The sequence below is a fragment of the Acinonyx jubatus genome, chromosome A2 (genome assembly GCF_027475565.1).
Source record: "Acinonyx jubatus isolate Ajub_Pintada_27869175 chromosome A2, VMU_Ajub_asm_v1.0, whole genome shotgun sequence".
Classification (NCBI taxonomy): Eukaryota; Metazoa; Chordata; class Mammalia; order Carnivora; family Felidae; genus Acinonyx; species Acinonyx jubatus.
Genome location: NC_069383.1, coordinates 116,179,355 through 116,323,533, shown reverse-complemented (window position 1 = coordinate 116,323,533; position 144,179 = coordinate 116,179,355). Strand labels below are relative to the sequence as shown.

Below are 144,179 nucleotides of genomic sequence, written 5' to 3'. Positions count from 1 at the left end.
TGATGCAAGATGCTAATAATAAGGGCACCTGTGTGTGTGTGTGTGTGTGCGTGCGTGCGTGCGTGTGTGTGTGTGTGTGTGTGTGGTGGGGTGGTATGTGGGGACTCTGTACCATCTAATACTTTTAAAAAATAAAATTTCTTTTTAAAAGGTACTCAGCCTCATGCAGGAACTGGCAATTTCAGATGAAAAACACTGAATGGGAAAGTGTAAGAGCAAGATAATAAATGTAAGAGAGCCAAGAGTCAGGAATCGTACAGGAAGCAGAGTAGCTGACGCAAGTCAGAAATGCAAATTAAGCTGTAATGAGATACCACTAAACACCTGCCAGAAGGACTAATATGAAAAAGACACAGTATCAAATGTTGGCCAAGATCCACTCACATATTGAAACCGGAATCTCATACAAGTGTTATTGGGAGTTGAATCTGTAAGAGCGCTTTGGAAAATGTTGAACATTAGCTAGTGAAGATGAATATATCTGTACTTTATGACCCAGCAATTCCCTTCCTAGATGCATAACCAACAGAAATGTGTGTGCACAAATGCCAGAAAGACATGAGAATGGTCACAGCAGCACTATTCATAAGAGCTGGAGTCTAGTTTGCAAAGTGAGAAAAGTAGGCACAGGGCCTGTCCCTAGTCGTCTGGTACCTGCCCTGGGATCATTAGGGCAGGGGACAGTGGCCCAGAGTACAAGTGCTCCACAAAGGAAGTAGTGGGGAGGAGTATAGGCTCTAGGTTGGTTGGTTTCCACATGAAAGGGGAACCCTTAGAGGGGAGTCTCTGGAAATATAGGTAACTCTAGGAGGGAAGTGTCCCTGCAAGGCCCCAAGATCTCAAACCATCAAAAAGGAAAATCTAAGAAGGCACAATTAATACACTATCCCACCTGATGGGATTAATACACTATCCCACCTGATGACCCAGGGGTATGAGCGAGGCCACTCCAGACCATCCTGTCACAGCCAAACTAGCCAGGACTGGGATCATCAGCCACCCAACCCACAGAATTGTGAGAAAGAATAAACCACTGTTTTAAGCCACTAGGTTTGGGAGTAGTCTGTTACACAGCAAACACTAACTGAATCAGAGGATGACCCAGAACTGGCCTCTGACAAGTCCTGGCATGTTCGGCTCCTCCCTCCTGGTGAGGTGGAGGATGGCAGCAGGGCAATTTTAGATACAGAGAAGGGATTATCAAATCACAGCCTATGCTGCCGGGGGCAGACATGTGGGGGAGTCTCTGTATTTGGAAACACAGCCCTCTGAATGCTCAGGGGAGACAGTGCTCCCACCATCTCAAAACAGCTGCCTTGCAAAGTAGTGAGAAGGTAGTAACAACAGGATCACATGGGGACAGACTTCCTGTGCCTGACTCCTCGGGATAATGGCTCCAGAGTCTCTGAGACAAAACCACCAACATTGCCAGGAGGGTCGGGGGTCAAAAACAGGTAGCAAGTTACATGTCCACTCAGGAGACACCCCCAGGCCCAGAGCGTTCCTCATTACCTGTTGGAACTGCCCTACCCTCCAGTGGTTGTCTGATGTTTAGGATTCAGGGGGGTGAGAGCAGCAGGACATGCATGTGAACTTGGCAGGGGCAACAGTGAGAGTGGGGCAGGAGATGGGGGCCAGATAGGGAGGGAGCCATGGCTGTGGTAGGGGGAGGGCAGGGTGAAGGAAGCACACCTGGGCTTGCAGTCCCTGTGGTACCTGTGAGCGTAACCTGAGGCAAGTCAGATTTAACCTCTCTGAGCCTCAGTTTCCATATCTGCAGAATGGAGATGGTTAACCTCTCTTCATCCAACCTCTGTGAAGTTGGTTTGTTGCCTCCAACAATGATGGTGACAATGAAGATGGCAATGGTGATGCCACAGATGATAAACTGCTACTATATCTTAAAGACTCATGTTTCAGGTACTATGTTAAGCACTTAACATAAGATGCTTCAATGAACTGTCATACTAATCTTATAAGGTGCCTTATTATTGTTTCTATTTTACAGATGAGGAGACCGAATCTTAGGTTGGGTAACTTTCCCAAAGTCAAAGCTCCCAGTCAGTAGAGCCACAATTTGAACGCGGAGTGGCTGGCTTTACAGCTCGAGGTCAAAGGAAGCTGCTGGCTGTAGTCCTACCCAGCATGAGCACTGAGCAGAGTAACAGCTGTTAAACCTGCCTCCCACCAGCTGTGCTCAGGGAACCAGGATCAGACAACTCTCACAGGCTGGTGCAAAGGAATCCCCCGACTGCTTATCACTGCAGGGAAAGTGTCCCCCTCGGTTCCAGCTCTGCCTGTCACAGCTCTCCTTAACACCAGACAGCCCTCACCGTCTCCAGCCCCTTTCATCTCAGTGTGGGAAGCCACAGGGAGGGGGACAACGGCAAAGCTGGCATGGGGAACCGGGAGCAGGAAGGAGCTGAGCCTCATCTTTCAGGAGCTCAGCAAAGATGTGACACAGATTCCAGGTTGCCCACGTTGCTCCTTGTGGGAAAGGTGTGTGAAGGGCACTGACTAACGGTCACTGAGGAAAAGGACTGAAAAGAGAGATCAATGCTCCGAGCTCTCCGCTGGAGACTGACTGTGGAGTTGTCAGCATGTCCCCCAGACACCTGGGGGTGACAGTCATTCTATTCACTCCCTACTGGCTCTGGGGCAACTAATTATCCCATTGTGTTAGGCCAACCTGTGTCCATTCAGGGACCGATCCCAAGTGTGACTCAGGAGAGTCCGGAAGACCCCCACCTGAAGTTGTCTTTTCGGTGTCTTGTAAGAACAGTGAAGTCCCTCTGGCAGACACCCAGTCTTGGGGCTTAAAAGTTTTTCAAACTTCAGAGTCCTCTTAGAAAAAGAGAAGCGACACCTTAAGGCATTTTAGTTACACCAGAGGTTTCCAAAAGTTCTTGGTTCATGGTACCCTTGGCATCAATGGAGTTTTTCCACAATGCCCCTAGGCCAAAAGAAATACCTAACAGTCTCATCTATTACGCAGTTAGGTTCAAACAACTTAATAAGTATTTGTGTTCTGGCAACAAAAAAAATAATACACAGAAATTAAAAGAAAGATAGTCTTTTTATTTCATTCTTAAAGAGCCATTATTACTTCCTAATGGGACTTGCATGCCTGTTGGGCACGGCACAAATTCTCAAACCTTGCAATCAGATAGGACACTGCCACCTTCAATTCCCGTTCTTTTTTTTTATTACTGGTTCTTCATCACTGCAAACACCAAAAGCCCAACTCTGCAAAAATATCATATCATTTAAAGGAATGCAGAGTGGTCTGTTTAACCCTTTCAGGTGGGGTAGAGAGGTGTCACACACTGGTCTGTTTCCCTCCAATTTTCAAAACAACTGGCTGAGCTCCCAGGAGTTTGCAGCAGCACCCTGGGCACCCCATGCGATGTGGGAACTGCACCTTGGCAGGTACTAGTCAGCAACAGGAAAACACCAGAGCCTTTGATAATGCAATACAGGGCAGGGGTCTGGGGGACCCGCGGGGGTGGGCGGTGGCAAAGAGGTACTTGGGGGAGGGAGTGAGGGGTGATTGTGTAAAGGAGGCCAGAAGAGCCTAAACATCATCTAATCTCTGCAATTCTCTTTCCCCGTGGCTAAAAGGGATCTAACCTCAGCCTCCTCCTGCCTCCTTTAAGCATTATCACAAGTTCAACTAAGGAGATGGGTTTGGAAGTGTTTTGCAAACTGTAAAGCTCAGACCAAGTTCAGGATATTGCAGTCAATGCCCTTCCTCCCCCTCAGAGACAGCTGAGGGACCCTTCCTCACTGATGTACCACGTGCTGCTAGCACTTTGAGGAATTATGGCAGATTCTAAGTGATGCTCAAACCATATTTGGTTGCTGTTAGATAACACCCTGCTGGTTACTTATCAGGTCTGCTGAAGGCTTCTGAAAGAGCAGTTACTTTGTCAAGGGCCAGGTTAGAACAGATTTCCATGTCCAGCAAGGTCACCGAGGGAAGGAAGAATACAATCCTGAATGCAGGCAAAGCACCGCCAGCATACGCTGAAAACTCATGCACAATTTCATAAGCACTGAACTGGGGTTCCCTCTTGACTACACAGGCTTCCCATCAAATATGAATGAAGAGGAGGTTGACTGTATTACAAAATTAATAATGCAGGGGGGCAGCTGCCAAAGCCATTCATAATCGTAATTGCTTTCGCATGCATTCTCTTGAAAGCAATTTCATGTTTGTCAAGAGCTATGAATGAAGACTCTCCTTAGATATTTACATGGTCAGGCACAAAACGGGGCTTTGCGGCACACAGTTAAGTATGGCTCTGAAAATACGGGTGTTTCAACGCTAACAAAGAGGCTTTTATTTTGTCAACAAACTCAGAAGAGAACGTAGTCTTTAAAGAGAACAGTCTCCCACTCTATGGCCCCAGTTTTTAGTTTAGATTTTCACAGACAGTTGCCCAAAGTTACCTGGATCCTGAAGAATACAGAACTAAAGGCAAATATTATAGTCCCTATAGTCAGCATGTGACTTTTGCAGTTTCAAAGGTACTATAAAGGGTAAGTGGGTACCGTGTGAAGATGATGTATATAATTTTACCCAACGGCATTATGGCACTGAAAATTCTGTTCATTAGATGCACATTCAGGGCTAATTCTAGGGCTCTGGGAAAAAGGAAGGGGCTGCAAGCCTCATCTCAGGAGAACAAGAGAACGAACAGGACAGCATGAACCACAGGTGTCCTCTTGGGAGCATAGGACTGAGTCTCCAAGCACAGACTTTTGGAGCCACTTCTAAGGGAAAACTAGAGCATGTTACCTGAGTTAAGACACAGACCTCTCTGGGGCTCCTTTAACAGATGCTGGGTCACAGAAGAAAAACTACAACTCTGCCCACTGCCAGGATCTGGAGCCAGGCACATCTAGGGGTTCAAATCCCATGTGGCCTTGGGCAAGTTGCTTCCTATCTTTGTGCCTCAGTTTCCTCATCTGTCAACTGGAGGCAATAATACCTATAGCGTGTTAAGTTCCAATACAGTGCTATAGGACTTAGACCTTCAAAGTCTTGAAATGCTCACTTTCCTTCCTGGCTCTGGGCCCAAGGAGTCATGGATTCATGAACTGCCCCTGGTCATCTCATTCCCTCCCACCCGGGCATTCTCTTACCCCAGTGGCTCTCCAACTCTGGTGTGTCTATCTAGGATCCCCTGGGGAGCTGATAAAAACACTGAGATCCCCAGCTCATGGGTGTAGGAGGGTGTGTGTTTCACCAAGCTCTCCAGGTAAACCAGATACTGTCCAAAGGTAGAGGACCCTATCTGGATGTATGTGAAGCCCAGGAAAACATCCAGAAAAAAAAAAAATCTTATAGACACCTATTATTTAAATAGGTTCAGAGGTTCTCAAACTTGGCCACACATTACTCACCTGAGGTTCTTACACTATTGAGGCTGGGGACCCACCACCACAGAACCTGATTTAATAGCTCTGGAGCACAGCCAGGTCATCTGGGATTTTATGGCCTCAATGTGCTCTACTGTGCGGCAAAGTCTGGGAAGCACTGAGTTAGATCCGAGTGAAGTGCTTGCTCACCTCTCCTCGCCACCTCCCTTTTCCCCTCTTCTCTGCCCCAAAGTAGCTCCTGAGGCACTGCTACCGGACCTCAAGGACCTTAAGAAGACAGTGTGCAGACAAACTGACTCTACATTTGCAGGAATGCCCTGCCAACTGGGTTTGTCTCGGCATATTATTCAGCTCTGGCTGAGTAGGGCCAATAGTACAGAGGTGAGTGCAGGCAGACTACAGTATGTTCTGGGCAGGCTGAGCCCAGCACTGTACCCCGAAACCCCTAGTGCCCGGCTGGCACCTGCCCTCCTGCCACTGGACTATAGGCTCCAAGAGGGGAAGGGTTTCGTGTTTGTTCAGAATTGTATACCCAGTATGGAGGAGAATATCTGGCACCTAAGAGGCGCTCAATTAATATTAGCTGAATACATGAATGAATGAATGAATGAATGAGTAAATGTGACTGAGGATGGGTCATGGGCTTATTGTATCCCTCCCAGTAAAACTGCATTCTGGAAAGGCCAAAAACCTCAAAAGCCCCCAAGAGATAGAATTCCAGGTATCTAACAGGGTGCTGGCCAGGAAATTCCTTGGGTTTGGGAACCTCAAAAGAGTTCAATTCGCAACAGGTGCGGGATACATCCAGGGATGTCACCTATACCATCCAGCTGCAGTCAGCCTAATCTGCGGGCTTCAAGCTGTGTGCTGTGGGACCCTGTGGCTTCCCAAGATCTTTCAGGGCCTCCATGGAGGAGGTGGTGGGGTTGAAAGGGCAGGACACCCCTGCCCTCAAAACTGCCATCAACCAAGAGCACTCTATGGCTACCTGTTTTACATCATCAGCTCCAAGTAAGTTTCCACTGAAAGAAAGTATTTTGCTTTGTTTTGTTGTTAAAGTTTGAAACACCCCTAACTAGACTGCTTTAATAAGCAAGTAAATTCTTACATTTCCTTCTCAAGGCTGAGCACTTGTCTCCCAGCTGGAGGGAAAGAACTCATGCCAAGGTACCATTCAGGGGGTTCTTCTGTTTGGTGCTAGATGTCCCTACAGAGTCTCTCAGTTCAGGAAGAAAGGCCCAATACCTCATCCAAATACTCCACATTCCTACATCCTCAGCAATCCCTATCTTGTCAATCCATAATGGAAGCTTTGGGAACAAGAAGCATAATGTTATCATGCCTCAGCTCAAACTGCCCAAAGACTGGATATGAAAAATAGCAAGAGAGATATGCCCATGCAGCCTTGCAGATGGGGTCCTAGCCCGCAGAGGTCCTGCCAAGCCTGCCGTGTGCTTGTCACCCTGCTGTGGCAGCCACAGTGGGATCACGTGACATATGTTAAGAAACCCTTACTTGAACGTCAAATATATAGATCCTGGGAAGTGGTGACAGTAACCAATATGTTACAAACCATTTTCTCCATGAGACTGTGAGCTTGTTAAGGAGAAGAAGGAACTTTTCTTTATGTTTTCAATCCCAGAGCCTATCGCATCATACATGGCCCACAGATTGCTATTGCCTTACTCAATTTCATACATGTCACTTAATACCCAACAATTCTACGGCAGAGATACTGCCATCAACTGCACTCTGTAGTCATGGAAACTGAGAACTGGAGAGGTTGGATGATGCCACCAATTACAATTAACCTAAAATGGAGCCAGGAATAAAATTAGAATCTTAACCCAAGACTCCTTGGTCCAAATCCTATACTCTTGCAAAAGTCTAAGGGTTGAGGCCAGAGTCTAAAGGAAGTACATTCAAATGTTCAGTCCACTAAAGGCAGGAGGAGTTCAAGTCTGCAGCCCTAACAGCTCCAGTGAGAATCCCTCATCTCAGGGAAACCCAGGAGAACTATTTCCTATGGGCTCTTGGCCCAGAGGGATAAAGCTCTTTAGAGGGTGTCTTTAAGAGCCCAGCATCCTGCCTCCTCCTGCCCTGTTTCCAGCTGAGTCACACTGTCAGCTCGTTCCCAGTGATCAGAATGGTGCCACGGCAGTTGGTGCCCTGACTCACCTGGGACAACAGAGAAAAAGAGAACTTGGCTGCCCTGATTTAGTTCCTCATTGCTTTCACATCAGTGAGGAGCAGGACATTCACCATAAGACCTGAAGAAGTGCCCCAGAGTTTGGGCAGAGCCTTTGCTAAGGTGAGAAATCTGTCCAGGAAGTGGTCCTAGGTCTGAGCACCCCAAATGCCTAATTCAGCTCTTAACAACAGGTACCTACAGGCTCTAATAATAGAACGTATCTCCAACTAAGAGGCTTCAGGGATATACCCTAAAATAGGCTTGGATGGTTCCCAATGTGAGACAAAGGGTGATTCAGCTGGGAGACGGTTCCTGCAGCATTCTCAGGCTATCTCTGCATATAAAACAGCATCCAGTGGGAGTGCCTGGGTGTCTCAGTCAGTTAAGTGTCCGACTTCAGCTCCGGTCATGATCTCGCAGTTTGTGAGTTCAAGCCCCACGTCGGGCTCTGTGCTGACAGCTCAGAGCCTGCTTCGGATTCTGTGTCTCCCCCTCTCTCTGCCCCTTCCCTGCTCGTGCTCTATGTCTCTCTGTCTCTCAATAATAAATAAATGTTTAAAAAAAAAACAGCATCCAGTGGAAAGAGGTGATATCTCATCCTGCATGCTTCTTTTTAACAGCACAAAAGCTTTTCACCAGCAGACATCCCCTCGTGTCCCCTGACAGAACAGCAACACGGGCAGGTGCCTACCCCAATCTCTGGCAGGAGAAATATGGCCACCATGATTGACTCAGACTAATCAGGATTTCCCTCTGGAGTTAGGGATAGGCTCACTCATTTCCTGAATTCTTGTTGGGGGGGGGGGGTTGGGGGGGTGCGGAGAGATGGCTAATAACGCAAAAGACAAGGAGGAGGAGTGAGCAGCAGTTCCCTAAACAGCCGCCCGCATCACCTACGAAGTTAAATCATGGTACTACTTGCTGGTCCCACTATTCAACTGCTAAAGTAATTGTAAAAGTGCTGTGGTGGCATGGGCAAAATCTTATAATTTAAAAAGATGGGGGCTCCTGGGTGGCTCAGTCGGTTGAGTGTCCGACTTCAGCTCGGGTCATGATCTCACAGTCTGTGAGTTGGAGCCCCGCGTCGGGCTCTGTGCTGACAGCTCAGAGCCTGGAGCCTGCTTCGGATTCTGTGTCTCCCTCTCTCTCTGCCCCTCCCCTGTTCATGCTCTCTCTCTGTCTCAAAAATAAATAAACGTTAAAAAAAATTTTAAAAAAAACAGAAAAAAAAATAAAAAGATGGAAAAAATCAGCACACATACAAAAATGTACATGTACTAGGATTGCAGCACCCAAATATATTTGTATATGTACGATGCTGGGAGATGGTGTGCCAGGATGAAATTAATTCACTCATGTGTCAGACAGATGGATTAAGATCGGTGCATTTTTCAATCTCCCAAACATCTTATCATGCTAGAAAATGTTAATAATTATTAAAATGTGAACAATCGATAAAACAAAAACAGCCTCACTACTGGCTGTATTTAAGTATGGTTGAGATACTGAAATGCAAGCAGACTGTGTAGATATTCTAGCCTCGCTCAAGGCTCACAGAGATGCTTCTGAGAGCCAGGTGCTGTGATGGAGGGAATGACTTATTCTTCAAGGTGAAATGCTGAGTGAGCGTCCAGGCCTCACTTTAAATAAAATTAAGTCTGTTTTTTGTTTTAGCCACAGCGTATGTTTTAAAACAAAAGCTTGATGGCTACATGAAAGAAATGATACGTTTTGAGTGGGCAACCTGACATTAAATACAGGCTACTTGGTCTCCCAGAATTCACTCTTGAAGGTCCCAAAGGGAATTGGACAAAGGTAGGTGTTTATCTTTTCGAGCAACTGGGACTGAGGCCTGTGAGCTACTCAGTGCGGGAGACAAATGGGGGTTTCACAGACCAAGATGGAATCTGAAGTCTCAAGGGCAGACACTTTGCTTGGAGCTTTTGGTTCTTGCTTGGGCAACTTTATGTAGCAAGCCCTCAGGGTGAGTAGCAGATTTTTTACATATATTAAGTCATAGTTAATAATTCTCCTGGACAACTCCAGCTGGTCTCAGAATAAAAAAGGATGCATCTAAAATGGAGACAACCCCAATCTATTGCCCCTATCTGGACCCAGCTTAGAAAAGGCTTGAGAGTCAGAAAAAGGTGGTTGGCTCACAGTGGCAACAATAATCCATTCTCACGAGGGTCATTCACACTCAGGAAAGCCCTGGTTGTGTGCTAGATGTGTGACATCCTTCAGAGTGTCCTCGTTCCTTTGTTTCAGGTAGGATGTTAGCGGCTGCACGTAAAAGAAAACCCCACCTCAAGATGGCAACACTAAAGACATGAATTATTTAACACAAGGAGTCCACAGCTAAGTGAGCAAACACGGGTCCCCAGTAATGTCATCAAGAATGTGGATTCTCTCCATCTTCCTATTCCACTGTTTTTAGCCTGGACTTTGCCATCGTACTCACTCCCCTCACATAGCAAGATGGTGGCCCTCAGTGTGGCATCACATCCCGGCACAGTAACATCCAGAAGAAGAAAATACTTTCCATTCCTGTGTCTGTCTCCTTCTGACATTGAGGCAGCCTTTCCCAGAACCTCCCACAACACGCCCTCTTACATCTCCTGGAACATATTACACCAAGTGCTCATGCCTACACTCGTTAGCAGCAAGGGGGTGAGGTAGCCTGACGTACATAGTGAAAGGCATGGCTGTGTGAAGGGTGGCTGCACCAAACGGAAGTGGCATTCTATTATTAGAAAGGGTTGGAGGGATATGTGGGGTATGAACCAAAGTGTTGCTATACCCATGAACCCCATGCTCTTGACATTACCTCCTTCCCCTACAACCGAAAAACACCTTCCTGACCATTTTTCACGGGCCAAACTATCTAAGCATCAGAAATTCTCTTCCTAGATAGTTCTTAGAGAAGACCAGGGCTTCTGTGGAGCTTGCTGGGAACTCCTTCCTCTCCCACATCCTATACCACTGTGCTTATACTCACCACTGTCAGTCTTCTATGTTAGTCAGTCATGTGCCATCTGTTTTCCCCAAACTGTACCATGAGCTCCCAGGGGACAGACACCATGCCCAGTTCTTGTTTCAGTCCCCAGTGTGCAGCTCTCCATCTGGTGCTCTGCGTTTGTTCACGTGAAACCACCAGACAGAGCCTTGCGTCAAGTAGCTGAGACCCAAGGACCCATCTAGCACATCTATGTCCTGCTACTCAAGGCCAACACCTATGCTCCTGGTTAAAAATGTGTGCCCGGCCAGGCAGGAGGCTTCTCTCCATCTGCATGCTAGCTTCAAGCACACATGGACAGATTCTGCATCCCCGAGATGTTACTGAGCAGCAGGTGGCAGTCACATGGGCCACAGCGAGCATCCCCTGCTGTTTCTCCCTCCAGGCCCCAGCGCAAAGAGGGCCAGCGTTACCCCACAGCAGACATCTCCAAAACACAGAACATGGAGGAAATGGGCCAATTCTGCACCACTGATTTCATCTTTAACACTAAGTTCAGGGGCACCTGGGTGGCTCAGTCGGTTGGGCGTCCGACTTGGGCTCAAGTCACGATCTCGCAGTCCATGAGTTTGAGCCCCACATCAGGCTCTGTGCTGACAGCTCAGAGCCTGGAGCCTGCTTCGGATTCTGTGTCTCCCTCTCTCTCTGCCCCTCCCCCACTCATGCTCTGCCTCTCTCTCTCTCAAAAATAAACATTAAAAAAAAAAAAAACCTAAGTTCAAACCAGGTCATTGTTCACTGCTATTATGTGAGTGCTAGCTTCCAGGACTGCCAGACCCTTTGCTTCACAACTCTTCCTTCTTGCACACAAAAGTCCATGATGCAACTGAGGACAGGTCTCCCACCCACCTCCCGTCTCTGTTGCTGAAGCTACGGCCTGTTATCCTTCATAGTCCTACACGTGATGATAAGGGTCCTCTCAGCTGCCTGGCTCGCCTCACTTATCCAACAGCACTCTAGCTTGTCAACGTCCCCCAAATATAGGAAAGCAGAACCCGATACTCTAGCAATGGGACGTAGCCAAAGCAAAAAACAGGTGGACTTCCCCTTCAGTAGATGCTCAAGTAACCCCACATTGCAAACACAGTAACACAGTAAGTTTGTTGTGTGACATCGGGCAAGTCAAATCATGACTCTCTGAGCTTTAGTTCCCTCATCTCTAAAGCACCAATCAAGGTACTGATTGATAGGGGTGTTGTGAAGATTTAATTAAAACAGAGTGCAAAGAACGGAGCAGTGGGGCACCTGGGTGGCTCAGTTGATTAAGCATCCGACTCTTGAATTCAGCTCAGATCATGATCTCATGGTTTGTGAGATTGAGCCCCACTTTAGGCTCTAAGCTGGGTGTGGAGCCTGCTGAAGATTCTCCCTCTCCCTCTGCCAACCCCAACCCCCCCCCAACTCAAGCTCTCTCTCTCAAAAAAAAAAGAACCAAGCAGAGAATATGAGCCCAACAATGGGAGCCACAACTGCTATCACCACTAAAAACATGAACCTTGCCTCGTTTTTCCACATACTGCACCTCTGTCCTTCACCAACATCACCAACGGAGAGGACAGGGCTCAGGAAAGTCACAAGTGGAAATGCTCTCAGAGGCCAATTTAGCTCAGGAGTTGGGCCCCAACACCAGCTAAATCATATGGACAGCTTTCATAAAAGATCATCTCACAGGCCCAACTACAGACCAATTTAAATCAGGATCTCCAGGGCCAGAGTGTAGGCATCTGTTCCCTCCTCCACTTACACGGGAGCACAGGAGGCCCAGAGAAGTGACGTGATTCTATATCAGCAAGGTGTTTCAGATATCAGAATAGCTACGGGATTTTGATTCTATCAGCCAACGTCAAGGTCCCTCCCAGCCAACACGTTTGATTGGCTTGTTTTCCACACCCTCAGTCAGACCTCTTCTGAATGAACAAGGCGTTGGGGGGCGGGGCTGTGTGATCGACAGAGATGGGCTAGAAGGATGAGGAGCATTCCAGGAGGCAGGCTGGAAGACAGGGGCTACTCACCTCTTGCCCGAATGCTCGTAGCCTTCTTGTGTCCGGATCCAGCTCCTGCAAGTCCAGTCCACGCTGCTCTCCCAGGAAGAGCGCACTTCCTTCCATGGGCTGTTTCCTACCTTTCTTCGTGGCACTTTGGCAACTTATCCCCCCCGGCCTCAGCCTCAGCACGAGTCAGAGGGCCCGAAGTGCGTTTAGTAATTCAGATGCTACTCACTGAGCTCGTGCTCTGTGCCAGGGGCGGTGCTAGAACAGTGATCTGAGCTAACGGGGTGGGGGGGGGGGGGGAGGCCCGACTACTGCCTCATCTAGGGAACGACCTCCTTCCAGGAAGAGGCAGCCAGCGGGTATCTCACACCAGAGGCCCAGCCCTTTGCTAAGAGAGGGAGAGCCATGCTCGTGGAGCACGCACCAAGCAAACAAGAGCTGCTGGAAGAAGGTGTGGGGAAGCACGAAGTTCAGGGCAGCCTCCCTGAAGAAGGAGCATTTAGAGACTAATTCATTTTTAGCTGCGGAAACACGGTTACACAAGGGTGGCTGTTGCGGATTCCGTCGCCTCCAGTTCACCTCCGTGGTCGCTGGAGTGAAGCTGTTGCTGATTGGCCGACTTTCAGCAGCGCGGTAGAGACTGTAGCCGATTGGCTGTTAGCAACATGGGTGTGAAGCTGTTGTTGATTGGCTGTTAGCACGGTCTCTGGTGAGAAGCTGTTGCTGATTGGCTGGCCGTAACAACGTTGTTGTTGAAGCCTGGGCTGGGTAAGTAACTGGCGCTGAAGGTAACTAGTGTGTTGCAAGGAACTCGCAAAGTAGCAGTGTTTTCCTTTCTTGGTGTTGGCATATAGGATGACTTATTTTACCTAGCCCCCCTCTGAGTTCTTTATCCCCCAACTCTGGGTTCTGACAGGGGGACTGTCCAATCCCTACCCTCAAGAAGCTCATACTCTGGGGGGTGCCTGGCTGGCGTCGACTTCGGCTCAGGTCATGATCTCATTGTTCGTGGGTTCGAGCCCCACGTCAGGCTCTGTGCTCACAGCTCAGAGCGTGGAGCCTGTTTCAGATTCTGTGTGTGTGTCTCTCTCTGCCCCTCACCCGCTCACTCTCTGTCTCTCAAAATAAATAAATGTCTTAAAAAAAGAAAGAAGTTCATACTCTTTCAGAGGAATTCAGGGCACACTCTTAAAAATGGAACCAGCGGTGCGGGGTTTGGTGGTCACTCGGCAAATGTTTATGGTATGAGCTCCAGCAGTGTTTTAGCCAATGTGGAAGCACTGGGTTGCTAAACTCAAAACCAAAAGAAGGGTCAAGAACAAAAGACCAAAATAAAATAAAATAAAACAAAATAAAATAAGGCCTTTGGAATTGAAACATCTCCAAATAGAAAACTGACAGAGACCCCAGAGTGTGTGTGCTCCAGCCTCCTCTTTTAAATGGTAAGAAAACCTGATTCCCAGAGGAGGTAACTGACATACTAAGTTCACATAGCATGTTACTTGACAAAGTGGGACCCACATACCCGGACTCCTGGTCCAGTGCTTCTTTGCTGAAACCTACTGCCCATGCACGAGGAGACAGGAGCTGCCTGCTCTCATTTAAGGTGGTGGGGAAAGCCTCCCAGAGGAGGTCAGCCTGCAACTGGGCTTCAGGGGAAGGTCAGCATGAACATGTGAATCATTTTCTGTGCAGGCTTTTTGTGAGGCATTCCCAAAGACTGTATACTCCCAGGATCCTGGTCCCAAACCTGCCCCATTCACACCTATGTCACCTGTTGTCCCTTCACAGGCCATCTTTGGCAGCACCAAGGATCCTTGACTCTGGTCCTAATGTTTCAACCATCACAGCTATTCTCTCAGATCTTGGACATCTCCCTTGACTGACACCTTCTTCTTTTCACTCAGTACCCACACATTTTCTAAGTGACCCCAAAAAAGTTCACTCTGTGATCCTGGGGTTACACATTATCTAATCAATACATGGGTCTCCTCTGTATCCCTGCCAAATGCTTGGTTTATTTATAACCACTGATGGTCAACTCACTGTCAAGGCTGCCTGGCTATTCCATTTTCAATAGTGGAAAACTGAAATATTATTTCTGTTGAGTTCAAATATGTCTCGCTGTACTTTCCACCTACTAGTCCGAATTTTACCACTCGGTCCCATAGAAAAAAATCAAAATCCCCAGATGTGCTGGTGAAGACTGCAGGAACTATAGTCAGACAAACCCAGGTTCAGATCTTAACCCTGCCACTCCGGGCTCTGTGCCCTAGCTTTTCACCCACCCATTTCAGTATCCTGTGAGAATTAGCACTGGGGTAGACTGATGGTAATTTTCTCTTTCCCCGTGCTTCAGTTTCCTCATCTGTAAATGGCACCTGTGAGAATCTTTACATAAAAATGTAGCACAGTGCCTGGCATACACTGAGTGCCCAGCTTTTATTACTCAAAGATACCAATATCCTAAAGAACATTCGTTTCTAGTTAAATACACCTGGTTCATGTCATGGTTCTCAGGCCCCTCACCTTCTCGGACTGTGGGTACAGCACGTGCTCTGGGTGGCCTCTGCATGGGTCTTCCCTTGCCTGCCTCCAGTCCTATCCTTGCCAATTCCTGCTGTCCTCTGCCTGCAGGACTAACGAACACCCTTGACTATTTAGATGCAGAAGCTAGAAAGACTGTGCAGCAGGAACAAGCTGAGCTTTCACATCTGGCAGAACAGGGAGGTGCCTGGGGACGCTGCGAATAGCTGTCCTGGAAGTGAGCAGGAGATGGCACCAGCTGGCGAGGGGCAGCAGTGGGGGTAGGGATCTGCGTGGTAGCATCGTGAACGATGCCTTGGCCCCTGACCAAGGCTGTGCTCACTGCTCACTCCAGCCTGGCAGGAAGCAGCTGAGGGAGATGTTCCTTCAACATTATAAATTCCCTACAATTTCCTACTCCTCCTTGACCTAGAAAAACAGACCAGCAGAGAAATATCATCCCATCTGGAGTTACAGAGAGCTCTGGGAGATATTTCACTTTATTTAGCTCTGAAGGAAGCCATGGGAGGAGAAATGAAAAGGGCAGAACGAGTGAGGCAATACGCACTTTAAAGCAGTCCCTGGCTCTTAGTAAGTCCTAGCAGGATGGATCATTTTGTGGCTAAGAAGACTAAGGCCCAGAGAAGGAAAATGATTTGCCCTAAAGCTCATAGGAGAGTTGTAGCAGAGCCTGGCTTATGGTGCAAGTGTCCTCTGTCCTCTGTCTCCTGTAACCAAACCTTCTGTGTTCCTCCTTACCCCACCCCCCCATGTGTGTATACATGTACGTCTATGATATATGTACACATAGACACATACACACATGCACAGAATTCTCAATGGAGGCATTAGAGACAATTTAGGAATGTAGAAAAGAAAGAAGAAAATTAAAATCATCTAAAATACCAAAATTCAAAAATTACATTTTGGGGTATTTTCTTGTTTTCTATGTGTATACACATAATACATGAATAATATATAACAATTGATTTTTAAGCACTGGAATTTAATATAAATATAGATTTGTGATCTCTTTTGTTCATTTACTATATTATGAAGTTATATCTACAAATTTTCTTCCAAAACAGTTTAACAGCTTTAAAATACAACATCAGGGGCGCCTGGGTGGCTCAGTCAGTTGAGCATATGACTCTTGGTTTTGGCTCAGGTCATGATCTCAGGGTCATGAGATCAAGCCCCATATTGGGCTCTGGGCTAAGTGTGGAGCCTGCTTAGGATTGTCTCCCTCTCTCTCTCTCTCTGTCCCTCCTCTGCTCATACATGTACATTCTCCCTCTCTCTCTCTCTGAAATTAAAAAAAAAAGGCTTAAAAAAAGGCTTAAAAATGCTAACAGTACACGCCCTGCACACTTCTATGGATCCGCCCCCTCCGACACAGCCCACTTTGGCAGGAGTTTTGGGTGGTTGCAGGTCCCCTCCCACAGCAGACCTTGGTGGACCTTGATGGCACCAGATGCCCTGCCCCTGTGTTCTCCTGCTCCCTCTAATACACCCTCGGCCAGAGCCCACCCGAAGTGGTGCCAGAAGCCTGTCAGCATGCAAGCAGTTTTGACAGGGGCCAGCACCACTCCAAAGTGACTCCAGCCCTGAGGAGAGGGGAGGATCACCACATACACCAGTCCAACTGCAACCCCAGCAGTGTGCTGGGGGGCAGACATCTGGTCTGACTGCAGGCCCCACCCACCAAAGAAAGCTTCTCAGAAGACAATATGGGTAAGATGTTATACACAAACCTAATGGTAACCACAAATCAAAAACCATTAATAGATGTGCAAAAAATAAAGAGAAAGGAATTTAATGACATCACTAAAGAAAGCCAAAAAACCATGAGAGAAAAGAGCAAGAGTAGAAAGGAACAGAGAGGAACTACAGAAACAACCACAAAACAAGTAACAAAATGGCAATAAGTACATACCTATCAATAATTACTTTGAATGTAAATGGACTAAATGCTCCAACAAAGCAGGAAAGAATATCCAGTAGAAAAAAGACAATCACTTCAACAAAGGGTGCTGGGAGAACTGCACAGCAACATGAAAAAGAAGGAAACTGGACCACTTTCTTATACCATAAACAAGAGTAAATTCAAAATGGATGAAAGACCTAAATGTGAGACAGGAAACCATTAAAACCCTAGAGGAGACCACAGGGAGCAACTTCTTTGACAATGGCTGTAATGACTTAATAGATATGTCACCTGAGGCAAGGGCAACAAAAGCAAAAATAAACTATTAGGACTACATAAAAACAGAAAGCTTTTGCACAGTGAAGGAAACAATCAACAAAATTAAAAGGCAACCTACAGAATAGAAGATATTTGCAAATAACATATCCAATAAAGGATTAGTATCCAATGTATATAAATAATTCATAAAATTCAACACCCAGAAACAAACAGTCCAGTTAAAAATGAGCAGAAGACATGAACAGACCTTTTTCTAATGACATATAGATGGCCAACAGACACACAAAAAGATGCTCAACATAATTCATCATCAGGGAAATACAAATCAAAGCTACAAGGAGATATCACCACACACCAGTCAGACTGGGTAAAATGAACAACACAAAATACAACAGGTAGTAATGAGGATGCAGAGAAAGCGGAACCCTCTTACCCTGTTGGTGGGAATGCAAACTGGTACAGCCACTCTGGAAAACAATATGGAGTTTCCTCAAGGAGTTAAAAATAGAACTACCCTATGATCCAGCAATTGTTCTACTAGGTATTTACCCAAAAAATACAAAAATACTAATTTGAAGGTATGCATACACCCTAATGTTGATAGCAGCATTATCAGCAATAGCCAAATTATGGAAAAAAGCCCAAATGTCCACCCACTGATGAATGGATAAAGATGTGGTATATATACATACAATGTAATATTATTTAGCCATAAAAAGAATGCAATCTTGCCATTTGCAATGACATGGATGGAGTTAGAGACTATTATGCTAAGCAAAATAAGTCAGTCAGAGGAAGACAAATACCAAATGATTGCACTCAATTTAAGAAATAAAACAATCATAGGGGGAAAAAAGAGAGAGGAAAACCAAGAAACAGACTCTTAGAAAACCAAGAAATTATACAGAATGAAACTGATGATTACCAGAGGGGAGATAGGTGGGGGATGGGTTAAATACGTGATAGGGGTTAGGGAGGGCACTTGCTGTGATGAGCACCAGGTGTTGTATGAAAGTGTGAGTCACTAAATTGTACACCTGAAACTAATATTATGCTGTATTTAACTAGAATTTAAATAAAAACTTAAAAAAAATAAGATCCATCTATATGCTACCGATAAGAGATTCATTTCAGACCTAAAGACATCTGCAAATTGAAAGTGAAAGAATGGAAAAGCATTTATCATGCAAATAGAAATGAAAAGAAAGCCAGGATGGTCATATTTATACCAGACAAAATAGACTTTAAAACAAAGACTGTTAACAAAGAGCACCTGGGTGGCTCAGTTGGTTAAACAGTTAAACATCAGACTCTTGATGTTTTCTTGATGTTTCTTGATGTTTTCTGAGAATTTCGGCTCAGGACCGAATTTCTCATGGTTATGGAATTAAGCACCCAGGAGCATGCTTGGGATTCTCTCTCTCTCTCTCTCTCTCTCTCTCTCTCTCTCTCTGCCCCTCCCCTGCTCACATGCACACACACTCTGTCTCAAAATAAATCAATAAAAATTAAAAAAAAAAAAAACGAAGACTGTAACAAGAAACAAAAAAGTACACTATAAAACCATAAAGGGGACATTCAACAAGAAGATACAACTGCACATATTTATGCACCCAACATGGGAGTATCCAAATACATAAAGCAGCTAATAACAGACATAAAGGAAGTGATAGTAACAAATACCATATGGTTTCACTCATATGTGGAATTTAAGAAACAAAACAAATGAACAAAGAAAAAGGGAGACAAACCAAAAAACAGATTCTTAACTATAGAGAACAAACTGATGGTTACCAGAGGGGTGGTAGGTAGAGGATGGGTGAAATAGGTGATGAGGATTAAGAGTACACTTATCATGATTAGCACTAAGTAATATATAAACTGGTGGCATCACTATACTGTACACCTAAAATTAATGTAACTGTTAACTATACTGGAATTTTAAAAATTAACATTTTTATTTACTTTTGAGAGACAGAGAGAGACAGAGTGTGAGCAGGGGAGGAGCAGAGAGAGAGAGGGAGACACAGAATCCAAAGCAGGCTCCAGGCTCTAAGCTGTCAGCACAGAGCCCAACGTGGGGCTTGAACCCACAAAGTGCAAGATCATGACATGAGCCAAAGTGGGACGCTTAACTGACTGAGCCACCCAGGCGCCCCTGGAATTAAAATTTTTAAAAACTAAATTAAAAAAAGAAACAACCAGGGGAAAAAAAGGCAATTAAACCCAAAATAGGCAGAAGAAAGGAAATAATAAAGAACAGAGTGGAAATCAATCAAATAGAAAAGAGCAAAACATTGGAGAAAGTCAATGAAACCAAGATCTGGTCCTTGGAGAATACCAATAAAATTAATAAACTTCTAAACAGTCTGATGAGGAGGAAGAAAGCACAAATTCCCAATTTGTGGAAACGTAAATCCCTCATTAGTAATGAGAAAAATGACATTACTACAGATTCAACAGAAAACAAAAGGACAAGGGAAACATGAGCAACTTTCTGTCTATAAATCTGACAATTCAGATGAAATGGATGGATTCTCTGAGGCTACTAAAGTTCACTCAAGAAGGAACAGGTAACCTGAACAGTCCTATATGCATTAGTAAAGAAATGGAATATGTGGTTAACAGCTACACACAAAGAAATTTCCAGGCTCATATGACTTCACTGGTGAATTCTACTAAATGCTTTAGGAAAAAATAATACCAATTCTACACAAAATTTTCCAGAAAATTGAAGAGGAGGAAATAGTTCCCAAATCACTGCACAAGGCCAGTATTACCCTAATACCAAAACCAGATAATATATCACAAGAAAAAGAAAATTACAGACCAATATCCCTCCTGAAAATAGATGCAAAACATTCTAAACAAAATTTTTGTCTATTAAAACCAACAGTATATAATAACACATCATAATCAAGTGGGGTTTCTCCTACTTTTGTTTTAGCCTTCAAAAATCAATTTACGTAATTCAAAAATTTGATAAGCCAAAAAAGAAAAAGCATATGATCATCAATAGATGTAGAAAAAGCATTTGACAAAATTCAATATCCATTCCTAATAAAATTAAAAAAAACTCAGCAAACTAGGAACAGAAACAAATGTATCCAACCTGATACATACATCCGATAGAGAACTTATATTCAGAATAAAAGGAATCCAGATTGGAAAAGAAGAAATAAAACTGTTTTGATTAGAAGATCACATGATTCTATATGTAGAAAATCTAATGGAATTTATAAAAAAAAAAGCTATCAAACTAGTAAGTTCAGCAAGGTTGCAAGATACAGGGTCAATATCAAAAATCAATTCTATCGTTATAAGCTATCAATGCACAATCAGAAATTGAAATTTAAAAAAAACTATACAATTAACTCTTACAGTTCAAGATTAGAAAAACAATTTAAAAATGGGCAAAGGATCAGAATAGACAAATTTCCAAAGAAGACACAGAATTGGCCAATAAGCACATGAAATGATGCTCAACATCATTAGCTATTGGGAAAACGTACATCAAAACCACAATGAGATATCGCTTCACATCCACTAGCATCGCTATAATAGAAAAGACAGATGATGACAAACACTGCAAATAATGTGGAGAAACTGGAACCCTAATTCACTGCTGGTCACTTTGGAAAATAGTTTGACAGTTCCTCAAAATATTAAACATCTGATCCTGAAACTCCATTCCTAGATAAATATCCAAGACAAAAACCTATGTTCACATAAAAACTTGTATGCAAATGGACATTATTTCAGAGTGGTCAAAATGAGTAGAAACAACCCAAATATCCATCAGCTGATGGATGGATAAATAATACATGCAATGGAATATTACTTAGCAGTAAAGAGAAATGAAGTTCTGGTACTCATCACAACATGCACATAGCCTGAAAAACTTATGCTAAGTGAAAGAAGTCAGACACAAAGGACAACATATGGTATGACTCCATTGCTATGAAATGTACAGAATAAGGACATATACAAACAGAAGGTAGATTAGTTGTTGCTGGGAAGGATGGGAGAGTTGCAGGTGACAGATAAGGGGTGAAGGGAAAATGAAAATGCTCTCAAATTAATTATGTCAATGGTTGCACTACTCTCCATATACTAAAAGCCATTGAATAGTATGTTTTAAACGAATGAATTATACATTAGGTGAATTGTTTTTCAAAAAATCTGTTAAACAAAGTTGGTCTCCAAGTGGTAGGATTCCTACAAGTTGGTTCTGATCCTTGTAAGAATCTCCATGGAAGCCATGGACATCAACTGGGCTTGTCTGAGCCCCCAGGTAGGGCGGTGGCAGATTCAGAACAGCCTTACTGATGCCTCAAAGAAACTTCCCAGCAGTCCCTCACAGAGCAGGAGCCATTACTCCCCACCCAGCAACAAAGCAAGACTCTCAGACTGGAAATTGTATGTCACCAGGATGCAGGCAGTCTCAGAACTGATGGCACCGGCTTGACTAAGCCCCACAGCCAGCCACTGTGTGCACTCAATCTTAAGGTTCAGAGACTCTTCCCACCTTAGAGCTGTCCAGTCTGAGTCTATATTTTCTATCCTGCCTCTGAAGCACCTGAAACCAGTACCTTTCATTCCTGGCTGAAAGCTGTGTGGGAAACAGCTTCTCTTTCCCTTTGCTGACCAGTGGGGTATCCATTGACACCAGGGGTCCCCCCTCCATTTGAAGCTGGACTGGATGTGAGCTCTCATTTCAGAAGGGAGGGACACATGAGGAGTGTCCAGCTTAGGAATGCCTTCAGTGGCCCTGACCTCCATCCTTCTGAGGGGGAGGAGCCTCTGGGCTCCAACTAGAACAGCCCCACAGCTGGGACATGCCAGATCAGGGAGGACATCAGATGACCGAGCTTAACTCGGGAAGCCTCGTTTCACTGTTCTTTCACCATGGGGGAAGCTGAGACCTTGAGGGGTCTTGTTCAAGGTCTCCTACAGCAACTCCTGCCTCTGAAGTGGGAACGTCCCCCCCATCCTGAGGAAGTAGAGAAAAAGCCCATTTGGGGGGTTTGGGATAGCTGTGCCACGGAAGTGAGCAAAATGCACTCAGAGGGACTACTTTCCACCTCTCTCGGACGCCCAATGTGGGCGGGTGGTCAGGGGCCCTTTATAAGAAGAGTGGCCTCTCCTTGTAGCTCCCCCTTTCCGCCCCAGATCAGAACAAAGGCACAGACCTCCAACTCCCGGAGGGCAGGGCCAGCAGGCCAGGGACAGGTCAGTCTCCTCTCAGGCCACTGGTTGTCCACAGAGGACAGTGGAGGCTCCCATGAGGCCTTCTCACAGGGTCCATGTTAGTTCTCTTCGGGTGAGAAAGAGACTGGGCTCCTGAGGCAAGGCAATGGGGGGAGCAGCCCACAATGGTGTGTGCATGCTGATCTTCAGCAGCTGCCTTCCTCTGTTTTGGTGCCAGGCGCTGAAAACATCATCCTTAATTTTAGGAGGTCTCCTTAATGGGAGACCAGAGGTACGGTGTTCATACCATCCTAGGGGCACACAGAAAGAACACCAAATATCTTCTGTGAAGGCCTCGCCCCTTGTCCCCAGGATTATTCTAATCATATTGCTCTCTGTGAATTTGCTGCATGCTATTCTAATTAATTATCCACCAACCGGCTGGTTTCCCTACTACCAGGCGGAGTTCCTCATGGGCAAGGATTGTGCCTTATATGCCTTTGTATTCCTCGTGCTAGGGGAAAGCAGCACCTGGAGGAGGCCTGAGATAAATGTGCTGAACTAAATGTAGAGCTGGGGTCCAGACCTGGCCTCCCTCTGTCCACAGGGAGGGACTGGGAGTGATTTCTGCACTGTGGTCTGAGGCTCCGCCTACCCAAACCTGCTCCTGTCCTCCCTCCTCCTACAGGTGCCGGAAGGCTCTCCCTGCCTTGTCTTGTTCCCTCACCCTATTATCCCTCACGGGTGTTCCTCAATAAACCTCTGGCCTATCTAAATCTGTGTTGGCATCCACTTCTGGGAAAGCCCGAACTGATCGACTGTGACATAGGGGCTCTCACGGCAGAGATCTGGTTGGGGGGTAGGGCAAGGTCGGAGCAGCAGGCATTTTCCAGGGGGCCCTAAGCATCCCATTCCTGACTCTCTAAAGAGGCCTAGATCATGACACTTGACTTCCTCACCAGCTTGATATGGTTAGAAAGCTGGAGGTCTAGACTTTTTTCCTTTGTGTTTTATTTCATTTTGTTGCTTATTTATTTTGAGAGAGAGAATGAGAGGGGGAGGGGCAGAGAGAGAGGGAGAGAGGGAGACAGAGAGTCTCAAGCAGTTTCCGCATGGCCAGCACGGAGCCTGATGAGGGGCTCGAACCTACAAAACGTGAGACCATGACCTGAACCGAAATCAAGAGTCAGACACTTAACCGACTGAGCCACCCAGGCGCTCCTAGCCTCATTTTTTAAAATGAATCACATTATCCAACAGGTTAAAGGCATGGTTTTTGGCTGTCAGAGAAAACACTCATGACAAGTGCTGCGTAGTAATTCATCCACTTAGAAGTACACACAAGCTTCCAGGGAAGCCAAGTAGACAGCACATGGACTGAGATGACATTGACCCTGATGGTGCCTAATCACTCCTAAAACCCCCAACCATTACCAGACCGCAATCAGGCATCCTGGTGTAGATGGGTGCATGAGTGGCTGAAGGGAGGGTCAGAAGAGCCAGGCCGGCCTCAGGGCTTACAAGGAGTGTCCTGAGAATCAGGTGAGAATACAGACACAGTTGTCTCCAGGGAATGGGGACACTTTCTAATCTTAGCTCTTCTGTGACAGGTGACATGCCTGAGGGATGGAGACCAATGGCAGACCCCCCACCTATGACTATCAAATCCCATTGCTTTGATGGAAACAAGACAATGCATAAGTAATATCTACAGGAAACTGAGAACTTGGAAACCAAATAACAACAGGGTTTAGCCAGTGAGAATGATGCCTTCTTACACAGTTCCCATTTTTGCCTTAATCACCAAGATACTTAAACCTAAATTCAGTCAAATGCCTTTACCTCTGTTCCTCTTTCACCCATTGTGATCCTACTTCCTAATTATTGCATTATGGTGTCCAACTTTGTAAGCACCCAGGTGAAGGTGGAAATGTTTAGGGATACAGCCTGGGGTTGTGACATCGCTCCCCCTCCCCTCGGGGGCAGGAGTTGTTTGAAGGGGAAGCCCAGCAAAGCATTCACTGATGGTTTGCTTGGTAGTTGTGGTTTTGTATGTGTTTATCATACAGGAAAATTACTTTTTTTTTTTTTTTTTTTTTTTTTTTTTGGTGTACAGTTCCATTTGATTTGGTCAGTGTTGATCAACATGGCCCCATACAGCATAACCCACTTGTGCTGCCTTCTTACTGATAGCACAAGCCCCCGGCACTGGTCTGGGCAGGGTCTGAGAAAGCTCCATGCTGACCCAGACATTCATGGGAGCCTAAGAATATATTCACTCATCCAACAAATCTTTGTTGCAATTTTTATACTAATTTTTATCATACTTCATCCACTCTGGCACTTATAAAGACAAACCAGATGAAGGGCTCACAAGGTCAGGTTCTATGGGATCCTTTGTGATCTGTCAGTCCTGTTTAGGGGAAGCAGACACTCTGGGAACCATGGCATCCTAAAGTAACAGTGTGAGCTATCCAAGATTTCCAAGCACCTTCACGTCTATTCTCTTCTCAAAGCCTGCCAGGTTGTGGTCTTAGAACTCCCTGTCCCATATTTTTATTATGCAGACACATACTCATGCCTTTTTTTCCTTAACTCAGATCCTAAGCTTCTGAGTCAAAGGGCCAGAGTTTATACTCATTTGGAAAGAAGAAGTTGAAAGCAGTATTTAAACTGAAGGAATTAAAGGGGGATAAACTATCAAAACCCTGGACCCTTAGGAATTTATCATACAGATAAGCACACACACACACATGCAATATTTATAAAAGGAAAATATTAGAAATCTAAACATCTCTTAATGGGGAGCTGATCCAGACATTATGGAATGGCAATATATGCAATCCTATGCGGCCTTAAAAAAGAAAAAGGATACTTGATTAAATGATATATAAAAAGATATAATGTTCAGAGGAAAAAAGCAAGGTACAGAACAGTGTATATTATATGTTACTGTTTGTGAGAAAAAAAAGGGGAACTACATATTTTCTTGCATGTGCATAAAATATTTTTTAAAAATCCACCGGGAGAGATTGGCTCCAGGGAGAGGAACTCAACAGCTAGAAAATGGTGGTAGCAGAGAGATTTTTGTCCCTTATGAATAATGAAGCATGAGAATGTATTGTTTACAAATAATTAAAATCTTAAATAAATTAATTACAGGCAGTATGAGGATACTGCTACTCTTCCTATAAAAGGGCCAGCACTATTCCATGTATAACTGGACACAAAAACTTACTGTAATACCGATCTGGACTTTCCTCCAGAAAATGGGAAAGACAGGAATTGGTGGACCCATTTTACAGGTAAAGAACATAAATGAAAAAGCTAAAGGACTCACTCAAGATCCCACAGTGAGCTACAAACAGCTTTAACAGGGCATTGGGACCCAACCCTTCATCTGCCCAGGTAGAATTCCAGCTTTTACTTTCACTGTGTCCCTCCACTGGGTGATGTGGAGAGTACTCTTTCTCTGTCAACTGAGTACTTCCATCTGTAGCACAATGCCATTGAACTGGGTAGGCTCGGAGGTTGATTTCAAACTGCAGTTTTATGACCTCTTGTTGAACAAGAAACCTAAAACAATCTCAGGCCTCTTTTTCTTTCATGATCACAAACATTAATCCTTTAGACGCCCCTTCATCTGTCTCCTGATGAGAGTGAGTCAATATACGCTCCCAGAACAGAGCTTTGTCTCCAGAACAAAACATCTGCTCTTGTCACAAAAACTCCAGAGAAAAGAGATTGTAGTTCTGAACATTTCAATATGACACAGAGACTCTGGGATCATTTGTCAAACCAGAAGGAAAGCTATTAACAAAATCCTTGAAGGCACCCAGGAAGCCAGAGTAATAGCTTTTAGCATTAGGAGTTTTTTATCCGTCTTAAGTGAAGATTTGTGTGTCCAACATGCAGGTCAACATGGTTCAAAGCAAAATCAAGTTTGGGCCCAAAAAATAAGACTCTAGGTAAGCATTACTTAAAGATAGAAAATACTTTCCATGGCTGAGGTCCTCACTGATGTTCCTTATAACATTTTTTTTGGTTCAAGAGTATGTCCACACCAGAGTAACAAACTTCATAAAGTCAGAAAAGCATTTAGTGTTGTAATCAAAGAAGCCAACATTAAAGATTACTGTACAACTAAGTGAAGATACACGGAGATGCTACTGAGAGTCATGACGGTTTGGAATAAGTGATGAACAGTTCGCGTAAATGATGTTAGCTGGTGTGATTTTCATCCTATTGAACTGAACACTTCCAGGACAGTTGAAGACCAGGCAGATAGGAAGACAGGAGCTGAGGAAAGGAGGAATGGCTGGGATGGCCCCCTGACCCAGTTAACTTATCTCTGCTCGTCAGCAAGGACTCAGTCAATACCTCTTTAGTGCTGGGCTCCCATGCTGTTCAGATCACTGGTGGTCTGGAGGTGAGCCCCACACAGACAGGGTCTGGGATCTCACATTCCAGCCAGGGAAGACAGACCACAAACAGCTTTTCGTTTTTTGTTGACAGTTTCAAACACCTACTGTGTACCAGACACTCTTATAGGCACAGGAGACACAGTAGGAAATGTGACAGTCCCTTCTCCCATAGAGCTCTCGTTCTGGTAGGGGAAAACAAATAACTTTGGATGAAGAAAAGAAAGACGAGTCTGGGATGGACAAGGACTTGCGGGAGGAAGGGAGTATTTTAAAGAGGTCCAGGAACGCTTTGATGAGGTAGCATTTGTGCAGCTGACTGATGAGAAGCAGGAAGTCATGTTAAGATCGGGAGATAATTCCACGCTGAGGAGACACAGTAAAGGCCCTGAAGCAGGAACAAGCCTAGTGTGTTGGTGTAGTGACTGCAAGGTCTGGGTGGCTAGAGCCCAGCAAATGGCGGGACAGTAGACAGGGATCAGGTCAGCAAGGGCAGTATAAGTCACGTCAAGTCCAATTTCTCTAAGAAATTTGGGCTTTTTGAAATACATTTGAGGAGTTGAAGGTGTAGAATAATCTGTCGTAAATACTGCATGTGTATTCTTGGAAGAAGTCTTGACCTGAGTCTCGGTTTCTGTATCTATAAGGCTTTACTGTTGTAATGACTGAGTTAACACTGACAAAGCCCTTAGAAAAGTGCCTGGCAAACAAGACACACTATGTAATAAACATTAGCTATTGCTAAGTTCAGTCATTTATATGTAGGGACTCTTGGTATATTTGGCCTTTTGGACCATCTTGTCTTATGTTTTTACCACACTTTTTTGTAGTTTTTTTTTAACTTTCTTTTCTGCCCGGTAGTAGTTTGATACCAAGTTCTCCTTAATCCTATTGTCTGACTTGAAAAATACTACATTGTTTCTATTTACGAATAGTTACCCCTAAAAATCGGAGATGGACCCTTGGCTTAAAATGTAACATAGGTCAGTGTCTCCCAAACAACTACTAAGGGCCTCAGAATATCTTTAATAATTATTCTGGCCTCACTTTCCCACAGGCCAAGTTACTGTGTAACACTTTAATTCCAACTTGTTTTGACCATGGCCCATTAGGTTTTTCTTTTGGTCTGTCTTTACTTAGATTTGCCAATGTGTTTACCAATTTCTTGGCTCAAGACTGCCTTTGGCGTCTCACTCCTCCCTGGGTTCTAGGACATTCTTCCTAAAGAACATCCTTTAATAAGTGCTGTTGGCCTATCGAAATTTAATGGAGTGCAGCCTGGGTCTCTCAATCTAATATCTTGCATGAGAAACATGAAAATTTAAACATAACTATCCCATAATTCATCACCAATCCATTTTTCACTTCGCAAGAAAAAAATCCCAGCCTGACCAAGGTAAGACTTCGAGAAACTTTTCCTCATCTCTTCTCCACTTCTGAATAGAAATCAGCAATAGTCCAAACCATATGATTCTGAAACAGATTGAGGCAAAATGGGTCTCTATAAAGCCTGTATTTCTGTAAAACTGTGACAAGGTGCGTAAGATGCCAGCTTCACATAGTCTACCTCCTCCTTCAAGCTTTTAGCTTGTTTAGATAACTCCATGCCATGAATTGAAAACATGATATAAACTGCTCTATACAGAAGTCACGGTTTCAGAAACTAATGCTGCCAAATAAGAAAGTTTTCAGCAGGTATTCTTTAGAACTCAAACTGTTATATTTAACAGCTTCATTCGACTATGAATGTGAGGTTACCCAGAAGTGCATTCTGCAGTTCAGACATGCTGTTCAGCATGGAAAAGTCAGGGCTACTCTAAATGGTGCACAAAAAAAAACTGTAAAATCCATTCAAGGTTGTAATGCCGTTCTCACGCAACTGAAATGGAAGTAATAAACAATGCCCTGTGGAAGTCAGGATTTCACTTACGAAGCTTGTAGTTTCAAAGCTGCAATACTGGGACCAAAAACAGTCCCCTGCCTGCTGGTACTCCTGAGCCCACCCGGTGCCCCATTTAAGTGAAGACATTTGTAAGACTTTGCCAACTGTGTCACCTGCTCATCTGTCTCCAAAGCAGCTGGACGCTTCTCTGGCCAGCACTAGAAAAATGACAGCTCTAGAATCTTGCCAGAAAATGTACCCTGCTTGGGTGTGAAATGTAAAAAAAGGGTTCCTAACCATCCCCCTCAGGGAGCCTATTAAAAACAGTACTAGAGTGCCCAAAGTACTTTGGCCTTCTGCTTGCCTATAACCCTACAGAATTATCTTTTCTCAGGCCCCATCAATTGTGGACCCATCAGCTTTGACAGCTAATAGAAGTAGAAGCCATACGAAAGTTTTTGCACTTGCTGTGAAATTCCCACAAAGAGCTCCAATATATCTCTTAATGACCATTATTTTAAAACACAGACTAGATCCCCTTTAGAATTTAATATCTTAATGTCCTCTGTTGTGAAAACAACCTGCCCATAGATTTTGTTAATAGTATTGCAATAATTCCATTTCCGGGAATCTAACTGAAGGGAAAAAATTCTACTATTATTTATAATTGGGAAAAACTGGCAGTAACATAAATGTCTAGGAAGAGAAGACTGTGCAAAGGTGGCACATGATCCAGATGGGTTCATGGCACAATCACTCAAGAGTACTGATAATGTACTGTGAAAGTGTTCTGTGCGAAGTGACAAAAGCACTGTGTGTGGAGTCAATCCTGGCTAAGTCATATGCAATTCTGACTTGTCCGGCTTGTCTGACATAGTCGTGAAGTTAGTAGACACATAGGCACATATTTGCTTAAGTTGACTTCCATGAATATTTTAATATTTGGACCAAAAAGTCAGAAGGTACCTGCACAGTTTCCTGGGGATTAGGACATAGAGGACAAAGCAGGACTACGGTGATTAACATTATCCCCTCGAACTGATTTTTCAGTTCCTACAGAGCTTATAGGCAAAATCAAAATCCCCCTATTACATATTTTCATAGGGCCATGTACCTCTGCTTTATTTTACTTATCACAATTGTAATTTGTATAATTAATTAATGTCCGTCTACCCTTGTGGTCTACAAGTCCCATTATGGCAGGGTCTGTTTTGCACTACTATCTGACATGCAGTCATCATACTCAAGGAAAGGCAGAGGAGGGAAAGAGGAAAGAGAAGATAAAGGGGAAAGGGAGAAAGAAAAGGGGGTAAGGAAAGAGGGAGAAGCAGAAAAATTTTTATGAAGGACACAATGGGTCCAGGTGACCGCACACTATCAGACTGGGGGAACACACTTTCATTGCTTCCGCAGAGAACACAGCAAGGCCGAGAATCAGTGAAATCAACAGGAGTAGAGGGATGCCTTGGTACATGGCATCCCAGCAAGTCGGGATTCTCTGGCAGGACCAGCAGTGCAGAGACCACTGACAGATGCCCAGCAGGAATGTGGCAGGAGAGCAGCAACATACTGAGGCATGGACTTGCTCTTATATTCTCAGTAGCCTGAGGCCAGGGATACCTGGACATACGGGGAATGGGATGCAGAAATGCCCCCATAAGGCCCAAGTGTAGGTAGCTAGTAACAGGAGGTGTTAGTGCCAGCATGACCTGTTTATAACCTCAAGTGGTTATTGCGAAGGACATCTGATATGTTCAAAGACTAAAACCAAAGAAACGTTATCAAAATGGTCATGAATTCAATGGCTACGCTGGTTCCCCCCTCTAATGTTCCTAATTACTTTTATAATAAAAAGAAACACATAACAGGAAAACACTGTGTCTCATTTCAAGAATTGCTATTTTCTTTTAGAGAGGCTAAGAATTTTGTAATCCACCATTTCTGCCTTTTCCCCAGTTCTAAGAAAACTCAATTCTTGAGTTTAACCACAGCAATCATCAGTGTAGTAATCTAGATCATTGTTTTCATCTCATTCTACAGACCGAGAGCCATAAGAAAAAAATTTTTTTTTCTCCAAAACCTCTCTTGTTTATTCCCGTTGACCAGAATCTTTGCCATGCTGGGGAGGAAAATTTTTCCTCTACCCTTCAAAGTTTCTTCCAGCTGGTGCTAACAATTAAGTTGACATGAGATACATTAGCAGAAGAAAATCAAGTTTAATTTTGTATATATGGGAACCCCACATACACGAGAGGTTCAAAGACAGAAAGGTAAAATGAAGTATATATGTCATCATGAGCTAAGGAATGGGATAGGGGCCTGGGGGTTCAAAGACAAGGAAGGCAATTCACAGGTTAATAAGAAAAAGCATATGTTTTAGATGTAATTAGATGTTTATATGAGATATGTTACTCAGATAAAATTTATCTTTGGTATTAACTCTAACTCTGGGAAAGACCTCGTTTAAATTCTTTTAGACAGTTAAGGGAATGGCAAAAAGTTTCTCTTGGGCCTGCAGGGTCTCAATTGTTCAGCTCAATTACCACATGCCAAAGTGGCACATTTTAGGGAGACTTGCTCTGAACCTCTTCAACCACGAGTTACTTCTTAAATATATACTACCCTCCCTATACTACTCACATTGTCTTATGTGTATTAATTACTTTTTCAACTAGACCACTGACTCTCAATGAGGGGTATAAAGAAGGGAAAAGGGATAAGAGGATAAAAGCATGGTCTGTCAGATGAGATCAACCTGGAGGTCCCTTTCTAAAGTACACATCAGCTCACTTACACCATCCCAAACCAAAAGCATCACTGCCATTGTGGGATGACGTACTCATGGGAGTTGTTAATACCCTGGATGGGAGTTAGGAGGTAAAGAGAATTAACAAATAGCCAGTGGTGAGGATCACATTTTCACTAACAGATGAATTTTGGAACCAAAAGCTTATTGGTTTCAATCCTAGATCTAACACTTAACCTAAGTTCTGCATTCTCAAATGGAAATAAAATTACCTTTCCTTCAATAATGAGTATTAAATGTATCCTAAGTGCTGATAGAGCTCAGTAAATGCCCTTTAGGAATCATTTTTCAAGTAGACTTGGGAGATCCTTTACACCAGGGTTTCTCAATCTTGGTACCATTGACAATTTTAATGGACCAGTTAATTCTTAACTGGGAGGTGTCATGGGCTAAGCTGTGTTCCCGGACCCTGCCATTAATATATTGACAGTGTAACTCCTGGTACCTCAGAATGTGAATGCATTTGGAAATAGGGTGTTTTTTTGTTTTTTTTTTTTTTTTTTTTTTTTTTTGAGAGAGAGAGAGAGAGCATGAGCAGGGGTTGGGATGAGAGAGTGGGGGAGAGAGAGAATCCCAAGCAGGCTCCACACTCTCACCGTGGGAGCCCGACACAGGGCTTGAATGCACGAACTTTGAGATCATGACCTGAGTCAAAATTTAGAGTCAGACACTTAACTGAGCCCCCCAGGCACCCCTGGAAATAGGGTTTTTAAAGTGATAATTAAGGTACAGTGAAGTGTCATGGATGGGCCCTGATCCAACATGATTGCTGTCCTTAGAAGATTATGACACAAATGTGTGCAAAGAGGAAAGATCATCTAAGGACACAACAAGAAGGTGGCCATCTACAAGCCCCAGAAAGAGATCTGAGAAGAAACTGACCCTAAAGACAACTTCAGCTTAGACTGCTACCCTCCATGAACTGGCAGAAAAAAACTTTTTTTCCTTGTAAGTCACCCAGTCCATGGTACTTTGTTATGGCAGCTTGAGCAAAAACGCCACAGGGGTTACCCTGTGTGTTGCAGGATGTTCAGAAGCATCCTTGGTCTCTATCCATTCATACCAAGGGCAATCCTCTAACCCCACAGTTGTGACACCTAAAAATGTCTCCACAAACTGGCAAAAGCCCCTTAGGGGCAAAATCTTCTTTCCTGCCCTACTGAAAACCATCATTTCAGATGGCCCTCTGGTCACCTCTGTTTTCCCAGTGCTCAGCACAGTAACTGCTACCTAAGAAGATAATCAAATATTTACTGAATAGTCACTTGCCTATTTCCCTAACTTGGGTCTCACCACTCCCTTGCAGACTCCTTTTGCTGTGTCAAAAATAAAGAAAAAGAAACAACAGACCCAAGGTGGAGTCACTTGCCCCCACAACAGCAACTAACACTTAGTTGCATTGTAGGAACGTGACCTTTAACCAATCCGGAATTTCCTGATCAGCACTAGTGAGGTGATCTGCATGAGAGACCACCTCCCCTTGCCCCAAAAGGAATTTGACTAAACCATCCTATATTTTCTTTTGCTAATGACTTCCTTGTCCCACCTCCTTTCTGCCTTTAAAAACATTCCATTTTGTACAGCTCCTTGGAGCTCCTTTCTACTTGTAGATGGGATGCTGCCTGATTCATGAATCCCTGATGTTGATCCCAATTAGATGTTCAAATTTACTTGTTTGGATTTTGGGGTTTTTTTGTTTTGTTTTCTTTTTATAGCTGCAATTAAAATAGTGATTATTTCCAGTTTAATTTATAGTGGATATGCAATTTTTAATGAAACAGTTTTCATTTTAGCATAATTTCTGGCAATTCGGTAACATAAATATCACATCAGTGTTAAACCTTATTTTGCTTGATATTGCTCACTGACCTCACATCAGATCCTCTGGCCAATTTAGTGAGTGGTGCTACTTTTAGTTTCCTTAATGCACCACTCATAATTAAAAAAAAATTTTTTTTAATGTTTTTTTATTTATTTTTGAGACAGAGAGAGACAGAGCATGAGCAGGGGAGGGGCAGAGAGAGAGGGAGACACAGAATCTGAAACAGGCTCCGTGTTCCGAGCTGCCAGCACAGAGCCCAATGCGGGGCTCAAACCCACAGACCTTGAGATCATGACCCGAGCTGAAGGCGGACGCTTAGCCGACTGAGCTACCCAGGTACCCCTGCACCACTCATAATGTAGCAGATGACATGACCATGACAAATTCTTATATAACCATTTGAAGCTCAGAGAACTCAAAAGGAAAACAAACGGCCATTTAAATGTGAAAACGCTGAACTCTAAGTCATAATGAGACTCCACACATTATCCAGAAACCCAAAAGCATACCAAAAAGCCAAAGTCAATGGAGACATTCTTTGCAAAGGGGAAGTCACAAATGTCTCTGGCACATTCATAAATTTGTTGTCTTAACACTGGCACGTGTACTGTCATGTTATTTGAAAGCGGATGTGTTTGGGCTGGGCAGTGATGTGGGGGCAGGGAAGGGACAGGAGGGCTGGCTCTGAGATGCCAAAGAGAGGCATTAGGAACTCTGGAAGGAACTGGGAACTGGTCTGGTGGACATTTTGCAGAGACAACAATTTCTGACCAAGCCCTTCCAATGATTTGTAGCTTGTGCTCAACTATTCACAAGACAGTTTTCAGGGCATTATTTTAAATTGATACAGAATCTATTCATTTACAAAATCCATTTATTGCATTCTTTTTGATTAATAGCTGGGATTCAGAGTGTTAAAAATTTGATTTATCCAAGTGAAAAAAAAAAAAAAGACTAACATCATTTTGAAGTGCCATTTCTGAAGTATATGCTTGATGTTTCAAAGTTATTGTTCGTGACTTTAGGTTCCAGTACGCAACACCCTACTCCAAATAACAAATGACTACATTAAACTCGGGCAACGACCATCACGTAACTGCTGTGACAGGCATGCTGGCATCCAGGCATTAGGAGCTGACATGCACCAAAGAGGTGATTTATGACATCCTGCTTTTCCAGAAATACAGAGGCTCTTAACTCTTCAGCTGTTCCTTGTGGCAGAGGTTGAAAAGAATCATTTTCTCAAGTTAGTTTCTCCATGGAAGAGGAGAATGCCTTAAGGACATCCTGATTTAGAAACAAAACCACACAAAACTCCTTTGCCAACACGTCTGTGAACCCTGCAAAGCTGGCGGATGTGTGGATGTATTTTTACAGAGAGAGGTTTTAGAGACAGGAGGTTAACTAACCAAGTGAGGATGTTCTGTTAACTTATTTTTTCCCAGGAAAGACACAAAAAAAAAAAAAAAAAAAAAGAATGACAATCAGCTACTTATCATATTGAGAAGTTAACCCCTTCACTTGGGCATTTATGAACACGAAGTCTGCCTGGCAACCCACAGGGGCACACTCCACCCACCACACTGGAAACGTCAGCAAAGCCCACGCTAGTTCCTATTCCGTTTATTTCTCGGCTCGATCTCAGCACTCTCATCTGATCTTGTTCGACGATTGAACCTTGGACTCATTTCTGCATCTTGAAGATCATTTCTGAAAATGTAAAAAAGGAAACAGCACCTTAGAAAATAACAATCATGATTCTTCCACAGCAGTTTCTAGTTAACATGTGCTTTCACGTGCACTGTTTCATTTAAACCTCCACATAGTCCTCTGCTCCACTGGCTAGTCTATTACAATAATAATTATTAGCATTTTAAAATACATTTTATAACTGACTTAGCAAAGATCACAGGCTGTAAGTGACAGAGGCAGGAATTGAACCCCTTTCTTCTGAATCAAAATCTAGAATAATTTTACACTTTGCTTAACATGAACAAAACTGGAAAAAAAAAAAAAAAGTGCTCCTATCCTAACAAGGCAAAGTCAGAGCACAATGAAATCATTCTCCTAATCCTGAGAGCTGAGGTTGTAAGGCAACCAAGAAAACAAAATTCCAAAGAAAGATAAGCCCCACCAAAGAGAGATGGGCCACACAAGTTCTCACTTTTGACACAGCACCGGAGGAAGGTGGCTGTTGTACAACCAGGTAAGAGGTTATCAGCTGACATTTTAGTGAATTCTGAACTATGGGCTAGTACTGAAAGGCCCTAACACAAGGAGAGGCCACATGCACTTGCAAGCTCTTTTCCAGGAGCCTCCCTCAAATGCTCATGAGAAAAACTGGGAGCAGGGCAGGAGACTGAGGACAGCCCACTTTGGTGGCACTGGATAAAGCTGGTGAATGTGGGGACAGGGGTCAGGCAGAAAGCCCTACCTCTTCCTGGGATTGTTCTCTTCTATGAAGTGAAAGCTTTCAGTTGCTGAGGGAAACTGAATGGCCCATGGCAATCGGGCAAAGATCTAAGGTCTCTGGAGGAGGAGCGGAGGTAAAATCAATCTGCATTGAAGGACAGGAAATCAACCTGCACTGAAGGATAGGAAATCAATTGCAAGAACACTGGCAAAGATACTTTCCTGCCGAGGAAATGGTAGAAATAAAAGCCTCTACCTCTGGAGGAAGGGCAGAAAATCATCTTAGGCTGATGTTCTCAACACCAAGCAGAGCCTGGGTCAAGGCAGTCTGACAACCATGGGAGGGAGAGGGGGTGGGCAGAGAAAGCTCCGCCCACAAGATCCAGGCACATGGGGCCTGCCAGAGACCACAGCTGGAACAAGAAAGAGATAGCTCCAGCGGGCCCCCACCAGGAGCCAAGCACCAAGTATTAGGGAGTAACAGTAAACTGCTGAGGGAGAGGTATGGGCATGGAGAGAGGCCCTTCTGGGAGGCAGGCATGCAGACAAGGCTGAAAGGTCAATGGAAACAAAAGCAGTGAACAAAACCTTTCTACAACCCAGCCCCCACACTAAGCGCAAGGTAAAAGTAGCCCACTTGTTGCAGATCTTGATGCCTCTGATATCCACTGAAGGTCATGTTAGGAACAAGGGAATTCCAACCTGGGTCAACTCCCCACACTAATGGCCTGACAGAAGAAGCAAGCCTGTTTCCATGTGGAAACACTATTTTAACTCAGTATCTACGGCCCTTCACAGTATGTCTAGCATCCATGCAAAATGTACAAATGCACAAAGAAAAAAAAACAATAAGTCCATCGTCAAGAGATAAAGTAACCAACAGAAAGACTCACATGTTGGAAACTTGAACCAACTGATTAATATGATAAAGGCTCTAGGGAAAAGCTGGAGAACATACATGGAGAGATGTTTAATGGGTGGCTCTGAAAGACAAAGGTCATTATTGTCCCTCCCTCATGGTACCTCCCAGAGTCTAAGAGGTTCCTCCCCAGGTGTCAACATTGCTGCTTTCTCCACCTCCACAAAATTAGCATGTTCCTTTTTCTTAGCTGTAACTTCACCTTTTCTCCACTAATCCCCTACCACACACAGTCCTTTGACCAGGAAGAGTCAAGCTTAAGAGGAATAAGAACATTTTCATTAAACTTTTCAGAGACTCATTATGTTCCCCACTTTGACCCATGTGGGCCAGAGCAAGAAGACTCGGTGGTCGTATACCAAGACAAGTGCTTACTATTTTTGATTTAGGACAGGGGTTGGCAAACTTTCTGTGTAAATGACCAGATATTTGGGGCTCTGAGGGCCATATAGTCTGTCGCAACTCAATTCTTATAACACAGAAAGAACCACAACCAGGAGATGTATGTGGCAGACAGTAGGTCAGATGCCCTGACCTAGAACCACAGCATTCCAGCAAGTGAATCCAACAAGCTTAACCAGAATTAAGTCTGAATTCTCTAGGACCCCTCTTGGCCAAGCTGCCACCCAGAGGGTGTACCAATCTGGCCAGTATATGGTTGCCATTAGGAGAAAGAAAAAAGCATCATGCCTAGGAATAGCTGAGGAACCCTGGGTTTCTGAAATAGGTCAATATAACCCCAACATGCTTTTTGCCCTAATCATTACCCAGAAAGCGACCCAAAGATAATTCCTTTCTGGGGACAGCAGCATTCAGTGACCAAACTTCCTTACTAAGTTGTGTGGACCAGGAGAAGGTGAGGGAGTTGGTATTTTTAAAGGAGGCCATTTCAACATTAGACGCCTGTGGATTATAGGGAGGATAAAAGGTCGAGTCAATCCCTTGACCATCAGCCCATTATTGATTCCAGGCATTCTCTTTGGAGAATGGGCTCTTATTATTGATATGTTCATGAGTAACCTAGATGGTTCAGTTAGCACCTGTCAGGCTTGTTAGTCTCAACACGGGGGATCTGCCAATCTGTGGCCTTCATGATCACGTTTATGATGTGTTCAACCTTAGTTACCTCTTTAAAGGCTCCATCTCCAAACACAGTCACATTGGAGGTTAGGGCTTCAACATATGAATTTTAGGGGAACACAATTCAGTCCATAAGAGCCTCCGTGGACCAGGCCATTCAGTTGTTGTTGTTGTTGTTTTTCAGTTCATTTATTTGTTTTGAGAGAAAGAGAGATCACAAGAGAGAGGGAGAGAAATAATCCCAAGCAGGCTCCACACTGTCAGTGCAGAGCCTGATGTGGGGTGAGATCATGACCTCAGCCGAAATTAAGAGTCAGGCACTTAACCGACTGAGCCACTCAGGCGCCCAGGCCATTCAGTTTTGACAAGAACCTAGTAGCAAGCAAAGAGCTGTTTTTCAGAAGGTGTATAGCTGGTAGCTATGTGAGGCTGGACACAAGTCCAATATCCCAAAAGGTGCCTCTAGCTGAAGGCCGCCTCCCTTTGTCAGAGGCTCCAATCAGGAAAATCATTAGTCATAAAGACTTGTAGCTCTGAGGGGTCATTAGGGTTGTGGGAATGCAAGGGTATTAGCACTTGTCTGTGTGTGGCTCTTCCTTATCAGAGAATTTGCTCTGGCACTTACCGGATGGGGAACTATAAGTACACAACATATCAATTCCCACATACTTTCAAATTTAAAAACAACAATAGTACAATGAATTAGCCCAAAGGACCCCACCTACAAGGTAACATTAGCTTCCCCATGGTGAACCTTATCCAAACCCCACAAAATGAACTCAGGCGCTTCCTTTCTGCACAGGACAGGGCAGGGTGGTGAATCTGGTACTTATATCCAGCAAAGCCATCAAATCCCTTCCCAAAGTTCAGCAATACATCCAGACTGGTACAGACAGCCTTTCATCTCCCTTAGGGACAGGGGAGCCTCAGCTCCACTTCCCATCAATAAAGCTAGAATAGTCAAAACAATTCTAAGGAAGAAAAATTTATACTGACCACGATAAATGCTGATAAGGATACGGAACAAGAAAAAGTCTCATTCACTGCTGGTAGGAATGCAAAACGGCACAGCCATTCTAGAAGAAAGCTTGGCATTTTCTCACAAAACTAAATATAGTCTTACATACAAATCCAGCGATTACACTCCTTGGTATTTTCCCAACTGCACTGAAAACTTATGTCCACACAAAACCCTGCACTTTCTTTTTATTAAAATATAATAATAAACAGCACTTTATTCATAATTGCCAAAACCTGGAAGCAACCAAAATGTCCTTCATTATAAAACTGCAGCAATGAAGACAAGGTGTTGTTGGTGAAAAGACAAACATCTAGATCAACAGAACAGAACAGTGATTCCTGAAATAGACCCACACATATATATTCAAGTGACTTTTGATAAAGGCACCACAGTTATTAAATCAAGAAAGGATAGTTTCTTCAATAAATAAAGCTAGAGAAAATGTTAACCCACATGTAAAGAAGAAAAATTGAACCTCAATGCTTATTGTGCATCATTTATAAAAATTAACTTGAAATAGGGGCTCCTGGGTGGCTCAGTCAGTTAAGCGTTGACTTCGGCTCAGGTCATGATCTCCCGGTTTACAAGTTCGAGCCCTATGTCAGGCCTGGAGCCTGCTTCAGATTCTGTGTCTCCCTCTCTCTCTGACCTTCCCCCGCTCACACTCTCTCTCTCTCAAAAGTAAACAAAACATTAAAAAAAATTTTTTTTAATTAACTTGAAATAGATTATAGACCTAAATATAAACGCTAAAATTTCCAGAACATAATTGAAAACCATTGGGTTAGGTAAAGATTTCCTAGGTAGGACATAACAAGCACAAAATATAAAAGAAAAAAAATGATTAAATTAGATTTCATCAAAATTTAAAACTGCTCTTTGAAAAACACTATCAGGAAAATGAAAAGGCAAGTCACAAAGTGGAAGAAAATATTTGCAAAATACATTTCTGACAAAAAAGTCAGAAATTTCAAAAGTAAAAAACCACCCAATTCACAAAATGGGCAGAAAATGTGAGGAAGCATCTCATCAAAAGACAGGGATGGCAAACATGCATGTGGAAGGAAGTTCAGTGTCATTAACCTTTACAGAAATGCAAATTCAAATGACAATGAAATACTGCTATAGATCTATTAAAATGGCTTTTTAAAAAAACATCATCATCAAGTACTGGCCAAGATACAGAGCAACCAGAACTCTCACTCCTGGTGGAAAACAGCTGGGCAGTTTCTTATCAGTTGAACATACACTTGGTATATGATGCACTAATGCCAGTCACGCTAAGGTATTTACCCAAGAGAAATGAAAACTTACATCCACACAAAAAACCGCACTCAAAAGCTTACAGCAGTTTTATTCATGATCCCCCAAATCTGGAAACCACCCAAGTGCCCATCAGCTTTTGAATGTGGTACAATCTTACAAAGGAATACCAGTCAGCAATGAAAAGGAACTACTGATAGATGAAAAATATGGATAATTCTCAAAAGGGTTATGCTAACTGAAAGAAGCTAGACACAAACAACTACGTTATTATTCGGTTCCATTTACAGAACATACTGGAAAAAGAAAAAACTGTTGGGACAGAAGGCAAATCAGTGGTTGCAGGAACCAGGAAGGAGACTGAATACAAAAGGGTACCAGACAATGTTTTGGTGTGATGGAAATACACTATATATCAACTGTAAATAGTGGCTACATTGCTATAAATGTTTATCAAAACTCATAGAACTGAACACCTAAAACCGGCGATTTTTATTATCAAACCTAAATAAACCCGATAGAAAAAAGAAACACCCACAGGCTCACTTTGCCTTTAGCCTGTTTGGCTCCCCAACCGAAAAGGACAGAGCGAAGCCAGGGCCACCCACGATAATTATTTGATGAGCTTTGGCTCCTATTGCTCTTAGGTGGTTTACCTTTCCCGCCATTTTTCTCATCTAACTCTAAGGGCTTTTTTGTTTTTATCTTTTTTGCTTCATATATTTGGGGCTCTGTCATTAGGTGTGTATATGCTTATAATAATGTCTTCTTGGTGGATTGACTTTTTTATCATAATAAAATGTCTCTGTCTCCAGTAACAATCTTTGTCTGAAAGTCTATTTTGTCTGATATTATTATGGCTACACCAGACTGTTGGCATGGCATATCTTTTTCTATGCTTTTTAACCTATTTGTGTCTATGAATGTAAAGTGTATCTTTGGTAGACAGTGTATACTTGGATCATGGTTTGTTTTTAAATCCATTCTGCCATTCTCTTTTAACTGAAACAGTTAATCCATTTATACTCAATGTATAGGATTTATGTGTGCCATTTTGTTGGTTTCTATGTCTTATGTCTTGTGTTCCTCTATTCCTTCATCACTGCTTTCTTCTGTGTTATTTTCTAGTTTATCATTTAATTCCTTTGTCATTTCTTTTACTGTATTTTAAAATTTACTTCCTTAGTGGTTGCCCTGGGGATTATAATTAACCTATTAATTGATAACAACCTAGCTCAGATTAATAACACCCTAACTTCAAAGGTATTCCACAACTTTGTTTCTATATATAGCTCTGTTGCTTGCTCCCACCTTTTTGCTACTGGCATACAAATTACACTGTGTTTATCAACACAGACTTAGAATTATTGCTTTGCACAGTTCTCTTTTAAATAACACAGTAACAACAAACTACATCTTTTATATTAACCTATACTTTTATATTTACCTTTACTGGTGCTCTAAGTTTTTTCATATGGATTCAAGTTATTGTCTAGTGTCCTTTCCTTTCAGCCTGAAAGACTCTGTAATATTTATTATAGGACATATTTCCTAGTAACCAATTCCCTCAGTTTTTGGTTCTCTAAGGTCTTGATTTTTCCTTCGTTTTTGAAGTACAGTTTTGCTAGATATAGAATTCTTGGTTGGCGGTCTTCTTCTCTTAGCACTTTGAATATGTCTTTCCACTGCCTCTGGCCTACATGGTTTCTGATGAAAAATTACCAAATTCCTTGGAATGAGCTGCTTCTCTCTTGATTGTTTCACAATTTTCTGTCTTTGGGAAGTCTCGTGAGCTTCTTGGATGTGTAATTTTTTTCTTTACATTGGATTTAGTAAGTTTTCAGTCATTATTTCTATACATATTCTTTCTGCCTCTTTCTCCTCTCATTATAAAGACTCCCATTATGCATGTGATATACTTGACAGTGTCTCACTGGTCTCTGAGACCATACATTATTCTCGTCTGTTTTCCTTTCTGTTCCTTGGACTGAGTACTCTCAACTGATCTATCTTCAAGTTTGCTGATTCTTTCTTCTACCTGCTCAAATCTGCTGTTATCTCATTAGTGAATTTATTTTAGCTGCTATGCTTTTCAATTCCAGAATTACTATTTTTTTCTAAACAATTTCTATTTCTTTATGAGTATTCTCTATTTGGTGAGACACTGTGTCATACTTCCCTTTAGGTCTCTGAACATATTCAAACCAGCTGATCTAAAGATCGAACAGTACAATGTCTGAGTTTCCTCAGGGACATTTTTATTGGTTGCTTCTTTCTCCTGTGTATAGGCCACCATTTGTTTCTTTGTATGTTTCAATTTTTTTGTTGTTGACAACTGGACATTTTAAACGATCCACTGTGGCAACTCTGGAAATCAGATTCTCCTTCCCCAAGGTTTGTTGACATTGCTATTTGCTACTGTTGTTTAGTGACTTTCTGAACTAACCCTGTAAATATGCATTCTTGGTTGTGTGTGGGTGGCCATTTACATGTCTGCTAGGTGAGTTTAGTGGTCAGCTAATGGGAGTTTCCCTAAACATCTGGAATCGACATAACACAGAACCCCTTGGTAAAACCCAAGGGACTCTATGCATGCTGGGGCAGGCATCCAACACTTGGTTGACAACTCTGCCTTATGCATTTAAGAAAAAGAAGAAGAACAAAGTAAAGAGGGGCAAAGAGAAAGGGAGCATAAGAATCCCAAGCAGGCTTGGCATCATGAGCACAGAGCCCAACGTGGGGATGGATCCCGGGAACCATGAGATCGTGACCTGAGCTGAAATCAAGAGTTGGATGCATAACTGAGGGAACTACCGAGGTGCCCTAATAAAAGGAGGAATAAAATGTGTGCAAACATAAGCAGATTTATATGTTTGGTGTTGGAAAGATGAGGACTACTATACAGTGGGTTCTATTCTCTCTACAAAGGAGGAGAAAAGATCTCCCGCTGGGGGTGGAGCCATTGCAAAGAGCCAAGGTTTCAAATAATCCCTGTGAGGAACAGGACAAAGAAATGATCACAGAAACAGTAAAACTGCCAGGCAGTTTTGAGGGCCCATTGAAGGGTAATCATGAAGTTATAATGGAACAAAGCCACCCCGCTGTACTGCAGATCATCACTCCTGCAGGTGAAGATGAATGAAAATCTAATGCTTGTCCCTGTTCCTTTCCTCCTTACTTATCAGCAGGACCCGGAACAAGTCCCCTCCACCCACCACTCCCATTTCCCAGACAGATTCCTAAGTGCTAACAAGGAGAAGGAATCAAACTGCATTTATTCTACACTAAACACGTCTTATGACCAGGAACATCTAGGAAAGGACTGAAAGTTTTCTTAGCACTCTGAGCCAGTGCTTAAGGCTAAACTGTGAATTTCTCATCGGAACAATTTGTCTTTAGAAAAACAACTTCTGACAAGTGACCAGAATTATTACACTGGGATTCCATTTCCAAGCAGAAATGTATAGAAACAAGTAGCAAGCTAGAAATCTTTACCTTAATGTGTGTGAATTACTACTTCCTTAGGTCAGAAAGCACAAATACTCTTTTATTTGAAAATGAACTGCGTGGAATTACAATTTCTCAAAGCACATGCTTACTTCTTGATGATGAACACTCACTTATGTAATGCTTCCCAGGCTTCCTCTTCTTCTAGAAGATCTCTTATGATGTCTGAACTAGAACTAAAAGGAAAGGCACATCAACACTGCCAGACGATAAGAAGACCATACAGTTTTATTTATATGAAATTCTAGAAAATGCAAACTTCTCTATAGTGACAGAAAACAAACCAGCAGACCAATGATTACCTCCTGGGGGCAAGGGGGTGGGCAAGGAGGGATTACAGTGTCACAAGGAAACTCTGGGATCTTCATTGTGAAGATGATTTCATAGCTGTGTACATGTATCAAAACTCATCAAAATGTGTGCTTTAAATACTTGCAGTTTATTATACATCAATTTCAATACAGGTATAGAAAACTCAATAAATTAGCAAAAATAAAGAAAAAAATCATCAAACCTCAAAAAATCCCTCAACATAAAACCTGCATTCAAATGGAATACAATAAGAGCCTTTTTAATCTCCTATGGCAACCAAAGATCAAACTGTGTTTTAAAAACCTCACTCTAGTAATGAGATTCACAAAGAGACATTAAGTTCCTAAGTGGCTTTTAGTCCTTTGTAACCAAAGTAAAGTAAAATTTAATTAATTTGAACTGTGCTAATAGTGGAATTCATTACAATGCAACCTAGTTTGAAGTGTTGTGTGATCTTTGGTTTATCTGTGTAGGGTACAGGGTAAATAAGGTTAGAGAGGGCATGTATTATTTCTTTAAAGGAAAAAACTGTTTTAAGGCTTTTAGCATCTTGTTCTTACTCAAATTCCTACAAAAAAAAAAAAAAAAAAAGATGTACATCAATAGCGAAAAAGCATTTCTTTAGACATCTAAGACAAAGAATGTGAAGGGCATGACATGGGACAACTGAGAAACAGCAGTCACTACCCCAGGGTGGAGAAGGCTAAAACCAAAGAAGAACTTGCTCTGGGGTGAGAAACAACAGGTTTGTCAGGGCCAATCATTATCTAACGAGACTCTGATAACAAAAGTTTAAAAATTAAGGAGACTTAAAGTGGCAGTGAATCATTCTCAACAACTGACAAATCACTTGGAAGCAATGTTTGCCTGTGGTACATGAACAAAAAAGGCAACAAGCATCAATCAATACTGTTCTGTGCCAAATATTTTACTCCAGGGGTTCCCCCCCTCCCAAATCCCAAGACTCTCAAGGAGCCATATGTAGGAGCCTTTCTGACTATGGTTCCTGTGTATAATGACCTGGTTGGGGGTGGTGGGGGGGATTCCATTTGCATGACAGGTGTAGTGACCTTCCAATAGAGCTAGTTCAGAGGTTCTCAGGTTCAGGATAAGGATCCGCATATGGGAACAGCAATACTTTTCAGTATTTGTGGCTTGAGAAAACACATAATAACAAAGTATTATAAATTTAGTAATACTTTTAGTCTATATTTTATTCATTATAGTAACATATGCAGTGAAAAAACAGTAGTACCTGAATTTGTGAGACACTCTTTATTATGTCTAAAGATAATTCTTGATACGTATGTGCTCTTACACATCCAGTGAATCATTCCTTCAAGGTCCAGGCTTGGGAAGCACTAATCTAAAGTGTTAGTATATAAGCATCTACTACTTTTTTACATTTGAGGGTGGCCCCTGTGTAAATCCAAGTGCCCTGGAAAATAATAACATTCATTTATCACTGGTAATTTTTATCTTAGTGTAAACTGCCTTAAAACAAGCTTTCCCCTTAAACAGCAAGCTAAATGTAGTTTTTATTAGCAGGCAAGAGAGAAAAGCAGAAAGCCCTTAAGGAGACACAAGGCAGACTGCACCAACTTTATTAATTTCCTAAGAGACAGACCCACATCAACACTTGCTAGATAGAGCAGGCTAATATCCAATGCCACCTCTACTCCCACAGAAGTGGTCTAACCTTTCCACCCCCAACATCCCAACTTCTGTTATTACTTACTTCCCTTTCAAGTACTCCAACTTTATAAACAACAGGGAAGTTGTTTTAACGTAACTTTTTCTTTCTCCTCTCTGTTACAATGATACCATCATCTACTCTTCTTTACCTGGACAGAGCTAAGGCAGTGTTTCTCAATTCTTTTCATTATTGCCTCCCACCCCGATCTGAGCTTTTTTAGACATTTTTTTTCCTAATTACCCTTCCGTGAAATTTTAATACTGAAAATGTGTATCCATTTATATATTGTACATTGGTATCTCTCTGTGTGTGTATGTATGCTTTACACACAGAGGTTTTTTTTTTTTTTTTTTTTCCATCCAGCCCTCCTGCTGTCACAACCAAGTCCTGTCCTGTTCCCCCCCCCCCCCCGCCCCGCCCCTCCCAGGGAGCTCCTACCAAGAACCCATGAGCTAAGGGAATGCTCATGCAGCTCTGGGTCCTGGTAGGTTTCACAGGGCCAGAAAAAATAAAGTGTGATTCTTACCAACACCCCAATACACACATACAATTTTATTTTTGAACAGGAAGGTTACAAACCATCCCCACTGTTCCGGTAAGTAAGCAGGACAGCTGAGCCTGTCAAGCAACCAAGCAGTCTAGTGATCAATTTACCTAGGGATTTCAAATCACCAGTGGAAATCACTGATTTGTTAAAAGAAAATATTTGCGGTACATTAGTGACATAAACCTAAGCAGCTTTTGTCACTAATGTACCGCAAATATTTCACTACCTCAGTGAAAACAGATGGTAGAGGAGGTTCACAAAAAACACATCTCAAAAGTGGTCTGCAATGTCCTTGTGTTCTGTGACTTCAAAACCTCTGACCAGCCACACCACCCAGCCTCCCTACCCCCGACATCCTCATTCCTTGCCACCTTCCCTTCCACTCCAGCTTAGTCACTAATCTGAGGGACACAAAATTCGAAAGGTCTGGAGCTTACCTACAATGATGTTTCAGGATTATTTGCTATGTCTGCTATTCTAATTCTAGTCACCTCTGAGAAACTGAGAGCAGACAACTAATACAATTAAAACAATGGTCATTCCTTCTTAAAGTAATGTACTCACCATATTCTACTTAAAAACCACATTCCTGAAATTACACATTAGGGTTTCACAAATAGGATTTTACAAACAGACTACTGGGCACAACAGTCAGTGTGTCTAAAATTAACACTCTCAGATCTCTTTCTTATGGATAGAAATTAATATTTTTGAAATCTTAACCATTTTAATATGCCTTGGAGATCAATAATTCCTTTCATATACTTTAAAGACATCTAAAAAATTCTCCACAGGAGAAAATAAATTATTCACTCTGGTATACCTGGGGTCAGAGCATATACGAGCCTATACAGCTATAGCTTTTAATTCTCAGGCAAGGAACTTTTTCGGAATAAATTTTAGCTCCTCTACTATGTGGGTTTGGAACATTCTGTAGATCATACTTTAAGAAGCTGGATGGGGCGCCTGGGTGGCTCAGTTGGTTAAGCGTCCAACTTCAGCTCAGGTCATGATCTCACAGCTTGGGGTTCGAGCCCCACGTCAGTCTCTGTGGTGACAGCTCAGAGCCTGGAGGCTGCTTCGGATTCTGTGTCTCCCTCTCTCTGCCCCTCCTCCACTCACGCGCTCTCGCTCTCTCTCTCTCTCTCTCTCTCTCTCAAATAAACATTTAAAAAGTTAAAAAAAAGAAAAAAAAGAAAAAAGAAGCTGGATGAATATGAAGTCAGGTACATGGAAGTCAGAGCTCCCCAGGTAAGGGTGTTTAAACTATGCTTTCCGATGTTACCAACAGTCCGAGCTAAAGCAAAAATTATTCTATAAATTAAATACACGTGAGAAGGACTCACAGGCAAAAATGCTAACCTTGCATTCTATGGAATTCCCAGACTCTGTTCAGGAAGATTCTAGTAGATCTATTTAGAACACCCACACTTAATTTTTCATGCCATTTAACCTTTATTTTCAGCTCAAACTTCCAGAAACTTGAGCTAAACTGCTGTTTGTTGGTCTTCAGCCTAGCTGGTCTTCCTATATAAAACCTTACTCTCGTTATTCTCTTACTAAAAGCGCTAGTGCAACATTTTAACAGGCAAAGGAAAACACTTTTTGCATGTTTCTTTTGCAGCGTCTTATTTCACCTTACTAGTCAAGATTTTACCACCAAAGCTGAAATGTAAGATGCCTAATACCTCTGGCAAAGGTATGACTGATTAAGACTACCCAGAGGAGAAGAAATCACAGATTGTAGTGTCAAAGAGAGTCCAGTTTCAGTGCTGTTTCTGTCACTGCATGTGTAATACTGGGCAAGATACTTAATCTTTCCAAGTCTCAATATTCTCACCTGTAAAGTCAAGACAGTAACACATGCAGTTCACAGGGATATTCTAAGATTCATCAATAAAACATATAGAATGTTTAGCATAGAGCTTAGCACGTAGTAAATGTTCAATAAATAAAGCTTCCATTTTCATAAAACAAAGCTGGGTCTGAATTACACGAGTACCTGCCTCAGCACTACACTTCCATTTGCCCTAGGAAACCTGATCACCATGTGCTCTATTTTAATCTTTGATTTGCACTGTTTCTATGACACCAAGGTACAAATTCATCAGAACTTGTTATTTATCCAGCATGGCAGGTACACCGGGTACTGTGGGGCAGAAAAAAATGCAAACATTTGCTATAAAAATCCTGTGGATTAAAGATTACTTACGAGTGGGATTTTTCTATTATCTGGTAGTTACTCCACACCATACGACCCCCCCCCCCACCAGCCCAACTCTTCTAATTGTCGCATTAACTTGAGCGTGGTTGAGCGTATCAAACTCAAAAACAAAAACAAAACACTCCTTAAGGATAGATCACTGGAGGATTGATAGAGAACAAACAATGCCACCAGACAATGGTACTTAACTAAATGCTGCCAGCTACCATGAATCCTTCTTCATATGCTTATTTTTAGTAATCTGTTCTTATTCTACAGGGTAAGCAGCAGCTTATACGCCTAATATGTTAGTAGCTGGCTGACAATAACATGTTAGAACAGTGAACATCCTATGTTCAAGAAAGAAATCACTCGGGGCGCCTGGGTGGCTCATTCAGTTAAGCCTTGATTTGGAGGCAGGTCATGATCTCATAGTTTGTGGACTCGAGGCCCACATCAGGCTCTGTGCTGGCAGTGCAGAGACTGATTGGGATTCTCTCTCTCCCTCTCTCTCTCTCTCTCTGTCTCTCTCAAAATAAACTTAAAAAAAAAAAAGAAAGAAATCACTCAATGAAGACAATGACAAAAATGACCATTTCGTGAGCAACTACTCCTACAGACCATTGTGATAATTAGCTTATATGCATTGGCCTTAATTCATATAAGCACCCTAGGTTTTATCTGCATTTGACACATGGACAAAGGCTTAGCGACATTAAGTAAAAAGAACTAGGGATGTGAATGCAAAGTTTGTCTTCTTTTTTATCACACTGTGCTGCTTCAACCAGTAGAAGAAGAATAAAATGCTACTAATCCACAAGAATTAAAAATACCACCTCCTCTTATGTATTCATCAATAAGGTTTTATCAGATAACCATCAAAAAGGTTCACAGATAAAGTAGAGCTGAAAGTTTCACTGTTCTCCATTAAATCTAGAAAATATAAAATGAAGAAAGTTTCAGATAGAAGAAAAGAACTTTTTTATCAAGTACTATATGGTAAATCCTTATTAAGAGATGAAAGCAAACCATAACTAAGTTTATGTTCAATTTATGAAGCATCCACAATATATAATCATCTCATTTGCTTTTTACCATTACCCAGGGAGACTACCAGGGCAAAAAACTATCCTCCCATTTTACCAACAGGACAAATGAAGCCCAGGGAAATTAATTCAACAATCGACCACATGCCAGGAACCATTCTAGAGTCAGAAAACCATGACTGAGATGAATTTCCATAAACAAAGAGTGCCTGCTACATATGGTGATCTCATGGACATACAGAAATTTCAAGGACTTGATGTCATCATATCTTAGGTGAAGATACATTCCCCCAAGACAACGTCACATTCATTGGACACACATAAATTTCAAGGACTTGATGTCATAGTATCTTAGGTGAAGATACCTTCCCCTCAAAACAATGTCATGTTCATCCAAAGGACAGTAGGCTCATGTACCACCTAGTTTAAGCTCTTCTGAAAATGAAAAAGATGTGGAAGAACTATTCTATGTTCCCACCTTTTCTCTAGAAACTTTCAGCAAATTCACCACCTGAAATAAGGTGAACCATTTAGCTTTCAAGGGTATGCTGAGGTTCATAAGTGCTCCCAGAAAAAAAGGCCATAATAAAGTACAAAACAGTAATGCATGTTAGTAAGAGAAGGTTTCACGGCAACATTAATTAAATGTCATATTCTTAAAAGTTAAAAAAACAAATGTAATGTCAACCTTCCAAAAGCAATTATGAAGATTTTTAAAAATACAAGGTATCGCTGAATTACAGTAACATACTTACAACGTAATGTTACTGTTTAGTTATTTTGATGTGTTCTTTAGATACTGTTTTCTCTTAATTTGACCAGAAACAAACTTATTTAGCAATTTTTCTAATAATCCCAATGCCCTTTAAACAACAAAATCCCATTAATTTATTTGTCTTACCTTACTGCATCAAATTTCATTAGCCAATTTATAATAACAACATTAAAGATAACAATGATTTCCAAAATGTTATCTCAAAGAGTACAGACGCTTTTTTGTTTAAAGCAGATTAGTGTATTTACAGGGTTCAAAATCAAAATGACATAAACAGATGTACACTGAGAAGTCTCACACTCCCTTCCCCTGCCAACCTGTTGGCCCTTGCCTGCAAAATGTAATCACTTATTAGTTTATTGTTTATCATTCTGGTGTTTCTTTATGGAAAACCAAATAAATATAAGTATATACCACCACCGCCACCCCTTTTAGAAAGGAGACAGCATGCTATCTATCCTGTTTTGAACAATGGTCTTTTCACTTACAGATCTATCCTGGAAATCCCTCTGTATCAGCACACAGAGATTGTCCTTTTGAACAATCATACAGTATTTCACTGTGTGGCTGTACCATAAGTTTAATCAACCAGCCCCAATGATAAATTCTTGAGTAGTGTCTAGGCTTTTGTTAGTATGTAAACAATGGAGAACCTTGTGTGTAAGTCACTGTGTTTGTGTGCAGGTGTAATCTGGAGGACAAATTCATTGAAGACTGGTTAAAAGGCAAAACAACAGTACTTTTGGTTGATCTCATCAGATTCCTGTCCTTAGAGATCGTTTTATGTAGCACTCTGGCCAGTAATAAATAAGTGTCTGTTTCCCCACAACTTACTACAGCAGAGTGTGTGAATAAATGTTAAGACTTTTTGCCAATCTACCAAGTGAGAAGTAGATTTAATTTGCACTTCTCTTTTAGCAAACTGTCTCTGTTCGTGACTTTTGCCCATTTTTCTACTAGGTCTGTGGGTCATTTCCTTTTCAGTCTCTAGATGCTCAAAAAGAATATCTACTCTTGAATGTTTAAAAAAAGGTATTAAACCTCTATAAATGGTAAGAAAAAGTATTAGTATGTCTTCTTTCATTGTCAAAAACATTTCTATGAAGTTATATATTAAAATTAAACATTAGTTCTTTAAAGGTACATATTTGACATTTTCTCAGCTGATGAGAAAGAATTCCAAAGCAAGCATACTTATCTTAATTTTAATTCTGGTTGCAATTCAAAATTAAATTTGTCTCATTCTTTCTTGTACCCCACACTATCCTCTCAAATCAATGCAGGAACTCTGGTTAACCCGAATTAACTACCTACCCTGAGCAACTAACACCCATCTATTTATCTATCTGCTAACTAATCTCATTTAAAATCCTTGATCGCAGGGGCGCCTGGGTGGCTCAGTTGGTGAAGCGTCCTACATCAGCTCGTGATCTCGGTCATGGTTTGTGGTTTGTGAGTTCGAGCCCCCATGTCGGGCTCTGTGCTGACAGCTCGGAGCCTGGAGCCTGCTTCGGATTCTGTGTCTCCCTCTCTTTGCCCCTCCCATGCTCATGCTCTGTCTCTCTCCATCTCTCAATAATAAATAAACGTTAAAAAAAATTTTTTTTTTAAATTCTTGACCGCAAATCTGAAATGGGCAATCCTCACTACCGGGCAATCCACACTACCAGGCGATCCTACAATACTTACCTGGCATGTTCTGCTTCCCACTCTCAAAAAGATTCATACCTTCTCAAATCGCCTGCCATCCTACCCCCACTCTCAGCTGATGAACCTGCCATAGCTACATGAAGAAAATAAGAGCCATCAGGCGGCCTTGCTGGCCATGCCTTGATCAGATCTCCTACCTGTGTATGTACCTACATCCTTGGTCTTCCTTGCTGTTAGCATGGATGCATCAATCCTGCCCCTAGTAAAGACCAACCCCTGAACCCACCACCTCTTGCCTCCTCAGGACTTCATTCACTTAGCTCCCTACCCCTCATCAGTTTCCCCCTTGATCCCCTGCATCCCTCCACATGCAGTTTTAATCTCCACCACCCTTCAGAGGCCCGAGTTGCACAGAGTTGTCAGTAGATGAAATCTCCTCTTTCTTCCCTAAAGCTTCCCTCTTAATCCACACTAGTCACTCTTCTACCTGAAACCCACTCACTTGAGATCACACTTGATAAGAACTTGATGCTACCCACGTCCACAGTCCCCTCTATCTCATATTTGGCCTCTCAATCCGTCTCCTTCCGTTAGCTTCCATGATTTCTCAAGGCCTCAGTTTTCAATCCCGCACTGGTTTATTCTTCCTCTATCTCCTTTGCTCAGTCTCTTCTTTCTAAATGTTTCTTCTCTCTAAATGTTAAAGTAAGAGAGGGTTCGGTCCTAAGTGTAGCTCACCCTGATTTCTCCCCTCACCTCCATTTCTTGGTTTGATACCTATACTTGGTTTATCTCAAAGGCCCCCAAACAAAACCTTTCATCATCAATACGACCCATGCCCAGCCCCTGGCCAAAGTTTCTACTGCCTTTCCTAAACTTTCCCATCTTACTGAGTAAGCATCAACTTGCTAAAATTACTCACCCAATTGCGAAAGCCAAAAATTTAGGATTCATCCTTGATGCTGAGCTTTACCTTGCTCACCATATTCAAACCATCTCCAAGTTCTGCCAATCCTACCTCCTAAACATATCCCCAATCCCAGCCATTTCTGTCTTCACTATTGTTATGCAGATGCACCCCACAAGGAACCCTGGACAGATGGTACAAAAGCCTGTCTCCCTGTTTCCACTCTTTGCTTTACCTCTAGCCCCCTATCCATTCTTCACAGCATCTGGAGTTATCCTTTTAAAACACACACACACACACACACACACACACACACACACACACACACACACACACAAGACCATATCAGATCAGATCAATATTGGTAAGTCATTTGGTCCCCAAACTGATCTAGGGATTCAATTTAATCTCAACCAAAATTCCAGCAGACTTTTTTTTTTTAAAGCATTGACAAGTTGATTTTAAAGTTCATTTGGAGGGTTCCAGTTTCTCCACGTTGTCACATCTGTTGTTTCCTGAGTTGTTAATTTTAGCCACTTTGGTGTGAGGTGGCACCTCAATGTGCTCCAGCAATAGCACTACTAATAATTTACACAAGGGATACAGGAGTGCTGATTCATAGTGGCACATGTACCCCAATGTTTATAGCAGCGCTTTCAACAATAGCTAAATTCTGGAAAGAGCCTAAATGTCCAACAGCTGATGAATGGATAAAGAAGATGTGGTTTATATAGACAATGGAATACTAGTTGGCAATGAGAAAGAATGAAATCCTGCCATTTGCAGCAACACGGAGAGAACTGGAGGGTGTTATGCTAAGTGAAATAAGTTACTCAGAGAAAGACAGGTATCGTATGTTTCCCCTCATATGTGGAACTTGAGAAACTTAACAGAAGACCATGGGGGAAGGGAAGGGGAAAAAGATTGTTACAAACAGAGAGGGAGGGAAGCAAACCGTAAGAGACTCTTAAATACAGAGAACAAACTGAGGGCAGATCGGGGGGTAGGGGAGAGAGGAAAATGGGTGATGGGAATTGAGGAGGGCACTTGTTAGGATGAGCACTGGGTGTGGTATGTAAGTGATGAATTATGGGAATGCATCCCTAACACCAAGAGCACACTGTATACACTGTACGTTAGCCAACTTGACAATAAATTATATTAAAAAAAAATTAAAGTTCATATGGAGATGCAAAGCACCTAAAATAGCCAAAATAATTTTGAAGCTCAAGGCAGGCAACTCTGGCCTCCAGCATGATCTCTTTATGACACACAAATATTACCATTTTCTGTGTGCCAAGAAAAAGGGGTAGGAAACACTATATTAAAGGGAGAAGCATACGTTTTTGGTCGATCTCTTCAAATTCTTATAAAAAGTAAAGAAAAGTACTGTGTGTTGGTCTTTTTAATTAAGAGAAATAAAAGGATATCAGGTTAGTTCCAAACATTGGAGTCCTCTTGGCTGCCTGGAAAAAAATTCATTTCAGAATATAATTACACATGTATGCTCGTTTTACTTACAAACTTAAGAAACAAAAGAAGATACCAACTCTGAGACTCTAATGTAAGGGAAAAATTTTTTTTAATTAGTGAAATTTTCATTGCTACAACTAGATACTGAATCAAGTTACGTGGGCAGGAGGACAAAATCATGATGCTTCATTTTGTTGAATGAATGTCAGCAGGATAATGACTGACACAAATAAAAACCAAACACTAAAAGGTAACAAGATGGTAGTAACAGGTTACAATATCCAGCCACACAAAAAGAAATGAGTTAAAAGACAAGCAACATGACAAAGAGGAAATTTCCTCTACCATTTAGGAAGCTTCCATTTGATCACGTATTTCTTTGATAACAGGGACCAAGGAGCTGGACATGAAGCTCATAACGAGACTAGCATGTCTTCTGCACAACTTCTATACAATCTACCCACCTGTCTACCCTGAGAATTCACATTCAACTGTGCAAATGTGGGAAGTCTGGCCAACACCAACCATGCAAACCACAGAAACCCAAAACAAGTCAGGGTTCGGGCCATAAAACCCTAAATCTTACGTTCAAGGAGAAGAATCTGAAAACTACCTTATATTGCTGGATTGTAGGCAGTGGACACTGAACTTTCCTGTGACTCAGTTCCCAATACAGTGAAATGTTAGACTAAATGATGTAGTGCATGAGAAAGGATTATCCTTCCAAAATTGTATGTACACCAAATTTTAATGTTCGGATACATATTTTTAATTTTTTATTTGTACTTTACCCAAATTCCAGTAACACATTATAAATGGCTCAAATAAAATGTGCTTATGAGGGCAAGAGAAGCATACTACAGTGCACATTAATGTAATCTTAAAAGGCTTCTAAAATTTAATTGACTTTTGCAGAATTACCTAAAAAAAATAAATAATACGCTTCTGTATTTGAAGCCTGTTATTCTTTAACACTCAAATCTCTTTGAGATACAGGAACAATGTGCACTCAGTAGTGCACAGTGTGGTAAAATCAAAGGAGGAAGCAAAATCAGCGATTTAATATGTAGCCATATTCCAGAATGTGACTGTTTGTGTGGTAATAAAGAGAACAGAGAACGTGTGCAAATTAACATTGCACGTCCTTCTAACAAGGCAACCATACAATCTATCATCTAAACCCAGAGACTCTGGAGAGTACTATAGGGTGTGATTAATAATGATGCCAGCCTATCTCAGGGAAACCAGAACATATAGTCAGTCATTCTTTATCCATTTTTTGAACAGTTTCATTAAAACACTACTAACAACAGAAGCAATAGCAGCTAAGACAAAAATTCTGGATGCAACTCATGTTGTCACTGCGGGAAAATCTGGGCTGAGAATTACTGGCTTCACCTCTATTCATTGACTTTGGTAAGTTCCCTTGCCTGTCCAGGCAGCCTCCATTTCCTTACCTGTGATACAAACTTACTACATTCAGTGACTTCTTGAGTTACCTTCTATCTTGAAAATGTTTGTATTCTATCCTAATATGCCTTTTCCTCAGGTTCTAAAGATCTCCATGGAGACCTGATTATATCTCTGATTTAAAAACAGAGGTAGTAAGAAATGAGAATGCGGGGTGGGTGGGGAACCTCTGGTTTTAACTTCCAAGTTGACTGTAACAAATTATAAATTTGATCAACTGACTAAAAATACAAAACTCCAATAGCATGATACATAAACTACACACTTCTATTCCATCCAATTTCATTCACCAGAACAAGTGCAAAAGGACTTTGAATTTTTTTGTTTTTTTGTTTGTTTCTTTCTTTCTACAGAAATCTCTTACCTGGTTGCCCATGGTTGGCAGTCTGGGAGAGTGGATCCAAAATAGTTACTGCATACCTAACATTTAGAAGAAACTGGTAGTTCCTTCAAGGTCTTATACTTGCTATTCTCAAGGCATTCTGAAAAACACACCATCAGCCACTCTTTTTTTCAACGTTTATTTATTTTTGGGACAGAGAGAGACAGAGAATGAACGGGGGAGGGGCAGAGAGAGAGGGAGACACAGAATCGGAAACAGGCTCCAGGCTCTGAGCCATCAGCCCAGAGCCCGACGCGGGGCTCGAACCCACAGACCGCGAGATCGTGACCCGGCTGAAGTCGGACGCTTAACCGACTGCGCCACCCAGGCACCCCATCAGCCACTCTTTTTTTAATGAAAAACTGAGTTGTGAACCAATCAAGATTATATCTTGGTTTTATATATCAAGCTGAATATATCCAGAAGCATATGGAACAAGAATTCCTGTACAGTTTATGAAATATCTGAAAACTAAAACAGAAAAGTACACTGTAAAAATGTTAACCTTAGGGGCACCTGGGTGACTCGGCTGGTTAAACGTCTGACTTCAACTCAGGTCACCATATCACGGTTCATGAGATGAACAGCTCAGAGCCTGGATCCTGCTTCTGATTCTGCCTCCCTCTCTCTCTGCCCCTCCCCTACTCAACCTCTGTCTCTCTCTCTCTCTCTCTCTCTCTCTCTCTCTCTCTCTCTCTCAAAAATAAACATTAAAAAAATTGAATATTAAAAAAATGCTTTAAAAAATAAAACAAAATAAAAATATACAAGTATTACCTTGTCAAGCCAACTAAAACTCTCAAAATGACAGTCATCATAACAAAACCTTGGGTGATGCTCAGACATTGCACCAAGCTATGACAATGAAGGTATCATTTGGTAAGTGTGGACCCAGAAGGAAGTGCCAGTTTCTACAGGCAGTTTAGATACACAAGTAACAATCATTCTAGAATTTAAAAACTCTCTCCTGATACAGGAAACTGAAGGGCTCAAAGTAATTTTACAGAAGATCTCTGTATCATGGCAGTTCATGAATTTGGTAAAAACAAACGAAAATATCTGCCACCTGGGACTGACCCAGAAGGCTGAAAAATCAAGAACTTATTATAGAACAACAAGAGCAAAGCTACTATAAAGAAGCCCATCAGATTACCCAACAAAAATGTATAATAAAAAAACTCCCAAAAGGTGCCAACATGAACCGCGTGAGTAAAGGAAAACCTTATTATTCAACAGCGAATGTCCTGTGGTAATGAGTACTGAAGAAAAGATAAAACTAGGTGTACTTTCAAATTATTCTTGGAAATCACTGCTGAAATCACTTTTACGAGCGTATATTGTCTAACACAAATATGGTAACTGAAGGGGATGAGGCATATTGTAAATTATGCACATTTTCTCTTATGATGAAATGCAGAGGCTGGGCTACATAGATTTCGGACAGCAAATCATTCTACAGAGTAAAAACACCAGTACAAGAAAGCAAAACTGGAGGGGCGCCTGGGTGGCTCAGTCAGTTAAGCATTAGACTCTTGATTTCAGCTCAGGTCATGATCTCACTGTTTGTGAGATCAAACCCTGCCATCAGGCTCTGTGCTGACAGCTCACTCTCTCAAAAATAAACATTTAAAAACAAAAAAACTGATTAAAAAAAAAAAACAGATAATGGAGAGGAAAGTGGAATTCTTCCCTCAGGCCACATTTATGGATTGAATTTTAACATAGCACACAAAATAATAATATGTTTTTTGGAATGCATTAAAGCATGGTTTTATTAATTAATTTATAGGACTAAACGTAACAGGTAATTCTAAATGCAAGGAAAAAAGGAATAGTTCAATAACTAAACTTACAACCCACAGTGTTCAAATTACCACTAAAGAAAATAACATTTCAATAACCTTGGTTTTCCAATATTCAATACATTCTTTGAATATTTTCATACCAATATCTGTCTTTATTTTGATGTCCTAATGTACTTTTTTAAAAATAACCTTTTTATTTTAGAGTAGTTTTATATACACAGAAAAGTTGCAAAGACAGTACAGAAAGTTCCCAGTGGCCCACATTTCACTTTCTTCAGTTAACAACCTATCATTCTGACACATTAGCTACAACCAAGGAAGCAATATTAATACGTTATTATTAATTAAAGTCCCACACTTGAATTATATTTCTTTACTCTTTGACATCGTTTTTTGTTCTTCTAGGATCCCATCTAGGACACCACATTACTTTTAGTCATCAGGTATCCTTAGACTCCTCCAGACTGACAGTTTCTCAGACTTTCCTTGTTTTTGATGACCCTGACTGCTTTGGGGAGCACTTGTCAGGTATTTTGTAGAATGACCCTCAAGTGCAGTTTGCCTGATGTTTTTCTCACAACTTGATGGAGGTTGTTGAGTTTTCGGGAGGAAGACCACAGAGGTAAAGTGTCATTCCCACCACATCACATCAAGAGCAGATGCCATCAACCTAACACCAATCTTCCCAGCGACCCTAATCTCTTGGCTCAGGTAGCATCTGCCAGGTTTTTGTTTTCTCTTTTTTTCGCCTTCTTTTCTCTTCCCTCCCCTCCACCCCCACTTTCCTCTCTCCTCTATTTTTCTCTTTCTGTATCTCTCTTTCTCTGGCATTGTCTTGCTTCCCACTCCCCACCCCCCCGCCCCCCGCTGGAATCAGCCATGTCTCCAAGAAGCAGTAGTTCTTTCTTTTGGGGGATGTTATTACAAACCAAGATCAGTGCACTGGGTGTGCTTCTTCCAACTGCAGTGCCCTTGCTTTGGGGCCCTGGCAGCTGACAGAGCAAGGAAATACCTGTGTGTGCCTTAGCTCACTTACATACACAGATCTATAAATAGCTCTGTATGTATCCCTCTGAATCTAAAGTAAGCTAGCCACGAGTTCACCCTGTACCACACAGAAAGCTTTAGCCTTGCTTGCCTGTAATCTCCTACTCCCAACAACCTGCCTTCCATGTTCCACCCAGTTTAAGATAAAGACACGGAGCTAACATGACAGAAACAAAAATTATGCTAAACTACAGATGGGTAAGATTAGATAAAAGTCTTCTGAAATAAGTCAGGGAGAAACTTCAGCACATATATTAGAGAAATATTTAAGGTCCACACATCAATGCAAATGAAATAGTATAGATAAGTACACTTCAAAATACTACCCTCTGATTCTTATACATGAATAAGCAAGCAATTCTGTGTAAAAGAAAAAATATTTATAAATAATTACTATTAGATGTGCCCTTGGACATCTAAATAGAAGATCAGCTTTTTTTCCCCCAATGGCCAAGGAAGGCTCAAAGTCACACAACATTGCCATTCATCTAAAGACATTCCGAAAAAAAGACCAGTGGGCCTGTTGTGCTATACCCAGTGAAGTAACTTCAGAAGTGGGAGAGGATATCCAAATACCCAAGGCCCATTAACAGTAGGGTCACCTCTACTGAGGAGAAACAAAACAGGATAATAAGGAAATATGCCCGACTATCAAAGAACTCCCAATTCTACGCTTCTGATTTTCTGCCTGAGGCCAAGAGATTTTTATTCAGTATGTTGGTAAACTTTAGTATGACGACAGATTATTTTGTGCTTCAGTTTATTATCACACAAGATGAAAAAGTAAATTATTTCTAATCAACAAGCACATTTTCTCCCATCAGTCTGTGCACTCATTTGTCTCAGAGCTTTCTAGAAAATGTCTCTCTCTCTACCTCACATTTCCTTGTCTATCACTTCTTCAACAGCCCCCAGACATCCTTATCTCTTCCACTCCGGGCAGCAATGGCAAGTATGCTTGGCAAACAGACGTGCAGAGGTGCAGGGAGCTCTGGAATGCCTATGGACATTCCGACTTTCTCTGGGACTCTCACAGGCAGAAGCCTAGAGCACCCCATCTGTAGTGATGAAGCATACGTAAAACCAAACCATTTCTTATCTTCAGCTGGAATCACTGCCTTGGCAGATCCAGCTGGTGCCCCGGCTGGATCTCCTTGCCCTTATCCCCTCAGGCTTGACTTCCAACTATCAAGACTTTCGTCCTCTCACTGGTGAAGTGTGCTCTGCCACCAGCATGGAAGGCTGCAAGCAGCAGGGAGCAGCCCCCAACCAAATAACCGCCTCCCTTAGCCCTTGCCTGGGTTAACTCAGATGAGTGTTTTAAACCAGCTCCTAATTCCAAGGAGGCTCAGGCTCCAGCTTCGCGGTGACATCTGGTTTGATAACGTGCCCCCTTCAACACAGTCTTCTTGTGCCTATCTCCTGTGCCCGCCTCCTCCTGACAGCAGTTCCTTCACCTTCCAAATTCACCACTTCCGCTCAAATCCTTGTCTCAAGGTCTTCTCAGGAAATCCAACCATTTCAAGAACTGCCTATTCCCACTCTTTCAACAATGGGAAGAGCAAGCTGCCTTGTCCATGGCAGCATTATCAGTCAGGAGAACTTGGGCTCTGAGGCAAACTAGCCCTGGGTTCAAATCCCGATGTCACCACATACCATAAGCAACTTAATTAACCCCTTTAACCTTTCATGTCCACATCTTTAAAATGGGTTTGCCTGTGGACGAAATGATGTAACACATCCAACACTCTCAGTACTCAAATAACATTGTCAATATCACATACCTTTCCTGCCTACATTAATAAGGATACTTTACTGTTCCAGAAGACTCTTGTCTAGGAAGATAAAAGTTGTAGCTTTGTTGTTGACTCCAACTCAAAAGACCCCATCAGCTTTTCAATAGAAAACATCAAAGGACACACCCCCAGACTCTTTGCACCCCTCACCTCTTAAGAACCTCTTACTGCTGTGTTCACCAGTTCTCAACTGTTAGGTTTACCTTATCCCAATCAAGACTGCACTGAAAGACCTGCCCAAAACCATACTTAAAAATCTCAACATGCATCTCAACTTTGCCCTTCTGGCTCTAAGAGGCCACTCTGATGACAGAGGTAGTGCTTCCTCTTCCCTTCAATAAGCAATGAAACTCAACTTGGTCTCAACAGGCTGATGATGCCAGTATTTGACATTCCTTAGATGAATGTCACAATGGCGCTTTTTCTTTTAAGATTGTGCCATTGGTCTCTAATTTACTCTGAACTCAGGAAAGGCTGAAATTCCCTTAAATTTTCCAACAACAGTCATCAAGACTTCTTCACATTTTTGTGTTTGTTGTTGTTGTTGTCTTGCTCTAAAGGATTCTGGACAGAGAGCTCTTCCAAAAATCAATGGAAAGTGAAGAAAAGTTGCACCAAAACATATCAAATGCATGGCCAACAGTTAATTTAAGCCTTTCTGTCAAAGAGCCTGTTCTGTGCCTATGTCTGTGTTGGACTTCCTATAAAGTTGCTCCTACTAACTTAGCAGTATTTGCCAGAAATTGTGAAAAGTTAAAAAGTGTATTAATTCACACCTTGTCTGATGTACATTCTTTTATGACCAACACTTGGCATCTACAAGAAGGTTCACCCAGGTTACAAAGTGGTGAAATGAGCCAGTCTTCACAAGTACTGAAATCACAGTCCCCACTTCATTAGCCCACGCTCTCTAACACACCAAAGCGGAGATAACCTACCTGGGTTGGTCCTGAACTGAACGGCTGAGATAAATGAAAACCAAACGCACCACCCCAGGTAGACCCCTGGCTACCACCTTTTTTTGGATGATAAATCATAAATATAACTATTTCCTTTAGAAAATGTCCTAGAATAACCAAACTTTTTTGATTATGGACAATGACTTCTCAATAATTTTTTTAAATTTTAATAATTGCAAAGCTACAAAAAAGTGACTCCTGGAGCCCCTGGTGGCTTAGTAGATTAAGCATCCAACTCTTGACTTCAGCTCAGGTCACAATCTCACAGTTTGTAGGTTCAAGACCCACATTGGGCTCTGTGCTGACAGTGTGGAGCCTGACTGGGATTCTCTCTCTCTCCCTCTCTCTTTCTACCCATTCCTTCCTCTATCTCTCTCTCTGTGTCTCACTCTCACACAAAATAAATAAATAAACATTAAAAAAAGACTGAAAAAAAAGTGACCCCCGTACCCTTCGCCCAAATTTTACAGTTGTTCACTACATTTTGCCACATGTGCTCTATCCCGCCTCTGTGTAAGTGCTCACACACTATTAGTGTGTAATAGTAAAAGTACTATTACTTTTTAACCACCACAAGTGCATTGCAGCCATTATGCCCCTTTAACCCTTCACTATACATTTCTTCAGAACAACTACATTCACTTCCATGACAACAATGAAATTACTGAAACCAGAAAACTGAATACTGACGTAGCAACATTATCTAATCTATAGAGCTTATTGAAATTTCTTCAGTTAGGCCACAACACAATGTCTCTTTATAAATTTTTTTTGCCTAGAACTAAAGTGCACCAGTACATATTTTTAAAATAATGATCTAAAGCTTCTTCCAAAGAAAAGCATGACTACTATTCTTCCCTGCATGAAGATAAAGCCTCCTCTATAGAGTCATAATCAAGAGCATCTTTTCTTATAACGTAGCACCCAATAAAAATGCACTTTTCTCTGCTTGCCAAAACTCAGGGAACAAAAGCTCTCTCTTTTTCATTAAGAAGAACAATAAGCTATTTTACGGAAATCTGGACAAGTCTCTTAAACTCCCAGAAATCACCTAGCAAGAAGTTGTATGAAAATATAAAATTCTAATCAATTTATTATCTGTCTTCATGTTGGGCAACAGAGAATCATTACAGCATTCATATTTCAAATTCTAAAGAGTACTTACTTAAGAGTTAAGAATCAATTTAGCAACAAAACAGCTTCATCTCAATAATTATTTGGATTGACATACCTATTGGTTCTCAAAATAAGATTATGCTTAGTTGTCACTCTGCCATATTATGTAAGTTTGATTACTGTTCTAACACAAGGAAAACTAACATCTTTATTCAACAGTATAATAGTTAGATCTATACTCTGTATTAGAGCATGACTGCATGAGTTCAGAACAATTGGCAATAGATTTGCACTCACATGAGACCTGAAACAGCATGACTTTTCTCTTAAAAGAATAAAAATGCACAAAAAATTATAAAATATTATGATCTTTTTAACATTTAAAAATGTTCATTTATCTATCCATCTGTCCATACCTCTATCTTTAGAAGGATCTACACATGAAAATGTTAACATGGAGTTATTTCTGGCTGATAAAATTATGGAATTTTATTCTTTCTGCTTACCTAAATTTTCTATCCTTCACAACAAACATGCACAACATCTAATTTAAAAGTGCTTCTGGAAATGTATGGCTTTACAATGAAAGTGACAAAATTATCATTAAAAGAAAAAAAAATGAGAAAATTTTTGTAAAAACTGAAGAGAATACAGATAGAAGCATTTTAATATATAAGCAATAACTATAACGCTAGAAGGTTGATTCATGATCTGCAATGAACAGTGGTAAAAGAACACAGGTAACTTACCAACTACTATACTCATTAAAAATAATAGGATTATGGAATTTCAGGGTTGGAAAAGATCTCAACAAGGGTACTAACCTTCCATCTGATGCCTGAATATTATGAAAAATAAAAGTTGGACCAGAAAAGTAAAGACAACTTACCTCTAATATGCTAAGAATGTACTAGAAGTATTTGGTTGTGATGGGTCCCCTTCTCACTTTGAATTCTTTTACTGATTTCTATGGAGCTAATTACCCGAATCAAATGGGTATCTCTTTTGACTTTTCAGCTTTTGTAGTCACTAAATAACAACAGCCATAACCAATGGATCGCTATACTTCGTGACAGCTTTCACCAGGGTAACACCAGCCAGTATTAGGATATACTTTATGAGTTTCCAACTAGGTGACGAAATTGTATTTGAAGTGAGTCAGAGACCTTGCTCATAATCAAATACTGCATTTCAAACACCTAAGACAACAATGATGGCAGGATGAACCATTATTTAATGACCCTTAGAAAAAACTGAGGTCAATTCAACTGTGATATAAGACTTCCTTTTCGCTTGGAATTTTTACTTATATATCCAGAGACTTCTTTTAAACATATGGAGACAAAGGTTTTTATCTTATACCATTGTTGTGCATATATTAAAAAAAAAAAAACTGAAAAAAACTGGTTAAAGTATTCCCAAAGTATCTTCAGAACTGGAGCCTGACTCTTTTTCATCATGTTCTGACTCAGTATCTATGATGCCTGAACCTTCCCTCACAAAGTTACCGTGTGTACTACCAACAGCAGTGGAGATACAGCATTTCTCAACAATACTTGAATACTGTCTCCATGAATTTTTCTTTTAATTTGAGAGAGAGAGAGAGAGAGAGAGAGAGAGAGAGAGAGAGAGAGAGAGAGAGAATCTTAAGCAGTCTCCACGATCAGGGTGGAGCCTAATGCAGGGCTCGATCCCACAACCCTGGGATCATGACCTGAGCTGAAATCAAGAATCATATGCTCAACCGACTGAGCCACCCAGGCACCCCTCCAGGAATTTCATCAAAGGCACTGACATCCATTTTGCAAACTGAATTCCTAATTTTGTCTCTTTCCTCAGTCATGTTTCATATGACTAGAAGCAGCTTCTGTTTGAAGACATCAAGAAGGGTCTGACAAATTGATGTGTGACACCCTAACAATAGTCATTTGCAATGTGAATCAGTCATGCTGTTATTACTTTGAAATTTCTTCCAAGAGATTTAACTAACCATTTCTCCTGCCTTCAGTTGGTCATGTAACAAACAGACAATCCTTTGCACATAGCTCATTAACAAAACTGTAACAAGTCTTCAGACTTGTGGGTATTTTTCTTTCCTACATCCCATAAATCACTTGATTGTTCTGCAAGAAGATGGAATTGCAGCCATTCATTCGATGATGAATACTGCCTTCCTAACATGAAACTTATACTCTGCTGCACTTCCTTCATACACAGTAACTTTTTTCTCTCATTAATTTGTGAAATATAGTTTAAATGACAAACCAATGATATGACAACAATGCACATAACTCAACTGAAATGATAACAGTCTGGAAAGCCATGATGCTTGTGAACTGGTAAATACATCAGGACTACAACCTGGCTGGTAGCAACCGTAAGATGCCATTGATTACAATACACATCACAATTTCAGACATTCAGACACAATTTCAGACATTAAAAGAAAATGTATGTCTTAGAAGCAATGTTCACTTAATAAAGGTCTAGTAGTAATAGCACACTAGTGATAAACTCTTGGCAGTAGACTTTTTCAAAAATAAGTGACAGACTCAATTCTTAAGGACTCTGATGAGTAACAATAGGAATGACAAAAATAGTCAAATAACCATAATACAAGATAGGATTTAATTTAGATAAACTGCTGTGGAATTCAGATACCCTGCTACAGGAACTCATAGAAGCAGCAGAAATTACTTCTGCTTAGTGTGAAGAATGAGAGAGAAAGTGATCATAGGAAGGGCTGAACGAGGCCATCCAAGAACAAACCTGAGGAACGACTGACAGAGTAATGTCGTACAGGAGGTAGATGAATTTATCTTAAGAAATATTATGTCTCCTTTATGGCAGCATTATTTACAACAGCCAAGTTATGGAAGCAGCCCAAGTGTGCATCAACTGATGAATGGATAAAGACGTGGTATACACATATACAATGGAATACTATTCAGCCATAAAAAAAGAATGAAATCTTGCTATTTGCAATACCATGGATGGAGTTAGAGTATTATGCAAAGCAAAACAAGTCAGAGAAAGACAAATACTACATGATTTCACTTATATGTGTAATTTAAGAAATAAAACAAAGGAACAAAGGAATAACAACAACAAAAAGAGACACAAACCAAGAAACAGATTCTTCACTACAAACTGATGGTTACCAGAGGGGAAGTAGGTGGGGAGATGTGTGAAATACATGAAGGGGATTAAAGAGTACACTTATCGGGGCACCTGGTGGCTCAGCTGGTTGAGTGTCCAACTCTTGATTTCGGCTCAGGTCATGAGCTCAGGGTCATGAGATCAAGCCCCACATTAGGCTCTGCACTGCGCATGGAGCCTGCTTAAAATTCTCTCTCTACCCCTTCCCCACACTCTCTCCCCCTCAAAAAAAAAAAAAAAAGTACACTTATCATGAGGAGTACTGTGTAATGCAGAACTGGTGAATCATATTATATACCTGAAACTAATATAACACCATATGTTAACTACACTGGAATCAAAATCAAAAATATATTTTTAAAAAAAGAAATGTCTTTTTCTCATTAAGGAAATTAATTAGAAATGTCTTAAGAAATCTGTCTTGCTGTTATGAGAAACAGGAAAGAAGAGGTCAGAAATTACAAGAGGCCTTAAAATGGAAAGGCAGAGCTGGAGGCAAGTCAGATTAGCTGGCATTGGTGAGCCGCAAGACATGGTATCTACTGAAGGTGAGGACACAGACACAAGCAACCGGTGTGGACTAGGCACCGTGGGAAATGCAGAAGAGAGTAACTTAGAACTATGCCTCAGTAGCAAGCACCTAGATGAGGCCAAATAAAATGAATTCTGAATGGAACTAATTAGCCCAGGCTCATAACTTTCTCTAGCAAAGTTCAGAACAGAAATGGGGGTGGGGAGAGGGAAAAGAAGATAACCTATGCGATTTAGCTGAAGATTTAGAAGGAAGAAGATGCAATGTCCAGCCACAGAGTCCCAACTTTTGCAGCATTACTGAAGGCAATGTAACTGACCCCATCTTTATAAAGTAAAATAATCACATATTTATCCAAGATTCTCAGATCTATTACCTCACTTCATCTTCCCAACAGATCTGAGATAATAAGAGGTTTTTATATGTTTTTCATAGATACGGAAAGACTTCAAAAGATTGATTCCCAAATCACCCAGCAGATCCTGCTGCACCGCCAGTCATGTGTATGCCTACTACTCCTCCCGCTACGGCTTCCCGCTGCATACTTAATCCTCGGCAGTCTTGTCTTGAATCAGTTGCCCAGTGCTCTGTCCTGGTATCAAAGCAAATACCACTAGTAAAGGCTCACTTCATTCTCACACTCCCTTTGGCCTTGGCTTCTAGGTATTATATAAGGAACACACTCTATCTTTTAAACTTAAAACTCTTAGATAGACAAAATGACAGGACAAATAAAAAAAGGTGTATAAAAAAGAATTTAAATAAAATAAAAAATATAAAGATTAAAACATACTTAATATTTACAATGTATAGACCAGTTACTCACATCTGAGATATGAGTAATAGACACTGCCTACTTTCTCAAGGATAGGCCAAGTAAATCCTTATATACAGTTCCTAAAGCTATGTTCCAAAGTGTACAAGCAAACTCAATGATTCTTTTTCCTAATAAGATTGCAATAAAAAAAAGAAAAACACCCAAATATCAATGAGCTAATAAATGAATAATAAAATGTATATCCATACAACAGAATAATATCCTACACTGTAAAGGGAAACATGTCATAACATGAATGAACCTCAAACACATTATGCTAAGTAACAGAAGCCAGTCACAAAAGACCACACACTGTTTGATCCCATTGGTATGAACTGTCCAGAATAGGCACATCAATAGAGACGGAAAGGAGATGAGTGGCTGCCACAGGCAGGCAGAGCTGGGAGGAATATGGCTAATGAGTATGAAGGTTCTTTTTGAGGTGATGAAAATGCTCTAACATTGTAGTGATGGTTCTACGATTTTGGGAATATGCCAGAAACTATTAAACTGTATACTTGCACAAGTGAATTGCACACTATGTAACTTATATCTCAAAAAAGCCATTAATATGTGCAATGAGTAGGGAGTTCCATGAGATGTGGGTGCATGTGTGTGTGCAGACATACACATGTGCAGAACTAAATAAAAGGTGAAACAGAATATAAGAGCTTACACTAAAGACATTTTTTAGGGATGCCTGGATGGCTCAGTCGGTTAAGCATCTGACTTCAACTCAGGTCATGATTTCATGGTTTGAGAGTTCGAGCCCTGCGTCAGGCTTTGTGCTGACAACTCAGAGCCTGGAGCCTGCTTCTGATTGTGTCTCCCTCTCTCTCTGCCCCTCCCCAACATCCTCCCTCCCTCTCTCTCAACAATAAATAAACATTAAAATAAAAATTTTTAAAAACATTTTTAGTGGTTTAATAATCCTCTCAGATTTTGGTGATGCCAATATATCTGTCTGAGGCCAAGACCTCCAACAAACTCACCCTACTTCCCATCATCCCACACCAGATAAATAAATACACATCTGGCTGCCATGCATTTCCTCCTACACTTTCTTCCCTTCCCCCACTTCAAATGTGTCCCGTCTCACCCAGGCATTCCCAGACATTAAGGCATTCTGTGACTATGGTTAAAAACTAATTCCCAAAGTCTATAAAGAGCTCAACAAACTCCACACCCGAAAAACAAATAACCCAGGGAAGAAATAGGCAGAAAACATGAATAGACACTTCTCTAAAGAAGACATCCAGATGGCCAACAGGCACATGAAAAGATGCTCAACGTCGCTCTTCATCAGGGAAATACAATTCAAAACCACACTCAGATATCACCTCACGCCAGTCAGAGTGGCTAAAATGAACAAATCAGGAGACTATAGATGCTGGCGAGGATGTGGAGAAACGGGAACCCTCTTGCACTGTTGGTGGGAATGCAAACTGGTGCAGCCACTCTGGAAAACAGTGTGGAGGTTCCTCAAAAAATTAAAAATAGACCTACCCTATGACCCAGCAATAGCACTGCTAGGAATTTACCCAAGGGATACAGGAGTACTGATGCATAGGAGCACTTGTACCCCAATGTTTATAGCAGCACTCTCAACAATAGTCAAATTATGGAAAGAGCCTAAATGTCCATCAACTGATGAATGGATAAAGAAATTGGGGTTTATATACACAATGGAGTACTAAGTGGCAATGAGAAAGAATGAAATATGGCCCTTTGTAGCAACATGGATGGAACTGGAGAGTGTGATGCTAAGTGAAATAAGCCATACAGAGAAAGACAGATACCATATGTATTCACTCTTATGCGGATCGTGAGAAACTTAACAGAAACCCATGGGGAAGGGGAAAAAAAAAAGAGGTTAGAGTGGAAGAGAGCCAAAGCATAAGAGACTCTTAAAAACTGAGAATAAACTGAGAGTTGATGGGGGGTGGGAGGGAGGGGAGGGTGGGTGATGGGTATTGAGGAGGGCACCTTTTGGGATGAGCACTGGGTGTTGTATGGAAACCAATTTGACAATAAACTTCATATATTGAAAAAATAAAATAAATAAATAAATAAAAACTAATTCATACTCGGTGCAGAGGCTTCTAGGAAGATGGCGGCATAGGAGGATGCTGGGCTCACCGCGTCCTGCGGATCACTTAGATTCCACCCACACCTGCCTAAATAACCCAGAAAATCACCAGAAGACTAGCAGAATGGATTCTCCAGAGCCAAGTGTAGACAAGAGGTCCATGGAAGAGGGTACCATCCTGAAGCCGATCTCCGAAGGAAAAGCGAGCTGAGCCTGCCCCTCCCGCCCCTGTGCACCTTGCTGATCCACCCCAGCTAATACGCCAGACCCCCAGCACCACAAACCTGGCAGTGTGCAAGTAGCCCAGATGGGCCACGCCACCCCACAGTGAATCCTGCCCCTAGGAGAGGGGAAGAGAAGGCACACACCAGTCTGACTGTGGCCCCAGCGGTGGGCTGCGGGCAGACATCAGGTCTAACTGCGGCCCCGCCCACCAACGCAAGTTATTCAAGACAGCACAGGGGAAGTGCCCCGCAGTTCCTCACCACTCCAGGGTCTACCCAAAATGACGAAACAGAAGAATTCCCCTAAAAAAAACCTCCAGGAAATAACAACAGCTAACGAACTGATCAAAAATGATTTAAACAATATAACAGAAAGTGAATTTAGAATAATAGTCATAAAATTAATCGCTGGGCCTGAAAACAGTATAAAGGACAGCAGAGAATCTATTGCTACAGAGATCAAGGGACTAAGGAACAGCCAAGAGGAGCTAAAAAATGCTATCAATGAGCTGCAAAATAAAATGGAGACGACCACAGCTCGGATTGAAGAGGCAGAGGAGAGAATAGGTGAACTAGAAGATAAAATTATGGAAAAAGAAGCAGCTGAGAAAAAGAGAGATAAAAAAATCCAGGAGTATGAGGGGAAAATTAGAGAACTAAGTGATGCACTAAAGAGAAATAATCTATGCATAATTGGTATTCCAGAGGAGGAAGAGAGAGGGAAAGGTGCTGAAGGTGTACTTGAAGAAATAATAGCTGAGAACTTCCTTGATCTGGGGAAGGAAAAAGGCATTGAAATCCAAGAGGCACAGAGAACTCCCTTCAGATGTAACTTGCATCGATCTTCTGCACGATATATCATAGTGAAACTGGCAAAATACAAGGATAAAGAGAAAATTCTGAAAGCAGCAAGGGATAAACACACTCTAACATATAAAGGGAGACCTATAAGACTTGTGACCGATCTCTCTACTGAAACTTGGCAGGCCAGAAAGGAATGGCAGAAAATCTTCAATGTGATGAACAGAAAAAAATACACAGCCGAGAATCCTCTATCCAGCAAATCTGTCATTTAGAATAGGAGAGATAAAGGTCTTCCCAAACAAACAAAAACTGAAAGAATTCATCACCACTAAACCAGCCCTACAAGAGATCCTAAGGGGGATCCTGTGAGACAAAACACCAGAGACATTGCTACAAGCATGAAACCTACAGACATATCTTTCTATAATAACACTGAATGTAAATGGACTAAATGCGCCAACCAAAAGACATAGGGTATCAGAATGGATAAAAAAACAAGACCCATCTATTTGCTGTCTACAAGAGACTCATTTTAGACCTGAGGACACTTTCAGATTGTAAGTGAGGGGATAGAGAACTATTTATCATGCTACTGGAAGTCAAAAGAAAGCTGCAGTAGCCATACTTATATCAGACAAAACAGACTTTAAATTAAAGGCTGTAACAAGAGATAAAGAAGGGCATTATATAATAATTACAGGGTCTATCCATCAAGAAGAGCTAACAATTATAAATGTCTATGCGCCCAATACGGGACATTTATAATATATAAATACAAATATATAAAACAATTAATCACAAACATAAGCAACCTTATCTACAAGAATGTGGTAATTGCAGGGTACTTTAATACCCCACTTACAACAATGGATAGATCATCTAGACACATCGTCAATAAAGAAACAAGGGCCTTGAATGATACATTGGATCAGATGGACTTGACAGATATATTTAGAACTCTGCATCCCAAAGCAACAGAATATACTTTCTTCTCGAGTGCACATGGAACATTCTCCAAGATAGATCACATACTGGGTCACAAAACAGCCCTTCATAAGTATACAAGAATTGAAATTATACCATGCATACTTTCAGACCAAAATGCTATGAAGCTTGAAATCAACCACAGGAAAAAGTCTGGAAAACCTCCAAAAGCATGGAGGTTAAAGAACACCCTACTAAAGAATGAATGGGTCAGTCAGGCAATTAGAGAAGAAATTAAAAAATATATGGAAACAAACGAAAATGAAAATACAACAATCCCGCTCTGGGATGCAGCGAAGGCAGTCCTGAGAGAAAATACATTGCAATCCAGGCCTATCTCAAGAAACAAGAAAAATCCCAAATACAAAATCTAACAGCACACCTAAAGGAAAGAGAAGCAGAGCAGCAAAGACACCCCAAACCCAGCAGAAGAAGAAAAATAATAAAGATCAGAGCAGAAATAAACAATATAGAATCTAAAAAAACTGTAGAGCAGATCAACGAAACCAAGAGTTGGTTTTCTGAAAAAATGAACAAAATTGACAAACCTCTAGCCAGGCTTCTCAAAAAGAAAAGGGAGATGACCCAAATAGATAAAATCATGAATGAAAATGGAATTATTACAACCAATCCCTCAGAGATACAAACAATTATCAGGGAATACTATGAAAAATTATATGCCAACAAACTGGACAACCTGGAAGAAATGGACAAATTCCTAAACACCCACACGCTTCCAAAACTCAACCAGGAGGAAATAGAAAGCTTGAACAGACCCATAACCAGCGAAGAAATTGAATCAGTCATCAAAAATCTCCCAACAAATAAGAGTCCAGGACCAGATGGCTTCCCAGGGGAGTTCTACCAGACGTTTAAAGCAGAGATAATACCTATCCTTCTCAAGCTATTCCAAAAAATAGAAAGGGAAGGAAAACTTCCAGACTCATTCTATGAAGCCAGTATTACTTTGATTCCTAAACCAGACAGAGACCCAGTAAAAAAAGAGAACTACAGGCCAATATCCCTGATGAATATGGATGCAAAAATTCTCAATAAGATACCAGCAAATCGAATTCAACAGCATATAAAAAGAATTATTCACCATGATCAAGTGGGATTCATTCCTGGGATGCAGGGCCGGTTCAACATTCGCAAATCAATCAATGTGATACATCACATTAATAAAAGAAAGGAAAAGAACCATATGATCCTGTCCATCGATGCACAAAAGGCCTTTGACAAAATTCAGCAACCTTTCTTAATGAAAACCCTCGAGAAAGTCAGGACAGAAGGAACATACTTAAAGATCATAAAAGCCATTTATGAAAAGCCCACAGCTAACATCATCCTCAATGGGGGAAAACTGAGAGCTTTTTCCCTGAGATCAGGAACACGACAGGGATGTCCACTCTCACCGCTGTTGTTTAACATAAATGTTGGAAGTTCTAGCAACAGCAATCAGACAACAAAAGGAAATCAAAGACATCAAAATTGGCAAAGATGAAGTCAAGCTTTCAATTTTTGCAGATGACATGATATTATACATGGAAAATCCGATAGACTCCACCAAAAGTCTGCTAGAACTGATACATGAATTCAGCAAAGTTGCAGGATACAAAATCAATGTACAGAAATCAGTTGCATTCTTATACACTAACAATGAAGCAACAGAAAGACAAATAAAGAAACTGATCCCATTCACAATTGCACCAAGAAGCATAAAATACCTAGGAATAAATCTAACCAAAGATGTAAAAGATCTGTATGCTGAAAACTATAAAAAGCTTATGAAGGAAATTGAAGAAGATATAAAGAAATGGAAAAACATTCCATGCTCATGGAATTCCATGCTCATTGGAAAAATAAATATTGTTAAAATGTCAATACTACCCAAAGCTATGTACACATTCAATGCAATCCCAATCAAAATTGCCCCAGCATTCTTCTCGAAGCTAGAACAAGCAATCCTAAAATTCATATGGAACCACAAAAGGCCACAAATAGCCAAAGTAATTTTGAAGAAGACGACCAAAGCAGGAGGCATCACAATCCCAGACTTTAGCCTCTACTACAAAGCTGTCATCATCAAGACAGCATGGTATTGGCACAAAAACAGACACATAGACCAATGGAATAGAATAGAAACCCCAGAACTAGACCCACAAATGTATGGCCAACTAATCTTTGACAAAGCAGGAAAGAATATCCAATGGAAAAAAGACAGTCTCTTTAACAAATGGTGCTGGGAGAACTGGACAGCAACATGCAGAAGAATGAAGCTTTCTTACACCATTCACAAAAATAAACTCAAAATGGATAAAGGACCTGAATGTGAGACAGGAAACCATCAAAACCCTAGAGGAGAAACCAGGAAAAAACCTCCCTGACCTTAGCTACAGCAGTTTCTTACTTAACACATCCCCAAAGGCAAGGGAATTAAAAGCAAAAATTAACTATTGGGACCTCATGAAGATAAAATGCTTCCGCACAGCAAAGGAAAAAATCAACAAAACTAAAAGGCAAACAACGGAATGGGAAAAGATATTTGCAAATTGACATATCGGACAAAGGGCTAGTATCCAAAATCTATAAAGAGGTCACCAAACTCCACACCCGAAAAACAAATAACCCAGTGAAGAAATGGGCAGAAAACATGAATAGACACTTCTCTAAAGAAGACATCCAGATGGCCAACAGGCACATGAAAAGAATCTCAACGTCGCTCTTCATCAGGGAAATACAATTCAAAACCACATTCAGATATCACCTCGCGCCAGTCAGAGTGGCCAAAATAAACAAATCAGGAGACGATAGATGCTGGCGAGGATGTGGAGAAACGGGAACCCTCTTGCACTGTTGGTGGGAATGCAAACTGGTGCAGCCACTCTGGAAAACAGTGTGGAGGTTCCTCAAAAAATTAAAAATAGACCTACCCTATGACCCAGCAATAGCACTGCTAGGAATTTACCCAAGGGATACAGGAGTACTGATGCATAGGGGCACTTGTACCCCAATGTTTATAGCAGCACTCTCAACAATAGCCAAATTGTGGAAAGAGCCTAAATGTCCATCAACTGATGAATGGATAAAGAAATTGTGGTTTATATACATAATGGAGTACTACATGGCAATGAGAAAGAATGAAATATGGCCCTTTGTAGCAACGTGGATGGAACTGGAGAGTGTGATGCTAAGTGAAATAAGCCATACAGAGAAAGACAGATACCATATGTGTTCACTTTTATGTGGATCCTGAGAAACTTAACAGAAACCCATGGGGGAGAGGAAGGAAAAATAAAAAAAAAAAAAGAGGTTAGAGTGGGAGAGAACCCAAACATAAGAGACTCTTAAAAACTGAGAACAAAGTGAGGGTTGATGGGGGGTGGGAGGGAGGGGAGGTGATGGGCAATGAAGAGGGCATGTTTTGGGATGAGCACTGGGTGTTTTATGGAAACCAATTTGACAATAAATTTCATATATTAGGGGAAAAAATAGGGTGCAAACAAAAAAAAACTAATTCATACTCACGTGGACCCTGATTTTCTTCCATTTTTACCCTGCATTCCTACATGACTGGTATTTAAAAAAAAAAAAAATACTGCCTACTGGACTTGAAGGAATGGCTTGCAGTACCATACTCTTGGACAAAAGGGACAACGCTCAGGCCACCATGTGTTCTTCCCTTACCCAACTTGAGAGGTGTTTTTGACCTTGAAAACATTAGGGGCGAAGTGAGAAGATTTTCCCTTCCTAATACCTCAGCCTGAATAATTTGAAACCGTTTCCTAAGAATCCTTGGAAAGCAGAGGGGTTTTGGGTATAGTCTTCTTATAAAAAATTTTCCTCTTAATTTGATGTTTCAGATTAGACAATCTATCATTCTACAGCATTGTTAATTTTTACATGAAGAAATATCAAAAATTAAATAATGTCTAGACACATTCACACACAGGTTGTAGCATTTTAAAATTGGTATAATTCATTTAGAAGGCAGCAACACATACTATGGTCAAAATGGTGTTAAAAATAAATAATTTATTAGAAACAAAAGGCTCTATACATAGAGAGCTTTACCACAGCTTTAGATGTGTTAAGTAGAACACTGGGGAACAGAAACTGAAGGGTTTGGTCAATTATGATACAGAACCATAAGAAAACTCTGCACCCACTTAAAAACAGCTATAAAAATGAGGTAGAAACATGGGTACAAATGGTTTATGATATAAAGTGAATGCCAGAACACAAAAATTATATAAATACACACACACACACACGTATAATCATTTTATACTAGGTCATCTTTTAAAGTACATCATCTTTTTTTTTTTTTTTAATTTTTTTTTTCAACGTTTTTTATTTATTTTTGGGACAGAGAGAGACAGAGCGTGAACGGGGGAGGGGCAGAGAGAGAGGGAGACACAGAATCGGAAACAGGCTCCAGGCTCTGAGCCATCAGCCCAGAGCCCGACGTGGGGCTCGAACCCACGGACCGCGAGATCGTGACCTGGCTGAAGTCGGACGCTTAACCGACTGCGCCACCCAGGCGCCCCTAAAGTACATCAACTTTTAAAAATATCTTTTAAAAAATTACTCACCTCCAAACCTCTCTTTTTTAAAGCTTTCCCATCCATTACTTGCTCAATTACATTTTTCTTGTTTTTCTCTCCTATACACTGTCTTTCTGGTCATTTCTATTTTCTAGTATAGTCATTTTTACCTTCTTCACTCCCTGTCTTGACAAAAACATCACTGTCTATCATGCCCTTTTCTGACTCCAGAAAAAATATCTATCTAAAGGGTACAGAGTAAGAAACAAGGCCACCCTACGGTCACTGCAATGATCTCCCACATACTGCCTTGCTTGCTATCACTGTGGAAGTTACAAAGCAGTAAAAAGAGCCTGAAGTGGAAGACTGAACTGCCTCATGCCTCAAAGTTACTTTCTAATTGTTTGTGTCTTTCTGTCTGAGCATGCACAGGTATGGAAAATAGAAATTTACAATAATTCGGTACTACAGGTTTCTTACCTATTGAATGAGTCCGATTCTGATGAAGAAAGAGTTTCTTCTTGAATATCAGTACAACTGGAAGAATCATCTGGTCTGTCAGGCTCCATTCTCCCTGGGGATTCCAGCTTTGTTTGAGGGAAGTGGTCTGTTATGGGAAGAGTGTCTGAGAATTTCATCTTTTTATCTTCCTGTTCTATAAAGGTAAAAGAAAGAAAAAGACACATTTAAGAGTACCATAAAATCTACAACCTCTGTATGTTTATTATTTCTACATTTAGCAGTACAATTTATACTCAGTAAAATGGAAGCTTAGATAACAATGAATCCAAAACCCCAGGGACAGAGAATAAGAATCATCATTCCTATGAGCTATCTAATTACAATGCCCACTCCATGCACTTCCAGATTAATTAATTTGAAAACAAAATTTCCTTTTAAAATCAGGAGTAGTGAACTGTGTAATTCTAATGAGGCTTCTACTTACAGTATTACTAGAGAATTCCTGCATATTTCATAGATCAGAGAACACCAACAAACATATGAAGCACAATAAAAAAGCATTAAAGATTCGATATTTATCACTGACTACTATGTGGTAGTGAATCCATCTGGACATTTCTCTTAGTCTGTTAAATAGAATCTAGTAATTTACTATGGAAAAGGAAAACTAATCAGACATAACCAATATTTCCATTCGATCCAATACATCCCTTGTTAGAGCCTCAATTTCTGAGGTCTCCTCTCGCTAATAAAAATAAGGGAAGCTGGAGGCATGCAGACAGTGCTGGCAAGAATGTGACATAACAGGTGTGACCAAATATCTCCAAAGACGAGTACAGAAATAGTATCCATGAAGGATTCCTCAGTGCCCAGGACTCTCCCTCACGATCTGTTTCAGGACTCTGCTAGTATTTCAGTGACACTGTCTTTAGGCTTCAGGAACTCAGTCAGTACTTAACAGCCAAACCACATGTGCTAATAGAATAGAGCCCCTTTCATGAGTTTTCTCCCAGAGAAGCAGAGCTCTCACACATCACCCACCCAGTGTTTGCAGAGGCAAGTGACTCTCGACAAAAGACACCAAGAAGAATTGTCAAGGTTTTATTACAAATAGAAAATTTATACTAAAGAATAAGACAGATTCTTTAAAAACAAAAAAACCTTTGTAAGTCTGTACAGTCAAGATATTTCCAAGATTTTCCCAGAAATAGTAAGTTTTTCTTATACTAAAGAACAGCATACATCACAAAAGTATAATTTCTTAAAAAAAAAAAAGCTCTTGATGTTGTCTGGCTTTCAATAAGCAAAATCATTACCAAAACAAAACTGTACCCTCTAATGTTTATCTGGGTAAAGGAAAGAAGCTAACCACAACAACCATCCAGGTGCTCTAAGATCTCTTCTTGTAAACAGGCACCCAAGACCACATTAAGAAGAATCAATCACCCAGTAAACTCAGGAAACCCAGGCATCCAGTACTCAACCGGCCAGGAAAATGCAATCAAGCTGACAAACTAGGGAGCGGGAGTTGAACTTAAAACTATCTTTTATTTTTGCACCTGATTTATAATCACCTTATATACTTCTTCCCATCTTATAGAAGCTTCTCCAAAATAAATTCCCTCTTGGGGACAAACATCATTCAACAATTTGTGGGCACTGAAAGTCAGTTATCTTTCATGTATCTGTCCATAGATGTCAGAACAGATGTCAAACACAGCCCCCAAAGATAAGGCTCCAACATCAAACCTCCCGAAAGACGTGCAATAAAAATGAAGAAAAAAAGCAATGGATGAAGGATTTAGTTGAGAGAACATGTATCTTGTTCACTTACATTGGCACTTCAATGAGTAAATTTACTTGAAAGAGCAAAAATTACACTGATTGTATGATGCTACACAAAGCTCAGCTCTTCAGTGAGTCTGTGTTAGTCTGTCTGCCTTCCTCTCTCACACACTCTTTACCTCCCTCAGACACGGGCATTCATGCACAACAATCTACCAGCACCAATCATCTCTGAATGCCACAGAGAGCAGTATTTACAGGCATATACACATAAAGTGCATAATCCTGAGTATAAGCAATTAATCATTTTCAAGATACATCCAACCAATAAGCAAAAATCTTCTCCAGATCAGAAGATATTAAGCCAGATTTTTTCAGGAGCTAAACTGTTTTCTAAGAAAATCCTCTGACAACTGCACAAATTCAAGTTGTTCACAAAGAGCATGAGGTTTATACTCAGGCAGCAACCTACTAAATGATACCAGGAGAACTTAGGAAAAAAATAAAGAATGCAATAGCACATAAAAGAATAAAAGGCTTAGGGATAAATCTATCCAAGGAAGTGAAAAATTTTAATGCTGAAAACCACAAAACATTGTTGAAAGAAATTAAAGACATAAATAAATGAAAGACATCCTGTGTTCACAAACTATAAGACAATATTATTAAGATATCAGAAGTTACCAAAGCAATCTATAATTTCAATTCAATCCCAATGTTACTTTTTGCAGAAGTAGAAAAATTCATCCTAAAATTTACATGGAATCTCCAGCGACCCAAATAGTCAAAACAATCTTGAAAAGGAAGAATAAAGTTGGAGGACTCATACCTCCTGACTTTGAAATTTATAACAAAGCTACAGTAATTAAAATAGTATATAATACAGACATAAGAACAGACTTTTAGACCAAAAGAATATAATAGTGAGTATAAAAATAAACCTTCACATATATAGTCAATTGACTTTCAACAAGGATATCAAGAGCATTCAATGCGGAAAGGTTATTCTTTTTTTAAAAAAAAATTTTTTTAATGTTTTTATTTTTGAGAGAGAGGCAGACAGACAGAGTGTGAGCCAGAGAGGGGCAGAGAGAGAGGGAGACAGAATCCAAAGCAGGCTCCAAGCTGTCAGCACAGAGCCCGATGCAGGGCTCAAACCCACACTAGATCATGACCTGAGCCGAAGTTGGACGCTCAACCAATTGAGCCACCCAGGCGCCCGAAAGGCTATTCTTAACAATTGGTGCTTTATCTACATGTAAAAGAATGAAATTGTACCCTTACCTTATACCATACACAAAAATTAACCTAATAGGGATCACAGACCTAAACATGAAGAGCTAAAACAACAAAACTCTTAGGTAAAAACAAACAGGAGAATCTTTCATGATTTTCCAAATGTTGAAATCTTCCATCTTTCCAAAATGTTTCCATGAATGATTTGGCAACAATTTCATGGATATAACACCAAAAGCACAGGCAACAAAAGAAAGAATGAATAAACCAGACTTTATTAAAATTTAGCACCGTTGTACATCAAAGAAACTATGAAGAAAGCAAAGAGACAACTGAGAAAATGTTCATAAATATTTGCAAATCATATACATGAAAAAATATTCAGAATATATAAAGAATTCCTAAAACAACAACAAAGAAACAAACCAATGGAAAAGTGAGCAAAGAACATGAACACACATTTCTCCAAAGAAGAAAAACACATAGCCAATAAGCATGTGAAAAGATGCTCAACATCATTAGTCATTAGGAAAATGAAGATCAAAACCCATATCACTTCTTACCTACTATAATAGCTGCAGTTAAAAAAAAAAAAAAAAAGGAAAATAACAGGTGCTGTTGGCAAGGATATACAGAAACTAGAATCCTTAAGCATTGCTTGTAAGAATGTAAAATGGTGCAGCCACTTGAAAACAGGTTGGTGGTTTTTCAAAAGGTAAACATAGAATTACCATATAAACCAGCAAGTCCATTCTTAGGTTCATATCCAAAAGAATGGAAAGCAGAGACTTGAACAGATATTTCAACACTAATGTTCATAGCAGCGTTATTCACAGTAGCCAAAAGGTGAAAATAACCCATTAGAGATGAACAGATAAACAAAATGTGGCATACACATAAAAAGCAATGAAATTTTAATAAAAGCTACAACATGAGGACCTTCAAAATATGCTTATTAGTGAAATAAGTTGACACAGAAGGACTAATTATTAATGATTCCCACTTACATGAGGTACACAGACTAAGCAAATTTCACAAAAAAGTAGAACAGAGACTACCAGGGTCTGCCTGGAAAAGTGGAAGAGAGTTATTATTATTTTTAATGGGCACGGAGTTTATGTTGGATGATGAAAAAGTTTTAGGTACAGACAGTGGTTACCGTTATAAAACATTCTGAACATATTTAATAATACTGAATTGTACATTTATGAACAGTTGAAATGATAAATATTGTGTTATGTATAATTTATCATAATAAAGAAAACAATAAGGAATTTTCTTGTGCACTACCCTCCATTATGACTCTGTTTTGTTCACTGGTCCAAATAAAGCCCTGGCAATGGAAATATAGTATTAATCTCAAATTTTAAAATGGATCAAAATTAAGGAATGTGCTATGTATAGGCACACCAAGTCTATAAGCTTCAGACTTTATAGCAGAACATTCCATCCAAAATAAATACCAGTCACCTTTAACAAAAATTATTCTAGAATGAAATTATTTGTAGGATATCTGAAGTATACAGCAATAAATCCTATAGTTAGAAAACATCCTCAGGCTGAAACAGCTAAGAAACTTCTGATTTATCATTAAATGAAAGATTTCATAAACTTGTCTTCAGGACATTGTCTCAATCATTTTCCCTACAGTAATAAACTTAGTTAACATTCAACAATTGTTATAGGTCTAAAAATATTTTTTCCCATTTCAGATACCTAATAAAAAGGTAAATTCCTGTGATTTTATTTTCTTTTTATATTAAAAATGAATAGTGAAATTCAACATATTTCTGTTTTTAATTAAAGTCTCTTACCCATGCATACAGGTAATAGCTCTTCTGTAGATTCATCTTCTTTTCTTATTACTTTTTTTGTTGACATTTCAACGGTCTTCTTGTATCCTTTTTTGGCCTGATCCACCAGAAGCCGAAATTCATTCTGATGTTTTTTACCTAAAATTCCAAAGATCTTCTTGGTAAAGCAAGGAGTAAGAAAATTTTATGTTTGTTATGCTGACACACGGAGTATCAAGAAGTGTTCAACCAGGGCGCCTGGGTGGCTAAGTCAGTTGAGCGATCAACTTCAGCTCAGGTCTTGATCTCATGGTTTGTGAGTTTGAGCCCCAAGTTGGGCTCTGTGCTGATGGCTCAGAGCCTGAAGCCTGCTTCAGATTCTGTGTCTCCCTCTCTCTCTTCCCCTCCCCGACTCATGCTCTGTCTCTCTCTCAGAAATAAACATAAAAAAAAAAACAAATTAAAAAAAAAAAAAAAGAAGTGTTCAACCTTGCTCAAGAACAAGATCCTTGAAAAGCACCTGCAATAAACTTAAAAGCTGGCAACCACAAAAATACAAAGGGCTGGGGGTCGTGGAAGCCTCTGCTCTTCTCCCTTCCTCAGATACAAACTTGGAAACAGGATATTCCTAGTTTGCTACTGTAGGTTTTTCCCAAACCCCATACTCTGTAAGGCTTTTGATGCAGAAGATACCACTTTCTTAAATATATCCAAAAGACACCATTCTAACTCCCAAGAAACAAGAGTACTAACATGAAGAACATTAACTGAATATAAGAGCAGAAGCCTCGAGGAAAGCTGGGTTATAAAAACAAAGGAAATCCATTCTAATTCCCTCTTTCTCCTTTACATTTCTTGCCTGTTTCCCATCAGGATCCCTTAAGTCCACCACCCACCACCAATCACTTTACCTCAGGATATTTTAATTGCACCAATGTTAACAACACCTGCTACTTTGGAAGGCAGCTATGCTCACCAGGATACCACCAAGGCTGCACATAACACCTGCTACTTTCATACCTCTGAAGACAATGTAAGCCTGCTATCTAGGTAGCCATTATTAACGTACATTAATTTACTCAATAAGGAATAGCCAGGCATTGCTAGAGCAGAGGCTGTAGGACATCTATTTGTGATTCTGAACTATAGTTCGAACGGCTGAGGATGCATTTACTTATCTAACACCCTCAAACACATAAGTCATGGCTCAAAATGATGCCATAAATCCCACAAAAATGTATTTTAGAAAAAATCATACTGCAAATAGTTAAAGTTCTGAGACCATTTTCACACAGTAACCAACATTTTCCCTGTGGCACACACTAAGAATAATTGACTGTAGGAAAAAATTTGTGCTTTTCTTGAAAACTATGCATTTTCTAGAGCTATCCTTCCAGGATTCCAAGCATTTGCTGCCTTGGAGCTCTGTAAACTGTAGATAACTCATGGCAATGGAAAATAATTCTTGTCTACAGACATGCAAAATCCTGTCTGGTAAAGGTTCAATGGACTCCTCTCCCCACTGTGGAAGAGGCCAGTTTTGCCTCCATTTGCACACTGAATTCAATATTCCTGATCTATAAATGCGACTGTTCTTTGGACATCAGGGAGAGACCGCTCCTAATCCCAATATATTTATGTGTATGTACATGTAAAACTCCCAGTGAAACTAACATGTTGGGTTGTAAGGTATGTGGTAAATTTTACATTAAGAGACTGGGTAAAACTCCAGCAAAAGAAATAATGGCTGGCCATAAAGATTGCTAGGAAAAGTTAGCTCTTTAGAAATAGGTGAGATCCTATCTAGGAAATAGGTGATTTCTTTCAGGTCCTATTTAACTCTATGCATTTGAGGATAATTATTCTGTACTTCCTTCAGCTCCCCAGAAGCAGTGGGCTAACACCACCACCACCACTATATAGTTTCTGTTAGGCAAGGGTAACACAGCACTGTGGGGTCTATGTAATCTAGTCAGACCTGGTCTAGGCTGTTTTCCCAGTAAGGCCATTGAGTATCTATGAATTCTGGGTGTAAGAATTACTTAAGAAACTTGCTCAAGTAATCTCATTAACAGTTAAGGAGGCTTAATGACTTTCTCTTCTGAAGTAATAAAATCCCAGGTTTAAAAAGAGATTTTCTTTGTTTAATCTTATTACCCTACAGCTAGGCTGGAAACCAAACAGTAAATGGCAGCCACTGCTTTGGCTTTGACCCAAGAGGAACAAAAACCCCTGCTCAAAAGATGAACAGTGCCAAGAGATTATGACTAATAAAATTGCTCCCATTCATCTCTTCACCTCATTTTAGGAGCTGTGCCATCTGGCAAGAAGTTCTTTAAAGAGTTTAAAATCTCGGCTCTGCTAATTAGATGCCCTGAATTTACCTCTTAAAAATATTAACTGGTTGACATAATTGTGGGAGCTCATGAATGCACTTTACATTCAACCATTTCATATCCTTCAAGATTTTTAATACTTGAATAATATCACCCTTTCCGACTCTCCAAGTTGAAATACCATAATCTTTTCTAGTGCCATGTCAAGCCATTCATTCATTCCTTCCTTCACCACCCCTTAACTACTTTTCTAGACCAGCTTTTACAGCCAGAGGGTCACCAGATCTGCCCGTGAACTGAGAGGTACACAAGACCAAACCCAGGCTCTCTCAAGAACTGGACAGACTCACCCCCTACAGCAAACACACTGAAATACTCACTCATCTACTTGAAGTCACAGAACAAGTTTGGAGTCAGTGTCCCTCAAAGTAAAATCGAATACATTTTTTTTCACCAACCTCCTAGGACACCCAAGCAGCTAAACCTGGATGGAAAAGAGAGTAACAGTAATGGCTAATGCTCACTAAGGGCTTGTTCATTTAGCCCTGAACTGACCAGTCTCACTTTAAATTCATGATGTAAACCTAAAATGGGCACTCAACACCGCTGTACAACTTTTCTACCTTTCTCTAGCAAACTCTGCTTTACTATTCTCCAAAATGACCACTTCAAGCTTTTGCATACGTGCAACACCCCCCTACTCAGCTGGCCTCACACTACTTTGAGAACACAGAAACATTCTAACAGAAACCTTATCATCTTCCAACTACCATTAATTCATCTGTGCACATACGCTCTATCTTCCTTGAATTTAACGAAAAATGACTGTCCTTGCAACAATTAAAGGCCAACCTCTAACGTATGCTCTGGATTCCATCACTAAGGCCTTCTCAAAGATATAGCACCTCTAACTATCCTCTCCCTTTCTTACATCATCAATTTCCCCCTCTATGCATCTTTCCCACTGGCATACAAATATGCCTAGGACTGTTCTGCAGAAAGTGAGAATGTGGGTTATGAAAACAACTAGGTAACCAGCATTTTTCCTTAATGAAATAAAGAGTGTAAAGTGCCAGAATACATTAAAAATGGAAAGAGTAAGCAACCGAGATGTCCTCCAATGGCAGAATGGATGAACTATAGTACATCTAGACAATGGAATATAATTCAGCACTAAAACAAAAAGCACTATCAAGCCATGAAAAGACATGGAGGAACTTTAAATGCACATTGCCAAAAGACGGAAGACAATCTGAAAAGACTACATGCTATAGGATGCCAACTATATGACATTCTGGAAAAGGCAAAACTATGGAGACAAAAAAAAGATCAGTGGTTGCCGGGGGTTTTGTAGCAGGTGGGGTATGAACTGACAAGACACAAAGGACTCCTAGGGCAGCAAAAATACTCTGTAGGCTATCACAGTGATGCATGTCATTATATCGCTGTCCAGATCCATGGAATGCATGGTACACACCAAGAGTGAACCCTAAAGTAAAGCATGGACTTTGGATGACTATGATGTCAGTGTAGGTTAATGATAACACCAGAGATGGGGTGTTGATAATGGGACAGGTCATGCATGCATGGGGGCAGGAGATATATGGGAAGTCTGTCACATTTCCCTGCTGTAAAAACATAAAGTCTTACTTAAAGAGAGAAAGAGAGGGAGGGAGGGAGGGAGGGAGATGCAGTACAGGTGGCTTGGATAAGCATAACCAACTGGCTTTGGAACTCAATTATCTCACTACTTATATTCTTTCAAAGTCAATACAATTTTGAGAGCAAAATGATGGAAAACAATTTTTTCTAATGTTGGAGACATGTAAGGTTGGTGTGGGGGAATGTGAACATCACTTGAGAACATCTGAATATAACCTTAAATAAGGGTAAATATTGGTTTGTAAAACTTTTACTTCAGTAATGTGTGTGTATATCATTAGTAATGATATAAAATATGATTCTCACTGTGGGTTATAGTCAGAAAAGATCTGAAAGCCACTAGGTTAAGTATTTCCCAACTTGAAAAACAAACAAAACCATCTTTTGACCAACACCCACCTCCAGCTACGCCCTCATTTTTCTCTCCCTGACAGAGTAAAATCTCCCCCAAGAGCTGTCCACCTTAGTCTCACTTCCTCACCTCCAGTTTCATCTCGTGGACACCCAGAGCGTCTGACACCTCTCCTCTTAAGAAACTGTTCTTGTAGAAATTAGTTTGCTGCCTCTAAGCTGTGAAATGCACTGGTGCTTTCCATCTTTTACTCTACCATTCACAGTAGCATCTGACACAATTCATCTTATTTCCTTTCTTGAAACACTTTGCTTTCCTAGATTTTCTGATACCACATTTCCAAGCTTTCCTCCTATCTCATGGCCCCTCCTTCATCAACCCATCATGGACACTCTTAAAACAGCAGAATTCCAAGTGCACTGGCTGACTGTTAAAGATCTCTGAGCCTCTTTCAGAGGGCAAATAAGGTAAAACCTATTTTATGTGCCTTCTTTGTTATGTTGACATAGGCACTGAGTGCAATAGAAATGGTGGATAAAACTGCTGGTGTCCTAGCATGAACCAAAGAAGTGACCCCGAACTTAGTAATCACTATATGCTACACGGTCATGCAGACACCAATTTAAAAAAAAAGAAAAAAGAAAAAGTCACTTTAAGAATGTCCTTGACGAACCGGTAAGAAAAGTATGTATTTTATTTTGACCCTGGAGTACATATCTTTTTTAATAACCTCAGTGGTAAAATGAGAACTACAAATACAGCACCTGTGCTCTACACCCAACGTATAATGGAAATACCACAGCCTGCAGAAGCACCTGTGTACTTATTTCAGGTGGGAGCTAAATTAGCTACTTATTAAACAAACAGCATTTTTACTTGAAAGAACAGTAGACAAACTGTGATTATTTACAGTTGGATAACATATTTTCTCAAAAGTGAGTGAGGGAGGTTTTCACTTCAAGAAAAACAAGTGACAGCATCTGCTGACAAAGATAAAAGGATAGCTTTCAAGTGAAAATCAGAACTCTGGATAACTTGTATCCGACATTACGAGCTGACGGTTTCCCAATACTTAACTTTCCTGAGAAGACTGGGGCTGAAATTAAAGAATGCTGTTCTTTTATATTATATAATACAAATGAAAAAATGCAAACATTTGCAACTCGATGAACCAATATTTTCCAAATAACCAACAAATGATGTTACAAAACCATTCACAGGTAGAAGGGCCTTTCAAAGCATGTGACAGACCAGTGGATTTTTATGGGGTAGAGTACAAAAACTTCATTAATATGATTTCAAATTCCATTGTAACTAACCGTTCCAAAATAACACTTGCCAACAATACCCATGATTATCTAAAAAAAAAAAAAAATCTACTGAAACACTTCTCTCTTTTCAATTGCCTACCTGTGTCAGGGTGGATATTTTTCATATGCTTCAACCAAAGCAACACATAGCAACAGTTTAAATGCAGAAGCTGATATGAAAGTCAAGATGTTCTCTATTAAGCAAGACATCAGAGATTTGCAAAAATAAAAAAGAATGCCCTTTTCTCTCTAAATTTTTAAAATCAGACTTCCTGGGGTGCCTGGGTGGCTCAGTCGGTTGAGCGTCCGACTTCGGCTCAGGTCATGATCTTACAGTTTGTGGGTCAAGCCTCGCATTAGGCTCTGTGCTGACAGCTTGCTCAGAGCCTGCAGCCTGCTTCAGATTCTGTGTCTCCTTCTCTCTCTCTGCCCCTCCCCAGCTCATGCCCTGTCTCTGTCTCTCAAAAACAAATAAATGTTAAAAAAAAATTTTTTTAATATATATATAAATTAATTAAATAAAAAATAAAATCAGACTTCCCGAGAAATAATTTACACACAATAAAATTCGTGAATTTGAAATGAACAATTTAATTTGATGCAAAAAAACCTGTAGTCGCGTAACTACCAATGCACTCATGAAATAGAAGACTTAAATCACCCAAAAGAGTTCCTTCCTGATCCCCTTTTCCCCCACCCACAGGAGCTGGCAGTACCAATATGCTTTCTGTTACTAATTTTTGCCTTTCTAGAACTTTATATAAATGTTCATTCAAGATGCTACCCTTTTAATTTCGCTTTTGTTGTAGCACAATGTTGTTGACATTCCCCCCATGTGGCTTCGTATGTCAAGGGTTAATTCTTTTTTATTGTTAAGTACTGTTCCATTGTATATGGATATATCATAATGTGTTTATGGATATTTAGGTTGTTTTCAGTTTAGGATAATATGAATAAGCTGCTATAGCATTTGTCCATAATACTCTTGAAATTGTTTAATACAATTCATGGATTTTGTTTTTTGGAAATTATATCTCAATAAACCTGACTTCCTATCTCTGTGTGGATATATGCTTTCATTTCTCTTGGATAAATAGTTAGGAGTAGAATGACTGGGTTGTATGGAGGTATATAACCTTAAAACAAACTGCTAAACTGTTTACCTAAGTGGTTGTATCATTTTGCTTTCTCACCAGCAATGCATAAGATTTCCATTTGCTCCACATCCTGGCCAGGAGTTTGGTATTATCCTTTTTTTTTCCCCCCTGTCATTAAAATAAGTATATAGTATTATTTCATTTAAAATTATATCTTCCTGGGGTGCTTAGGTGGCTCAGTCAGTTAAGCATCTGACTTTGGCTCAGGTCATGATCTCAGTTTGTGGGCTTGAGCCCCGCATCGGACTCTGTGCTGACAGCTGGGAGCTGTGGCCTGCTTTGGATTCTGTGTCTCCCTCACTCTCTGCCCCTTCCCACTCACATTCTGTATCTCTCTCTCTCAAAAATAAATGTTAAAAAAAATTTTTTTTAATTATACTTTCCTAAAGATTAATGACTAATAAGATTAACCTATATTTTCATGTGGTTACTTGACACTTAAATATTTATTTCGCTGAAGAATGTTTCAGTCTTTTACCGTTTAAAAAAAAAATATATATATATATGGCATATGCCTTATTATTGAAGAGTTCTTTACATAATATAGATACTAGTATTTTGTCAAATATAAATTTTACAGTATTTTCTCACAATCTGTGGCTTGAGTTTTCATTTTCATATTTGCCTTTTAAAGAGTAAACACTAAATTCTACTGAAATATAACTTATATTTCCTTTTAGCTTTTTCTTTCACAAATCATACTATTTGTGAAAGATGATAATGTCAACTGTGACTATAAAGTTTTATTTATTTCATTCAAATCTGTATACTACTCTTATTCCTTCACACTGTTGACGACCTACAGTACAATAAAAAATGTGAGAAAGAACATATCTACCTTGCTCCCAACAGAAGAAAAGTATTTAATATTTCATCATTAAATATGATGTTAGTTGTAGGTTTCTTATAGATATTCTTTACCAGATTGAAGAAATTCTATTTTGGTAAGAGTTTTTATATTAATGGGTGTTCAATTTTGTCAAACACTTATTCTGCATCTATTTTGAGAACCATATAGTGTTTTTTTAGTCACTTAATACAGTGAATTGCAATGATTAATTTTCTAAAGTTAAACCAATCTTGCACTGTTAGGATAAATCCCACTTGGTTATGATGCATTATCTTGTATATGTATTGCCAGATGTAATTTACTAAAAGTTTGTTAAGGATTTTTGCATCCATGTTCAATGAGGAATATTGGTCAGAACTTTTTTTTTTTAATGTTTATTTATTTTTGAGAGAGAAAGAGACAGAGACAGAGCACGAACGGGGAAGGAGCAGAGAGAGAGAAGGAGGCACAGAATCTGAAGCAGGCTCCAGGCTCTGAGCCGTCAGCACAGAGTCCGACAGGGGGCTTGAATTCACGGACCATGAGATCATGACCTGAGCCGAAGTTGGACACTTAACCGACTGAGCCACCAAGGTGCCCCATGAGCTTTTATTATACCATCTTTGGTTTTTAGTTTCATGGAAACTTCAGCCTCATAAAATGAGGTAAGAAGTATTCCTTCCATTTCAATTTTCTAGCAGAATATGTCTAAAACTGATTATTATTTCCTTCCTTATATATTTCATAGAATTCACCAGTGACCCCACTTGGACCTGGGATTTCTTCAGGAATTGCAAATTCAATTTGTCTATTATTTCTTCTTAAATAAAGTTTAGTAATTTGTGTCTTTCAAGGGAGTTGTCAATTTCAGGTATTTTTTAAAAAATAGATACAGAGATTTATTTTAGGGCTAAATGCATTAACTTAACATGACATGCCTAGTAAAGATACAAATTTCTATTGTATGTAAACTTTTTTTTAGATATTAAATAGGGAGCAATAGTTATATCTTTTCTGGCATAATTGTTAGATATTATCTTTTTAATGGTTTAAATTACTTTCTCTCCAAGCAAATTTGCTGGTTTCCTTATTTTTACAGGCCTTATTTTTAGCAATTCAGTGGTCACTTGATATTCTCTATCCTCTGCCTCAAGAAAAATCACGTTGGCTTCCCAAATATTAAGGAAGCTCCTATCACACTTATCTAACAACAGAAAAACACTGACTTTTGTTGTTCAGTCTAAGGTCCATGAATATTCTAGGCTCCTTTTCCTACTCTGGTAAGGCACAGGCCATCACACCTGTATCTAATGCCTGTGTACTGCGTCTCTCCTCCCAAACAGATCACTCCCGTACCTATACATTCAAAGCTTAAGAAGGAAGGGGAAAAAAGAGAAAGAGAAAGAGAAAGAGAAAGAGAAAGAGAAAGAGAAAGAGAAAGAGAAAGAGAAAGAGAAAGAGAAAGAGAAAGAGAAAGAGAAAGAGAAAGAGAAAAAGAAAGAGAAAAAGAAAAAAATCCTCTTAGCACAACTAAAACACATCATGTCTGGAATATCATTCCATATTTATTAACTACCTTTTGCCAGGTACTTAAATTTAAATTTAAACTAAAAAACAAGCAACCAAAAATAACAGCTACCAAACTGACAAAACGTGAATGTGCTAGCCCCGGAAAAGATACATACAAAAGCCTAATAAAGAAAAGGAAGTAAGCTGGAAGTTGGTAACAACTGATAAAGTGAAAACTATTTTTGGCACAAATTTGCAAGTTACAGAAGTGCTGAAATTCTTCACAGAAGTGTTGCAGTGAGTGGCCTGAGGACAGGATGGAAAGTCAGGAATGTTTCCATTTTAACTCCATTTTATTTTCACAGAGATGTTTTGAGAGCAGCTAATTAATATTCACAAAGTACTTAGTGATAAGCTCAAAGAAGAATGTTAGAAATCAAAAAGCAGGCACAAGAAAGGTCACGGAGTAAACAACTAAAATTCAGTTAAGTAATATAGAAGAAAAGTTTACATAAAACATTACTGTAAAAACTTATTTTAAAAAGTTACTTAAAAAAAATTACTTAAGATTAACCTGAAACCCAACTTCTCTATAAATAAAGAAAATGCCACACAACTTACGATATTTACTGTGAATTTCATCTATTTCCTTTTCTGTTTGGTCCTTTGTAAAAACCATTATCTAAAATAATTCAAAAGATCTTAATTAAAAATCCAAAAAGTGACAAAAACTGGAGTACTACAAACTTTAAAATAGGGGAAAATAATCTCTTATCTCTGTTTCATATAAACCTAGGAAGAATAACTCCTGTGTACCTCCTTTGAATATCATAATTAGTATACCTTTACTCATTACTGTTTTCTTATCTGTAGAAAATGCAACACTAATATTCATATTAACACTAACATGAAGAATTAATACAATGATCAATTAAATTTCCCACTTTTGGTATTTAATTTTTCACCTTCATTAATACAACAGTAACATGTGAAACTACAAGACTGAAGAAGTATTTAGCAGATCATTAATAAGGCAGATTTTCTTGTTTGACTTCTCCCTTTTCCAACCTAACCTCTCCAAGTCTACTGGAAAGGTAATAAATAAAGAAAATATAACACTCAATATGTTAAATTTCTACTTCCACTTTTGAAAATCTTAGACTTAAGAGATCAGAAATCTACTTACATGACTCATTACAGTTTCCATCTTACAGTTAGCACATAGGTAATAATAAAATCAATGAAAATCTCATTTTTTTTCTACTATCTGATTATAAACTTACTTCCCTAAGGTCGGTGCTTTCCTTACAAACACATTACCGATGGTCTAGGAAAAAAGTCTACTTGGGAGAGCCCATAACACTTCCTCCAGTGTCATAGGACACAATGACTATTTTCTTCTTTGGTATCCTTTCCTCAAGTTTTGGACCATCAAGCTAGAGGAAGGCAATAGTGAAGAATTTTAGGTGTCTGATTCCCTCAACAAGCTTAATAGATACTCAGTCCTCATTAAGTCTTACAATTACTTAATTTCTCCATCAGCATAATCACAGAATTACAGAATGCCAAGCTGAAGGGGGATATCTTAGAGATCATATAGTTTAACCCCCGAGTTTTACAGACAAAGATCCTAAGGGCCACAGATGTTAAAGAGCTTATCAAATGCAACCAGCAGAGAAAGGACTTATAAAGAGCTTATCAAATGCAACCAGCAGAGAAAGGACTTATATCAAGGCCACCAGATGTACAGACATATGCTTTTTCCACAGGACTATAATTCATTAATAAACTCCACTTTGGATTGTACTTAGCCCTAGAAGACTCCTAACTGTGATAGAATTTTGTGCTCAAAATCAGCTGCAAGAAAATCATAATACACTAAATGGAAATGTGTTCCAGGACATTTCCTACTTAACAGATTTAATTTTACTGGGCATTCAATTTTTCTGTCCATCATTTCTACCCAGACAATGAAATAGACCATCAACATACGCTTTCGTTGAGTTTACTAGCTTCAAGACGCATCCTAGTCTTCTCCATGTTTTCAATTTCTTGAACTATTTCAGCAGCTGTTAAAATAAGGACATACAGGCAGTGTTAATTACATGGTTTTGATCATTGTACAACCCTAAAGCTAGATGATGGGAATGTGTGAACTACCTGTTCACACTACCTGTTGTTAATTTTCCTCTAAGTCCAAAGTTATTGCAAAATAAAAGATTAAAAGGAGTAAAACACTGAACTCTTACACATGCAGAACAATTTAAGACATAACTGTAAGAGTACAGTAAAGTCATTTTGCTCTTTCCTTTAAAAATATAGGTATAAATAGCAGTCCCAATGGAATATGAAAATTAATTTGTTAGTGGAATCCAATTCTTAGCAGATATCTATTCAAACTCCAATGTACTAAATATAAATTTACATTTTTAGACTCAGAGCATTAAGAGCCATGGAGCAATATGAAAAGGTCTAACATACATGGAACAGAAATCCCAAAAGAAGAAGAAAGGGAAGAGAAAAATATTTGAAGATCTAATGGCCAGAATTTGCCAAATATAATAAAAGACATCAAACCACAAAGGCAAGAAACTCAAAGAATATTAAGCAGAATGCAAAAACAAAACAAAACAAAAATACAACAACGTATATAACACAGACACACAGAGAAAATCTGCGTGAGCCAGAGAAAAAGAGTATATTACATAAAGAAAAATCAAGCATTATATCATGGCTTCTCATTAGAAACTATTCAAGCCAGGGGCGACTGAGTGGCTCAGTGAGTTAAGCATCCGACTTTGGCTCAGGTCATGATCTCGCGGTTCATGAGTTCGAGCCCTGAGTCAGGCTCTGTGCTGACAGCTCAGAGCCTGGAGCCTGCTTCGGATTCTGTATCTCCTTCTCTCTCTGCCCCTTCCATGCTCATGCTCTGTCTCTCTCTCTCAATAATAAATAAATGTTAAAAAAAAATTTTTTAAAAAGAAAGAAAGAAACTATTCAAGCCAGAAGACAATGGAGTGATGAATTAAAAGTATGGGGGAAAAAACCATGCCAATCCAGAATTCTATACCAATGGAAGTATTTTTCAAAAGTGAAGGAGGAATAAAGATTTTCTGAGACTAACAAAAACTGAGAGACTATGTTATTAGCAGACTTGTACTATAAAAAGTGTTAAAAGAAGTTCTTCAAGCAGAAGAAATATGAAACTAGAAACTTCTCTCTTCCTAGAAGAGAAAATGAAGAGTGATAGAAATGGTTAAAATGAAGGTAAATACAAATATTTTTCTTATTTTTAACTATTGTAAAAGGTAACTGACCATTCAAAACAACAACATATTGTGTTAATACCATAGGTAAAAGTACAAAACTCATGACAACAACAACACAAAGAATTAGGGATTTAAGGTATACTGTTGTAAGGTTCTTACACTGTAAGTGAAGCAGTACATCATTTGAAAGTAGACTGTAACTAACAGGTGCTTATTACAAATCCTACGTCAACCACTAAAACTTTTGGGAAAAAAAGGTAAAATAAGCCCAAAGTAGAAATAAAATGTATTAATAAAAAATACTCAATCCAAAAGAGAGCAAATAAATGGAATAAAAAGCAGAAGGAACAAGCAGAAAATAACGCCAACTGTATCAATAAGTACATTAAGTGTAAGTGATTTAAAAGCATCAATAAGAGATACAGAATGTAGACTCAATTAAAACAAGCAAGACCAAACTATATGCTTTCAGCAAAGAACCCATTTTATTTATTGTGAGAGAGAGAGAACACAGGCATGCATGCAAGCGGATAAGGGGCAGATAAAGAGGGACAGAGAGAACCCTGCACTGCCAGTGAGGAGCCCGGTGCTGGAGCTCGAACCCACAGACCATGAAATTATGACCTGAGATGAAATCAACAGTCAGACATTTAACCAGCTGAGCCACCCAGATGCCCCAGAATGCATTTTAAATAAAAGACATAGATAGGTCCAAGATAAAGGAATGGAAAGAGATGTATCATGTAAATACTAAAGGGAAGAAACTTGCAATAGCTATATTAAAAAGACACAACAGACTTCAGAATAACGAATGTTATCAGGGATAAAGAGGGAAATTGTATAATGATAAAAGACTCAATTCAATAAGAAAACCTAACAATCTTAAATGTGTCTGCACCTAGAACAGAAATTAAAAATACATGAATGAGAACTTGCAGTTCCAAAGAAGATGAACTAGACTCATTTCTCTTCTGATTTCTCATACTCTCCCTCAGTAATTATCACTAAAACCCTTGAATGTAAGGTAACAAGTATAAGAGAACTCTGAAGGGTAGAAGGAGAAAGATGGACTGGCTAAGGGCTTCAGAAGTTAAGGGACAACATGATGGTGAGTTCTTTGGGCTTCCTTTTTATCTTCTGTAAATCCCAGACTGGACTCTGGTGACTCTGGTGAAGCCTGCAACCCAGAACACACACACACACACACACACACACACACACACACACACACACACCCACCCACCCACCCAAGAAACCATTTTTCTAGCAAAGGACTATGAAAGGAGGAGACCAAAAAACTTTATGACAATATCTGACCTACTCCAGCTAAACACTGCTGATGCTTCCTGCCCACTACAGTACAATCAGAGAGTTAAGTGTGGAGTATGGATTCCACCCCCCTTCTCCCCCAGCAGTAACAGGAGCACTGGGAAAGGCTTTCCTCTCCCAGCAACACAGGGCCAGTGCGGACCAAATGAGAAACCTAGACCTCAGCCAGCAGTAGCAGATAGGACCCTTACCCTCTAACTAGTGATTGGAGCAAGGATCTCAAAGAGACAAAACCTGGAGAACAGTATCCTTTAAACCTGCACAGGAAATCCTAAATACATTCTTGGCCAACTCACATGTGAAATATTCTAAAAATTAATTTTAGAGGCCAAAAGGTTTGGGAAGTGGAGCACAGTATGAAACACCAGATTCTCAGAGGGCCCTTTAGGTAGTAATTAAAGGAAGCAGACCAGGACAACGCTGCAAGGGCTCTGAAAACTACACTGTCATTAGAACCATGGTCCACAGAAGTAGGTCCGGATCTGCATGTTAAACGTAAACAGGGTGAGTGCCTGTTAAAGGAGAATATTTTTAAAAGAACTAGAATCTCCTATTATAGTCAAAATGTCTAGGACACAATAAAAACACTTGTCAACTAAGCAGCAGGAAAATCATAACTTCAATGAGAAAAGACACTCAACAGATACTAACACTGAGATGACTCCAATCGTGAAACTATCTGGTAAGAATTTTAAAGGTACCATCATACAAATGCTTCAACAAGTAATCAGGAGCTCTCTTGAAACAAAAGAAAACAAACCTGCTACTCTATGTAATATTTTTATGACAGCCAGTGGTCCATTATAAAAATTTATCTTCTTAGTTTAAATGTTACATTTAAGTTATTAATTTCTTATACTTGCAAGGGACAACTAAAAAACAACAATTAGAAACAAAGGAAAACAAATGAACCCTACTGTATTTCAGTAAAACACCAAGCCACACACTGAAGAAAGATAAAAAGGAAATTATGAACACAATATCTGACTACATACCCTCAGTCTGGGAAATGGAGGCGGGGAAAGCAACTGTGGGGAGAGAGAACTAAAAAATATTCTGAATTCTTTCTTATAGGTAGGTCTGTTTTGCAGTGGTGTAGGAGTACAGATGAAGCAATTCTGAAACTATTTTAGATGCACTACAGAATTGGGACAAATTACTAAATGTGCTGATGCTATTGAAGGGAGGATTCTTCTTGTGGAAAAAAAATGGGAAGTATAAATATGGACAGAGAAAGGTATAGAACTCTGTGGGGTTGGACTGCAATCAGTATGCTCTCATGATTTCTAATGTATATAAGTATAAATGGATTTACATTTATATATACACATACAGTATACAGGCACATAAGCATGTCATGTATATGTACATACCCATATATGCACATCTATATGCATGCATATATTCCTGAGCTCAATCTGCTACAAGAACCTAGAAGCAAAGGCACCAGTAGCAACGTGGAAGGAGTGACGTTAGAAAATCATCATTTTGCAACTATCACAGAAAAGATTAGTTCATATAAAAATTACCTAAGAATAGTAATGTAGGGGTGAAATTTTAATGAGGTATAGGATATTTACATGGTGTTAAAGTGTCTCTACAGATATCCAATTAGTAGCAAGGGGAAAACTATATAATCTCCCAGTATCGAGGGAGAAACTGAGAAGATGATTAAACCAGCCATCACAAATGAGAGGCACAAAGATGTCAAACACCCTGGATGTGATATCCTGACAAGGGACAAAAAACATCACATATATAGTACTCTGGCCAGGAATGCACAGCCTTGATGTAATTATAAGGATACATCACACAAAGCCTAAGTGAGAAATACTCTGTTTTGGCGGGGAGGGGGAACAACAACAACAAAGCCTGTATTCTTTGCCAATGTCATAAAAGACAAAGACAGACTGAGGAACTGTTCTAGATAGAAAGAGACGGAAAAGATGGCACAACTAAATGCAGTATGTGATCCAAAACCGCACCATGTACTAGAAGAAAAAAAAAAAAAAAGAAATCTATTAGCAATCATTACTGGGTCCACTGCTGAAAATAGAACAGAGATGATAGAATGGATAAAAGTATTGTTAACAAAGTTAAATTTACTGAAATTAATAGCTGTAATTTCATAATAAAAGAGAATATCCTTTTTCTTAGGAAATACATAGTTAAGTACTTAGTGGTAAAGAATCAAGATTATACAACTTATTCTTAGATGGTTTAAGGAAAAAATAGAAGTATATAAGTATGTTACACACATGTATTTTTATACAGAGAGAGAGTAATAGCAATTCATAAAGGAAATAAGGCAAAATGATGATAGATGATTCCATATAAAGGGTACAGATGTTTTTTTTATGATAATTATTTCCAAATAAAGTAGTTTTAACTACTTTACAAACACAAAATTAAAGCTTTTTCGAGGAACCTAAGTGGCTCAGTCAGTTAAGCGTCTACCCCTTGCTTTTGGCTCAGGTCAGGATCTCATGGTTCATGAGATCGAGTCCCAAGTTTGACTCCACACTGACAGCACAGAGCCTGCTTGGAATTTTCTCTCTCCCTCTCTGCCCCTCCCCCACCTACACTTTTTGTCTCTCTCAAAATAAAAAAATAAACTTAAAAAAAAAGGCTTTTTCACACAAAAGCTGAAAAGAATTTGTAACTAGCACATCTGCACTCTTTACAAGACATATTAAATAGTTTTTCAGGCCAAAAGAAAATGACATCAGATGGAAACCTTGATCTAAGCAAGGAGATGAAAAATACTGGAAATAGTAATGTGTAGGCACATATAGACTTTCTTTTTCATTTTTATTTTCTTTAAAAGAAAATTGACAATTTAAAAAAAAGAGTAAAAAGGAATTATCGAGGTTGTAACACATATAGAAGAAAAATCTATGACAATAATGAAACGAAAGATGGAAGTCATAAGATACTTCTATGTTCTACATGAAATAGTTAGTATATTATTGGAAGGGAGACAGTGATAAGCTTAAGATACATATGGTAAGCACTAAAATAATCACTAAAAGAAAGTAAACAGATATACCTAATAACCAAATGAGGAAACAGAAAACTAAAAAATACTCAATCCAAAAAAAGGAAGACAAAACAAAGAATGAATAGGACAAGTAGAAAAGAAAAGCAAGATGACAGCCTTGAACTCAACCTAATAGGTTAAATGAAATGAAAATGGTTTAAGCCCTATAACTTAATGGTCTATCTTGTCAAATTACATTTTAAAAGCAAATCCAGGGGCACCTGGGTGGCTCAGTCAGTCAAGCATCCGACTCTTGATTTCGGCTCAGGTCATGAGATCTCACCATTCATGAGATCAAGCCCCATGTGAGGCTCTGCACTGACAGTACGGAACCTTCCTGGGATTCTCTCTCTCCCTTTCTCTCTGTCCCTTTTCTTCTCATGCTCTTGCTCATTCTTTCTCTGTCTCTCAAAATAAATAAATAAACTTGAAGAAAAAAGGAAATCAAAACCATATACCGCTTTCAAAGAAGTTTAAATATAATAACACAATGGGTTTAAAGAGAAGAAGAGTGAAGTAAGATAGAGTGGCTATATTCATTCATACCAGATAAAGTAGATTTTGAGATGAAGAATATTACCAGAGACAAAGACAAACATTTCATAATAATAAGTAGTAGTAGGTCAACTTATCTAGAAGACATAACAATACTAAATGCACATACACTTAATTATTGAGATTCAAAATACAAGGAAAACTGAAATTATTGAAAGGAAAAATGGAAAATCTATAAATATAGTTGGAGATTTCAATAATCCTTTCAGGAATTGATAGCACCAGCGAATATAGAATCAGCAAGGATGCAGAAGAACTGAATGTTACTATCAAGCAAGTTTACAGAACATTTAAGGAAAAAAAAAAAAGCAAAATATTCAAGTGTTTATGGAACATTTACCAGGAAATCCTAATGCTGAGTTATAAAACAAGTCTCAGTAAATGTAAATGGTCTGAAATGATACAGAACTGGTTAAATAGAATCAAAGTAAAATGAATAATAAAAGATTTCTGGGAAATGCCCATATATTTGGAAATTGGAAATACTTCTATATAACCCACTATTCAAAGAAGAAATGGCAACAAAGATTAGAAAATATTTTAGGAGGACCTGGGTGGCTCAGTGAGTTAAGCGTCCAACTTGGGCTCAGATCACGATCTCGCAGTTTGTGAGTTTGAGCCCCGCACCAGGCTCTGTGCTGACAACTCAGAGCCTGGAGCCTGCTTCAGATTCTGTGTCTCCCCCTCTCTCTGCCCCTCCCCTGCTCATGCTCTGTCTCTCTCTATCTCTCAATAATAAATAAACGCTAAAAAACTTTTTAAAAAAAGAAAGAAAATATTTTAACTGAATGCAACATTTGTGGGTGTAAGTAAAATAGTACTTATAGGAAAATTTTGAAAGAAGAACAATCTGAAATAATTATCTAAGCTTCCAACATAATAAGCTACAGAGATAAGACCAAATTAAACCTAAAGTAATTAGAAAGACGAAAATAATGATAGGAGGAAAATTCAATACAATGGAAAATACGCAATAAGTTGAGGAAAAAAAATGAAACTGAAAGCCAGTTCTTTGGAAAAATCCATAAAATTGATATAGGTAAACCCAATCAAGGGAAAAAAGAGAGAAGACACATTTCTAGTATCAAAAACAAAAGACAGTACATTACCACAGATCCCACAGACATTAAAAGGCAATGAAAGAAATATTCTTAAAAAAAATGCTGACAGCAAATTGTAAATTCAAGAACTTAGATGAAATGGACACAGTCCTTGCTAAAGATAAAAGGTTGCTTTAATATTCAAAAATCAACATAATACAAATCAAAACCACAATGACACACCGCTTCACATGGCTGGGGTGGCCAAAACAGGAAAGACAGAATAACAAATGGTGGCAAGAATGTGGAGAAACTGGAACCCTTACGCTAGTGAAATGTAAAATGTTGTAGGCACACTGAAAAACAATCCAGCAGTTCCTCAAAATGTTAAAATGTAGTTACCATTTAACCCAGTAATTCCACTCCTAAGTACATATCTATGGAAAATGAAAATGTAAGTCCACACAGACACTTGTGTATGGATATTCATAGTTCATAGCAGCGTTATTCATAATGGCTGAAAAGTGGAAAAATCCCAGATGTCAGTCAATGAATAGGCAAAAATAAGTAATAGATCCACACAATGAAATATTATTGGGCAATAAAAAGGAATGCAGTACTAACCATGAATAATGGACAACCTTGAAAAGAAGTCAGTCACTGAAAGCCATGTATTTGCATTAATTCATTTAAATGAAATGGACTTCCAGTTCTGCACAGAAGGAGGTTGGAAGTTGCCATTCCGTCTTAATAACAAGTTAAAAGCTCAACAGACTGAAAAATCAGCGACTCTTCTTAGATCCACACTGAAGAGGACACAGGGCAAACTAATGCCCCCAAGACTGTTGAGACCCCCCCCAAAATACAGAGTAATGGCTTACCTTAGGAGAAACTTACAAGCAGAAACTGCAGTGAGAAACATAACAAAAGATAAGAAAACCTGAATTGTAATTAATTAATTGCTGGAGGTCCTGTGCAGATGATTCTGAGAGTTAAAAACTCCAGGGAGACCCAGTCATGGCTGCAGGGTAGTAGGGGAGACAATATTGTGAGATTCATCTTCAGGAGTTCAACAAAATCCTTATAGTAAATTATCAAAGAAAAATCTCTGGTTTTGAGCAGGGGGAAGGGAAAAGAAACCATCTTCAAATATACCAGTGTATTCTTCTCTTAACAAGACCTGTCCTCTCAGGGAACTAGTTAAACGAGCCTAACCAACTGGGGTATTACTAGAGCCTAATTGACCTGGGAAAGGGAAATACAGAAGTACCCCCCTTAATTGCAGTTCTGCTCTCCACTGTTTTGGTAACTCGCAATCAACCATGGTTCAGACACAGATGACCTTCTTCTGATATATGGTCAGAAAGAAAGTCAAGAGTAGACTAACACTATATCACAAGGACCACGTGATTCAACTCTCTTAATATGCAGACAATTTATCACCTCACATTACCATAAGAAGTATGAATACACTACAATAAGATATTTTGAGAGAGAGAGAGAGACCATATTCACATAAGTTTTATTATAATATATTGTTAAAATTGTTCTATTTTATTAGTTATTGTTAATGTCTCACTGTGCCTAATTTATAAATTAAATTTTATCATAGGTATGCACGCACAGGAGAAACAATATATATAGGAATTGGTACTATCCATGGTTCCAGGCATCCACTAGGGGTCTTGGAAGTATCCCCCCACAGATAAGGAGGGACTACTACACCCAACTCCAGCCTGCTCTAGCCATCTTCCCACCTAAGGGAGGAGAAAAAAACTAAGAAATACTTGGTAAGTTTACAATCCAGGGACACAGGCCCACTAAAGAATTGAGGCCTAATGCTAAGAAGCTTCCCTCTCTGGCACACCTCACCACCACATTACTAAGGGCCTACTTAAAACAAGTTCCTTTTAACTAGTATATTATGTCCAACTAACAAGAAAAACATTACAAAAACATACCAAAAGACAAAAAACACAAACACTGAAAAAAAAATGAACAGAATATCCAAACACTGGGAGATAAGTAAGTAAAATATCTAGAATAGACAGGTCTACGGAGAAAGTAGATTAGTAGTTGTCTAGGGCTATGAGGATTGGGAAAAAATGCTGAGTGACTGCTAATGGATATGGAGTTTCTTTTGGGGGTGATAAAAATGTTCTAAAATGTATTGCAGTGGTGGCTGCATAACTGTGAATATACTAAGAAACACTGAATTACAACTTTGAATGGGTAGTACAGTATGTGAATTATATTTCAACAAAGCTATTAAAAAATCAATGTAATAAGCCATATTACAGAATATTACTGAATAAGGGGGAAAAATGACAAACTCAATAAATGTAGAACAAGGATTGGACACAATCCAACACTCCTTCACGATTCCCAACAAACTAGGAATCGAAGAAACACCCCCAACCTCACAAAAGGCATCTTTGAAAATCTGCAACTGTCAGACTTAATGGTTAAAGACTAAATACGTTATCTATAAGACTGGCAGTAAGGAAAGGATATTTGTTCATACTTTCATACAACACTGCACTGGAGTGTCTAACCAGTGCAATAAAGCAAGAAGAGGAAATCAAAAACACACAGACTGAAAAGAAAAAAGAAATAAAACTTATTTTTATTGACATGATTGTGTAAATAAAAATCCTAGAAACAACTAGAAATAATTTAGTTTTAAAAGTTAACACTATAGATATGTATATATACATATACAAAATATACAAAGCTAAATATGCAAAAATCAGTATATCAAAATGATTCTTTAAAATAGTAATGAGAAACTGACATAAAAAACACCACTTACAATAGCACCAAAAACAGCGACAACAACTTAGTGGTAAGCTTAACAAAATACTTAGAAAACATGTATATAAAAAGCTGGAAAACAATGCTGACAGAAATTAATGGAGACCTAAACAAACAGAGACAGAACTTAACTGGTATTAAAAGACTCAGTAAAGTTATCAATTCTCCTAAATTGATCAATGAATTTAACGTAATCCCAATTAAAATCCCAGAAGGCTCTTTTTGTAGACATTAACAAACTGAGTCTAACATTTACATGGGAATGCAAAGGACCTAGAATAGTCAAAGTAATTTTGAAAAAGAACAAATTTGAAGGACTTTCTCCACCTGACTTCAATACTTGCTACCAAGTTACAGTAATCAAGGGGGTATGGTGCTGGCTAAAAAAAAAAATCCGGCATAAAGACCAATAGAACAGAAAAGATTCTAGGTATATTCACACACATATATGGTCCATGGATTTTTGACAAAGGGGGAAATGTAGATGGGGAAAGGATAGCCTTTTTAACAAATGGGACTGTTAAAACTAGATACATAGCCATATTTTTTTAAGTGAGCTGTAACCTTTACCTCACATCAACAGAAAAAGTAACTGGAAATGCATCATAGACTAAAGCTAAAATTATAAAACTTCTAGAAGAAAACATAGGAGAAATTCTTTGTGATCCTAGGATAGGCAAATATTTCTTCATGGAATACCACAAGCATGAACCATAAAAGAAAAAAAGTGGTAACTGGACTTTATCAAAATGAAAAACTTCTGCTCTTCAAAAGACATTAAGAAAATGATAAGGCAAGTCAAAGCCTAGGATACAATATTCAAATACATGTATTTCACAAATGACTGGTATCCAGAATATAACAACTCTATTTTTTTTAAGTTTGTTTATTTTGATAGAGAGTGCACACACATGCAGGGAAGGGCAGAGAAAGAATCCCAAGCAGGCTCCATGCTGTCAGTGCAGAGCCTGATGCGAGGCTCGATCTCACAAACTGTGAGATGATCACCTGAGCTGAAATCAAGAGTTGGAGGCTTAACCGACTGAGCCACCCAAGCACCCCGAGAATATATAAAACAACTCTTATAAGCAATAAAAAAATGTTAATGGACAAAATATTTCAACAGACCCTTTACCAACACACACACACACACACACACACACACACACACACACAAATAGCAAATAAATATATGAAAAGATGCTGAACATCATTAGCCTCAGGAAAATACAAATTAAAACCATCAAGAGACAGGGGAAGGGATGGTGGTGCTGCATTGATTGGCTATCTGTATGGAAAAACAAGAGAATCTTGCCCCTACCTCACAACATACGCTAAAATAGATTCCAGATAAATTGCAGATCAAAAACGTAAAAGCAAAACCAATAAAGCTTTTAGAACAAAACAAGATCCTCATGACCTTGCAATAGGCAAGGACATAAAGCACTAACTAAAGGAAAAATGCAAAAGATTAGTACAATTAAGAACTTCTACTTCTTGAATGAAGTCATTAAGAGAATGAAAAGGCAAACTGAAGAGTTTAAATATACATATATATCCAGCAATATCTATATACAGAAAACTTCAAGTACTCCCACAAATAAATAAGGGGAAGAAAAGGATACACAGCATAAAAAAATTGGTCATAATGCTTAGATGGGTATTTCACCAAAGAAGATATCCAGATGATCAACAAACATATAAAAATGTGCCCAACACTGTAAATCATTGGGGAAATGCAGATTAAAACCATAATGAGATACTACCAATGACCCACTAAAATGGCCAAAAAAGAAAACTGACAATACTGATGTTGTCAAGGATGTGAAAAAACTGGAACTCTCAGACCCTCCTAATGAAAGTGTGCACTGGTAGGAACAAAAACAAGAAGAAGAAGAAAAAAAAGAAATTAAATAAGGAAAAAAAAATGTACCCTGGCACTGAGTTTTTGGCTACATTATCCATGAAAGCTAAGCAGCTGCACAAATATATCAATAATTTCACTCCTAGATATATATATATCCAACAAGTATGTGTGCCTATGTGCACTAAGACACGTAAAAGAGACAGCAACATTATTCTTAAGAGCCAAAGAGTAGACAAATCCAAATGTCCATCAACCACTGAATGGATAAACAGTGTGATATACAATGGAATACTCTATAGCAACAAAAATGAAAAGATCACAACTGTACACAAAAACATAGATGAATCTTCTAAATATAATTCTGCACAAATAAAGCCACACTGCAAAGAATACATAAGCTATTTATTATTCCATTTACATAAAGACAAAATATAGGAAAAACAAGCAAAACGAATAATCTCTGGTGTTAGAAGTCAAGGTGCTGGTCATTTGTGCAAATGAAGGCAGGAGTGATTGGAGGTGGGAGCACAGGGGCTTTGGGGATGCTGGTTCTTATCTGAAAAGTAGTTACAAAGGTATTTTCCCTTTGTGAAATTTACTCTGTGATAATTCACTAAACAATACCATTTGTATACTTTTCTGTTTGCATACTGTACTTCAGTTTTTAAAAAATTAGGCAATTCTATATATGCTAATAATTCAAAGAACTCCAAAACATGTGTGTGATTAAATGAAAAGGACAAACCATTAAATAGTGTGTATATAGTACTAACATTTTTACAAAACAATAGTCAACGACATATGTTTGTGTATAATTTATAATCATAATGGTAACATTTGTTGAATGCTAACTACTTGCTATGATACAATGCCATGCACTTTTCATTTATTTCCTTTAAAAACACTATATAGCACACAGTATCATAATCCTTATTTTATGGATGAGAAAACTGAGATAGTAAGTAGCTTGCCCATAGTCCCCCAGTCGTAAAGCTACAAAACTGGGATTATAACCCAGCTCTCTAGATCAAGTCTTCATCCTGCACTATCTCTGGAAAGATATACATAAGAAACAGGCAGCAGGGGTTGCCTCTGAGATGGGAATAGGGACTAAGAGGCTGAGAGAAAGGCTGGCTTATCAGAGCGTATTCTAGATACCTTTTGAAGGAATACATTTGCATGTCTCATCTACTATCAAAATTATACTTATTAATGTTTCTTTTCTACGGTTTATAATCCCTGAGCTACACAAACTGCTTTATCCAGAGAAAAGAAGAACTCATTGCTTTACTAGCTTACCTGATTTAGGGTGCAAAGCATCACACTGGGCATTGTACATGTGTACAAATTCTTGGTGCCTTTTAATGAGCTGTTGTTTACTTCCTTGAATAGATAATCCATGCTGTTTTAGCTTTTTCTTTAAGTCGCGATCTGAGAGCAAGTTATACACAGTTTTGGGCAGAGGCTTCCTTTTGTGAACAGAACTGAAAAGAGGGAAAAAATGAAATCACTAAGGGTTACTCTGAATTATCAAAATCTCTTCACATAAAACAGTAATTTGCCTTGACAGAGTACCAGTGTGACTGGGAGAGCAGTGGAACCATTAAGATAAAAGTGAGAAAGAGAAGAAGGATCCAATTTGCAAATAAAGGTGATAGTGTTGGATATGATGTATCTGAGGTGCTGACAGCACATTCAGATACCAGGGTCCACATGGCAGCCAAACTTAGAGGAACGTAGGTCTCATAAGGAGGTCAGGCCTAAGGATGCAGAAACCTGGGATGCCCATGGAAGGCCTATGCACTAATTGCTGTAAGAACTTCACTTAGAATCACACTTACATAGACTTACTCAATTCTCCAATGCTTTAAAACATGTTTGCCCTAAAATGCATCCATGGTTTCCAGGCAAAAGCTATAAAAAACAGTTACCTCAGATGATCAGAGTATAAACACTATTGAGATTTAAACGACAGATTTAAGAATATAACTGCTTGAGAAAAAATTCTAATCCACAATCAAAACTACCCCCACCCCCTTAGCTTTACCCAATTCATTACTGCCAATGAAAAAAGAAGTCAGAAAGCCAACAGGTAGATAGTATTCTTATGGCAGCATCTTCAAAGAACACGATTGAAAACAACAGCAAAAAATACTGAGGGTTCTGTTATCTTTAACTTCAATTAATTACAGTAACAAATATATAAGGCATTACAAGTGTATTAGCAAAACCACCACCTGGCTCTTCATTCTATTTATATAATTAATACAGTGACAAGCACTAAGCTGCAATGTAATATAACAAAGCTCTATCAAATGACTTTCTTCTGCTCCATCCAAAAAAGGAATTAATAAACATTATTTCTTAAGATGGAATAGAAATCAAGCTAAGGGTATCAATGACTTGAGACAATTTTATAAACGGGACCCTTAGTGAGTTTTAATCCATTTAATACAATTATAATCTGACTCTGAGTACACTGCTTGGCTCAACACCATGGCAATTAGGTACTTAATAAATACGCATTCAAAGTAGTCATTACAATTCCCATAATTTCCAAATGAAAATGCCAAAGTCTCCGGTAGAAACTAATAAGCCCTTGAAAGTGAAAGGTTTATCCAAAAAACAAGATTTCACAAAGGACTTACATATAACTAGTTTGCCTTCAAGGCCATGCTACCCAAACTGTAGCGAATCTTGGAACTACCAGGAGAGCTTATTAAATTGCAGATTCTTGGTCACATCTCCATACCACCCACTTCTGAAGTGGAGACCTAAAGTCTATTTTAATAAGCTTCCACAGGGTAAATCTGATGCAAATGGCCTAAAGACTATACTGAGAGAAATGGCACAGTTGAATAAATGGAGACTGAAAACAATCAAACATTTTTCTATAAACCTACAGCACCACTCCCTAGCTAAATTGTTTCTTTTATGCTCTATCAATAAAGTCTAAAAGCCAGAGACACTATTTAACTGCACAAAGACTTGCAGACTCTCAACAGATTACAGTTTTCTGAAAATTACCCAGGGGGCTCTACAGGATAAGATCACGGCTAAATAAAAATCACAGTAGTTAGCGAGACCTAAAACATTTTGTAGGAGTTTGTACATGCACATTATGAGGGACAGTTCATTAAGTCTGCATCTAAAACATTTTGGCTTAGCAAGACTAGGTTATTAAACTTATGCCTGTGAAATTCGAATGGAAAACTGTGCTGTTCACAGGCATTTACAATGAAATGCAAGAGCAGGAATCAACAACTTCTATCAAGAAATTTTTAAATATGAAGACTGACAGATGATGCCCAAAACATGAAGATAACACTGACCCTTCTTTCATCATTTAGTGAAAGTAATGCATTTAAGGGTCCTCAGAATCTGAAGGCATCAAAAGGAAGAGTATTCTTTGAATCAATTCTGATACGATTCTACATGGAACGGGTGGAGGGTTGTCACCCCTATCGAGAAAACGGCCCCTCAGGGTGTTGTGGATAAAATATTTCAAATGTCACAGTCTCTCTTATGTGACCAGACCCCAGGATCAGGATGTAACTAAAGAGAAACAGAGCTCAATGCTTCCCTAAGTGTACCTTCACAAACACTAGTTTTGCAAGATATGAGTTATGAGGACAAAAAGGTTTTGCAGTCAAATAAATGTAGTAATTGCTGGATTACACAAATTCCAACAACTACCTTCGATACAGAACTTCTCAGAGCCTTCAATACACTCACCGGTGCAGTGAATCCTTCCTTAAGAGAGATACAATATGCAGTGCTTCTAAACTGCAAGACAGAGCAAATGGCAGGACAACATACAATATGGAACAAGGTGTGGGACCACTGTTGGAACTTGAACTTAATTACATATGGATGAGCAGGTCTTAGATAAATTGACGTAACTAAATGTATTAGAAGAAATATGGCAGATGCATCTAGAAAAAGAGCAGTCCAAACAAGAGGACCGATGCTGATTCCTCACTATTCAAGGAGAAAATGCTCAGCTTCTATACTCAAAACTTATTCCTCAGGAAGAAACATTTCTTTTCTTTCTTTTCTTTCTTTCTTTCTTTTTTCCAAACAGGCTCCATGCCCAACATGGGGCCTGAGCTCACAACCCTGAGATTGAGAGTCACATGGTCTACCAATTGAACCAGCCAAGTGCCCCAAGAAGAAACATTTCTAAGGAGAATGAAGGTCACCAGATTCTTTTTTTTTTAATTATTAACTTGTTTTATTTTTTTATCTTTTTAAATTTATATCCAAATTAGTTAGCATATAGTCCAACAATGATTTCAGGAGTAGACTCCTTAGTGCCCCTTACCCATTTAGCTCATCCCCCCTCCCACAACCCCTCCTGTAACCCTCAGTTTGCTCTCCATATTTATGAGTCTCTTCTGTTTTGTTCCCCTTCCCAAATTATTTTTGTTGCCCTTCCCTTATGTTCATCTGTTTTGTCTCTTAAAGTCCTCATATGAGTGAAGTCATATGATTTCTGTCTTTCTCTGACTAATTTCACTTAGCGTAATACCCTCCAGTTCCATCAAGGTCACCAGATTCTTATGGCTTATGGGAAATAACCCTCAGAGCAAAGGAGACAGAATGGAAGAGCTGGTGGAATAGTTCACAATGCACAAGAAGTACCTTGCTAAAGTAGGTCAATGGTTATACTTAACTTCCTTACCTTCTGAGGCTTTCCTTCTTCTCCTCACGTGTTAAACAGCTGTCTAAGTGCTTATTAATGTGATTTTCTGGAATATTAACCCCACAAACAGGACAATCCACTGTATTTTTTAAAAAGAGAAAGAAAGATTTTATTATTTATGGAAAGGGCAAAAATAACATATAACCTGACATCTTTCAGCAATTAATAGAAAAAAATAGAATTCCAACCTTAACATGCACTTAGAAAAGCAAAAGAGAAAAAGAAGGGCCCCTCAGGGCAATAGAGGTAGGACAGACTTTTAACTATTAGCTAAAAACACTACAACAAGAACGGTCAATTGATACAATGATCAAAGATTTGTCAGGAAATGCACTTAAAATTCACCTATCCTTACAAAATTTAAACTCTTGAGTACTAATATGCTAATTTCAACCTAAGTTTAATAACCACTCATTGTCCTGCACTGTATGTGATGTGGGCATACCAAAGATGTGTTAAGACCTAATTTCTGCCTAAAAGGTGCTCTGAACTTCACAGGCAAGAAAAGACATGGAAATAATAGGTTAAACAAACCGAGCCATTCATCATCAAAAAAGCAAACTGTACACAAAATAGTCCAGAAGGCAAGTGCTCTGCCACTTTGGTGATGGGAGAGGCCAGTATTATCTGACACAACAGAAGAACGGTTAGGATCTGGATAAAGTCTAGAAAGGTAAAACAAGGGTCAGCAAACATTTTTAGTGAAGGACCAGGTAGTAGAGATTGTAGGCTCTGTAGGCCAGATGGTCTCTGTTACAACTACTAAACTCTTTCATGAACATGAAAGCTTCATTAACAGAAGGGGGGTGGATATTTTCCAGTGAACCTTTATTTACAAAAATTGGTGTCAAGCCAAATTTGGCCTGCAGCTTGTAGTTTTTCCAATCTCTGGGTATATTCAAGAAATAATGGGGAGATCAGCTGGGCTAGTATAGAAGGATTTTTGAGAGGGAAAAATAAGAAATAAGATCAGACAGCTAGATGAGGGGTCAAATTGTCTGTGGCTATAAACACCAGTCGTAACAGCTTGGAAGTGTTCAAGCAGTGGTATAATAAGACAAAAGGAGCTCTTTAAGATTAAAATGGAATTGATATGAAAGATGAGGGGGGAAATTAAAAGCTGAAAAATAGACACCAACTGCCATAGTTAAAATATGAGCTAATTAAAACTGCTTCATTTTTCCAGCAATCAGCCTCAATTCCCATTCTATGAGAGAGAAAGAGTACAAAAATATCTTGCAGCACTGCCTACATCAATTTCAGAGAATGTTAAAATGTGAAATCTGGTTTGCCCTTTCCCATTCCTTCCCCCCTCAAGATGCTGATTTATTCTTATGTCATGTGGGATGAAAAGATTTCCATTAAGTAAGAAAACACATATATGAAAATAATTTCCTACCTTTGGCAGCCTGTTTCAAAGTTGACGTAGAGGGTGTCTCAGGAACATTAGCCACTAAGGAACGTGGAGCTGTCTTTTCTACAGAAGGTGCCTCTTTGGTCTTTGAAGAAGTGCTCACCTCTTTTTGAGGGATGGCTTTGCTTTCATTCTCTTTTATCGACAACTCTGATGTAGAACCACCAGTTTCTCTAATCAAGAAATTCTCCATTAATTTGCTTCCTTGCTTTAAAGAATGTCTGAAGGCCACCGGAGTGTGTACTTTGGCAGCAAGGTTCTTTGAAGAGGAGGAAGCAGGAGATATGGGTGGTGACTCTAAGGCAAACTGCAGCAATTGATTCCTTGAAGCACCAAAAACACAATAGGTAACTAAGACGTCAAGTTATACTTAGTAAGTTAACTGACATAACCCGTTTTCCCAATTAACACTTGCTTCCGTGAAACACAGAACTTATTCCATAATGACAACCAAACCAGCATTTCTTCAAAGCAATAAACCTGATTTAAAAAGCAGTTAATCTTTGGGGCACTTGGGGGGTTCAGGGTGTTAGACATCTGACTCTTGGTTTTGATTCAGGTCCTAATCTCACAGTCTGTGGGATTGAGCTCCGCATCAGGCTCTGTGCTGGCAGCACGGAGCCTGCTTGGGATTTTCTCTCTCCCTCCCTCTCTGCCCCTCCCCCACTCATGCACACGCACACATACATACATACATAAATAAATATTTTAATGCAGTTAATCTTTTATAAAGGAAAAGAGATACTTCAGAATCTAGCCTTGGAGAATACCTGGTATAAGACTTCCTCTCTAACCATACATAACTTTAGAATCTGGACAAAACATAAAAAACAACTGTTTATAGCATGAACTATAGTCAACACAAGCCTGCAGTCAATGAAAGAGAAGAAAAACATGAGGTGATCCACCACTGCCCCCAAGAACTTCCCTGGAAGCATCTTCTGGGAGTGGAAACAGAGATCAGAGTTCTGGGCAAAGATGGCTAGAATTGGAGGGACAGGGTGGTGGACAGCGGGTAGCCACAGAAAGAGAACACCAAAAATCTGCATAGAAATTCTCATCCACTCCTGATCATCTCCATGGCTGCAAAAGCATAAGACAAATGCACAAGGCGACCTAGTAGGAAGCAGATGCTGGGAAACTGAGATTCCCAAAGCTGCTGACAAGTTGTTGGAATTTGAGCCCCAATTGCAGAGATCTTATAAACATCCTAGACATTCAGTTGAAACCCCACAAAGGCCACACCTTAGGAAAAATAAATAAAACTGAAGTAGGCCAAATCCAACAAAGAACTAAACAAGGCCCCGGCAGAATAAAAGTGAAGAGCTGGAACCAGAACAGAACCCAACATCTTTCAAAGGAGGATAATTCGCAGCCTCTATAACATTTCATCAACCATGTTCAAAACACATATAATCAAAAGATAAAATAGTCAATGGAAGCAGATCCAGAACTGGTCCAAAGAGTAGCATTATAAAGACTTCAAGATAACTACAATGAATATATTAAAGAAAAATGATGAAAAAACACACAAATGAGTAAAAAGATAGTGTAGTGTTAGAGGGAATTAAAATTCATCCCCAAAAGGATAAAACAAAGAAAATAAAACCTGGGCATATATTAATCAAACTGTTAAAAAATAAGAAAGAGAAAATCTTGTAAACAATCAGAAAAAAAAATAAGACATGTTACCTCTAAAGCACAGTTTCCTAACCTTGGCACTTAGGACACTGTCAGTCAAATCATTTTTTGTTGTGAAGAACTGTTCTGTGCATTGTAGCAATGTCAGCAGCATATACCCCACCCCAGGTTGAGACAACCAAAACATATCCAGACATTACCAAATGTCCCCCTGGAAGAGAGGGTGAAGTGAAGGTAAAATCACTCCCCGTTGAGAACCACTGCTCCAATAAATAATAAAAACAGCACTGACTTCACAATGAAAGCAAAAAGATAATATTATGACATCATGACATCTTTAAAGTACAGAAAGAAAGCAAAACTACCAAGAATTCCATTTCCATTAAAAATAGTGTTCCGGGGGAGAGGGCGGGGTGGCGCCTGGGTGGCTCAGTGGGTTGGGTGTCCAATTTCAGCTCAGGTCATGATCTCGCAGTCAGTGGGTTCAAGTCCTGTGTCGGGCTCTGTGCTAACAGCTCGGAGCCTGAAGCCTGCTTCAGATTCTGTGTCTCCTCCTCTCTCTGCCCCTCCCATGCTCATGCTCTGTCCCACAATAATAAAATAAATGTAAAAAAAAAAAAATTTTTTTTAAGTGTTCTAGGGGTCCCTGAGTGGCTTAGTTGGTTAAACATCCAACTCCTGATTTCGGCTCAGGTCACGATCTCATGGTTCATGAGCTCAAGCCCCACATCGGGCTTTGCACCGTCAGCACAGCTTGGAATTCTCTCTTTCCCTCTTTCTCTGCCCCTTCCTTGCTCATTCTCTCTCTTTCTCTCTCAAAATAAAGAAACATTTTTTTAAAGGAAAATTGTGTTCTGAAGTAAAAGCAAAATACATTCTCAAGCTAAGAAAAGCTAAGAGAATTCCTCACTGGCAGACAAGGAGGTAGTACAAAAATGTTCTTCAGCTTAAGGAAAATGATTCTAGAGGGAGGTATAAAAATGTCAGTAAGAATCAGCAGCTCCAGGGGCGCCTGGGTGGCTCAGTCGGTTAGGTGTCTGACTTCGGATCAGGTCATAATCTCGCAGTCTCTGAGTTCGAGCCATGCATCGGGCTCTGTGCTGACAGCTCAGAGCCTGGAGCCTGCTTCAGATCTGTGTCTCCCTCTCTCTCTCTGCCCCTCCCCTGCTCACACTCTGCCTCTTCTCTCAAAAATAAATAAATGTTAAAAAAAAAAATTAAAAAAAAAAAAACAATCAGCAGCTCCACAAAAGATAAATATGTGGGTCAAAACAAAACTGTTTTCAACAACACTAACAATGTCTTGTGGGATTTACAGCAAACATGTAAGTAAAATACATACAAAAACATAGTTTTAAAAAAGAGAAATAATATAAAAATACTGTAAAGTTCTTGCACTGTTCAGGACATGATGAAAATACTAATTTATGGTACACTATTATTAGGACATATTTTGTCATTTCTTCAGTAAGGACTTAAAAGAGTGACACTAAGAGATATAATGTAAAAACTAACAAAGGAAACAATAAAAATACTTTTAATATCATAAAGAATGGGCAGAAATAAATAATTTTTTTTACAAAGAAACAAATGGAGAAAGAAAACAAAGGTAACATGCTAAACTGTAATTACATTAAATGGGTAAATACTCTGAAAGACAAAGATGGTCAGACTAGATTAAAAATAAGATACAGCTATACACTGTTTGAAAAGATACTTTAAATATAAAGACCCAGGAAGGTTGCAAATAAAAGGATAGGAAGAGAAGTACCAGGAAAATATTAATGAAAAGAAAGCTGATATGGTAACATTAACAACAGACAACATTAAGGCAAAAAGTATCATGAAAGATAAAGAGGGACATCTCATTTTGACAAAATGGTCAATTTAATTCAAAGCATAAATATCATAAATTATAGGGGCTCCCGGATGGCTTAACCAGTTAAGCAGCCGACTCTTGGTTTCAACTCAGGTCAGGATGGATCTCAATGTTCATGAGTTCGAGCCATGTGTCAGGTTCTGTGCTGACAACATGGAACCTGTTTTGGGCCCTCTGTCCCCTTCTCTCTCTGCCACTTCCCCACTAGTGTGCATGCTCTCTCACTCTCTCTCTCAAAAATAAACATTTAAAAAATCATAAATTATATTCACTTAGTAGTATAGCTTCAAAATGTATAAAGCAAAAACTGAACGAACTAAAAGGAGAAACAGTCCATTCACAATAATGGTTGGTTTAAATAACAGTGTGTATAAATCTAAACATACCTTTCTAACTAACAAAATGGACAAAAATCAGTAAGAATACAGAAGATGTGAACCAATCCAATTAATCAAAGTGATGTAATTAACAAATAAAAAATATTACAAATTTTTTTGTAATGACAAATAATGAGCCCTCTTACAAAGAAATCCCCAAGCCCAGACAGTTTTGCTGGTGAATTCTACCAAATATTTATAGAAGAAATAATACCAATGGTACACAAAGTTATCCAGAAAATAAAAAAAGAATGTTTCCCAATTCATATTAAAACCAGCATAACCTTGATAACAAAATCTGACAAGCATATTGTAGGAAAATAAAATTATAATCCAATAATATCTCATAAATATAAACACAAAAATCATAAATGAAACATTAAGAAATAAAATCTAGAGATAAATAAAAACATATAATGCATCATGACCAAATGAGACTTATTTCAGGAATACAAGGTTGGTTTGTTATTTGAAAAATCAATGTAATTCACCACATTAGCAAATTTAAGGAGAAAAATTATACAATCATTACAATAAATGTAGAAAAAGCATTTGATAAAATCTAATACCCATTCATAACAAAAACACTTAGAAAACTAGGAACAGAAGGAAACTTTCTTAATCTGAAAAAAGATACTTTCAAAAAAAACTATAGCTACTATTACAGCTTGAACATCTTCCCCTGAGAGTGAAAACCAGACAAGGATGTCTACTGCCACCATCTCTGTTCAAATTATACTGGAGGCCATAGCTTTTGTGATAAGGCACACACACACACACACACACACACACACAAAATGGGAAAGAAAACTTTATTTGCAAGTGACATGATTATGTTTATAAAAAATCCAAAGACTCTACAAGCAACTAGAGTAAGTGAATTTTTACAAGATCCCTGGACATAATATCTGTTAAACAAAAATTAATGTCATGCCTATGTATTAGCAAATGGAAAATAAAATTTTTAAATAAATACACCAAATTTGCTGCGGAAAATTTTTAAAAAGTCTAAATAAATAAATACCCTGGGTACATGCACTAGAAAACTCAACAAGGTTAACATGCCCATTTTCCCCATATTTATTTATAGATTCAATGCAATGCCAATCAAAATAAAAGCAACTTTTTTGGGGGTGGAAACAGTATATTCATTCTAATATTTACATGGAAATCAAAGGCCACAGAATGGCAGTAGTCTTTTTTTTTAATTTCAACAATCTTCACAGCATCTCCACCAGGAGTAGATTCCATCTCAAGAAACCACTTGCTCTGATCATCCATTTATGTTTTATCACAACATTACATCAATTCAGTCCCATCATCAGGCTCCACTTCTGATTCTAGTTCTCTTGCTGTTTCCACCACATCTGCAGTTACTTCCTCCACAGAATTCGTGAACCCCTCAAAGTCATCCATGAGGGTCGGGATCAGCTTCTCCCAAACTCCTGTTCCTGCTGGTATTTTTGACCTCTTGCAATGAATCACGAATGTCGTTAATGGCATCCAAAATGGTGAATCCTTTCCAGGAGGTTTTCAACAGACTTTGCCCAGATCCATCAAAGCAATCACTATCTACAGCAGCCTTACAAAAAGTATTTCTTAAATAATAAGACTTGAAAGTTGAAATCACCCCTTGATCCACGGGCTGCAGAATAGATGCTGCATGAGCAGGCATGAAAACAACATTAATCTCGTACATCTCCATCACAGCCCTATAGGTAACCAGGTGCACTGCCAATGAGCAGTAACATTTTCAAAGAATCTTTTTTTCTTGAGCAACAGTTCCCAATGGTGGGCTTAAACTATTCAGTAAACCATGCTATAAACAGATGTGCTATCGTCCAGGCTTTGTGGTTCCATTTACAGAGCACAGGCAGAGTATATGTAGCATAATTCTTAAGGGCCCTGGGACAATCCACAGGCTAAATGAACACTGGCTTCACCCTCAAGTCACTAGCAGCATTAACTCCCAACAAGAGAGGCAGCCTGTCCTTTGAGGTTTTGAAGCCAGGCACTGACTTCTCTCTAGTTATGAAAGTTCTAGATGGCGTCTTCTTCCAATAGAAAGCTGTTTCATCCACATTGAAAATCTACTGTTTAGCGCAGTCACCTTCATTGACGAGCTCCGCTAGAACTTCCGGATAACTCACTGCAGGTTCTACATCAGCACTTGCTGCTTTACCTTATACTCTTATGTAATGGAGACAGCTTCTTTCCTTAAACCTTGTGAACCAATCTCCACTAGCTTCAGACGTTTCTTCTGCGGCTTCCTCACCTCCCTCAGCCTTCACAGAAGTGAAGAGTTAGGGCCTTGCTCTGGATCAGGCTTTCGTTTAAGGGAATGTTGTGGCCAGTTTGATCATCTTCCCAGACCACTAAAACCTTCTCCATATCAGCAATAAGGCTGTTTGTTTCTTACTATTTGTGTGTTCACTGAAGCAGCACTTCAAGAACTTGGCCATTTGGCACAAGAGGGCTAGCTTCCAGCCTATCTCAGCTTTCAACATGCCTTCCTCACTAAGCTGAATCGTTTCTTATTTTTTATTTAAAATGAGACATGTGACTCTTCTTCTCCCTTGAACACTTAGACGTCCTGCAGGGTTATTAATTGGTCTAATTTAAATACTGTTGTGTCTCGGGGAATAGGGAGACCCGAGGAGAGGGAGAACGGCAGAGAAATGGCCTGTGAGTGGAACAGTCAGTACACGTGTATCATTTATCAATTAAAATTAAATTCATGGTCGTATAAGGCTGCAGTTTGTGACACCCCAAAACAATTATCATAGTATCACCACAACAAATAAAATAATGATGAAAAAGTTCAAAATATTTTAAGAATCACCAAAATGTGACACAGAGACATGAAGTGAGCAAATGCTGTTGGAAAAATGGCACTGATAAGACCTGCTCAATGCAGGGTGGCCAAAAACCTTCAGTTTGTAAAAAATTAAACACCTGGGAAGTTCAGCAAAGCAAAGTGCAGTAAAACGAGGCATGACTGTACCTGCAGCAAGCAGTACAGCTCCACTACCGCGATGATAAAATTACGCCCCGTGCCAAAACTGAAACTCATTAACTTCTTCATGTGCCCGCTACTTAGGGGGTAGTTTCGGCAGTGGAAATATAACAGAGAACAAAATCGTCCCAGTCCTCATGAAGCTTACACTACAGTAAGGGAAGAGATACTAGAATGCACACAACATATATGAAAGTGCCATGGGAAAAAAACAAAGCCAGTGAAGCCGTGCATGAGGAGGCGAAGAGCTTGGCACTCTTTACAGGACGGTCACAGAAAGCCTCACTGAGAAGGTGCCCTATGAAAACACAGAGCCCGAACAAACTGAAGGACTAACCCATGTGGCTCTCTGGGGAAACAGTGTTTCCCCTAGAAATAACAGTAAGTACAAAGCCTCTAGGGTCAGAGTATGATTGACACATTGGAGAAATAGCAAGAAGGCCAGTGCGCCTGGAGCAGAATAAACAAGGGAAAGAGAAGTGGGACATGAAGTCGGCAAGAGACCCTGTTCTGTAGGGACCAGAGGATTGCCACTGACAGGACTCAGGCTGCTCTTCCAAATGAGATGGGACACCCCCTCCAGACGATATTAAGTACGACCTGATTTTTATTTATTTATTTATTTTTGACAGAGACAGAGTGTGAGCACGAGCAGGGGAGGGGCAGAGAGACAGGGAGACACAGAATCTGAAGCAGGCTCCAGGCTCTGAGGCATCAGCACAGAGTCTGACGCGGGGCTCGAACTCATGAACTGTGAGATCGTGACCTGGAATGAAGTCGGATGCTTAACCGACTGAGCTACCCAGACGCCCCTGTGACTTTTTGTTTTAAAGTGACACTTTGGTTGCTGGCCTCAGAAGGACTATCAGAGGGCAAAAGCAGGAATAGGAGACCACTAGAAGTGATCAAAGTAATACAGGCTGACGCTGGCTTGCCAGGATAATGCTGGCACGGTGATGAAAAGCTGTCAGATTCAGGAAACATGTTAATAACAGGGCCAGGAGGATTAACTGATGGAATGACAGAGTTAAGTGTGAAAGAGAAGGGTCAAGGAGGACTCCAGGGTTTGGGGCCTGGGCAAATGAAAGGACAGAGCTGCCATTTAATGAGGGAAGAAAGACTGTGGGGGCAGGAGATTTGGAGTGGGGGATGGCGGGCAGCCCAGAGAGTTGAGAGTTGCTTTTAAGAGGTTCAAGCAGAGATATGAGGTAAGCAGTGGTATATGGTAGCCTGAAGTTTTGGGGTGAGATCTACTTGAAGATGTAAATTTGGAAGCCATGAATGGACACATGGGATTTAAAACCACTAGACTGCTACAATTCACACAGCTTAATAGGGGCCATGTGAAAATATTAATTCTAAAAAGGATACTTAAACTGAATTGGTAATTTTCTCTTTCATTTCCACCATTCCTATAAATTTAATTTAAAGTCAGTTGGTATTATAATACCTAATAGCACTTATCATAGATACTCAGATTTTTTGGGGTAAAGTATGGACTTTCACAATAATTGTGACTCCATCAAGTACAGGACAATCTTGCCCATTTGTTAACTACACAAGAACTCTACCTCTTCAGAATGTGGCCAAGAATCAAGAAGCAAAACAGATCTCTGGGTAGACACCAAAGAGAAACTCAGGGCAGTCCTGAAACCCATGTGATCAAGTCCATGGACTTCATTATCTAGCAAAAGTCCCCACAAATGCTGTTCTGATCCAAAACATGTAACAGCAGTCTAGGACCGTTTGGTGAAACAGGCAGAGGTCCACCAAAGAACAAATTCTTATTAGCATCTTAGGGCATCAATATATAATATAAGGGAAGATGATACAAACATGCGTAAAATATATATGATAATAATGACAGAAATCTTTTTTTAGGTTCCTTTGCTCCAGGTATTATGCTGGGTATCTTCTAGTAGAACTCTTCATTTCCAACCCTTACAACAATCCCTAAAAGTGTCAATAATATTATTACCACTTTTCAGATGTGGAACAGAGGCCAAAGAGGTTTAATATTTTGATCACAGATCACAGCTAGAGAACCCAGTTCTGCCTAAATCCAAAGTCAGTATGCTTTAAACTATACTGTAAGAAAAAAATCAAAATTATATTCTACACACTCTCCTAAGATGCTAAGGAATGATCTATTACAATTATCATCTAAAATGTCTGAATTCTTAAACATGGAGTAAGTACCTGGAGAAAAAGTACCTTGATGGGGATAGGATAAACCAAAGTAGTAAATGATGCTTTACACTCTCAGTTTGTAAAAATGATACAGATGTAGACTGGCTGCTACACAAAAATACTGAAACAGTATTTTCTTACTTAGGTCAAGAATGATGCTCCACTTAGACAAAAATATTCTGATTAAATTTTGTTCAACACATTTTTAAGCACATTATTTTAAATAAAACTGAGTCAAGAAAAATACTCATGTTCTTTGAAAATAAATGGCTAGAGTTAGAAGAAAATGTAAGCTGTTAATGTCACTATTTTGTCTGAAAACCTCTGGAACTATTTCCAACACTCTTTTATTTCAATTTAGAACATTAAAAAATTTTAAACCATTATGTCTTAAAATGGCACTGACCAATGAGAAAGAAAAAAAATATACAAACAATACAAAAACCTTAGAAGATTAACTTCTTCCCTCATCAATCTTTTTTTTTAATTTTATTTTTTATTTTTTAAAATTTACATCCAAATTAGTTACCATATAGTGCAACAATGATTTCAGGAGTAGATTCCTTAATGCCCCTTACCCATTTAGCCCATCCCCCCCTCTCACAACCCCTCCAGCAACCCTCAGTTTGTTCTCCATATTTGAATCTCTTCTGTTTTGTCCCCCTCCCTGTTTTTATCTTATTTTTATTTCCCTTCCCTCATGTTCATCTGTTTTGTCTCTTAAAGTCCTCATATGAGAGAAGTCATATGATTTTTGTCTTCCTCTGACTAATTTCACTTAGCATAATACCCTCCAGTTCCATCCACGTAGTTGCAAATGGTAAGATTTCATTCTTTTGATTGACGAGTAACACTCCATTGTATATATATACCACATCTTCTTTATCCATTCATCCATCGATGGATATTTGCACTCTTTCCATACTTTGGCTATTGTTGATAGTGCTGTTATAAACATGGGGGTGCATGTGTCCCCTCGAAACAGCACACCTGTATCCTGTGGATAAATGCCTAGCAGTAGTTCTATTTTTAGTTTTTTGAGGAACCTCCATAATGTTTTCCAGAGTGCATTGCCACCAACAATGCAAAAGAGATCCTCTTTCTCCACATCCTCGCCAACATCTGTTGTTGCCTGACTTCCCTCATCAATCTCAAACCAGATATCAAACAAGTACTGGAAGTGATTAGCTTGAATTTCATCTCTACTACTTTTGCAAATGAAGTACCACAGCACATTAGCTATGACAAATATCCAAGAAATGTTCATCATAAGGTAATTTCAAGGCAAACAGGGAGAAACAAATGATAAAATCCATCCCAAATCCACAAAGAATGCTTCTCACCACACCCACTATAATGAATAATTAAAAAGCCTATTCCTTTCGGGAGGAAGCGGGAAAGGGGAGAGTTCAATTATCCCAAGGCCTCCCTTTCAGTTACCAAAGGTCCATGAACCCAAAGACACCGATCACTTCCCTTCAACAAACAGATACTTGCTTTGTGACACTCCCTTTCTCCTAGCAGTGAAATTATTATGCTTTCAGAACCAGCTAGGAAAAAAAATAAGCCTCGGGGTATAATTTTACTGTCTCAGGGAAAATCAAACAGCTAATAAATTCCTTTCTAAAGACATGGCTCCACCCTTTTTCATGGACTTCAAAATCTAACTGGTGAAAGACTTTAAAATAAGAAAAACACCACACTGTAATTATGAGAATCAGAGAATCTCAGAGTTTCCTAATCTAGGAAATATCACCATTTTATGACTTTTTTACAGAAATGACTAACCAAGCCAATTTCTAGAAAGTAATATTAGGCGAGTTCAGAGTACTAAATCTTGTAATTCTCAGGACACAACTCAATGAAATAAATGTGCAATTCTATTGGAAGAAATCTCTCTACATTTTTAGAATGAATGTAATGTACCATCAAAACTGTCCCAACAGCTAAGAAGTCGTGTGTCCGTAATGAAAATTTCTGATTGACTTCCATGATCAAAACTAAAAATTGAATTTCAAGATACTGTTTGGTAAAATATGCCTTTTAATAATCCTTCGGGGTGACAAAACTCACTTTCACCATCATACATCTGACAGCTAAGAAGTAAAGCTACATTTCTGAGCTGTATAAAGTACCAACAATTACCTATTTCACACAGCACACCATCTCATACATGCTGAATAAATCAGATTAAGAATTAATGGGTTAATATATAAGACACAGAAACGATTATAGATACGCATGTATACATGGGTTAGTACACACATATGTATATGTGCATATGCTACCCAGCTCTGTCCAATGAGAGGGCTTAGAAGCAATGACATCTCAGGAACAGTGACCATACCTAGCTCCAGATCCTGATTCTAAATACCATTCTCCAATAAAAGGAACCAGGGCTCCTTGGGAAAATGGATGATTCTAGGGGTAGGACAGGAAAAATAAAATACTTTTGGGTATCTTTGGTAATACCCAAAAGTAAGTACTCAAATCTGCATTTTTAACTTCTGTTTTTCATGACAGGAGACTTTCTGTTAAGTAAAGGAAGAAAATATTATTACCATTAGACTGTCCATGAGTGATTAATGACTGTTGTCGCTTCCCTTCTTTTACTCCAAAATATGCAACCCTGCATTCCCTAATCCCCAAAAGTGCACAAAGTAAAGAGGGAACTCATATCAAAGGTCAGAGCAGTTAGGGGTTAGTCACAAAATTAAATCATACCGTGCAAAATTCAAGCTTTTTACCAGTTCATCTAATACGCGGTTATTTTTTAGATCCGGCTCTGTGACTGTCTAGAAAGGAAAAACAGCAGATGGAAAAAGGTCACAAACAATAAAATAACTTGTCATAATCTTGTTTTGAAAATGCACGACCTATCCTCCCGAGACTCCCCATCCCACTAAGTCTTCCAGGAAAGCCTCAAAATAAAGTTCATTTATCTCATACTAATATGGAATTTTAAAACAGTGAATCAGCATCTGCTGACTGGAAGTCTGATAAAAGATCTCCACAGCCTCTAGTAAAATCGTATATGCTCTGTACTAAGATAAAACCTAATATGAGCAAGAATCCTTATTCAAAATGCCATCCCAAGAATTTCCCCTAAAAAGCAGAACAGAAATGCTCTTTTTAAGTGACTACACGGGGAGCGGCATTAGGTGTTCAAAGAGGGTTTAAAAACAAGATTGGTGTTCAGGAATGCAACAGGAAAACTACAGATCTTGTAGTTATTTAGCATGAACGGTATGCAGCTTATCTCCCTGATGATACCATCTTGACAATGGCAAGCTGCAAAGAGATTAAACTTGGGAGCCAAACTGCACCATTTTTTACGTAGGGAAACAGCTGAGAGAAGTTCAGTGACCTCCTAACACCATGTACCTAACAGAGGTGCCAAGGTAGAAGCCAAACCCTTCAATCAGGCCCAGAGTCCTTCTTATTAGACCTCACTGTCTCTTCTTCTTTCTTTCTTCCTATTTATGTTTACTTGACCTTTTTACCTACCTTTGCACCTACCTGTAAGGTTTCACAAACTCTAACAACAAATTTCCTACTGTTTCCCCTGAAGGTCTGGTTTGGGAAAGAGGTAAGGGACCAGTCAGGCCAGGTTCAGCCCAATGGTCATGAATCTTTTCCCTCCACACAAATACTAAACCCTAATCCTATACAAATGAATAATCCTTCCATCAGACCTTCAACTCAAGGTGAAAAATTACAAAACATGAGAAGCCACAAAAACATAGGTCACGAGATTTAAAGAGTGCTACCTCCTGATCTTAAAATCAGTTTCGACTTCCAAAAATACATTTAGGTTATCAGAAATCTGTAAGAAAAATTGAACAAAGCCCATTTCTCCATATATGTATTTTTTTTAATATGAAATTTAATGTCAAATTGGTTTCCATACAACACCCAGTGCTCATCCCAAAAGGTGCCCTCCTCAATACCCATCACCCACCCTCCCCTCCCTCCCACCCCCCATCAACCCTCAGTTTGTTCTCAGTTTTTAAGAGTTTGGCTTTCTCTCTCTCTAGCCTTTTTTTTTTCCTTCCCCTCCCCCATAGACTTCTGTTAAGTTTCTCAGGATCCACATAAGAGTGAAAACATATGGTATCTGTCTTTCTCTGTAGGACTTATTTCACCTAACGTAACACTCTCCAGTTCCATCCACATTGCTACAAAAGGCCATATTTCATTCTTTCTCATTGCCACATAGTATTCCATTGTGTATATAAACCACACTTTCTTTATCCTTTCGTCAGTTGATGGACATTTAGGCTCTTTCCACAATTTGGCTATTGTTGAGAGTGCTGCTATAAACATTGGGGTACAAGTGCCCCTATGCATCAGTACTCCTGTATCCCTTGGGTAAATTCCTAGCAGTGCTACTGCTGGGTCATAGGGTAAGTCTATTTTTAATTTTTTGAGGAACCTCCACACTGTTTTCCAGAGTGCCTGCACCAGTTTGCATTCCCACCAACAGTGCAAGAGGGTTCCCGTTTCTCCACATCCTCTCCAGCATCTATAGTCTCCTGAGTTGTTCGTTTTAGCCACTCTGACTGGCGTGAGGTGGTATCTGAGTGTGGTTTTGGTTTGTATTTCCCTGATGAGGAGCAACGTTGAGCATCTTTTCATATGCCTGTTGGCCATCTGGATGTCTTCTTTAGAGAAGTGTCTATTCATGTTTTCTGCCCATTTCTTCACTGGATTATTTGTTTTTTGGGTGTGGAGTTTGGTGAGCTCTTTATAGACTTTGGATACTAGCCCTTTGTCTGATATGTCATTTGCAAATATCTTTTCCCATTCCATTGTTGCCTTTTAGTTTTGTTGGTTGTTTCCTTTGCTGTGCGGAAGCATTTTATCTTCATGAGGTCCCAATAGTTCATTTTTGCTTTTAATTCCCTTGCCCTTGAGGATGTGTTAAGTAAGAAACTGCTGTAGCTAAGGTCAGGGAGGTTTTTTCCTGGTTTCTCCTCTAGGGTTTTGATGGTTTCCTGTCTCACATTCAGGTCCTTTATCCATTTTGAGTTTTTTTTGTGAATGGTATAAGAAAGTGGTCTAGTTTCATCCTTCTGCATGTTGCTGTCCAGTTCTCCCAGCATCCATATACGTATTTTAGAGGCCTTTCTGAAAATGTCTTTTATGTAGCCTAACTGAATAATCACACCTTTTCCCTTGGGCTTTTGTGTGTATGTCACACAGAAATATTTGTACCAATTAAGTTTCCAAGAAAAAACAGGAAAGGAAAACTTACCACACAACAAGTTGGACATTGTGTTTTATACGATAGAAATTTTCTTATACAGAGAGAACAGTCTGAAAAAAAACAAATGCAACATAATAAATTAGTTAGGCTATATTAATAATATAGTAATTTGACTTCTAACAAAATCTGACTTAAGTCCTAGAATATTTCCATCATCTAAAATACTATCACTATAATTTCAAAATTCTAACACTTCTACTCTACCTGAGCATACTTGCAAATGTGATGAAACAGCATTTTTAGGAGAGGGAAAAATATCAAATAATAATAATCATGAGTCCCTAGGATATCACAATTCCATGTAAGACCTGGAATGGATACTGTCTAAATATGTCAGATATCCCTATGTCTAATGTTCTGAAATATAAATTTTGAAATAAGATATGTAAACATTTTAAGTCTGTTTGGCTCAGTCATATGAACATTGGACTCTTGATTTTGGCTCAGGTCATGATACTAGGGTCGTGGGATCTAGTCCTGCGCCAGGCTCCATGCAGCCTGCTAAAGGTTCTCTCTCTCCTCTCTCTCCCTTCAGCACTCTCTCCTGCTTGAGCTCTCTCCCTCTTAAAAAAAAATGTTTTTTAATGTTTTTTATAAAAAAAATATACACCTAGGTTATCAAATAGGGATTTCTACATCCTAACTCTATACATGATGTCGATCATCTCACAAATAACAAGCATTTCATGGCAAGCACTAAGAAAAGAATATACAAGGAAAGGTTCTTGACCTTAAGGAGCTAACAAAGTAATGAGGCAATTTCAGTGCAATTCATTGTAATAAATCCTAAGGATTTAAGCAGGAAATTGGCATTAACTAAATTCTTCACATCTAAGGCAATGTAAAATGATCTTTCAAAGGAAAAAAATGTGACTAAATAGAATGGTACCTTAATAGTAGCTAATTTGCTATCAGCGCAAATTCAGCTTAGTGAAGGGGCCTTACTAAAAAGGATTCGGTTTAAAGAGGAAGAGACAGTATGAGTTCAGGTATAGATATCCAGGAAACGAAGAACTCGCGGCAACCTCAGCAAGAGCACCCAGGAAGAAAAACGAAAGAGCATGTTAGAAGATAAAACAGGCAATGGGTTAAGTTCTTTGGGGAAGCAAAGACGGATAAAGGGAGAATTCCAGTTTCCAGGTTTACAGGTGAGGAGCTTGGAAGTCATCACTCCACCTCCATCTAACAACAAATAAAAAGCTGACCAGACTGAAAAATCAACGTTTCCTAGAAGCTCCATCAGAGAAGTGAGCTTAAAGGACTAACTGCTGCTCCCAAACTGTTGACAGATAGGCTGGACACCAAGAACCACAACTCACCAGAGCAGAAATCTCCACAAGAACCACAGAAAGACACTCTGCTAGAACCAGTGCAGGGATAGGAAAACCCAAACTATATAACTGGCAAGTCACTAGAAACTCAGGAGGGAAGAGTCTGAGTGTTAAAACTCCGGGGGGGGGGGGGCACCTGGGTGGCTCAGTTCGTTGGGCGTCTGACTTCGGCTCAGGTCACAATCTCACGGTTCATGGTTTGAGCCCCATGTAGGGCTCTATGCTGACAGCTCAGAGCCTGGAACCTGTTTCGGATTCTGTGCCTCCCCCTCTCTCTCTCTCTGCCCCTCCCCTGCTTGTGTTCTCTCAAAAATAAATAACATTAAAAAAAAATTTTTTTTTTAACTTAAAAACTCCAGGAGGACCAAGACATAGGATGGGCCTCACACCTAAATGAATTTCAGCTCCAAGGGTTCTACCCGGTATTCAAAGGGACAATCAGAAAAATCCCCTTGCCCTTCTGCAGGCAGTGGGGAGAAAGTAAACATTTGCAATACATCAGAGCACTATGTTCGTCTTAACAAGGCCTGACCTCAAAAGAAAGTGCTTTACCAGATCCAAGTCTTCTGGGATATTATCAGAGCCCAGTTGACCTCAAGGAAAGGAAACAAGCGACTCCAGCTACCTCTAGTTATACTGTCCCACCCAAGGGGAAGAGCAAACTGAGAAGCACTTGTGATATTCACAGTCCAGGGCACAGGCTCACTTTTAAAAGAAGACATGATCGTAGAACTGCAGAGCACTGCACTGCCCCAACATCTCACTGCCACATTACTAAAGGTCTATTTCAAACAGCTCCATTTACCTAGTACATCATGATAGGCTATTAGGAAAAAACTACAAGGCATACTAAAAAGTAAAAGACATAGTTTGAAGAAACTGCAAGCATGAGAATGATAGCCAAATATGGCACGAAAGCTGGAATTAACAGACCAGGAATTCCAAACAACTGAACAAAGCTGACAACATGGAAGAACAGATGGGTTATATAAGCAGAGAAATAGAAATTCTAAGAAAGAATCAAAAAGAAATGCTACAGGGGCGCCTGGGTGGCTCAGTCGGCTAAGCGGCCGACTTCGGCTCAGGTCATGATCTTACAGTCCGTGAGTTCGAGCCCCACGTCCGGCTCTGTGCTGACAGCTCAGAGCCTGGAGCCTGTTTCAGATTTTATGTCTCCCTCTCTCTCTGCCCCTCCCCTGTTCATGCTCTGTCTCTCTTTGTCTCAAAAATAAATAAATGTTAAAAAAAATTTTTTTTTTAAAAACAAAAAGAAATGCTAGAGATTAAAAAAAAAAAAAAAACTGTAACGGGGTACCTGGGTGGCTCAGTTAGTTAAGCATTTGACTTCAGCTTAGGTCATGATCTCATGGTTCGTGAGTTCAAGCCCTGCATCGACCTCTGTGCTGTCAGTGCAGGACCCGTTTGGGATCTTTTGTCTCCCTCTCTCTGTGCCCCTTCCCAGTTCAAGTGCAGGAGAGTATACTGTGCTCTGTCTCTCCCTCTCAAAAATAAATAAACATTTTTTAAAATATAGAGAAAAACATTGTAACAAAATGAAGAATGTCTTTGATGAACTCCTGAGTAGATCAGATACAGCTGAAGAAAAAAATCACTTGCACTTGAGACAATCTCAAGAGAGCTCAAGAGAGTTTGCTTGCTCAAGAGAGCAAGCTAAATGTCTCTGCTTACAAGGGCACTAACACCATCACTGGGGGCCCACCTTCATGGCCGCAGCAAAACCTGATGATCTCCCAAATACAATCCCACTGGAGGTTAGGGCTTAGGAATTCTGGGAGGGACACATTCTGCTCCCTGCCCCATGAAAGTCTATGCCCTTCTCTTACACAAAATACATTCATCCTAAAATACACCAGTCCCAAAAGTCTTAATTCATTCCAGCATCAACTCTACAGTCTAACATCCAATCTAAATATCACCTAAATCAGACAGAAGTGAGACATGAGTTCTGATTTATTCCGAGGCAAAATTCCTCTGCAGATTCATTCTCTTCACTATCAATGTTATTCTCTTCACAGTATAAAAAAAATCCTGAGCAATACTGTAAATCAAGAATTCCTAAACTTGCCAGCTCATCTTAGTCACTCGGAGAGATTATTGTTGGTTTCCATTTAGTTTCCCAGGCCCTACCCTCATCAATATTGATTCAATGGATTTTAGACAGTAAACTGCATCCATAATATGTGATTCTGATTGTTCAAAAAGTATTTTTTAAAAATTAGTACATATTGCTATTGCATTTAAGTATATAAAATTGCCATTTTGGGGTAAGTCAAAAAACAACAAATATTGGCAATTTCACATGGTTTAACCTAACACTGTGCACTTACTATGTAACCTGTTTTAAGCATGTTATATGTATTAACTCTTCTGATCCTTACAGCACCCATGAGGCTGGTATTAAGAGCAGTTCTATTTTATAGTAAGTAAAATGCAGCACAGGACTCAGCCAATTTGCCCAACATCACAAAGCTAATAAGTGGCAAAGGCAAGAACCAGAACCCATGCTCTTAACATATTATTAGTTATTTAAAACATGTATAATTTGTTTATAAAATATATTATATATACCTATATAATACAAATAAGCATTAATTAATAGGATCACATGTACCACAGTATGTATAAAGAGGCTACTGTTTTCTCTTCTTCATAATCTTGTTATGTGTTTAGTTTTCATATATGGAGAACCAGACACGGGTCCAAAGCAGATGAAGCCACTGGCTTAATTTCAGTCTACTAGTTTACTACTAAATATGTAGTGCTGAAATGTAGGCCAGCATAATGTATTCTCTAGTAGGCAACCATCATATTCCAATCAAAGTAGAGCAGGTGAAGAGCTCTGAGCCATGTATACCTCGGTGGCTTTATTTAAATCACCTATGAAGTTTGTTTTTCTCCCAAAACCCAACTCTGAGCTCTGTGGACAGGGTGGAGGAGGGTAGAATAAAAGAGTGACGTGAAGGGTAGCTTCACAGAAACACTCCAGCCTTGCGGGGGAGGAGGCTTTCTAATCTCAAACAAGACACAGCAAACTGCTAGCTCTCAAATATCAAAAGATCCTAGCATTCCAATAGTAAAAAGCAAATTTCTAATAGTTAAACCAATTATTTGTGTGTGTGATCTTAAGGACTGTATGAGAAAATGAACCATTTCAAAAATAGTTCTTGAGTGTCCAGTAAAAGCAGAAAATTCAGTCCCCAGTTTGAAAGTAATAGGAGGTCCTGGACAGCTGAGAAAGCTTGCCTCTGCCTCCGGTTCTAGGGCTAAGTGACCAGCTAGCTGGTAAGAGAATACTATCCCTCCTGACAAGCAGCACTCCAGCCTGTCATATATGTGGCTCTGCCTAACTGTTTGTCCCATCCATACATACGCTACCACTTTTCTCCCGTCTTGTTCCACAGTGGTGCCTCATAAGAATGTAAGAGAAGGGGGCGCCTGGGTGGCTCAGTCGGTTGAGCGTCCGACTTCAGCTCAGGTCATGATCTTGCAGCTTGTGAGTTTGAGCCCTGCGTTGGGCTCTGTGCTGACAGCTCAGAGCCTGGAGCCTGTTTCAGATTCTGTGTCTCCCTCTCTCTCTGTCCCAACCCACTCGCATTCTGTCTCTGTCTCTCTCAAAAATAAACATTAAAAAAAAAATTAAAAAAAAAAAAGAATGTAAGAGAAGAAAAACAAATACATATTTGCCTAAAGCAATCTTATACTGCCTTTTAATTTAGCAAAGATCAGCAAATGGAACATGTCATATTTCACTGAAAAAGTATATAGAAATTAAATTGCTTTTTATTCTAATACAAGTTTCAATTAATTTTATTAGTCAAAATCTACAAAAGAAAAATAAAAATGATTCCTGATCCATCTTTAAAATAGTGGTAACCTAACAGTGTCTACAAGCCAATGACTTCATCTAAGAGGAAATATCTTGAGCATCTTCCATTATCAAGTCAGAAAAACTGGGTAAGAGCAAAGAAAATTAGCACCTGAACATATCAACTTATTAATGAGAACATTTCTCACTTAATGGTGTTTAATGGTGTTTTATGGATTGGAGTAAGTCCATTCCCTCTCCCCAAAAAAGTGCTCTTTAATAGCAAGATTTTGGATCAATTTAACTGACTTGCTTTCTGCCAATGCATCCCACTCCAACCTTAATAACAGAACTGTAAATGTATTGTTCATTAACCATATTCAAAAACATTAAACAGAGCAAAACAGCATAAAGTGATTTAAAATGATAAACCCTGAAATGTTTAAGGAGCAGCAATAAACAATGGGTAGGTAGGATTCTGGGTCACCAATTCTAGTTGACCCACGACAACAGCAGAATATGACGGCCAAATCTAGTTCGTATTAAGCTCTGGGGGCTTTTGTGTCATTAAAACAACACTACAGACCCAGAGAAACTTTAAGTGTTGCGGGAACTGGTGACAAGTGGTGTTTAGTAGGAAAGGGCTACCAAATTGTGAGAGGTACAATATGGGAAATAAGTGCTCAAAAAATAATCTGAAAGTACCCTCTACTGACTTCCTCTTAAATAATGACATCAATGACAACTTACAAGTGACAAAGAAACAAACAATGAAAATGAAAAGAATGGAAGTAAAGGCTAGTTTTTTCAGCTAAGTAGAGTTCACTGAATTCATAAATGTAGTCTTTCACCTACACATGGGACTCCTATCTCTGTCCATGAGAAAGTAACAGGGTCCAGAATTATGACCCTTCCATAAACAGTTAAAACACTGGAGGGAAATATGAAACAACTATTTTCAGACTGTGGACAACAGCAGAAATGAGAAAGTTCTATCATAGCCCAACCTTATCTGGAGGCAATTTTGTGACCACAGTGCAGGGAGGAGCGTCAAATAGCCCACCAGTCTTGCTAGTTGAAATAACAAAGCTCAGAATTCAGGGAAATCCAGGTAGCTAGAATTTGTAGGTCAGAACACCAGAAAGAAAAGAGGGTAGCCCATACACATACAGTCAGATGGCCTTTGATAAGGGTGCCAAGAGTACACAACAGAGGAAGGACAGTCTCTTCCGCAAACACCAGTAGAAAAACGAGATTTCTACATGCAAAAGAATGAAGACTTGAAACTATAAAAGTACTAAAAGAAAACAAAGAAGAAAAGCCTCATATCATCAGTCTTGGGAATGATTTCCTGGATATGATACCAAAGGCTCAGGCAAAAAAAGCAAAAATAGGTAAGTGGGATTTCATCAAACTAGAAAGCTTCTGCAAAGGAAACAATCAACACAGTAAAAAAACTAAATGAAACAAAAAAAAAAAAAAAACACCTATGAAATAGGAGAAAATATTTGCAAAAAGCCATATACCTGGTAAGAATATCCAAAATATATAAGGAAAACCTATAACTCAACAACAACAACCCAAAAATAAGATTTAAAAAGGGCAAAGGATCTGAATAGCTATTTCTCCAAAGACATACAGATGGCCAACAGGTATAGGAAAAGATGCTCAACATCGTTTATTATCCAGAAAATGTGAATCAAAACCATGAGATATCACCTCACATCTGTTAGAATAGCCATTATTAAAAAAGCTAATAATGGGGCGCCTGGGTGGCTCAGTCGGTTGGGCGGCCGACTTCGGCTCAGGTCATGATCTCGCAGTCCGTGAGTTCTAGCCCCGCGTCGGGCTCTGTGCTGACAGCTCAGAGCCTGGAGCCTGCTTCATATTCTGTGTCTCCCTCTCTCTGACCCTCCCCTGTTCATGCTCTGTCTCTCCCTGTCTCAAAAATAAATAAACGTTAAAAAAAAACAATTTAAAAAAAAAAGCTAATAATAAGTACTGGTAACGATGTAGAGAAATCAGAACACTTGTGCATTGTTGATGGAAATGTAAAATGACACAGCTACTATGGAAAACAGTACGCAGGTTCCTCAAAAAATTAAAAATGGAACTACCATCTGAGCCAAAAATCCTACTTCTGTGTATTTATGCAAAAGAAATGAAAAAAGGATCTCAAAGAGATAGCTGGACTACCATGTTCATAGCAGCATCATTCACAATGGCCAAAAGGAAGGAGCAACCAAAGTGTCCATCAAATGAATGGATAAAGAGAATGTGATGTATACATACAATGGAATACTATTTGGCCTTAAAAAAGGAAATCCTACCACCTGCTACAATGTGGATGAATCTTGAGGATATTAAGCTAAGTGAAATCGGCCAATCGTTGACAAATACTGCACGATTCCACTTATATGAGGTATCCGGTCAAATTAATAGAAGAAGAAAAGAGAATGGTCGTTGCCAGGGCTGAAGGAAGGAGAAATGGGGAGTTACTGTGCAATGGGTATAAAATTTCAGTTACACAAAATGAAAAAGTTCTAAAGATCTCCTGTACAACAATGTTCACATAGTTGACAATACTATACTGTACATGTAATAATTTGTTAATAGGGCAAATTTTGTATTATGTTTTTCACCAACCCCCCCACCCAAAAAACAAAACCCAGACCTATAGAAAGGGCTACTCTAGACCCACACTAAGCTTAAAAACAAAACTTGACAGGATCAATCTAATCCACAAGTACCTTACTTGCCTTCCACAACACAGCCCCACACTCCAATAAGCTATACAACAAAATCTACCCCCTCAAAAATGTAAACACTACAATGGCAAGCATCTAATCAAAAATTACCAGTCATGCAAAGAAACAAGAAAACGTGGTTTATAACCAGGAGGGGAAAAAAATCAGCCAACAGAAACAGATTTAGAAATGCCACAGATAATGGATTAGCAGACAGGGAGGTTAAACTGGCTATTAGGAATACATTCAGTATAATTCAAAGATTAAAACACACACAAGAACCTAACAAGGAAATAGAAAATATTTTAGAAATGAAATTTCTAGAGATGGTCAATACACTATCTGAAATAAAATTTCATTGGATAAGACTAACAGCTGATGAGATACTGCAGAATAAAAGATCAATAAACGTGAAGTCATAGCAAAAGAAATTATCCAAAACTAAGCACACAAAGGGAGGGTGGGTGTGAGGTGGAGACCAAAACAGAAAAAAACAAAAAAACAAAACAAAAAAACAGAGTCTCATGGCTATAGATAAGTATCAAGCAGTAAAATAAAAAACAATTAAAAATAAAATTTAATTGGAATCAGCAATGGGGAATGAGTGGGACTGTAAACAAAAAAATATTCAAAGAAACAAGGGTTAAAATGTTTCAAAATATAAATCTCAAGCCATGAACCCCAAACAAGACAAATACAAAGTAAATCAAACTAAAGCATATTACAAATTTCTAAAAACCACTGGTAAAGAGAAAATCTGAAAAGTAGCTAAAGAAAAAAGGCACCTTATATACAGAAAGCTATAAATAAGAATACCACATCTGGTTTCATATGCTAAACAGAATTCTTTGGCAAACTAACTATACTGCAAGAAACGTAGCAGAGAGAAAAAAAAATGATACTTTTTCCAGAAGGAAACTTTTGATACATACAAAGGAAAGAAGAGTATCAGAAATGATAAATATGTGGGTAAATACAAAAGACAAAAAAGAAATTTTTTAATTTGCTTAAAAGATAATGGACTGTCAGGGGTGCCTGGGTAGTTCAGCAGGTTACACGTCTGACTCTTGATCTCAGCTCAGGTCTTGACTCAGGGTAGTGAGTTCAAGCCCTGAACTGGGCTCCACGCTGGGCATGTAGCCTTCTTAGAAAAAAAAAGATAATGGGCTCTCTAAAGCACATATAATAACAATGTATTGTGCTGTCTATAATATATGTACACATAAAACTAAAGACAACAATAGGATGACGGGGGAAACGCAAGTACATGTTTGTAACATTTCTACCCTATTCAGATGGCATAACACTGTTTGAAAGGAGATTGTTATAAATTAAAGAGGCATATTTTAAACAACCACTAAAATAATAAAACAAAGAAGCAGAGCTAGTAAGTCAATTGTGGAAAACAGTTAATACTTAAAATGTTCAATTATTTCTTTTTTTTTTTTAATTTTTTTTAACGTTTATTTATATTTGAGACAGAGAGAGACAGAGCATGAACAGGGGAGGGTCAGAGAGAGAGGGAGACACAGAATCTGAAACAGGCTCCAGGCTCCGAGCTGTCAGCACAGAGCCTGACACGGGGCTCGAACTCACGGACCACAAGATCACGACCTGAGCCGAAGTCGGCCGCTTAACCGACTGAGCCACCCAGGCGCCCCAAAATGTTCAATGATTTCTTAAAAAGCAAAAGGGTAAGAAAGAGATGGACAAATAAAAAACAAAAAGGTAGGGGGTGCCTGAGGCTCAGTCAAGTTAAGCATCAGACTCTTGGTTTTAGCTCAGGTCATGATCTCACCATTCATGGGATCCAGCCCCGTGGGCACTCTGTGCTATAGGCTCTGTGCAGTGCGAGGCCTGCTTGAGATTCTCTCCCTCTCTCTGCCCCTCCCCCATTCATGCTCATCACGTGCATGCACACTGTGTCTCAAAATTAAAAAAAACGCTAAAAAAAACAAAGAAAGAAAGAAAGAAAGAAAGAAAGAAAGAAAGAAAGAAAGGAAGGAAGGAAGGAAGGAAGAAAGAAAGAAAAAAAGAAAGAAAATGCATATAAAATGCAAAGATCCTAAAAGGTCCAAATAAAAACAAAATGAGAGGACTTAAAATGTCTGACATCAAGACTTACTACAAAGCTACAGTAATTAAGAGAGTGTGGTATTGACACGAGGATAAACACAGAGAACAATGGAACAGAAAAGAGTCCAGAAACAGACACACACATTACTGCCTGAAGCTATATTGACTATTATGGGGAGTACTCTGTCAGGGGATAGAATGTACAATATCTTAACTATACTGGTTACATGGTATACACCTTCGTCAAACCTCAACTATGCTTGTACCCTTTACGTCTTATAATGGATATAATGTATTAATGTAAATTATACCTAAAGATTATTTTAACTCATACTTAGAAATAATTCCTAAAACTTATCTTGGTAACTAATGTGAATCTACCCTATAAAAGAACTAACAATTATTGAGGACCTATATATACCATGCCAGACACTGGGCTCTGCACATTTAGTTTTCACAATTATCTTTTTCTTTTTTAAGTTTATTTATTTTGAGAAAGAAAGAGAGTGTGCCAATAAAAATGAGAGAGGGGCAGAAAGAGGGAGAGAGAGAATCTCAAGTAAGCACCGGGCTGTCAGCATAGTGACAAACGCGAGCTCCATCTCAGGAACCTGAGCTGAAATCAAGAGTCCGAGGCTTAACCGACTGAGCCAACCCAGGGCCCCTTCACAATCACCTTTTAAAGTAGAAATGACTCATCAAATTTTTACATTTGAAGAAACGTTAGCATTTGCAAGTTAACCCGCCTGCTTAAGGGAGGGGAGTCAAGAGTCAAGCCTAGTAACATCTCTAACACCCACGTTGCTACCAGCACCACCCTCTTACGTCTTTGCTATAGAAACTTCTTCACCAATGCTACTACTACCCACCAAAATCATCTTTTAAGCCTACCTTGTCTCTAACCTTCTAAGACAAATCAATTGAAAATAGAGGACAAGAAAGATCATGAACCTAGATGACCCATTCATTGGATGGCCAGCTCTTAAACAAAGACAGGCTCACCACTATGCATTAAATACCTTAAGCTACAGTATAAAAAATACACAGTAGACACATAAAAAGAAGTACGAACAAATCTCAATATATTACAATCACAGTCACACAGCAAGTTAAGGGTAATACTGTTCAGTGGGAATTCTCCCACTGGGATTTTTAAACTTTGAATATATTTGAATATATTTTTAAACTCTGAATTATATACATTTATACCAAGGACTACATGAACTACCTGTACGTTATTCTGTTACAAAACAAAAATTCCGAAATCTAACATCTAAAAGTACTTGGCAAATAAAGACCAAAATTTTCATTGCTACAGCGTTAAAAAAGGCATAAAAATATCCAAGAGGGGATCCAAGAAAACATGGGAGAAGGTGGGATTTGAGATGAACAGGATGAAAGGAAGAGATTTACAGATAACCTGAGGCCAGGTGACATCAGGAATATTCCTTGTCCGATGGACTTTCCTACTTCGTAAGTCTTAACTGGAGACCACAGGAGATGAGAGCTTCAGGAAAACACACTGTTGCCACCTCTGCTTGTAGTCGCAAGAACTGGTACCACCAGACCTCTGGTGGCAATATTACTCCTTCACGCGGTCTTCACTCCCATCTCCGGTCCCAGGAATAAGCCTTGGTGCAATGAGTGATGACTACATGTAAAACTGACGCTACTGCTTCTGCCAGCATCTTCAAATCCAAAAGACAGTCTTCACGATGCATGGACACTCCTCTTTCGTGTACTGGAGTGGACAGTCCTTGCAGATCAGAAAAACTGGACTGAGAGGGGCCTGCGTGGCTCCATCAGTTAAGCGTCTGCCTCTTGATTTTGGCTCAGGTCATGATCTCACAGTTTGTGGACTGAGGCCCACATGGGACTCTGCACTGACAGCGTGGCACTTGCTTGGGATTCTCTCTCTCCCTCTCTCTCTCCCCCTGTCCCCCCTCTGAAAATAAATAATAAATAAACCTTTAAAAAGAAAAACTGGACTGAGAACACTCATGTTTGAAAGCTACCTAAAGAGTGTCGTGTCATTGGAAAGAACTGTGATCAGAGACGTTGAGTCTTCTCATTATTGATATTGGACTAACTATTGGGAACTTGAGGGACGCCTGGCTAGCTCAGTCATTTAAGCGTCTGACTTCAGCTCAGGTCACGATCTCACAGTTCATGAGTTTGAGCCCCGCGTCAGGCTCTGTGCTGACAGCTCAGAGCCTGGAGCCTGCTTCAGATTCTGTCTCCTTCTCTGTCTGCCTCTCCCCCATTCACAATCTGTCTCTCTGTCTCAAAAATAAATAAACATTAAAAAAAATGTTTTTAATAAATATTGGGAGCTTGAATGATGGAGATGTCATGACACAGACGAGCTCATGATGGTATGATTACAAGGCTTCATCTCAGTGTTCCCGTAAGTATGAAGTGCACATATTTATAATTTTCACTTATCACAGGGTAAATTTAAAATTGATTCATAAAAAGGTATCTTTTCCCAGATTTCAAAGGACACAGAAATTTGTGAAGGATACCATTTTTACTTCCTAAATGCTTTCTCCCCTTCTAATACCACTTCCCAACATTATCTGTTAATGGAGTTTTGTGCATATCCTTTTGGGGTACACTGATAAACAAACTATTATGCAAATGGTCTTATGGGCCCCCACATTAGCTATAAATTTTTATGTGGTGAACATGCTCATATATAAATTACTGTGAATTTCTCCAACTAATCTGTTGAAATAGTCCCAGTAGTTCCAGTTCACTGGAAATAAGGATATACAAAATTAGTATTTTGAGTCAAAAGTAGACATTTCCCAAAACTGTTTAGATTGTCATCCATCCTGTCCCCCTGCGTTTATGAGACTTCTGTTTTCTAAAACAGTACAAACATTAGATGTCAGTGTTTTAATCTTTGACAATGTGATGTTACAAAGACATTGCTTCTCTTCTGTTATTGTTCAGTTCAATCATCTTTTTTTTTTTTTTTTTAACGTTTTATTTCTTTTTCTTGAGACAGGGAGAGATAGAGCATGAACACGGGAGGGTCAGAGAGAGGGAGACACAGAATCTGAAACAGGCTCCAGGCTCTGAGCTGTCAGCACAGAGCCCGACGCGGGGCTGGAACTCACAAACCATGAGATCACGACCTGAGCTGAAGTCAGCCACTTAACCGACTGAGCCACCCAGGCGCCCCAGTTCAGTCATCATCTTTATATGTCCTTAACCCTTACTAGTTATTTGTTATTTCACCTTCCTCTGTGGTTTTTTTTTTTTTGTTCATTTCCCTTGGAAATGTCTTTGTTAAGCATATTAATGTTTGTTAAGCATATTAATGTTTGTTAAGCATGCTAATGTCTTTGTTACTGGTTTCTAAGAGATCATTTGTGATTAAGGATGTTAACTATTTGCCATGCACTGCAAATGAAATACTATGTTTTCTCACCAACACTTTACAGTGATGTTGTACTTTTTGGTTGTACAAAAGTTGTGTATTGAAATATAATAATTTTCTGCTTTAAAAAAAAATATCCAAGAGGAAGATGGCAGAAAATACCTTCTGAAAACCTCAAGATAGAGGAGCTAACGGTAAGAAATAAATGAGCGTTAAATTAACACTATCTTATATAAAAACCACACTTGTACTAGCTCACAGAGACAGTGCATACTTACAGTTATGTGAGCACTGAGGAATCATCATTGCAATGTTGAAATATTCAAAGCAAATTCCACACCGCAGCAAATCATCTAGTGTCTGAAATGCAAAAATTCATATATACCTGTCAGAGAGCCACCAAGACTGGACCATCTGCCACAGAACTTTCTCCATCCTCTAAAAAAACCAATTTAATAATACTCCTTTGTGAATATACAAACCCAAAATTAACTCCACATAAACTGCAAGAGATCTTGACGAATAGAGAAAAACCTCTCCCACATGACTTACACATTCAAATGTCAGGTTACCAAAAAGGCTTTAAGACAGATAAAGTGACACTACAGATTCCTGCTCCGTATCGGCAACCCTTCACAAAAGGGCTACTCCATTCCTGTTCCATTTGCCATGTGTTTTCCAGCTCTTACCCCAAGCTTCTTCCTCTTCAGATCCCATTCCCTGGCCTACAGTCACTGTTGGGTAAAAGGTACCAGCAAGCAGTCACCACACAAGTTAAGGACAAAATTAGAGAATAAAGTCAAACACTCAAAATCATCTAGTTGAAGCCCTTACTTCACAAATGAGGAAGCAAACACACATAATGGGCATAAGTCAAGCCAGGACAAAACTTCCTGTCTCCCTAATGGCAGTCAGTCCCATGCTTTCTGCATAATACCACATTAGTTACTATACGGTGGAGCCAAATGAGGAAGCCCTGGAAAGAGGTAGAGCCAGTGACAGCAGAAGTAAGGCAGCAGTTAACCTGGGAAGGCAGACAGATGTGCATCAGCCTGGAATGCAATCCAAACAGGAATGGATCTATTCTCACAACCCAAAATCTTCTAAATCATTTAAAATAAAATGTTATTCTGCATTCAACAGAATGCTGAGCAGATATGTAAGAGAAAAAGAAAAAAGAAAAAAAAAGAAGGAGCTTTCTCATGTACCAATATGGAAAGACTGCCAAGGTAAGTGCAAAGAGGAAGTAAGGCAGGCTACTTTTTGTTAAAAAGAGAGGGTAAAATAAATATGTATTCTATTTTTACCTTGGATACATATGAAGAAATTCTGAAAAGACACACATTAAGTAATAAATAATGGCAACGGGGGTCAGAATACTGGACAGATAAGGGACAAGTTGGAAGGGAGACTTTTACTTTTCATTTCATATTTTCTAACTATGAGTGTATTACTTAAATTTTAAAAATACAAACAAAAACGACTAATGTCACTAACAGTCTATACGATGAAATACTGTGTAGCCATTTAAAAAAACACACACTTTTAAAGAATAATTAATGCCATGGGAAAACGTTCATGTTTAATGGAAACTAAAAAAACAAAACAAAAATCAGAGAACAAATCTACAATACATCACAATAAGACTATACAGTTTAATCTCTGTAATAATCTTATGAAGTCTATACTATCTATATCCCAGTTTTAAAGATGAAGCCTACAGTGCTTATAAGTGGTTGAATCAAACCCAAGAAGTGGACTCCAAAGGGTTCCCAAATTTTAAATCCATATATGCATCATACACAAGAAAAACTGAAGGAAAACAGGAGAAAACATTAAACAGTGGTTATCTCTGGATGGTTGGATGATAAGTAACTTTCATTTGTTCTTTTCTTTAATCTGAATTTTAATTTTTTCTACTCTATATACATACTCCATTCATAATCTGTCAAAACTAGAAATTCCTATTGTTAAAAATCCAGGGAAATAAACATTAAAATGTCAAAATCTTCTATTATTTTCGATGGTAAGCTACCAATGACACCAACCACTAGAAGACTGTGTTGAAAATCAATTAAGAGCAGAGACAGGACTGGAAGCCAGAGTCCGAGCATCCACTCTCTTGTGCTTTCTTCTACCTAACCATCCTCTCTCTTCTGGAGGAGTAGTTCTGACACATGCTCAGCAAGATTTGTGGAAGGTGATACTGTATCAGATGAACTATAACATTCTTGTAAAAACTTCTGGTCACGCCACTTCAAGACCGTAACATGCAGTGCAGGAAACAGAGAGTGGTCAAGTGGAATGCTCCAGGGCTTCTTCAACTTAGAGAGAAGAGGGCAAAGTGGAAGGAGGAAGGAAAAAGTGAGTGAAAAGACTTAATAACTAGAGAAAAAGTTCTTAAGTTTTTTTGGTCACAGATCCCTTTTAAAATAGGGATAAAAACTATGAACTCTCTTCTCAGGAAAACACATACAAACAGAAATTTTATAAATAATTTCAAATACAAAAGTCTGTTCATGGATCCTAGATTATTGGGATTTAGAGGCAGATTTCACCTCAAAGGAAGAAAGCTTCAAACACAGTTTCCAGGAGCAGCTAATTATTTGTCCCTGGAAAAGTTCAAGCAGAAACTATGTAACAAATTGGCAAATACATTATAAAGGGATTAAAACACATAGATCAATGGAACAGGAGGGAGAGCCCACAAATAAACCCACACCTATACCGTCAATTAATCTACAACAAAGGAGGCAAGAATATACAATGGGGAAAAGACAGTCCTTTCAATAAATGGTATTGGGAAAACTGGAGAGCTACATGCAAAAGAATGAAACTGAAGCACTTTCTTACACCATGTAAAAAATAAATTCAAAATGGATTAAAGGCTTAAATGTGAGTCCTGAAACCAAAAAACTCCTAAAAGAAAACCTAGGCAGCAATTTCTTGGACATCACCTTAGCAACATATTTATAGATATGTCTCTTCGGGCAAGGGAAACAAAAGTAAACATCCAAGCACTGGGACTACACCAAAATAAAAGGCTTTCACACAGCAAAAGAAACCATCAACAACACAAAAAAGGCAACCCATTGCATGGGAGAAGATGTCTGCAAATAATACACTCAATGGGAGGTTAATATCTAAAATACATATAAAGAACTTATACAACTCAACACCAAAAAACCCCCCAAATAATCCAATTAAAAAATGGTCCGAGGACTTGAATAGACATTTTTCCAAAGAAGACATACAGATGGCCAACAGACACGAAGAGATGCCCAACATCACTCATCATCAGAGAAATGCAAATCAAAACCACCATATCACCTCACACCTGTCAGAATGGCTAGTACCAAAAAGACAAGAAATAACAAGTGTTAGTGAGGATGTGGAGAAAAGGGAACCCTCCTGCACTGTTGGTAGAAATGTAAATTGGTGCAACCAATGTGAAGAACACTATGGAGGTTCCTCACAAAATTAAAAACAGAAATACTATATGATCCAGTAATTCCACTACTAGACATATGCAACCCTATGTTTATTGTAGCATTTTTTACAAAAGCCAAGGTATGGAAGCAGCCCAAGTGTCCATGGATAGATGAATGCATAGAAAAGATATGGCACATGTATACAATGTAACATTACGAAGCCATAAAAAAGAATGAGATCTTGCCATTTGTGACAACATGGATGGATCCAGAGGGTAATATGTAAATGAAATATGCCAGACAGAGGAAAACAAACACCACATGATTTCACTTATATGTAGAATCTAAAAAAACAAAAAAATGAAAAAACAGCCCCTTAAATACAGACAACTGGTGGTTGCCACCTGGGAGGTGGATGGGGGAAGGGCAAAATGAAGAGCATTAAGAGGTACGAACAATAAAAACAAAATAAAAGACCTATTAGAAAAGTAGAAAAGAAATACTGGAAGGGGGCTGGCTCTCCACTATGATTCTAATATGGGCTCAGTCAACCCCATCGTTGAACACTGTCGGGGGCTGAACCCTGTATTCAGTGCTCTGGTGAGACATCAAATCCAGAGAAGACATGGAACCTGCTTCTAAAGAACATTGTGGAAGTTGTAGTAATATATAAAATATGCTCAAATCTACACATCAAAAAGCTTTATAAGCTTTTATTTCCTTTATCCAATTCAATCTTCACAACAACAAATAAAAAGGGATGAAAGGAACACTTCACACATGTTAAGTGCTAATGATGATAATAAAGACGTATTAATTGAATGCTTAGTACCTTCCAGATACTACCTTCAACCAATCAGCAAATAATCTTTGAACATGCACTATGTGCCAAGCACAGTGAATAAGCCAGACAAGATTCCTACCCACACACATCAACTCATTTAACCAACCGTATGAACTATTTATTTTCGTCTCCACTTTGAAGAAATTCAGGCTGAGGCAGGTTAAGTAGCCGACTCAAGATGACACGGTTAAATAAGAGCCAGACACCAGATCTAACCCAGGACCCCTGAACTCAAATCTATGTTCCTTTCCACTGTAACTTTGTGTCAAGGCCACCACATCTCCAAAACCACAGCTTTCCTAGACCCCTCCACAATGTCAGCTTTTCACCATGGGGCCATCTCGAGTCCCCAAGCTCTGTAGATGACACTGATGACAGTAAGAATAAGACCCTATCCCCCAAGTCCCCTCACTTAATCCTCAAAGTCAAGTCTTATGAGTCAGTGGGACAAACACCATAATCCCCAAATTTACAAAACTGAGGAATAACAACTAGAAAGTGGTCTTGCACACAAACAAATGCATAATTACAGAGCAAGAAGAAAAACCAAGCAACTGATTCTTAGCTAGCACAGCAAAGTGTATTTGCTCTTGATCAAGCACAGCAGGAACCCAGGGCTCACCACTATAGCAAATGGAACTGGAATGACTTGCAAAAAAAAAAAAAGTTACTTAAGTGAAATAATACAATGAAACAAAAGGCTAAGGCTGAGCCTGAACCATGATCTTGTTTAAAAGCGATGCACAACTGTTAGGAGTTAGGACAGGTCAGGGAGGGGTTAGAGCAAACCAGCACAAGGTGATTAGAAGAAATGAAAGAATGGGAAGGAGACGACCTGTTTCGCTAGGTGATTAAATAAGTGTTATCTGATGGAGGGTTCAAACCAAATCAAGTCCGGTGTCACTAGGGGAAATTCTCAACTAATGTACTGCGAGAGTTTACGTAATGCTCGACAAGTAGTAGGCCCTCAGAAAGGATTAGTTGTCACTGTCGTTTTCACTGTTTGGACTATTCTTCTCGAGGTCATTGTTCTTGCTGAAAATACCCGGTTCCAAAAGGCGACCAACATAAGTTCCCCATAAGGGACCGAGGCCTGACACCGTCACTTCTCAGCAGGAGGCTCAAATCTACCAGGTCGCTCAGGGGCAGAGCCGAACCGGGTACCCTGGCCCAGCTCGAGGCTCACATCACATCCTTTCTCCTTCTCAAGGCGGGGCTGGCCTCCCGGACACCCGGGTGCCCCCAACCTCCCCAGACCACTCACCTTCATGACTGCCAAGCCTGGAGGCCACCGAGGCTCGACTTGGGAGTCCATGGCTTCTCCTAAGTAGGCTGGGGGGTCCGTCACCCACTGTCCTCCCCGCGCTCCACAGCTACTCGAAATTCCCCGCGCTATGGCGATACGTCAGCAGCCAGCGACGCGCCTGAGGCGTGTGCGGAGCCTGCTGGGAGTTGTAGTACATGGGCGGAGCGCCGCCAAAGACCCCCCCCCCCCCCCCCCCCACTGCGCACGCTCCAAGACCCCCCCCCTTTGCCTCTCAGGGCAGGTTAATGGTTGAAAAGCCCACGTTAGGTTTTGTAGCAGACCCTTGATAAATAGATGCCTGTGGAATGTTAGGGAAAGACAGTCAGGAATCAAGTCAAATCCAGACCTTGCCAAACCTCTCAAGGTCCAGGCTCATTCCTCCTCTTCACCTCGCCCTCCGTGATTGCTCCCCTCTC

The 144,179-nt window shown here is 39.6% G+C and overlaps 1 protein-coding gene across 6 annotated transcripts; it reads right to left on the bottom strand.

Annotated features, from left to right (window-relative positions):
* Positions 1–34,292: 34,292 nt before the first annotated feature.
* RAD18 (RAD18 E3 ubiquitin protein ligase) lies at positions 34,293–143,869 on the bottom strand. Of its 6 annotated transcripts, XR_003415054.2 has the most exons (15): positions 143,722–143,869; positions 138,461–138,542; positions 124,803–124,864; positions 122,270–122,340; positions 110,428–110,765; positions 109,008–109,107; positions 105,623–105,807; positions 92,402–92,478; positions 91,031–91,091; positions 81,276–81,413; positions 76,459–76,633; positions 49,233–49,329; positions 44,971–45,104; positions 43,752–43,814; positions 35,014–35,146 (listed from the first exon to the last, which is right to left on the bottom strand). XR_003415054.2 is itself a non-coding variant. In XM_027042535.2 (13 exons), exons 1-12 carry the CDS (start codon positions 143,770–143,772, stop codon positions 43,748–43,750), a joined length of 1,407 nt encoding a protein of 468 aa, XP_026898336.1. In that variant the 5' UTR covers positions 143,773–143,869; the 3' UTR covers positions 34,293–35,146; positions 43,731–43,747. The 6 variants fall into 6 exon arrangements, 3 of the variants coding, with proteins under 3 accessions (XP_026898336.1, XP_014924791.1, XP_026898335.1); XR_008297017.1 differs by lacking the exon at positions 44,971–45,104; XR_003415055.2 differs by lacking the exon at positions 49,233–49,329.
* Positions 143,870–144,179: the final 310 nt, after the last annotated feature.

Excerpts from the sequence above, each read along its gene's own strand:
- RAD18 (XM_015069305.3), bottom strand. The coding sequence starts at position 143,772 with ATGGACTCCCAAGTCGAGCCTCGGTGGCCTCCAGGCTTGGCAGTCATG. Across the intron at positions 81,414-91,030 it reads TGAAATTCACAGTAAATATC|GTAAAAAACATCAGAATGAA; the intron begins GTAAGTTGTGTG and ends TTGGAATTTTAG. Across the intron at positions 35,147-43,751 it reads GCCTGGGAAGCATTACATAA|AAATGATCTTCAAGATGCAG; the intron begins GTGAGTGTTCAT and ends TTACATTTTCAG.